General features: G+C 43.6%; 2 protein-coding genes across 2 annotated transcripts; both read right to left on the minus strand.

Moving 5' to 3' along the window:
* Positions 1 to 21623: 21623 nt before the first annotated feature.
* Positions 21624 to 71313, minus strand: LOC126455615 (uncharacterized). Its single transcript, XM_050091378.1, has 3 exons — positions 71224 to 71313; positions 60747 to 61633; positions 21624 to 22345 (listed from the first exon to the last, which is right to left on the minus strand). Exons 2-3 carry the CDS (start codon positions 61605 to 61607, stop codon positions 21950 to 21952), a joined length of 1257 nt encoding a protein of 418 aa, XP_049947335.1. The 5' UTR covers positions 61608 to 61633; positions 71224 to 71313; the 3' UTR covers positions 21624 to 21949.
* A 1552-nt stretch (positions 71314 to 72865) lies between these two features.
* On the minus strand, positions 72866 to 114770 carry LOC126456123 (uncharacterized). Its single transcript, XM_050091877.1, has 2 exons — positions 114099 to 114770; positions 72866 to 73072 (listed from the first exon to the last, which is right to left on the minus strand). Exons 1-2 carry the CDS (start codon positions 114768 to 114770, stop codon positions 72866 to 72868), a joined length of 879 nt encoding a protein of 292 aa, XP_049947834.1.
* Between the last annotated feature and the right edge of the window lie 29409 nt (positions 114771 to 144179).

Consider the following 144179-nt stretch of genomic DNA (forward strand, 5'->3'; position numbering starts at 1 on the left):
TCCCTCGCATTACGTTACAGTAGTAAAGCCTCTTTACTTACTTCGGATACAGATCTTGGATCATCCTGGCGATAGAAACTGAAAATACAGTACTCAAAGTACTTAGTTCGCATTACTGACAATATCTGATGGGCTCAATGATTCTGTACTCTAGCATAACGAGTCATCTGTGACTGAGTTCAAGGATTTTTCTCTACTTTCCGAAGCGTACAGCCGAGCAGTGACCTTAAGCAGTGCAATGACTGGTTTCAGAGCCATTGGAAACGGATCCGTAGACAGAAACGTGGTTTTCGATGCTGATTTTGTGTCATCCATTACCCATTCACCGAAAAGCTACCTAGAGAATCCTGAAGAGATGCCAATACGCCTACCTCTTCCCAACGCCAATGCTGAGAATGGGCGTCAAGAAGCTGGAGTGGCCTCTACAACCCAGCAAATAAAAAGTACCACAACCACTACAAGTTAGCCCTACCAGAAATCTTGTCTTAACTCAAACTGGTTAACAAATAAGGAAAATGACCAAAGAAACGTGGTCAGAAAGATTAACTGTTGACTTCAAGCCGTTATAAGAATACAAGAGACGAGGCAGAAAAACTCTCTTCAAATTGCAAAGTAAGTGTTGATAGCAGTTGGTGAGCCTCGAACCCCAACAGGAAGAAGCAGAAAAGCAACGAAAATACCATTCGCTCTTGGACACTGTTTTTTCTCTCCTGAAGGAAGTGTTATGGAGGATATGGTAAAGTGCAGAATCTGCAGAAAACGGGCTGTGGTGGTGTTTAAAACGAGAAATGACCTTTCAGTTTGAGTTCTGTGTGTGAATTAATCTCTGAAACTGAACAATGATATATATATTTTCCAGCTTTAGATAACAATAATGTAGCATTTATAATATTTTTTAACGTTATTTTGCGTTCCATATTCTGTGAAATTTTGTATAATGTTAGGAATGAGAGCGATTCCGGCAACCTGCGATGCATTTTAGGAAACCTAGGAAACTAGTAGCCTAAATCGTGCCATTTCCAGAGTCTTAGAAAAATGCCAAAAATAAATAGTAAATTTTTTGCTGTGCGGTTCTTTTAAATGCTATTTATATCCAAAACACACAAGATCATTTATTTCATTTCGTTTCACTTATATATTTAAAACAGAACATTTTAAGACTCCTACTGTAGTTTTCATGGAAGGTGGTACGATTTGGCGGCTAGTAACAATAAACATTATGCAGAGTTGCCGTTAGTTTTTTAAGCCATTGAAATAACCACAGACCTTATATGAATTTGCAACCCAGGACGAAACAACTACTAAGGAATGGATATATCCGCCGGAGTTGCGGAGCTAAGAAGCTACTTACTTAAGAGCTCGAATTTTATGTAAGATTCTAGATATAAATACACCTCATAAACCCTTCGAGCCAGGTGTATAGACCACACGTGTGCGTTGACTCGGCCTGCCTTGGCTTTGCTCGGTGCTCCACTGTGTGACATTTCGTTGAGTTTTGCGGTGTGGCATTTTCCGTTCGACACATCTATCTTCTATTCGGTAGAAACACGCTGTCACTGCTGTTTAACCTTCGCTGTTTTTCACGGTATAGAGGATGTTCGCAGACTCAGTGGCTGTTTGCACAGAAAGAGACAGTCTAGCGGTCTGGCGACACCGACTTCTAAAAATGAATGGGAACGGCAGAAGAGAAGCGAGAATTCTCAATATCTACCATGCATTGCGTAATCGATGGGGATTGCAGATTTTCTATGGAATGACATTACAGTAACGTGCAGAAAGAATTGAAAGCTGTAGTTGCCGACGAAAGAGCAAAAAATTACAACAATTGGTAGATGGGATTTATTGTTCTTTAAGGGGCTCCGGAACGCCCTATACTTGCAATGTTAAAATAACGCTTATAAATTACATCTTTCCTCACAAAGTATTTGAGGTTGGAAGTTGAACTTTTTACAGATTATTTATTGGAATATGGGCTACAACTTAACACAGGGATTTTACAAAATTTTAGTTCAGTTATTAAAGATGATTTTTTTTTCAATTGTAATGAAAATTCACAACATTTTTTTGCAATTTTTTATTTATATATTCAAAAATACACAGTTTTTTGGAAAAAGGCTGTGTTAAATTATGCAGAAGGTACTGTGTAACATTTACTGAAAGTTTGAAACAAATATGTTTGGAAGATCCTTAGAAAACATATAATTAGTATGAGAAAATTAAAGTTTTGGGAATCGAGCGACAAAGATTGGATTAACTTTTTAGTGCATTCCAGGTCCATAGGATGGATTATCTTCATCCTCTACAAACTCCTCCTCCAGCTTCCTCTTGTTCCTCCTCCTGTTTACTCTTGCTTGTATTTCTAGACTCTTTACAGCCCTGTGTGCAGCCCGAAGGCGTTCCTTGTCTGAAGCAAGCATCGCTCGTTGTTGTGTTCGTAGATTTTGCTACCATTTTCTTCAGTTGCAGTTACTGCAACACTGTTCCAAAAGGTGGTCATGTATGAACACCTATCACATTTCAGTTGTATCTCACTAGCAAGTCCTATGTGCTTTATTATGGAGAGTTCCAGACCAACTTCACTACAATGAATACATCTTACACAGTTTGAAAAAATTCCTTTGAGAACCGACATATCAAATATTTCATTCACATCCGATTCGCCCATAAAACATTCATAGTTTTCATTCATTGAACCAAGCTTCTTCTGTGAAGTATTTTCTTTCCCACTTTGACTGCTATGGGCAGGTGTACTTGAGAGGTTAGGTTCACTCACTTGGTTATCGTCTTTATTGTTTATAGTAATAACACATACCTTTGGCTTTCCAACATTTCTCCTTTTCTTAAAAGCCTTCAGAGGATTTCTAAAAACTTTACTTTTACTCATTATTATACTTCAACAAAACAGAGACTCAAGAAACAGAATTAATTACGAATATTTTCGAGATAACGACAGAGTAAATAAACATGAAACAATCGACAATCACACCAGCGATATATATTGAACCATCACAGGTTAGCCACAACACATACTTTATCTCACATCACTAAAATGTACCTGATGAACACGGACGTTAATAATAACACCATTCGACAGCAGTTTAACAGCGCGACAGTGGGTCACGCCCATGTAGAACACATTTCAAAAAAAATTTAAAAATAGTTGTAGTCTTCGGAATTGAATAAATTATATATCTATTAAAAGGTAATAGTCTGCAGATTCAGAAAACGCAAAAAAGTAAAAATTGAACTTTTCTTGATTTTGAGCCTTTCCGGAGCCCCTTAAATGAACAAGAATTTTATGCCGACTCTGCAGGCATGGAGCCCGTGAAGAAATTATTTGTACAAACAGCAAAATTTCTGAAGCTGCACACGTTATTCCACTGTCAGCTGCAACAGTTTTTGATGGAATGTAACGTAGAGTATCGAGACTTTATATCTTACTACAAAGTAGACCTAAGTTGGTTAAGTTAATAAGCGTACCTGGGAAGAATTTTGGATTTAGAATCCACTATTGGTGAGTTTATGAAGGAAAAAGGAGTGCAGAAACGAAAATTAGAACATCCAGAATGGATTGCAGACCTCGTATTTTAAGTGAACTTGAGTGCACACCACTCACAGTAAGGCACTGCAAGGTGAGACACAAATTATTTATGATTCGGGGGATGCATTTAAGAAGAAAATTGCTGTTGCAAGGGACAAATTCTGTCAAGCGCAGTCGAGTTCCCCAATCTCACTTAATGAAAACATGAGGGTTGGAGAATTCATTCTGACCTTAATATAATTTACAAGGATAGTTTCCTAAACTTTTTGATGACACTGTCAATCTTACATCTGTTTTCGAAATCGTTTGCCGTTGCAGTTGAAAGCATGTGTATGAACAGATGTAACTGACTGATCTGCAACGTAATTTCCATTTTAAAGACAAATCCTGTCTAGGATGTCTACATTGTTTTCCTTAGGCAGAGTTCCCATATCTCCATATTGAGGGTGCAAGAGTGATAGAATATTTCACTCGACATATATGTGTGAAAGACGTTCAAAGTTATTTGCGCCGACTCAGTCTTTAGTTAATCCATAAGCACTAAGTTTTTGATTGCTTTTTTTACTCAAAACTGAACATACTGTTCTCTCTTATGAACAGGTTGGACTGGAATAGATATTGTGAATAGTGTGTCTCAGTGCACACCTTTTCATAAAGGCAAAACTAACCAGCGTTCACTGTGCAAGAAAAGAAATCAAAAATGTTACTCTCAAAAACCACCATCAAAATCAAACTACGCACTGACCAAAAAAACTGAAACACTGAAATTACGTAGCAACACTATGAAATACACACCGTTCACTGGCCCATTAAAAATCTGAATTACAAAGTAAATGCTTAGAATTTGCACCATGGAAACGTGAGATGAGAAATGAAACAACCAACAAAATATGTAAAGAATCTCATCTGAAAACTTACAGCATAATCAACAACAACAGCACAGCATGAGCAAATCGCAGCTCCTAAAATATGCCAAAGTAAAACTAACTGCAGGGAGAAAGATTGGGACGATCTTCTCATGCTAAAAAGGAACCCTTCTTAGTCAAAATGAAAACACTAATCTATTTATTAAGTGCTGCATCTGTATGTCCTTTCATCACATTCTTAATTCGTAATAATTTTCTTGAGCAAACTCCCCCTCCAGTATGCACTAACTAATATTTCGGCTACCTTACGCCAAGTCCAACACTCGTCTATTCTCCGCTCTAAAATTGAATCAAAGGTATACAAGTTCAGAGATACTGCTGTTACTGCCGTAAGTCGACTATTCCACACATGTTACATGCGATGCTTTGCCCTAGTGACATGAAATTTCCACTCATCCTGAAACAATCCGCAAATAAATATCCAGTCTCTGTTGATCCATCATGTGTAGGTGACATCAATTGGTCAAGTATTTGTCAATGTCAATGAAATTCGCCTGCATCCATGCGCACCGCGGTATTGCTTATACTAAATACGTCCTATATACTAAGTTAAAAGTGTTTGCTGATAAATACTGTCAGTAATTATTAGAATTTTTGTCTTTTCTCTTTGTGACAGGTTTCCTCTCTCATTTCTCATAGTTTTGAGTTAGTCTCTCCGAATGATCTTTCAGAATGTAAACTTTTTTCAGTAGAATTTCTCATCATGAACTTTCAAGAGATCTGGTGAACAGGAAAGGTTAAGGTTTGGTACAAAGTGGTGAAACTATTTTTAAGTTTACAAAAGTATCTAAAGGAAATTTCCAAGAAATGCTGCTGTCATGCACGTATCTACATGGATACTCTACAAATCACATCTAAGTGGCTGGAAGAAGGTTCATCGAACCACCTCAACAATCCTCTATTATTCCAATCGCGTATATCGCGCGGAAAGAACGAACACCAATATCTTTCCGTATGAGCTCTCATTTCCCTTATTTTCCTATAATGATCGTTTCTCCCTATGTAGGTAGGCGTCAACAAAATAATTTCGCATTTGAAGGAGAAAGTTGGTGATTGGAATTTCGTGAAAAAATTCCTCCGCAACGAAAAACGCCTTTGCTTTAATGATGTCCATCTCAAATCCTATATCATTCATAAGAAATGTAGTACTGCTGGTAAGTAAAAAGAACTAAGTGGCAAACCGTATTCCATGTAACATTTTACTATCTCACAAATCAACTCTTTCAGGTGCTCAAATATAAATTTTCATATAGAGTGTGTAACTCATTTCATATCATTCAAGCATAGCTAGCATTTCATATGACGTCAACATTACTCACTTCTTAGCTCGCAACTTTCTAAATGAACCATTCTTCCAACAACAAGCGTCAATAGAAAACAGATTCCCTAACCTGTTCCTATTCGTTATTACCTCAAGTATCGACATATATCATCGTACTACTCATCATTAACTTCATCATACATCATCATCACAATATAGCACGAATGGCTTCAGTGCACAAAGAACCCCATACCTGATAAAACTTCATTACTTTTCCAGTACAACGCTTAGTCTCCACTTAGTCTTCAAATACTGGCAGATAAGAAACACTACATCGTTACACGCTTATTAAGAATAACACTTACAATAATACTTCTATTCCTCACTAAAAACCAAGGAACTTGACTAATGTTTAGCACTGGAACGTTACATACTTTATGGAATTACATCGAATCCTCTCAATATCCTTTTTTATCACGTACCAACTTAGTATGACACAAAATTTCATTTCATGCCAAATGAGTTACATAAAATTCCATACACGTCAATATCTACAGTATCAGGTATTGCCAACATAGCAACTTACAGAACTGGTAAGAAGTCCCAAAGCGTGGCGGAGTCCAAATTTTCAATTTAAAAAATCTATGGTAAAAATTTACCACTCCTAAAAAGCCTCTGATTTTCCATTTCGTATTAGCTGCTGGGATTGCTCCGATTGCCTCTACTATTTGGGGCCAGAGGCTTTATGTGTGATATGTGGTACATTCCTTTGGATTTCCGCATATGTAGTATTTCAACTTCGATTGCATTATCGCGCGCTTTTCTTTTAATTCTGTAGGGTTCGTTGTAGAGAAGGAAGAATTTCTGACTAAGAGACTTACCTTTACTTGATAGTGGATGACGTTTGACCAAAACTTTTTGTCCTACGTGGAATTTCCTGACTTCTGCCTTGACGTTATGAGATTTCCAGCGTTTTTCAGATGTATTTGTAATATTTGTTTCAGCTACTTGTATGATATCTTTGTGCCATAATTTTCTGGTGTGAAGAAAGTGTACTAGTTCTTTGATTTTGTCTAGCGGCTGTCGACTCTATAACAAAAGTAGTGGCAAAGACGTTGAGTCATGATGAAGCTCATTTAAGATATCTTCTGTTGTATCAGGTAATGAATTTGAGATAAGAATTTCGAAAACTACTTATTGTAGACAAAATAATATAAAATTTGAGTCTGTAAAGTATCTCTGTTATTATCAGCTAAACCAGTTGCGGGATGAGATAAAGCATCGACAATGATGTTTTTTCCTGAAATATAAGTGATAGTGAAATTTTATTCCTGCAGTGTCAGTTCCTATCGACGTAATCTTTCATGGTTTAACTTCCATGGTTAAACTGTTTTTGGCTTTGTGGTCTGAATAAACTTCTGTGTGCTTGCCAATTAAATAGTAACTGAAGTCCGCAGCTCGTGGCCGTGCGGTAACGCTCTCGCTTCCCATGCCCGGGTTCCCGGGTTCGATTCCCGGCGGGGTCAGGGATTTTCTCTGCCTCGTGATGACTGGGTGTTGTGTGATGTCCTTAGGTTAGTTAGGTTTAAGTAGTTCTAAGTCCTAGTGGACTTACGACCATAGATGTTAAGTCCCATAGTGCTCAGAGCCATTTAGTAACTGAAATTCGCAAACACCCAGACAAGACTTCTAAGTTGGTGACTGGGTAATTCTTTTCTGATTTTCTTAACACTCTACTGGCAAATTCAATAATCTTTTGGACAAAGACTGCATTCTCAGTGCGCTTTTGGGATATATGAACTAGAAGTCCTAGATTTGAAAGAGTCTGAAGAGTAGAAATCCTTTTGAGAGACCAGGATGAGCTAAAATAGGTGCTGTGAGCAGTCTCCCTTTCAGCATATCGAAATCTAATTGTGATTTATCGGTTCAGTGCCAAATAGTGTTTCTGCCTGTTAGAGAACATAATGTTGGTGGAGTCAAATTTTTCAATTTAAAAAAATCTATGGTAAAAATTTATTACTCCTAAAAAGCTTCTGATTTGCCATTTAGTCTAAGCTGGTAGGATTTCTCTGATTGCTTCTATTATTTCGGTCCAGTGGCAAAACCTTCTAGTGAAATGATATGGCCTAAAAATTTTACACTCTTCTTACAAAAATGTGATTTTTCTAAGTTTACTGTCAAACCTGAATCTTTAAAAATGTGCAACAAATTTTCCAAGTTGGTTCTGCTATCGCAATATCATCGACGTAGATGATGATGTCTTCTTAGTTGTCTGGAGGAATAGTGTTCAATCCACGAATAAATGCTGTTAATGAAATGTTTGAACCAAAAGGCAAATTACAGAACTGGTAACAAGTTCCAAAGCGTACAAAGGCTGTGACAGTACTTGTTGTTGTTGTTGTTATGGTCTTCAGTCCTGAGACTGGTTTGATGCAGTTCTCCATGCTACTCTATCCTGTGCAAGCTGCTTCATCTCCCAGTACTTACTGCAGCCTACACCCTTCAAAATCTGCTTAGTGTATTCATCTCTTGGTCTCCCTCTATGATTTTTACCCTCCACGCTGCCCTCCAATACTAAATTGGTGATCCCTTGATGCCTCAGAACATGTCCTACCAACTGACTCCTTCTTTTAGTCAAGCTGTGCCACAAGTTCCTCTTCTCCCCAATTCTATTCAATACCTCCTCATTATTTATGCGATCTACCCAGCTAATGTTCAGCATTCTTCTGTAGCACCACATTTCGAAAACTACTATTCTCTTCTTGTCCCAACTATTTATCGTCCATGTTTCACTTCCATACATGGCTTCACTCCAAACAAATACTCTCAGAAACGACTTACTGACACATAAATCTGTACTCGAAGTTAACAAATTTCTCTTCTTCAGAAACGCTTTGCTTGCCATTGCCAGTCTACATTTTATATCCTCTCTTCGACCATCATCAGTTACTTTGTTCCCCAAATAGCAAAACTCCTTTACTACCTTAAGTGTCTCATTCCCTAATCTAATTCCCTCAACATCACCCGAGTTAATTCAACTGTATTCCATTATCCTCATTTTGCTTTTGTTGATGTTCATCTTATATCCTCCTTTCAAGACACTGTCCATTCCGTTCAACTGCTCTTCCAAGTCCTTCGCTGTCTCTGACAGAATTACAATGTCATCGGCGAACCTTAAAACTTTTATTTCTTCTCCATGAATTTTAATAGCTACTCCGAATTCCTTTTTTGTTTCCTTTACTGCTTGCTCAATATACAGATTGAATAACAACCCTGTCTCACTCCCTCCCCAACCACTGCTTCCCTTTCATGTCCTTCGACTCTTATAACTGCCACCTGGTTTCTGTACAAATTGTAAATAGCCTTTCGCTCCCTGTACTTTACCCCAGCCACCTTCAAAATTTGAAAGAGAGTATTCCAATCAACATTGTAAAAAGGTTTCTCTAAGTCTACAAATGCTAGAAACGTAGGTCTGCCTTTTCTTAATCTATTTTCTAAGATAAGTCGTAGGGTCAGTATTGCCTCACGTGTTCCAATATTTCTACGGAATCCAAACTGATCTTCCCCTAGGTCGGCTTCTACCAGTTTTTCCATCCGTCTGTAAGGAATTCGCGTTACTATTTTGCAGCCACGACTTATTAAACTGATAGTTCGGTAATTTTCACATCTGTCAACCCCTACTTTCTTCGGGATTGGAATTATTATATTCTTTTTGAAGCCTGAGGGCATTTCGCGTGTCTCATACATCTTGCTCACCAGATAGTAGAGTTTCGTCAGTTGTTCTAATGGAATGTTGTCTACTCCTGTGGCCTTGTTTCGACTTAGGTCTTTCAGTGCTCTGTCAAACTCTTCACGCAGTGTCGTATCTCTTCCATTTCCATAATGTTGCCCTCAAGTACATCGCCCTTGTATAGACCCTCTATATACTCCCTCCACCTTTCTGCTTTCCCTTCTTTGCTTAAAACTGGGTTTCCATCTGAGCTCTTGATGTTCATACAAGTGGTTCTCTTTTCTCCAAAGGTCTCTTAATTTTCCTATTGGCAGTATCTATCTTACCCCTAGTGAAATAAGCCTCTACATCGTTACATTTGTCCTCTAGCCACGCTTTTTTAGCCATTTTGCACTTCCTGCCAATCTCATTTTTGAGACATTTGTATTCCTTTTTCCCTGCTTCATTTACTGCATTTTTATGTTTTCTCCTTTGATCAGTTAAATTCAATATTTCTTCTGTCACCCAAGGATTTCTACTAGCCCTCATCTTTTTACCTACTTGATCCTCTGCTGCCTTCACTACTTCATCCCTTAAAGCTACCCATTCTTCTTCTACTGTATTTCTTTCCCCTATTCCTGTCAATTGTTCCCTTATGCTCTCCCTGAAACTATGTACAACCTCTGGTTCTTTCAGTTTATCCAGGTCCCATCTCCTTAAATTCCCACCTTTTTTCAGTTTCTTCAGTTTTAATCTACAATTCGTAACCAATAGATTTTGGTCAGAGTCCACATATGCCCCTGGAAATGTCTTACAGTTTAAAATCTGGTTCCTAAATCTATGTCTTACCATTATGTAATCTATCTGAAACCTGTCAGTATCTCCAGGCTTCTTCCATGTATACAACCTTCTTTTATTATTCTTGAACCAAGTGTTAGTTATGACTAAGTTATGCTCTGTGCAAAAGTCTACCAGGCGGCTTCCTCTTTCATTTCTTAACCCCAATCCATATTCACCTACTACGTTTCCTTCTATTGCTTTTCCTACTATCGAGTTCCAGTCACGCATGACTATTAAATTTTTGTCTCCCTTCACTATCTGAATAATTTCTTTTGTCTCCTCATACATTTCTTCAATTTCTTCGTCATCTGCAGTATGGCGTATAAACTTGTACTACTGTAGTAGGTGTGGGGTTCGTATCTATCTTGGCCACAAGAATGCTTTCACTACGCTGTTTGCAGTAACTTACCCGCACTCCTATTTTTAATTCATTATTAAACCTGCTCGTGCATTACCCCTATTTGATTTTGTATTTATAACTCTGTATGCACCTTACCAAAAGTCTTCTTCCTCCTGCTACCGAACTTCGCTAATTCCCACTATATCTAACTTTCACCTATCCATTTCCCTTTTTAAATTTTCTAACCTACCTGCCCGATTAAGGGATCTGACATTCCACGCTCCGATCCGTAGAACGCCAGTTTTCTTTCTCCTTATAACGACGTTCTCTTGAGTAGTCCCCGCCCGTAGATCCGAATGGGGGACTATTTTACCTCTGGAATATTTTACCCAAGAGGATGCCATCATCATTTAACCATACAGTAAAGCTGCATACCCTCGGGAAAAATTACGGCTGTAGTTTCCCCTTGCTTTCAGCCGTTCGCAGTACCAGCAAAGGAAGGCCGTCTTGGTTAGTGTTACATGGCCAGATCAGTCAGTCATCCAGACTGTTCCGCCGGAACTACTGAAAAGGCTGCTGCCCCTCTTCAGGAACAACACGTTTGTCTGGCCTCTCAACAGATACCCTTCCGTTGTGGTATGCCATAGAAATTTTTGCAGCAATTCGTTAAGTGTCTGTTGTCTGTTTGTTTCCAGAAGAATGATAGTACTGATCTGATGCGAGTCCGAGGCCAACATTATTGAACCATCTCTTTTTTCAACGACATGCAATGGGTTGTTATAGGAGCTGACAGGTGGCTAAATAACACCGTTTTCTAACATCGACTGTTTGTCAGCCTTCATCATCTATCGGTAATGAATCGGTATTATATAAGGTCTTACACAGAATTTGTTGTGCTCTCTGAGCTGAAACTGGTATTGAAATCCTTTGATTGTGTAAACCTACTGCATTTTCTTGTAAAATTTCGCTATGTTCTTTCTCGTTTTGTTCATCACAGTTCTCAGCTTCTTCTATCATTTGCTGGATTAATGTGATTAAATTGATAACCTGATCATAACTGTCGTTGTTTGTACAATGATGAGCTGTTCTACTGTCAATAGAATTGGTTGAGCTCGGTAAAGAACCATTGTATAGGAAACATTGGCGGTTGGTCTCTTTTTCTTGTGAAATTAACAAATCTTCAAATTTTAAAGCTGCATGTTGTTCCAAAATTGTTAGATTAATTTCTGCATCATTAAAGTTCATTACTGCTTTGTAATGATTAAAGAAATTTACACCTAAAATTATTTGAGTAGAGAGCAATGGCACAACGAGGAATTTCACAGCAAAACTGTGTCCTGGAGAAGTAAATTCAAGAAAGGTCTCATGTTTAACATCAACAGTTTTCCCGAAATGGAACCTTGTATTTTTAATTTTCCTAAATCGTAGTGTCGGGCAAAGTATTGTTTTTGTAAATTTATTATATGCTGACTCGCTGATAATACATACTGTGCTACCTGAGTCCAAAACTGCGGAAAAATTACTATTAATAATGCAAATATTGATTACAGGGGGTACAATTTGTTTTGGTTCAAATTCGTTTTCCTTGAGCAGAATGTCCCTAATTTCTTTGAACTGCATAACGTTAATAGTTACGGCAGCAGAGTCATCTGCTCGCTGTCATTTCCCTTCAGCTGCAAGGAGTTAGAGTCATTGTTTATTCCTATTGCCCTGTCGCTGTCTGTCATTAGGTGCCAGTGATCTAAGTTCGACTATTTCTACCTGCCGTCGTCGTAACGACGTATCAGGGTTCTGTCATATAGACTTGTTCTCCTGCCTGATATTCTGATATTTGTTGTTGCCAGAATTTCAATGTTATGCCAGGTGTCGTTTTGACCTGACCGACTACATTGCTGAGTACATGAATGTCCACGATCTTTATTTTTGTTATATTTATGACTGTTTTCAAAACGATGTTTATTTCCGGAAAAAGAATTCGAATCGTGGCTTCTGAAACTGCTCCTGTCTGTTTAGTTGTCTTGGTACCAGACTTGTGTATCTTAAGGATGATGTCTTTGATCGTGTTTTTTTATTCTTTTTACCATGGAATTTATTATATGATCTACGCTTATTGCTATCGTCATGTAGTGAATATGAGCAATCATAATTACCAAACTTATGATTATCTGATTTTCCTGTTAGAGCATGGTCGTTGTTTCATTCCAACTCTTGCAATAGACTCAAAAATTCATTTTTGTCTGAAAATGGTAGGTACTTTCGTGAGGCAAATTCTAATTAACTCGGGTGGACTGAGCAGATGATACAGGTATTGGTTCCACCGTATCATGTCCTCGAAATACTGTACTGGACTTGAGAATTCCGATTGCTCAAAGTTGTTCAACATGATTATACTGTGTTTGATTCTATCCTGCTTTGGTTAATAATTCCTGGTAAGCCCTCTTTTGATTGACAGTCTCTTATAACTGATCACATTCTGACTGATGGTTCATTTTCTAGGTATTGACACATGAATTCTAGCTTGTGTTCAGGGGGTCAATTTGCTGGTAACGCGTACATAGACTGAACAGGTCACGTGATAGGATGAATTTTGTTAGTGAAAGCTCGGAAAACATTGAACCTTCGCACAATGAGGAAGTGTTCGTAATCAAATGTGTCTTTGTATCTTGGCACAGCGTTTTCGCGGTTGCTCCAGGCGCTCTGCTCACTGTCATGTCTTGACATGTGAAACGGTTCACGTGGGTAATCTCCCAAACGTCAAAGTTACTATATGTCGAAAACACAGACAAGGAGAAGGGACAAGATGATGGTAGATCTGTTAAAACATCAGGGTATGACTTACATGGTACTAGAGGGAACTGTAGAAAGTAAAACTGTAGAAGAAAACAGAGTTTGGAATACATATACCAAATAATTGAGGACGTAGATTGTAAGTGCTACTGTGAGACGAAGGTCACTAGAGAGGAATTTGTGGCGGGTCGTAGGTATAACAGTAGCTTTAGGGAAACAAGATAGGGAATGGGTAGTCTCTCTTGATGAAGCGACATGTTGTCCCATTTCGACTGTAATGGAAATTTGATTTTTACCCACCTTGAATGAAAAGAGGCTAATGATGTATGATTTTTCAGTTGAGGATCCGCCTGATTAGATGAGTGGTTATGTGTTTGCCTACTGTGTAGATTTTTCCGCTAGTGGACGGGGTGTTGTGTTGTCTTCATCATCATCTCATCATCACCAGCACGCAAGTCACCCAGTATGGTGTCCCTTGAAATACAACTCACAACTTAGCGATCGAGCTTTCCTGGATGGAGCCTCCTGGCCATCAGTATCACATGATCATTTAATTTTTTTCATTTCGGTTGAGGTCGCATTATGAGATTATATGAACTTTTGCATGACTTGAAAGTTCTCCACCACCAGCGAGTATGTAGATTATGGAGACCATAATATGAGGAGCACTTGAAGATGAGTATTAATAAATAGCAAAACCACCTCCCGTTTGAAGTAAGGCAAGTGCCGTACATGATGATTTTATAAATGAAAGACAATGTAAAGATATGTAAATATGTATGTTATGACATAATGAGTAATGATGACGTTTTGCGATTATTGTCAATAGTTAAGTGGACTATGTTTTACCGTTTGTTGACATTCATGTTGGATTTCATGTTGTGATTTTTTAATAAAAAAGGAAGATCAAAATGTCAGACTGTCAAATGGTTCAAATGGCTCTGAGCACTATGGGACTTAACATCTATGGTCATCAGTCCCCTGGAACTTAGAACTACTTAAACCTAACTAACCTAAGGACATCACACAACACCCAGTCATCACGAGGCAGAGAAAATCCCTGACCCGGCCGGGAATCGAACCCGGGAACCTGGGCGTGGGAAGTGAGGACGCTATCGCACGACCGCCAGCGGCGGACTGTCAGACTGTCAATGTATATTTAGTTGTCCATTGGTGATCACACATGTGAGTGAGCTGATAATGTTTTTATGATAAGTATTGTCTTAGTGTTTTTATGATAAGTATTATCGTGACTTGAAGTTAATGGTGTAATAATGATGTCTTTTTCCCTTAGCTGCTTGATTTACTTAGTTATGTACCGAATAGTTATCTATGATTTGATGTTTTGATGTTCTTGCTGTGTGCTTCTTGGTCCAGGTTTGTTATATATATGTACTTACTGTTAATGATTTTGATATGTGCTTCCTGGTCCATCTTTGCTGTATATACATATACCTACTATTAATAATCTTGATATGCTTTAGAGAGTATTACATATTTATATTTCTGTATAATGAAGAATTAAAATTTGACTGAGTTTCAGGATGTTAACGATTGTTTTACACTTTTATCTTACGTGAGGATAAAAGGAGCTTAGCAAGGCGTGAGATCATGTGACTCATCAGGTGTTTAACATGGATAGCGTTTTACAGATAATCAATCCTGAAAGATTAGATTATGTATAACACTGATAGTAAATATAGCGTCTATGATGTGGTGGATAAAGAAATATTATAGGTAACACTATGATCCAAAATAATCTATTGCTGATGTAAACAAATGACAGTGTTACAATAATTATTAATTTCACACATATTTTGCAGATTTTGTTATCTTAGATTTTATTTATTATGATCCATATTATGAGCCATGTCATGAACCATAAAAGGAGTTAATCAGTAGTTTTGGGGTCATTCAGCTGTTGAATTTAGGAGCGTAACTGTAGTTTGGTTAAGGTGGTATGTAGGTGGGGGGGGGGGGGGGGGGGAGGGACATAGTTTGATGTATGCAGTTAGAAATGTTGTTATCTGAACTAATATGAGATGACTCTGTTAGCGTTTTACCTATCTGTATGATATTTCTACATCTTTATCTACACGCCGCAAACAGCCTTACGCTGTGTGACTATGGACACTTTGTGTACCAGTATCACTTCCCATTTTTCGTGTACCAATCATATATGGTTTGCAGGAAGAACAATCACTGGTCTGCCTCTGTGTGGGGCTCATATCTCTCTGATTTTATCTTCATGTTTTTTTGAGACGTGTACGTAGGTGCAACTTATATGTTGGTTGACTCTTCTATGAATATACACTCTCGGAACCTTAGCAGTGGACCATACCATGATGCAAAGCACCTCCCTTGCAGTGTTTGCCACTGGAGTTTGCTGAGCATCTCCGTGGTGTTTTCGCACTTACTAAGTGATCCTGAAATTAAAGGTGTTGCCCTTCTTTTTCCATTTGCTCTATCAACCCTATCTGATACATACCCCAGACTGACGAGCAACATTCACGTATTGGCCTTTGAATTTGTAAGCTACTTTCTTTGTTGGTAGATTGCCTTTCCTGTGGATTCTTCCAGTGAATATCAGGCCGGCATCGGCTTCCTTGCGATTAATTTTATTCCTCTAAACTCCATCCGAACAGGCCTTGGAAGGCTCAACGGTACCGACCGGCCGCCGCGTCATCCTCAGCTCACAGAGTGGATATGGATGTGGAGGGGCATGTGGGCAGGACAACGCTCTCCCAGCCATACGTCAGTTTACGAGACCGGAGCCTTTACTTATCAATCAAGTAGCTCCTCAGTTTGCCTTAAAAGAGCTGACAACACCCTACTTGCCAACAGCGCTCGGAAGACCAGATGGTCACCCATCCAAGTGCTAGCCCAGCCCGACAGTGCTTAACTTTAGTGATCTGACGGGAACCGGTGTTACTATTTCGGCAAGGAATTTTACTTGAGAGTTCCATTTCAAATTGCTCTGTACGCACACCATCAGGTATTTATGGAAGTAACTGCTTCCAGTGATTGTTCTCAAATTTTTCTGTTCGTGTTATCGCATTTGTTTGCAGTCAGGGTCAATTTCCTGTTCTTGCACCAAGAGTCGATCCTCTGCAGATCTTCCTGTATTTGGCTACAGTTTTCTAGCATTGGAACTTATCTGTGTACAGCAGCCTCATTCACGAAAGGCGTCTTGGAACTTTCGACATGACATGACAGCACCTACTAATGTTCTGATGTTTTATTTCTTGAATTGAAGTGTAGAAACTTTGAGATTTCTCTCTTTTTGACCTCCACCTGTCATGGCAATAATTACTGTTACCACATGCACTTTTGCTGAAGAGATGGTATGCATACCAACAATGATGGTGTCAAGAGTAGAAGTGGGCTATTAGCGAAATCATACCAATAACCATTGAATTTATTTTGTAGCACCAGTAGTAGAGTGAGATGAGATTAGGAAGATATACTGTGTGGGAATGAAGATGTTAGTTATGGCAGTGCAGAGGCTTGTGGATAATCCTTTGGATCCATGCTGACTGAAGCCATGCACTACCACTGAACTCAGACTGAATGACATAACAATTAGAAGAAACAGTCGTCTGTAGGGATCACAGAGAACTTCTGACATGCAGAACACGGTATACATGTACATATGAGATCCACCTCCTGACAGTCAGGAAGAATATGTTTACACTTGGGCGTGTAGCATGTGTCAATGTAGTTTTGTAACAGATCATAACAATATCAATTCCCGGAGCGTGGTTTATTCTTGGGGTTTTCAGTGGTAAATCAAATTCTTCCCACCTCACATTCAACTACTTCCTTTTCTCTTTCTATAGCATTGTCTTCAAGTTCGTTACTTCTGTACAGCGGTTCAATCTCTCAACTTCATCTTCTTTGTTTAGTATTGGCTTGCTACCTAAGGTATTATTTTATACAGGTGCTTCTCTTTTCTCTAAAGATTTCTTTAATTCTCCTATAGGTGTCATCTATCTTTCACCTAAACATACATGCCTCTACAGCCTTGTGTTTAACCTTTAGCCATTCTTGTCAGCCAGTTTCTGTCAATCTTTTATTTCAGACATTTGTATTCTTTCGCTTAGGTCACTTACTAAATTTTTATATTTTCTACTTTTGTCAGTTAAATTCAATATCTTTTGTTTTATAGGAGAAGTTCTAATACGAAACGTCTTTTTCCTATTTGATCCTCCTCTGCCTTCACTTTTTTTTGTCTTTCAGATGTACCCATTTGTCTTCTGTTGTATTCTTTTCCCTTTTCTCACTCAAACGTTGATGGATTCTTCTTTTTGAACTCTTAAAAGTTTCTTGTTATTTCAGGTTACCCGTTTCATATTTCCTTAATTTTCGGCCACGAGCCTCTGCACTAGCATTGCTATCATCTCCATTCCCACACACTATATCTACCAATTTTTATCTCATAGGCTGCTGATGCTACAAAATGAACGTAGTGGGTATGATTTCAGTTGTACTCTGGAGTTCATAACCAGTACATTACTTGTAGGAGCAAAGCAAAATCTGCCTCTGTAAATGTGATTTGGAGTTCAGAATATGGTATCTCTGTGTTACTATATACACTCCTGGAAATTGAAATAAGAACACCGTGAATTCATTGTCCCAGGAAGGGGAAACTTTATTGACACATTCCTGGGGTCAGATACATCACATGATCACAGTGACAGAACCACAGGCACATAGACACAGGCAACAGAGCATGCACAATGTCGGCACTAGTACAGTGTATATCCACCTTTCGCAGCAATGCAGGTTGCTATTCTCCCATGGAGACGATCGTAGAGATGCTGGATGTAGTCCTGTGGAACGGCTTGCCATGCCATTTCCACCTGGCGCCTCAGTTGGACCAGCGTTCTTGCTGGACGTGCAGACCGCGTGAGACGACGCTTCATCCAGTCCCAAACATGCTCAATGGGGGACAGATCCGGAGATCTTGCTGGCCAGGGTAGTTGACTTACACCTTCTAGAGCACGTTGGGTGGCACGGGATACATGCGGACGTGCATTGTCCTGTTGGAACAGCAAGTTCCCTTGCCGGTCTAGGAATGGTAGAACGATGGGTTCGATGACGGTTTGGATGTACCGTGCACTATTCAGTGTCCCCTCGACGATCACCAGTGGTGTACGGCCAGTGTAGGAGATCGCTCCCCACACCATGATACTGGGTGTTGGCCCTGTGTGCCTCGGCCGTATGCAGTCCTGATTGTGGCGCTCACCTGCACGGCGCCAAACACGCATACGACCATCATTGGCACCAAGGCAGAAGCGACTCTCATCGCTGAAGACGACACGTCTCCATTCGTCCCTCCATTCACGCCTGTCGCGACACCAGTGGAGGCGGGCTGCACGATGTTGGGGCGTGAGCGGAAGACGGCCTAACGGTGTGCGGGACCGTAGCCCAGCTTCATGGAGACGGTTGCGAATGGTCCTCGCCGATACCCCAGGAGCAACAGTGTCCCTAATTTGCTGGGACGTGGCGGTGCGGTCCCCTACGGCACTGCGTAGGATCCTACGGTCTTGGCGTGCATCCGTGCGTCGCTGCGGTCCGGTCCCAGGTCGACGGGCACGTGCACCTTCCGCCGACCACTGGCGACAACATCGATGTACTGTGGAGACCTCACGCCCCACGTGTTGAGCAATTCGGCGGTACGTCCACCCGGCCTCCCGCATGCCCACTATACGCCCTCGCTCAAAGTCTGTCAACTGCACATACGGTTCACGTCCACGCTGTCGCGGCATGCTACCAGTGTTAAAGACTGCGATGGAGCTCCGTATGCCACGGCAAACTGGCTGACACTGACGGTGGCGGTGCACAAATGCTGCGCAGCTAGCGCTATTCGACGGCCAACACCGCGGTTCCTGGTGTGTCCGCTGTGCCGTGCGTGTGATCATTGCTTGTACAGCCCTCTCGCAGTGTCCGGAGCAAGTATGGTGGGTCTGACACACCGTTGTCAATGTGTTCTTTTTTCTATTTCCAGGAGTGTATATACATAGTGTCGCGCGCGTAAATTCAAGTTTCAGCTAACGAGTCAAAGCACTTGTTCGGCAATACCGCCCCTGGCAGGCCGCTTGAATGTGAGAGCACGACGCCCCGATTGGCTAACTTCAATGCTAAATAACTTGGAAACGGAACAACGTATCGAATTTCTTTCTTAACATTTATGTCTCAGTACAATCTGCCCTGTAACATCCCTACAAGCATTTCACAGATTTTCTTACCACCCTATATATATATATATATATATATATATATATATATATATATATATATATATATATATATATATATATATATATATATATATATCACACCAGGTCTCTTCCAGGTACTTGATACTTAATTCCAATCAGGTCTCCGAATGAAGTACTTGAGATGCGGTGTTGAATTCACGACGTCCAGAAATATATGGCACTGTAAGACAATATCGCTTGTTTTTTAGCGATGCATATGGTGCCTTATGATGGCATAGCGGAATGCTGAAAGTGGTAGTCAAAATTAAATAAAATAACAGCTCAGTTACACGGCTGCTGGTGAATTAAAATTCGCGCAGTTGTGTCTGATCTTCTGTGTGCCAGCGGCGACTGACTCCTTCAGTGTTGCAATTCAGGATACTCTAAGATGACATGATTGACCGATTACAGTCAATCACCTCGCTGCTCAACTGGACGTCTCTGCTGGTAGTTCTGACACATTCGTCCAACAGTTGGGGTGCTGAAAGTCGTGTGGCTGCAGCCCAGATCTCGCACCTTTCGTCTTGGATCTCTTTGGCCCGATGCGGGATACACTCCACAGGAAGCAGTAGGTGGATAATGGGGAGCTTATTGAGGTAGCAAAATGTCGACTCTGACGTCGAACAGTAGTGGTATCACCCGGGAATGGTGCCCCCCCCCCCCCCCCCCCCGCTACCCCCAGTAGGGTGTAGTAAGGCTGTCGCATTGAAAGAGATTGTATTTAAGAATAGGGTTTTGTAACCAAAACAGTGGGTAATGAATGGTGTATTGGAATCCTGAATAAGAACAATTTTCTTGCAGAAAAAAGTGTGTTGCATCGCTTATTGAACATCCCTGGTAGAAGCCTACCAACGCCAGACTCACGTTGTGAAGGAATTTGATGATAGTGTAAGTATTGTGTTTGGGGATACGATACATTAATATTACTACCAATCACAAACTATTCACATATTACTTGTGTTCCCTCCCCTGGGAAGTCCTTCACAGAGTGGCAGATTACTAAACTGGCCAAAAAGAATGCAAGAATGCAATAATGCAAGAATCCCCAGTGGACATTCGCATGCTACCATTGCAATACTCTAGGGAACATATTGAATTTTCTGTTCTGTTGCCCTGAAGAAGTGATTACAGAAAATAGCTGTTCAGAAAATTACATGCATGGTCATGACAAACCGTTTAGTACCGAACCATCGACTATTACAAATACTCGAACAACATTTGTGATTCATTTATAATTTATCCGCTGTATCAAATTTTTAATAATTTCCACTATGTATATTTGTGAATAAGGCTCTCCCCATGCATGTAAAAGGGGAGATTCGGCCTTTTATCTTTTGTACGAGGTAGAACTGTGATGCGAAAATCACATCGAAAACTGGAGCAATATACAAAAACGTGTACCGTACATCAAGTGTCATCCAAATATAGAAGGTGTAATGTGTCGATGCCACCTAAAGTTGGACAGTTTCATGGATACTAATTATTACTAGATCATACTCTAAGATAGCCACAATGATATGTGCAAGAAATATTGTGCCGATGGTTTCTTTCAGTCTCTCGCGAAAGGAAACTGTTTACTAACGGAGCCCAAACCTTCCGTACGTCGTACCACTCGGCAGACTGGTCTCAGTAACCTCTGAGGTTTGTCAGTTGACCTCACATACACTGTGTATCCATGTAAGTGTTTCGGTCGAAACGCTCACCTCTATTGACATTTGTTTAAAAATGGGATAACAAAAGGATCAAGCTTTCGTTACATTTGTGTAAGTAGAATCCGCACTAAATATTTCTATTAGTACACGTTTATTAGTGTTAATTGTGTTGTAAGTAGAATACATGAATATCTTCAGGAAGCAGTGAAGATGCATGCTATGAATACAATCCAAATAAATTATTTCTATTAACCATCTTTTACTTGTTTTAGTTTTATTGTAAGTAGAAAAGATCAAGGTCGTCGTGAAGCAGTGCAGATATAAACTAGTTTCAGTTTATCCTACGAAAATTGGCAGTCACTTGTTAAGTATGAACTATAGGAAACGCTCTGTCACATATATACTTCGAGAGAATGTAAATCGGATACACACACATCTTAGCAAAGTTTACTAGCGGTGACGTACTGTAATTACGTCATTCAGATATGTTAGCGAATTGTGCTGGTCGCTAATGAAGCTTCCTCTTGTAAGTGACGATGATTCGACGATTATTTCTTATGTCATCTCTTTCAGAGATGTCGACCGTTAGATCCTATGCATTTAAAAAGAGACCAAGAGTTTTTAATATGATCATAAAATTCCTTTGTTAACGAAAAGTGGTGCAAGGTATTTCAAGTAGGACAATGTATACGGATTTCTAAATGACTTATAGACAGCGTTATCTAAGTTCTCTTGATCTTTGAATGCTTTTGCATACTCTGCACCGTGTTTCTCGGAAGTGAGGACCATTCCACTCAAGGAACTCAAGAAAACGGCGATTACTAAGCAGTGGTCCATGTCCTTCTTGAGCTCCTCGAAGGTGTAGGCCTCTGCCTGCTGTTCCAGTCCCAGACGCCGCAGCAGGCCCACCAGCGTGCTGTGGTACTCGCGCAGCAGGTCCTCCATGTGGTGCCGGTGGACGTCTTCGCTGGCGCTCGAGTACAGGAAGTACAGCAGGTCTGAGGCCGGGCTGGTTACTGATGAACACTGTAATGCCACCAAACAGTCAGCTATTAGGTAAATTTCTACGGAGTACGTCGACTTTCACAAGTACAGAGTTTAGAAGTTTTCGAACTACGTTTCAACTTCAGCTACTGTAAATTATTAATATCAAACAGTGATAGCTGATTTCAAATGAAGAGCCGTGGAAGATCACTGAGCAGCTCGTAGCCAGTTTATAGGCAAACAAGTGAAAGAGGGAGTAGTTACACTGGAGTATTGCTCATCAGTGTGGGATCCGTACCAGGTCGGCTTGAGAGAGGAGATAGAGAAGATCCAAAGAAGAGCGGCGCCTTTCGTCACAGGGTTATTTGGTAAGCGTGATAGCGTTACGGAGATGTTTAGCAAACTCAAGTGGCAGACCTGGCAAGAGGGGCGCTCTGCATCGCGGTGTACCTTGCTGTCCAGGTATCGAGAGGGTGCGTTTCTGTATGAGGTATCGAATATATTGCTTCCCCCTACTTATACCTCCCGAAGAGATCACGAATATAAAATCATAGAGATTCGAGAGCGCATGGAGGCTTTTCGGCAGTCGTTCTTCCCGCAAACCACACGCGACTGGTACAGGAAAGAGAGGTAATGACACCGGCACACACCGTTGGTTTTTTTTTCCTTTATTGAATTTCAATTCCCCCCCCCCCCCCCAAGGGGGCGGGCTGGCAGCAGCTTAGTATGCCGCTCTTCAGTCTACAGACTTTGTTAGAAAAATGAAGAGAATAAATAATAAAAACAGGCGATAAAATCGGAGACTTAAAGAGTAACATGTCGAAAAGAAATCGTGGAACTTAAAACACAGAACAGAGGGATGATGACGCTAAGAAAATTCATACAAAGCAGACAGGTAAAACAATAGACAGACATTTAAAAAAACACGGCGACAGTCTGGTTTCTGTTCGCAAAAGACATAAAATTCACACCCAGCATGGTTTCTGTTCGCAACACGAGAAAGACGAACAACGCTGAACAGTCACTGGAACACTGCACTAAAAAGTTGGCAAATGTGACAGACCACAGCCGAGAGCAGGTGGGGGGAAACTGGACAGATGTTGGGAAAAAAAGGGGGGAGCTGGGAAAGGAGCTGATGGAGGATGAGGACCCATAAGAGGGGTGGGGGGCGCTGGGCAGACGCGACAGGGAGTGGGGTAGGCAGAGGAGGGGAATACAAAAGGACTCAGGGGGGGGGAGAAGGGAGGTAGGGAGAGGTTTAGTGGGGAGAAAACAGGACGGAAGGGGGGAAGAGGGAGCCCAGGGAAAGGACAGAGGAAAGGAGGGGGAGTGAGGATCTGAGTTGATAGGAGGGATAAATGGAGGGAGAGAGGGCATCATCCGTGAGGGGGAGTTGATGGAAGCCACCTTGGGAAAGGAGATGTAGGGTGTAGAGATGGAGGGTAGGGGGGACACAACGGTGAAGACATGGCAGGGGTCGGGGATGGGAGAGGAGAGGAGCAACCAGGGGGTGAGGAGGTTCGAGACAGTGGGAGGTGTAGAGGATGCGGGTATGTTTGAGGAATAGGAGCAGATGGGGGAAAGGAATGAGATCATAGAGAATCCACGTGGGGGACGGGATGCGTATACAGAAGGCGAGGCGGAGTGCATGAAGCTCAAGGATCTGGATGGACTTATAGAATTTGGGGGGGCAGATATCCAGACAGGACTGGCATAACAGAGGATGGGACGGATTAACGATTTGTAGGTGTGGAGGATGGTAGAGCGGTGCAACCTTATGTCCAGCCAGAGAGGAGTTTGAGGATCAGAGGCGGTTGTGGGCTTTGGATTGGATGGAGCGGAGATGAGGGATCCAGGTGAGGTGACGGTCAATGGTAAGGCCAAGGTAGGTGAGGGTGGGGGTGAGGCAGACAGGACAGGCGCAGACAGTAAGGGAGAAATCCAGGAGCCAGAAGGAGCGAGTGGTACGACCTACGATGATTGCCTGGGTTTTGGAAGGGTTGAGTTTCAGGAGCCAGTGGTTACACCATGCAGCAAAAAGGTCAAGGTGATTCTGGAGAAGGCGTTGGGACCGTTGGAGGTAGGAGCGACGGCGAGGAAGGCGGTGTCATCAGCATATTGCAAGAGGTGTACTGGAGGGGGAGGGGGTTGGGGCATATCTGCCGTGTACAGGAGGTAGAAGAGAGGGGAGAGGACAGAGCTCTGGGGCACACCAGCAGAGGGGTAGAAGGTGTGGGAATTGGTATTATGGATGGTAACATAGGAGGGGCGGTGGGAGAGGAAGGAGGCCACCAGACGGATGTAGTTGATAGGAAGGGCGTAGGTTTGGAGTTTAAACAGGAGACAGGGATGCCAGACACGGTCGTAGGCCTTTTCGAGGTCAAGGGAGACAAAACTGGCGGAGCGACGGGAGTTAAGCTGGAAGGAGAGGAGATGAGTGAGGCGGAGGAGTTGGTCATCAGCAGAGAAGGAAGGTCGAAGGCCACATTGGGTGTTTGGAAGGAGGTGGTTTTGGCGGAGGTGGTGATGGATGCGCCGGGAAAGGATGGATTCCAAGAGCTTGCTGAACACTGATGTGAGACAGATAGGACGATAGGAAGAGGCATCAGATGGAGGCTTGTTGGGTTTGGAGAACATCAGGATATGGGAGGTTTTCCACAGGCCAGGATAGAAGCCAGTGGCAAGCATGACATTGTAGAGGGTGGCAAGGATTGAAAGGAAGGAGGGAGGGCAGTGTTTGAGGTGGCGGTAGGTAACGCAGTCGTGACCGGGAGCAGTCTTGCGTTTAGTGCGGACTGTGAGGCTGATGTCCTGTGTAGTGATGGGAGTGTTCAGTTCAGATGGTGGTGTGGGGCCCAAGTACTGGAAGCTAGGAGCAAAGGGAGGAACAGAGGTATTTGTACGGTCCATGACGTCAGGGAAGAGGGAACAATCAAAATGGGGATCATCTGGGATGGAAAAAACATTGGAGAGGTGAGACGCAAAGTGGTTGGCCTTACTGAGGAAAGGGACGGTCATTAAGGAGGATAGGGTACTGGGGGTGGGGCGGTTCCCAGTAAGGCGGTGGGAAGCAGACCAATACTTGGAAGAGTTTATGGGGAGTGTGGTGTTGAGTTGTGTACATGTCTGGCGCCAGGCATGGCGTTTCTTCGCAGTAAGCAGGTTGCGGATGTGTCATTGTAATTGCCGGTGGCGGGTAAGTGTATCCCGGTCACGAGTGCGGAGAAAAGAGCAGTAGAGGCGGCGGGACTCTCGAAGGAGAAGGACGGCCTGTGGAGACAAGGCGGAGCGGTGAGGGTGGATGGCTTTGGTGGGGATATGGGTGGCGACGGCGTCAGACAAGGTCTGGTGCAGGAAGGCAGCAGTGCGAGAGATGTCATCAGGAGATTGGAGGGTAAGGGCGTGGCCATCAACCTGTGTATGGAGTCCCAGTAGGCATACCAGTTGGCATGGGAGTAATCATGGACAAGTTTAGGAGGGACGTCAGGGCGAGGGGCGTTGCAGGGATGGCGACCATTAGAGATAGTGAGGAGAACAAGAGCTTGGTCACTGCCAGTGAGTTCAAGGACTTCTGCGGTGATGCACCCAAGGAGGTTTTGAGAGGCAAGGACCACATCAGGAGTGGTGTTGGATTCGGCTCGGGTGTGCTGAGGCAGGGGAACCAGGTCTCCCTGCAGAGTGGTGAGAAACTGATGCCACCGCTGGAGGTCGGCAGGATCACAGCTGTGGATATTGAGGTTGGCAGCAATCACGTAGGTGGAGAAGGTGTGGTCAATGTGGGCCAGGAAATCGTATGGGATGGGGGTGCCAGGCCGGACATAAATGGTGGCACAGGTGATGGTAAGGGTGGGGAAGAAGAGGCTGAGGGTGAGATGCTGGGCAGGATTGTTAAGGAGAGGTTGGAACCAGACAGGGAGGTGCTTGAGGTGGCCTATAGCAACTCCGCCACACACCAGAGGGTATGGGTTATCGGTGCCGTGTAGGGTGTAAGGAGCCGTGGAGACGGAGACACGGGGTTGAAGGAAGGTTCCATTTAGGACGAAGGCATCCACGCGGTGCTGACGGAGGTTGTGAAGGAAGAGGAGTTTGTGGGTTGGCAGGGAGCGAATGTTGTGGTACAGGAGACGGTAGGGTTTGTGTACCATGGGAGGGGAGAGTTAGACGAGGGGGTGAGGGGGGTGAAGGTGAAGTGGGCCTGGTTGTGGGAGTATGTGGCATAGGTGGTAAGATGGAAGATGGAACGGGCAGCGAGGGTGATTTATGAAAGAGTGTGTGAGCGCTGGAAGGGGTGGATGTTTTGGAGCACAATGGTGGTGAAACGGATTATGTCCTCGGCAGTAGGGGGAGGGCGGAGCGAGTTGTTGGGGTGGATGGGATCACCAACAGGACAGACAGGAATGGTGAGCTCAGGGGTGACTGGTGGAGGTTTCGCTTTACACTTCGAGGAGTAGGTATGATGTCGTTCGTTGCAAGTGTTGCAGGAGGGGGGAGAGGTGAGGTTGGGGCAATTCTTGAGGAAGTGTGAAGCTTTGCAGTGGGGACAAGTAGGGGGGTTCTTGCAGGCAGAGGTAATGTGGTTAGCAGCGGTAGGATTGGACTGGGGAACGGGAGGGGTCCACCTTATGATGGCGATTGTAGATGAGGGCTCCCACAGTGAGGAGGGGGTCAATGGGAGAGGAGTATTCGGTGAATATCCGCATGAGAAAAGTCGGCCTGGCATCATTGAAGATGTGATGGGCCGAGCGGATTTCAATGTCCGGCCGGGAGTTGAGTTCCGCCAACACCTCAGCCTCTGTGATCACGGGGCTAAGCTTCGTTATCACAGCGGTGAAGGTTGGCGGACGTTGGGGAGGCTGACGGGGAGAGGACGGGGTGTGGTAGGGGGTGAGGGTTGCATGTTGGCCAAATTGGATACGGGGGATGTGGGAGAGGAGATAGGTGTGGAAGGAAGCATTGGTGGATTTAATGAGGACCGAGTCCTTGTGAGGAATCAGAAGGGAGATGGGGGCATTGGGGTAGTATTTCCGGATGGCGAGGGTGAGGGAGTGAGCATCAAGGAATTGAGGGTCAGGATTGGAGAGGACAAAGGTGTGGGTGGGAGGCATGGTGAGGGCGGGGGTCGGGACCGCGTCCATGGGGGTGGGTGGGTCACAGGGATTGGGGTTTTTTTTGGAGGAGACTTCGGGGGAAGGGTCAACATTCGGGCGCTTTGAAGGTTTCGTGGTCACGACCGGGTGTAGAGGGGGCAGGGGGATGGGTTGCAGGGGGAGATGGCGTGGGGCAGGACCACCCTGAGCAGCGGATGATGCAGACGGAGGGGGCGTGGGTGTCACAGAGACTGTGGAATGCCGAGCCGAAATACGTGCTGGCTTGGAGCCCGTCGGAGGCGGTGCAGGGAGCGGCGGAAAGTCAGTAGCTGTCGATGGGGTGACAGTGATAGGGAAGAAGGAGTTGGGGGTGGTTACAGCCGAAAGTGTCGCAGGGGTGGGGTGGACAGGGAGAGAAGGAAGGACGGGAAGTGGGGTGGAGGATGAGCTCCATGTGATGGTGGTTGGAGCAGCGGAGGGAGAGGTGAAAATGATAGTGGTGGTGGGTTGGGAGATAGTGGCGGCGCGCGAGAAGGGGGGCGGCGGCGGCGGCGGCGGCGGCGTTGGCGGCGTTGGCGGCGGCGGCGGCGGCGGCAGGCGGCGACCAGGCGGCGACGGCGGCGGCGCGGCGGCAGGTGGCGGCGGCGACCAGGCGGCTACCGAACGGCGGCGGCGACGGCGGCGGCGGCGGCGAGCACCGGCAGGCGGCGACCAGGCGGCGGCGGTGGCGGCGGCGGCGGCGGCGGTGGCGGCACGGTGGCGGCAGGCGGCGACGGCGGTGGCGGCGGCGGCGGCGGCGAGCACGGGCAGGCGGCGACCAGGCGGCGGCGGCGGCGAGGAGGACCGGACAGCGAGCAGATGACACGGCAAGGAAATGGTGGGGATCTTCCACGTCGAAGATGCACCCTCAGAGTAGCCCAGGCAGTGAAAGTCTTTGATGAAGAAATGAGGGGATCCAACCCTCGAATGCACCGTTAGGTGGTTTGCAGAGCATGAATGTAGATGTAGATGTAGTTAGTGGGAACCTAGCGTTCTGCCCTGCCAAACAGAAGAATGTGTCAGGTCTGGAAGAAGAAACATGGAGTGGATACAGACTACTAGCAAGTGTACCCCGAGTCATTTGTCGTGAAGTCTGAAAACTATTTCGTCATTCACCGCAGAACTAACGTACTTTCCGTTCCCCTTTCCCTGCAGAGGTCGTGACGCAATTTTATGACGTATTATAACTGTGTATCACGCCGCTACTCTAACCTGTATGATGGAATTCGCTTCCAGAGGTCTTATCGAGTGATATACAGGGTGGTCAATTCATAGTGACCGGGCCAAATATCTCATGAAATAATCATCAAACGAAAAAACTACAAAGAACGAAGCTCGTCTAGCTTGAAGGAAGAAAACAGATGTCGTATGGTTGGCCCGCTAGATGGCGCTGCCATATGTCAAACGGTTATCAACTGCTTTTTTAAAATAGGAACCCCCATTTTTTATTACATAATCGTGTAGTACGTAAAGAAATCTGAATGTTTTAGTTTGACCACTTTTTTCCATCTGTGATAGATGGCGCAGTAAGAGTTCAAATGGTTCTGAACACTATGGGACTTAACTTTTAAGGTCATCAGTCCCCTAGAGCTTAGAACTACTTATACGTAACTAACCTAAGGGCATCACCCACATCCATGCCCGAGGCAGGATTCCAACCTGCGACCGTAGCGGTCGCGCGGTTTCAGACTGTAGCGCCTAGAACCGCTCGGCGATACCGGCCGTCCGCAGTAAGTCACAAACGTATAAGTACGTGGTATCACGTAACATTCCGTCAGTGCCGACGATATTTGCTTCGTGATACATTACCCGTGTTAAAATGGACCGTTTACCAATTGCGGAAAGGGTCCATATCGTGTTGATGTACGGCTATTGTGATCAAAATGCCCAACGGGCGTGTGCTATGTATGCTGCTCGGTACCCAGGACGACATCATTGAAGTGTCCGGACCGTTCACCGGATAGTTACGTTATTTAAGAAAACAGAACGTGTTCAGCCACATGTGAAACGTCAGCCACGACCTGCAACAAATGATGATGCCCAAGTAGGTGTTTTAGCTGCTGTCGCGGCTAATCCGCACATCAGTAGCATAAATATTGCACGAGAATCGGGAGTCTCAAAAACGTCAGTGTTGAGAATGCTACAACAACGTCGATTGCACCCGTACCATATTTCTGTGCACCAGAAATTGCATGGCGACGACTTTGAACGTCGTATACAGTTCTGCCACTGGGGACAAAAGAAATTACGGGACGATGACAGATTTTTTACACGCGTTCTATTTAGCGTCGAAGCGTCATTCACCAACAGCGGTAACGTAAACCGGCGTAATACGCACTATTGGGCAACTGAAAATCCACGATGGCTGGAACATCAGCGTCCTTGGCGGTTTAACGTGTGGAGCGGCATTATGGGAGGAAGGATAATTGGCCCCCATTTTATCGATGGCAATCTAAATGGTGCAATGCATGCTGATTTCCTACGTAATACTCTGCCGATGTTACTACAAGATGTTTCACTGCATGACAGAATGGCGATTTACTTCCAACATGATGGATGTCCGGCACATAGCTCGCATGCGGTTGAACCGGTGTTGAATAGCATATTTCCTGACAGGTGGATTGGTCGTGGAACCACCATACCATGGCCCGTACGTGCACCGGATTTCTTTCCGTGGGGAAAGTTGAAGGATATTTGCTATCGTGATGCACCGTCAACGCCTGACAACATGCGTCAGCGCATTGTCAATGCATGTGCGAACATTACGGAAGGCGAACTACTCGCTGTTGAGAGGGATGTCATTACACGTACTGCCAAATGCATTGAGTTTGACGGATACCATTTTGAGCATTTATTGCATTAATGTAGTATTTACAGCTAATCACGCAGTAACAGCATGCGTTCTCAGAAATGATAAGTTCACAAAGGTACATATATCACGTTGGAACAACCGAAATAAAATGTTCAAACGTAACTACGTTTTGTACTATAATTTAAGAAAACTACCTGTTATCAAATGTTCGTCTAAAATTGTGAGCTATATGTTAGTGATTATTACAGCGCCATCTATCACAAAGCGAAAAAAGTGGTCCAACGATAAAATTCATCAGAATACAGTCTCACGTGGAATGTCGTCTTGCATTTATGCATTAGTAATCACTGTATAATATAAAGGTAAATTAAAAGATTCATGAGACTGGATCCGTGTTACAGGTCTAAAAAATCAGGTCTTTTAACCAGGAGCGTGGACGAGTTAGAAGCGGCCACAGAAAGACATCGGCGTTCGTAGTTTTGCCATTTAGCACTTTCGGCTGACGTATCAGTGACATCTATCCGCGAGCTGTGTGCAAATTCGAACCGAGTACCCTACAAGTGCATTCGACTGACCGCTGCTCAACGGCAGTTACTGGCCACGCCAGCCTTAAATTCTCTCTCTTTTCTGATGCAGCACGGTTTCATTTAGGGGGATGTGGGAATTCGCAGAGTTCTGAAAACTCTCGTCAATTACAGCAGGAGGCTCTGCACGATGTGGAAACGGGAACGAGATGCGCGTTTACTACAGCACCAAGTACTGGACCGAGCTTCCTGTCAAACCATAACCGCTGTGGCGCGTCTGCCGCGGGGCACTGGCTGCCAAATGTTTGTCCGCCAGCCGTGCGGGGTGGCTGCGCGGTCTTAGGCGCCTTGTCATGGTTCACGTGGCTCCCCTCGTCGGAGGTTCGAGTTCTCTCTCTGGCATGTGTGTGTGAGTTGTCTTTAGCGTAAGTTAGAGTAAGTAGTGTGTAAGCCTAGGGACCGATGACCTCAGCAGTTTGGTGCCATACGAACTTACCACAAAGTTTGCAAAAAATTTTTCTACCGGCCACGCATTTCAAACGCCTTTAGCTACATTCGAACCGCGGTAGGGCCAAGAAATCAGCTACCAGACCATCAGCTGGCGAAGCGAGTGGCCTTGACAAAATCTCATCTATCTCGTACAGCTAGCATTGGCGTGCGCCGATCAAGACTATGTTGTGCTTGCGCGACCCAGCCAGCCATAAAGATGTACGAGACTCCGCGCTTTGAGGGTTTAAGCTCGGGCCGGGGCGGGAGAAGGCAGTGACATCACCAGTCCGGAACCGATGAACTTCACCAGAGTTTCCGCCGCTGTCGTCGTCAAGTCTGCCAACACCCACCGCTCTTCAACCAAGACGTTGCGCCGTTCAAGACCAGGCTTACAAGTTCAGCGTGTCTTCGTCATCGTTTCAGTGGCTGTAGCTAGGAACATTAACTTTTTCATTACCTCGCGCTTGGCGCAGACTTACCATTCACAATGAATGTGCTTGTCAGAACTTTAACTTTTGTTCTACGGGTTACATCAGCCAGCAAGGGACTTGATGCTTTATTTTCCTATTACTGAAGTTTTGGTAGACTGCATTACTTACTACATTGTCCAAGAATATCTCTTCCTGCCACAGTAAACTTCCTGAAGAAATGTTAACTGATTAGTTTTGTTAATATTTCGCTAAAGGCTCAAAACTGTTCACATTCATCATAAGCGTGTAAATAAATATTTTTCCAATTTAGGTTCCTGGTATCAATTATGTCGGACGTAATAAAAACTTCTCATACTTGTATGAGTAATCTACTGCAACCGTTTTTGGGGAAATAATAACTACTGTATATACCTTAGTTTATTTCACACAAGCAATGTCCAGAACGCGTCTATGATAGTATTACGCAATGTTTTTGGTGGTAGAATAGTTGACTGCCCTCCTCGTTTACCAGAACGAAATCCTTGTGATTTTTTTTAATCTATGGGAATGTTAGGAGAAAATGTGTGCGCAGCCAATCCCCATACATTAGAAAAGTTAGAAGACGGCATTGAGCTTGTGATTTCAAGATTACCGGCAGCCGAAATACGACAACTGTATGGTAGTGTGTTCAGAAGGTGTCTTGCTGCTCTTGCCGTAGAAAAAAATTATTTTGAACGCCTGCTGAAAATAAAAGTAAGCAGGGAAGTGGCGCTGAGCTGTTTTGCGACAGCTTCTGTGGAAAATAACAGTGCAAATGCATTCTATGATAACTGCGATGTGCCCCTGAATTGTACCAGAAATACAGTTTATTGTAAGTGGTAGTGTAAAAAGTATCTCATCGCATACCTTTTACACTAACCAGCAAAGTGTGACTGTAGTTGTAGATAGATACATTTCAGGTTGTGACAGAAAATTGCTCGTTGAGTATCTGTCACTTCTTTCCGTGACCTCACGGCTTAGTTGCAACTATATTCTGCTACACTGGTGTCCAAAATGTAAGGACGACAGTAACTTTTTCATGATGTGTCACTGCCAAGTAATACAGCTTGATGAAACTTGGACTACTACAATACAGTACTGAAAGAAACTGGAAGATATACACAATGAGACAAACAGAAATGAGGCTTTTCGTCAAAACCAATAAATCACCGCTAATTTTGATGACCCCTGGATATTAGAAAAGGGGAGAGACGTGGTTCTTAATAGGGGTTGTGGTAATCACAGGCAGTAGCGCATGCTCTGTGATCCACTCCCATACTGGCTAAGATGTTGGTAAGGAGTTCGTGTGGTACAGCGTTCCACTCCTCCACCAGAGTGGTTGTCAGCTGATAGATGATTATCTTGAGGTTGAAGCTCTTCTATTTGCTTTACCAATAGATTTGGCGGACCCCTTCAGAAACAGGTGTGATGGATGCTTGTTGGTACATGTCCATGTGCTGCAATACATCTCCCCAATGCCTCCCACATATGGTTAGATTGCTACATTCTTGTCGGACACATGGTCTGTAGGATTTAAGTTACGGAAAAGAGTAGGTTAGTCCATCTGCCAACTATCCTCTTGTTCCAAAATCTCCTCAACATTTGCTGTCATCCACAAAAATGATGTAAGTATCGAATGTACCCATGAAAATACGCAACTGGGGAAGGAGTATAGCGTCACAATAACGTTTACCAGTAAGTGTAGTGCCTTCCAACGCCCTAACAGCTGGACCAAGAAACTATCACATTTGTCAATGTTCCTCACATCTCACCATATGAGTGTTCATCCAGAAACACTATGCGAACAACCTGCTCTCATTCGAGAAGCGCGTGTAACCCCACTCCTCATCGGTCAAGTCTTTATGCTCTTGGCACTTTCGCAAATGTCTGAATACAGTACACTCACCTATCAATGTCATTCACACACCCACCCACCAAACATTCACCCACTCATCCAACCACACACCCACTCTCACATACACATAATGGTTGATTATCGTAATATGTAGATATAGTCACAGATCTCTGATTTCGAATAAAAATTCGAAATATAGCCCAAAATAAAATTATTTCTCAAAATATGCAAGTCATCGAACACAAAACATGTGTGATACCACTGTTATAACTGTTCTATAAATTAAGAAAATGTACACATGGCATTCGTATTGCCGCTGCAGATAAAAGGTGTAGGTTAAGCAGTGCATGTTGCTGCCCGAAGTCTGGTATCTGCACCACACTTTGCAGGCACAACAGACACTCAAATTAACTATTTCAACAACTAAATTGTCTGTGTTACCCATTAAAATACTCATGGGATTTATATTAGAACTACTGATAGAGTATAAAAGCGTAGTTTGGTCTCTGTATCACATACTAAATTTATCAAATAACACAAGAAATGGTACTACAACAAAGTTAAAAATATTGAGGTGGTTAGGAGTTTCAAGTACCTAGGAGAATGGAATGAATGAAACAACCTTGAGGGGGAAGCAATGGAAGCAAGAAGGACCAAAATGGAAATATATTTCCAGAAAACCAAAAACACATACAATAAGACAGCCCTTTCTTGGAACACCAAAATCAGGCATTGTAACACAGTAATTAAAGTAATTAAGCGGGAAGCATTCTATGCAGCAGAGACACTAGCCATGAGGGGGGTGGGGGGTGGGGGGGGGTGGAAGGGCAAAGGGAGAAATTGGAAATCAAGGAGAGGAAAATTTTGAGGAAGATCATGCTTCCCAAATTCCAAAGTAACAAACAAGTTTTCTGTAGAAATAAAGCCCTCTATGCAAAGTCGGAAAGACTCACGGAAACCATGAGGAAAAGCAGGATCGATTTCTATGGACACATACTCTGAATGAATCCCGACAGACTGACTAAACAAATCATTGACTTCTTTTACAAAAAAAAAAAAAATAGACTAGCCCAATTGGTTTAAGGAATGGGAAAGGATTTGACAGAGCTCCAGATTACCGAAGTCATGTTAAGAATGGTACAGCCAAGACCGTGACCAAAGACAAAACTAAGAGGAGAAAAGAAAGAAGAGATCAGATAGAATGAAGAACTATTGGGAGAGAGACAGAGCACAAGCTTTTAAGAAGTGATTGATCTGACATAGCAAAAAGACAGGTGACTCAAAGTGAAAAGAAAAGCAGAACACTTATGGACACTATTGCTTATCTAAATTACAGCTTACACAGCAGTTGCCGACAAGAATTAGCTCAATAATGTTGGCACTGATAATATCTTATACTTGCACTGATAACATCTTATGCTTGCAAAACGATATTTTAATCAAATTTCCATTCATTCATACATGCTTGCAATGCATTTAGCATAGGAATATGATTAAAATGACAACCTCCAACAAATTCTTTTTATTGATACGATAAATGAAGATAGTCTATATGAGTAACAAAAACCAGTAGTCTGCAAATGGTACAGTCTGCTCGCTCAAATTCGCTCTAGCACACTACGGTCGGACTTGGCGACTATGAATACTCAGAGGGGGCAGGCTCTGGTTGAACGAGGCTCTGTGGTTTGGGGAGGGCGGAGGTAGCCCAGTTTGGTGTGCTGGCTGCTGTATGTGTATGCATGTTAGTGTTGCTTCCGACATACTCCCACTAGATGATATAACTGTACTTGCAGCAATTTAGTTATGCAGTAAAAGTGTATTCCTGCGAAGTAGTGTGTAAACGCGATATCATTATGGTCAATAAGATAAAATAGCAGCTTCAAACAATCTCAAAAGCTTGGAAACACGAAGTTTGACGGGAAAACTAAGAATAAACTTTTGTAATGACGGTCGGTCTCGAAATGAAAAATCATCTTGCTGTTTTGTTTATAAGACTATCTTCTTTATTGATACAAAATTACATATGCGACTTTTACCACATAATAAATTAGAATTGTCCCCTAATTATTCTCTGTTACCGTTGTAATTACAAGAACTGACAGGACATCGTCTACTCGTTTCAGGTCAAGTCTACTCCGTCTGTCCAAGTTAAGGTTCTCCGCAGACTGAAATACCTATCTCTAGCTGCTTTTGAGGCTACAAAAGAAAACATTCTTCTCATTAAATTAGATAGTTTGAGAAATAGACCACTGTTACGCTTCCACCTCTCAAGTGGATTGTCGTCCTAACCACTATCCATTTGGTTCAAATGGGTCTGACGTAGCTAATATAAGGACAGCACACACATCCATGCCCGGGGCAGGATTCGAACCTACGACCGTAGCGGTCACGCGGTTCCAGACTGTGGCGCCTAGAACCGCTCGGCCACCCAAGCCGGCCTATCCAATTGGGATCAGCACTAGTCAACCACATCAGTTGATTATGCATTACATGGTCCACAGTCAAGACACACTAAAAACAGGGAATAGGTTTCTTTTGACTGGTGAATGTAGCTGACATTCTCTCAATAACGCAAAATAAATATTTGCAGATATCACAAAAACAGGATAAGATAGCGGTCATGCTATAATTTTCTTCTAGCCTATCTGGAACAGATATTTCAACACAAATTTGAAGCACAGTATTTAACATCTCATCATTAGCACAGACAGACATCATTTTTAATAATCTGAAGGGCAGCCACAGGAATGCTTCTGTTCAGGCCAATGTCCGAATCGACTCTCCCCTCTATGAGACGGTAATAGCGCACTTTTGGTGCTCTTAGTATCTGTAGTTAATAGGCGATAATGCGGCAGTTGAACTGTGCTGTCAAATACCAATGACAGTGAAACAGTCGTTCTGCAATTAAGTATAGTTTTCATTTTCTTGAAACAGTACGTTTAGACAAAAAAAACTGAATCTGCAGTAATTTAAAGGTGCCTTTGTATATTCAGACACTGTGTTAGTAGGGGTTTATGCAACATTACCATACAAACTGAAAGTAGGATGAATCTCGCCTTAGATCACTTTTGTTTCTTCTTTGAATGGCTCTGTAAACGTCATGAGTTCTTTTTCAACGTTGTTATCATAACCAATAATTCTTTCAGAGACATCTTTCTTCGTCATCATTTCATTGATGTTTCCTTAGTGTATACACGTAGCATTCTAAACAAGCTGTTCCACATAGTTCCCGTTTCCCGCCTGAAGCTTGTCTGTATCGAATTCACATTACTAGTTCATCAGTATCTATTGAAAATCTCTGCCCATCACTGCTACGACCATTACCTTCCGCATTCTGTGTATATTCTTTCGAATTAATTTTCGCTTTCACACTCTTCTTAGTGTCACATTCGCGTACCATGATCCTACAGCGGGTGACTGAGCAGCGATCGAGTAGCTAAATTAGATGGTCAGGCTTTTCGAGCATGATACCCTCGAGTGAGCGTCAGGGAGGTGGACTGCAGTTTCTACACACAGAAGGAGAAGGAGTCTCTGTACAAATATCTGCCGAACTTTCGTAGAACTACAGGTAGCAAGTAATTTGAGAGAGCATAAACGCCACATGCAAACCTCTAACAAAAACCTCTGAAAAGCTGGAGCTGTTGATACATTTACCCAAACAGCACACTGAACAGTAGTAATACACATTTTATAGGTAGGAAAAGAGGATTACTAGGCTTTTAACTACGCAGCTTCATAGACAGGCACACGTTATAGTGACTCCATGCGTGGGTATTAACTTAATGTTGCTCTGCAAAATATTTGTCATCATGCTTTCACAATGAAAACTAAGTGGTACTTCTATGCAATAGCATACTGAACAGTAGTAATAAACATTCATATAGATAAGAAACACGTGCATCCCACTAACACAGACAGTCAAACATTGTATGGTAGGATGTTAACCTTATCATGCAGTACAAAATATTTGTCAACTTCTTATGATAATAGTAACTTGTCCTAATGCAAAGTGGAAAATAAAGTACTAAGTAAGCCATACAATAATTATTGACACAATCAAATATGCATTAATTACTTAAGTAGTATTCTAAAACCAGAACATGGCAAAGTAGTTGACATAATGTGACGCTGTATATATCACAGCTTGACAGTGTGTCTTTCCCTGGATCTTCAAACAGGGTTGTTCCACCAATAGCTGACAATGTGTGTGTGTGTGTGTGTGTGTGTGTGTGTGAGAGTGTGTGTGTGTGTGTGTGTGTGTGTGTGTGTGTGTGTGTGCATGTATGTGTGCAGTGGGTGTCAACCACTGGCGTGCAGCTATGGGGTGTGTCCGATGCTGAAGGTATCAGCTACTGGAGGTGTCAGCTAATAAGACACAGGAAGCTGTTTTTAAAAGTGCAACGTAACGCCAGTAACGTATAGTGTGTACGTGCAATAGGTGACTTCCATTATCCCAAATGCATGGTTGATACTTTGCCAATGTTAAAGTAAATATTGCAATAAATAGCACCATGTTGCTACAAAAACTGAATCAGCTCATGTTTTAGCAAAAAATGTAGCTACCAATGTTACAACAAAGTTGCAACAATTTGCCTAGCGTTATGGCTCACGTACTTTTGAGCTTGGTCAATGGTTAGTCTGGGGCTGTATTCCCATTGGCTGATTCATTTTAATGGCTGTGGTAATAGTAGACTGTGATTGGTTGTTTCATTGTAATGGCCGCCACTGTTCCAAGAAACAAGTTGTGGCTTCTTGGAATGTGACAATGTCATAGAGTAGGAAGTTTGTCAAATGATGGTGGTGACGTGATTGATAAGGAGGTGTGGTTTGCGATATTATGGGTAGTAGAGCTATGAAATCTCTAGCCCAAATGCACTTGTCAAGGTTATTTAAGTGCAGACTAGTCCTGGTCTGACATAGGTACTACCATACTACTCGCTATCTGAATATCTACAAATTTTTATTGACTTCATTTAAGGGGGAACGTAACTGAAGAAAAAGTTAAGTTCGACCTTACTCACCCCCTGCTGGTTCGGGGGTTAGAATAGGCCCACGGTATTCCTGCCTGTCGTAAGAGGCGACTAAAAGCAGTCTCAAACGTTTCGGCCTATATGTGCTGGTCCCATAGTGGGTTTGACCTCCATATTTCCAAATTCTTCTGAAGAGCGAGCCAATTTAGTAAGGGCACCTTACACGGTGCATTCTGTAGCCAGTCCATTGTGGTGGGGCCGCCATGTACCCTGTTGGTTGTAGCCCCCTGACAACACAGGGATTGCTCTGCTGATGCCTGCGCCATTAACTCCCTACGTATGCCAAGGAGTAGATGCCTATCTCCCTGGGGTATCGGGACTCCCAGCAATGGCCATATCGCCAGGTGGCCCTTGCTGAGGCTGGGTGGCGCCAGTGGGGAGGGCCCTTGTTTGGAGTGGGTGGCATCAGGGCGGATGACCCACAATGAAGCGTGGTACACCATCTCTCGCTGGTGGCCAGCAGCCAGCAATCTCTAAGTGCTCTCGGGCTCAATTTAACGCTCAGATATATGATCCCAAAATGTTCCCCTCCCTGGTAACACTGTGGGAGGAGCGTAAGTCTCAGGATGGCAGTGACAGTTAATCGCCCCAGTTCCTAGTTTGTACTAGAGCTGATGCGGCGTTTTTCATGTCAACAAAGCCTCAGTTCTTTGTAGAGCATTTAGAGGACAAGTTTGGGGAGGTGGAGGGCTTGTCCAAAATGTGCTCTGGGTCAGTATTGATAAAAACGGTTTCCTCTGCCCAGTCACGAAGGTTACTTGTTTCTGACGGGTTGGGGGATGTTTCCATCACCATCACACCCCATAAGAGTTTAAATATGGTCCAGGGTATTATTTTCCATAGGGACCTTTTTTTGCAGTCTGATGACGAGCTGCGAGCCAATTTAGAGCATCATGGTGTTCATTTCGTCTTGTGCTTTCATCGGAGTCCAAAGGATAATCAGATTGCTACCGGTGCCCTCATCTTGGCCTTTGAGGGCGATACATTACCGGAGAAGGTCAAGGTGATGGTCTAAGACTTTGATGTCAAGCCCTATATCCCTCCCCCGATGTCGTGCTTTAAGTGCTGGAAGTTCAGCCATATGTCTTCCCTCAGTACTTCCAGCCTCACATGTCGAGATTGCGGACGCCCATCACATCCCAATTCTCCATGTGCCCCACCTCCCATCTGTGTCAACTGGGGAGAGCATCACACCTTGCTCGCCAGACTGCAGAATGTTACAGAAAGAGCGAAAAATTATGGAATACAAGACCCTGGACCGACTGACCTATACTGAGGCTAAGAGGAAATATGGCCAACTACATCCCATCTGTTCAGCGAATTCCAGCCAGATCGCTGAGCTGTAGAACTCCACATGCCCCCATGCCCTTGGGGGGGCACTACCCACCCTGTTGCTCCTGCGCCACCTATCTCAGGAGCAACACCCCCTCACCCATCGGGGACGTCCATCCCCGCATCTAAGCCGGAGAAGTGTCCCACTTCTTCAGCCCCTCTCACTCACGAGGGGTCCCTTGGGTCCCTCCCTTCCCAGGTTTCCACAAGCAGGAAGGATGACGCCCAACAGTGGCATAACTGCCCACAAGAAGCTGTTCGTAGGGCTTCGTGATCCTCCTCCATGCTGGAGATTGAATCGGTGAAGCCCTCCCAGGCAGTGAAACCCAAGGAGCAGCGAGAGAAGTCCAAGAGGAAGACCTCTAAGGCCGAGGAACTGGAGGTGGAACCCCCCACCCCCCACCGCAACCTTCAAGCTCTGCATCTGAGGATGAGGTGGAGATTCTGGCGTCCACTGAGGACCTAGATCTGGCTGGTCCCTCAGACACAATCAATAGAACTTGCACAGGTGGTCAATCGGTGGCAGCAGGTGACCCAGCGGCGTAATCTGCCTCCCCAGTCCCTTCACCCCTTTCTTGGCCATGCCAATGTCATCCTCCAGTGGAACTGCAACGGTTTCTTCCACCATCTTGCTGAGCTCTGACAACTTCTCAGCCTTCGCCCTTTCCTTTGCACTGCTCTTCAAGAAACTTGGTTTCTGGCAATGTGAACCGCCACTCTCCATGGCCATTGGGCTTATTATAGAAACCGGACAGCTTATGAAAGGGTATCTGATGGTGTATGCATCTACGTTCTTCACCCCCTTCACAGCGAGTCTGTCCCTCTACCAACACCTTTAGAGGCTGACACTGTTTGGGTGTGGACGCCTCAGGCTGTCATTGTCTGAAGTCTGTATCTTCCATCGGATGATGATGTCCAATAGCATGACCTGGCTGCACTGATAGCCCAATTGCCACCACCTTTTCTGTTACTGTGCGAGCTCAACGCTCGTAACCCTCTATGGGTTGGATCAGAGGCAACAGGCTGAGGCAGCATCATTGAGCATGTATTGGCACAGCTCAACTTTTCCCTTTTAAACGATGGCGCCTTCACACATTTCAGTGTGGCGCATGGCACATACTCAGCCATCAACCTTTCGATCTGCAGCCCTAGCCTCTTACTGTCTATCCAATGGAGTGTGCATGACGACTTTCTGATCTTTCTGTCACTGCTACAGCGTCACTCTTCTGGTCGCCCCTGCAGATGGACTATGAATAAGGCTGATTGGGACTTGTTCTCCTCCATTGCCAGTATTGGGCCACTTTCTAATGACGCCATTGATGCGGTGGTTCACTCGGTCACCACTGGCTTCAGTTCTGCAGCAGAATCTGCCATTCCCTTTCTTCTGGGTGCCCTCGGCGGAGGACTGTGCCTTGGTGGTCGCCTGAGATCGCTGAGGTGATTAAAGATCGCAGGCGGGCGCTCCAGCGTCATAAGCGCCATCCCTCATTGGAACACCTCATCGCCTTTAAATGGCTCCGTGCAAGGACCCACTGCATCAATCACGAACACAATCAGGAGTGCTGGGAAAGATATATCTCCACCATTGGCCTCCGTACCTCTCCATCGCAGGTTTGGGCCAAGATTAGTTGCCTCTACGGCTATTGGACCCTTGTGAGCATACCTGTGCTTTCACTGAATGGAGCAGTCTGTATTGACTCCGACACAATTGCAAACCACTTAGCAGATTATTTTGCGCAGAGTTCCGCTTTTGCGAATTACCCACTGGCCTTTCGCTCCCTGAAAGAGCAGTTGGAACATCAGAGCCTTTCATTTCACATGCACCAGCCTGAATTGTACAACGTTCTGTTCAGTGACTGGGAATTCCAAAGTGCTCTAGCCGCTTGCCCTGATACAGTTCCCGGGCCTTTCGCATCCACTGTCAGATGCTCAAACACCTCTCAGTGGACTGCCAGTGATGCCTCCTTGACCTTAACAACTGTATCTTGGTTGAGGGTGAGTTCCCACTGCAATGGCGGGGAACATTGTAATCATCGCTTTGAAAGCTGGGAATAACCCATTGGAGGTGGACAGCTACCGCCCCATTAGCCTCACCAACATTCTCTGCGAACTACTTGAACGAATGGTGATCCGGAGGTTGTGTTGGCTCCTGGAGTCTCAGGGCCTTCTGGTTCCATCCCAGGATGGTTTCCACCAAGGCTGCTCAATGTAGATAATTTGGTGTGCCTTGAGTCTGAAGTCCACACGGCATTTTCCATGCACCAACATCTCGTTGCCGTCTTATTTGAGTTACGGAAGGCCTACAACACGACCTGGCACCACCACGTCCTTGCCACACTGGATGAGTGGGACCTCCGTGGCTTGCTCCCAATTTTTATATGGAACTTTCTCTCCCTCCCTACCTTCCGTGTTCAAGTAGGAGGCTCCTTTAGCTCCTCCCATATCCAAGAGAATGGGGTTCCGCAGGGCTCTGTATTGAGCTTTCCACTGTTTTTGGTCGCTATAAGTGGCCTAGCAGCAGCCCTCCTTATACGCTGACGATTTCTAACTTTATTTAAGTTCCTCAACCGTTGGTGTTGCTGGACGCCGACTACAGGGAGCCATTCAGAAAGTGCAGTCATGGGCTCACGACTGTGGGTTTCACTTCTCTGCCGACAAGACCTGCGTTCTGCACTTCTGTCGGCGACGGACTGTCCACCCTGGCGCTGCCTTTTTTCTTAATAGACATCTACTATGGGTAGTCGAAACGTATCCTTTTTTAGGACTGGTTTTCGACGCCCGACTAACATGGCTCCCCCTCATTCGTCAGCTTAAGTGAAAGTGCTGGCGGCATCTTAACACCCTCCGCTGCCTGAGCAACACCACTTTGGGGACAGATCGCTCTACATTGCTGCGGCTCTACAAAGCCCTAGTTCAGTCATTACTCGACTATGGGAGTGTAGTGTATGGTTCGTCAACACCTTCGGCATTAAAGCTGCTTGATCCTGTGCACCACTGCAGGGTTCGTGTAGCGTCGGGCGCTTTTCGAACGAGTCCACTGGCCAGTCTCCTAGTGGAGGCTGGAGTCCCTCCATTCCACATCAGGCGCCGCCAACTGCTCGCCCACTATGCAGTGCACATCCATAGCTGTCCTCAGCATCCGAATTACCATCTTTTGTTCCCGAGCACTGTGGTTCATCTCCCGGAACAGCGGCCCCAGTCAGGGATAACGATCGCTGTATGTGTTCGTTCCCTACTGTTGCAACTCGAGTCCTTACCTTTCCAGCGTCTCATGCGAGTCCATTAACAAATGCCTCCATGGTGTATGCCTCGGCCGGAACTATGGCTGGACCTATCGCGCTTTCGTAAGGACTCTGATCCTCCTGAGGCACTCTGCAGTCACTTCTTATCCATCCTTGACAAATCCCAGGGTTCCGAAGTCATCTATACTGACGGCTCGTTGGCTGATGGCCGCGTCGGCGCTGCCTATGCTCACTCGGACCATGTCGAACAGTGCTCCTTGCCGGATGGCTGCAGTGTCTTCACTGCCGAGCTGGTGGCCATCTCTCGAGCCCTTGAACATATTCGTTCCTGCCCCAGTGTGTCCTACATGGTATGCAGTGATTCGCTGAGTGGTTTACAGGCCATTGATCACTGCTACCCACGCCATCCTCTGGTAGTTTCCATCCAGGAGTCGGTTTATGCTCTCGAATGATCTGGTCGATCAGTAGTCTTTCTATGGACCCTGGGGCATATCGGAATCCCGGGAAATGAGCTTGTTGACAGTCTGGCCAAACAGGCCACTGGTAAGCCGCTTCTGGAGATTAGCATATCTGAACCTGACCTCCGATCCGTGTTACGCCGCAAAGTTCTCGGGATTTGGGATGCTGAATGGCGCAGCTTAGTTACGCCCAATAAACTCCATGCCATCAAGGAGAGCACAAATGAGTGAAAGTCTTCTCTGCAGGCTTCTCGCAGGGGTCTGTGGTCTTCTGCCGCCTTCGATTCGGCCACACTTGGCGGACGCATTGCCATCTTCTCTGGCGTGCGGCCCCACCACGTTTGACAGTGGCCCACCTTTTGGTTGTTGTTGTTGTGGTCTTCAGTCCTGAGACTGGTTTGATGCAGCTCTCCATGCTACTCTATCCTGTGCAAGCTTTTTCATCTCCCAGTACCTACTGCAACCTACATCCTTCTGAATCTGCTTAGTGTATTCATCTCTTGGTCTCCCTCTACGATTTTTACCCTCCACGCTGCCCTCCAATACTAAATTGGTGATCCCTTGATGCCTCAGAATATGTCCTACCAATCGATCCCTTCTTCTGGTCACGTTGTGCCACAAACTTCTCTTCTCCCCAATCCTATTCAGTACTTCCTCATTAGTTATGTCATCTACCCATCTAATCTTCAGCATTCTTCTGTAGCACCACATTTCGAAAGCTTCTATTCTCTTCCTGTCCAAACTATTTATCGTCCATGTTTCACTTCCATACATGGCTACACTCCATACAAATGCTTTCAGAAATGACTTCCTGACATTTAAATCTATACTCGATGTTAACAAATTTCTCTTCTTCAGAAACGCTTTCCTTGCCATTGCCAGTCTACATTTTATATCCTCTCTACTTCGATCATCATCAGTTATTTTGCTCCCCAAAGAGCAAAACTCCTTTACTACTTTAAGTGTCTCATTTCCTAATCTAATTCCCTCAGCATCACCCTACTTAATTAGACTACATTCCATTATCCTTGTTTTGCTTTTGTTGATGTTCATCTTATATCCTCCTTTCAAGACACTATCCATTCCATTCAACTGCTCTTCCAAGTCCTTTAGGTGGGCTGTCCAAATCTCGCCGCTCTAAGATGGAATTTCAATCTCCCTGACACCCTTCCTTCTGTTTTAGGAGACATCTCGCCGCTCTAAGAAGTAATTTTAATCTCCCTGACTCCCTTACTTCTATTTTAGGAGACGATACCTCCACAGCTAACTTGGTTCTACATTTTATACGTGACACTGGTTTTTATTCTTCAGCTTAAGTTTTATTTCCTGTTTTTTGTCTGCCCGTGCTTTCTATCCTCCTCATTTTAGGTTATAGATTTTAATATGTTGCAAAGTGGCTGGCTCATCCTCTTTTATCCTCATGATAAGCCAGCCCTGGTCATCTGCTCTACTGTTTTAAGCTCTTCTGCCTGTTTCTTGTATGTCTGTGCTCTTCTTGTCTTCTGTTGTCCCTGGTGTTTCTTTTGTCCCTCTCGAACTCCTGTTGTGTCTCTCGTCGCATGTTTCCAATTTTAACCCATGGATTTGGTGCAGTGGAACAAGGGACCGATGACCATGCATTTTGGTCCCTTTAAACTTCGAACCCACCACCCAACTTTACTGAACATTAAAAACAAAACGATAACCAAATAACATACATTTCTGCACACTTTAGAAACCTAAATCTGGTACTTAGTAGCATTCCCCTGTGTTTCTTCACCCTATGCAATGTGCATAACATGCTTGGAGCCTCCTTGTCACGCAGTCTAGAAGTTGTCTGCCGAAATGCTGCTGAGCAAGCCTGCTGATTTCTTTTACAGTAGTCCTACCTTTGTCATCAAATGTGTGAAAAGGGTACATATGATGGAGCACTGCAAGTTTCAGCTGGTCTCAGGGTTTGGGTTGCTATTAACAGGTATTGAAGGCCTCTCCATTTTATTTCTGCCTTATAGAGGAAGGTAATCACTAGAAGGATGTAGTGTGCTAGTGCATTAACACCCTGGAAGACGAACGCATTGCCAACATGTTGATTATAGGGCTGTGAAAATTTATTGGAGAATCTTGCGTAGCCATCAATTACATTCTATAACGAAAAGATAATGAATGAGAAAAGAGCGATGCGAATAACGTTCTATGGACAACATAGTGAACATATATCGTTGCTGAGACAACACTGAATCCAGCGCCCACCACAGTAGTACAGGTTTATGTGCCACCTAGCTCCGAATATGAAGAGAATGAAAGAATGTATGATGAGATAAGAGACATTATTCAGATAGTTAAGGGACAGAAAATGTGAATATGAGGGGAGACTGGAATTCGATAATAGGAACAGGAAGAGAAGGAAAAATAGTAAGACAAGGGATGGGGGAAAAGTATGAAAGAGGAAGCCATATAGTAGAATTTTGAGAACAGCATAACTTATTCATCGCTGATACTGGGCTTAAAAATTATCACAGAAGTATACTTGTATACTTGGAAGAGGCTTGGTGGCACTGGAAGATTTCAAATCCATGATACTACTCCAGGCGGGTGTAAAATGAATGTGCGAAACAGAGAATAATAAACGCTAAGAGCCGGCTGGAGTGGCCGAGCGGTTCTAGGCGCTACAGTCTGGAACCGCGCGACCGCTACGGTCGCAGGTTTGAATCCTGCCTTGGGCATGGATGTGTGTGATGTCCTTAGGTTAGTTAGGTTTAAGTAGTTCTAAGTTCTAGGGAACTGATGTCCTCAGCAGTTAAGTCCCATAGTGCTCAGAGCTATTTGAACCATTTTTTGAAACGCTAAAAATGAAGATTTGGCCCTGTCTGAACACCCCCTGAAGCAGATCTTAGTATCTCTGAATTCTATAAATTACCATCTAAACATAAATGAATGATATACGCAACTAATCCTAGTAAATGATAAACGTTGTTCCTGCCTATAAATTTGTTGTAGATTAGAAAAAAACTTTATGTTACACAGTTTACATTTCCCAAGTAAAATTACCAATCAATTGCTCAAATCTGCCCCTTATTATGACTGCGCAGTCTAATATCAATAACGCGAAATGACTAACATCACCTACTTACCAAACACTAGGAAACACTACTTTCAAACATGGTGGTGTGGGACCTCAGTGGAAATAAACTAACGTGATCACAGCAGTTTAGTTTTTATAGCCCCGATAAGCCGAAGCAATTTGCGATATCACCGTATGTACTGCGTCCGGTGCGTCGAAGTGATGGTTCTCGTACTCGACCTCGTCGATAGAAGAATTCCAACCACAAATAAACTCTTTCAGATACTAGGACGGCAAGAGGCGTTCCTCTGACTAATATACTCTAATACTGTATTCTCCTCTGAGTGTTCTACAGACGAGAAACTCGAACTCCCAGCCACAAGGACGGAGTTCAGATAACGTCTCAACGTATGTATAGGCAGAGGAAGTGCTCTCAATTACTGAGCGCTGCGTACTCAATGACGACTTCCACCCCGGAGGCGAAGTCCAGAATCGTATACGTTCGCAACAGTACAGTGCCTAACTGTTCTAACTATAAACTCTCCTGAGAGCAAAGACAGTAAGTCCGTCTGTACCAACAAAAGCTGATATGGTGTGACCGTCACACACGGGCGCTCACAATGGAAGACCTCTTCTCTCCACTGCTAGCCTCCCAGCAAGGCTCGGCTCCCCACCATCGTAATTCCAAAAACGAATCATATTCCCAAAACCATGGAATATTCTCACTCTCTACAGATTCTTCCAAACGTTGACCAACCATATTTTATCCTTTTGTCGTCCAGCATGGGAAGTTTGTGAGGAAAAACCTATAATCGTACAATGGTACGCTTCTGATTAAAAATCCTTGGAAATAACTCAGCCTGTGTGGTTTCCGAGGTGTCGCTTCTTCATTTCTCTCTCCTGCGTCCAAGATTTTCGTAGCTTCCGAAGTATAATCCTTCCAAAGTATAATCCAACCGGCCAGTCGCGACTCTATTGTACTCCAGCACTTAGGTGCTACAATGTCCGTCTTGTTATTTCCTGCGTTTAAGCGGGACCAACACACCTGTGCGGGCCTTCCACCCAGGACTTGAGTTCCGTCTGACATTTCATTTCCACTGTCGTTAGAACCTCTACTAGAATAGGCAATCATTCATTACGCCGTTTTTATAATAATGCCACTCCGTCACCTTTCATGCAATAAGCGTTAACAATTATTTACAAGACGAAAGTGACAATGTCAGTCTCCTTTATATATTCATATATATGATGTGCTACCTATCAAATAATACATAATGTGGTTGTAGATCACGGCAAAGTATGTGGATGAGTGCTTGTAAGGTTCAAAATTGTAGCCACCTTACACAGTCAGATTATTTGTTGCTAAGACAGAAATTTCAGAACCAGATTATAAACAGTGAACATTTCAAGCGGCAGATGTAGTCTCTGACCATAATTACCTGGTTACCAACTACAGATTAAAACTAAATAATTTGCAGAAGGATAGGAAATTCAGGACATGGGACCTTGATAAGTTGAAACAACCAGCGTTTGATGAGCGCTTAGACGTGAACATAGGACAAAGACCAACTGAAAAGGAGAAAGGAACATAGTAGGGAACGAATGGGTAACTTTGGGAGATGAAATAGGGAAGGCAGCAGAGAACCAAATAGGTAAAAATAAATAAAAAATCCTTGCGTATCGCATTTTTACTAAAAGTAACCGATGAAAGGAGAAATGTAAAAAAAAAAAAAAAAAATGGAAATGAAGCAGACGAAAGGGTATGGAGGCGACTAAAAGTAAGACTCACAGAAAATGCAAAAGGGCTAAACAGCAAGGGCTATAGGACAAACGCAAGTCTATAGAACCATGTACAATGAGGTGAAAGGTAGTGACCACCTACAAAAATATTAAAAATACCTTTTGAGAAAGAAGATAAACTTGTATTTGTATTAAAAGCTTGTATGGGAAATCAGTGCTAAGCAAAGAAGCGAAAGTTGAAATACGCATGGAATATGTAGAGGGTCTAAGTAATGGAAATGAGGGCAATTATGCACAAAGGGAAAAGGTAGTAGGTGAAGATGGGATGTGAGGTATGAGACTCCGAGAAGAATTTGACAAAGCCTGAGAGACCTAACTCGGAACAAGGCCCCTGAAGTAGATGACATTCCGTCAGAACTGCTGATACGCTTGGAAGAGCCAGTCCCAAAACCATTCCTTTTTGTGTGCTAGATGTGTGAGACAGTGGAAATACCCTCAGATTGCAAGAAGAATGTAATACAAAAACTGTAGTTGCCGGCTATCAGTTTAATAAGTCGTGGTTTCGAAATACTGGCGAGAAGTATTTACAGTAGAAAGAATGAACTGGTAGAGGCTGACTTTAGGGTAGATCAATTTGGGTTCCCAAGAACTGCAGGAGCACGCGAGGCAGTACTGACACTACAGCTTATCTTTGAAGATAGATTGAATAAAGGGAGACCTACCATTATATCACTTGCAGATTTGGAGAAAGCTTTTGACTATGTGGACTTAAACACAGGGAGAATGGAGTTAGTACAATTTGCACAGAAAACATATTAGAGCTGTAAAACCAAACAAAAGTTCAGATGGGCGTCACACAGGATTCTAGCCTATCCCCAATGTTATTCCATCTGTAAACTGAGCGACATGTGGAAGAAGCCAAGAAGGAATTTGGAGGGTAATTAAAGTCCATGGAGAAGAAAAAAGAACTTGGCGGTTGGCCAATGACATTCTGTCAGAGACGGCTAATGACTTAGAGAGAAGTTAACGGAATGAATAGCGTATTGAGAAGAGATTATAAGCTGGAAGTTTATAAAAGTGGAACTAGAATAATGGAGTGTTGGCGAATAAATTCAAACGATGCTGTGGGAATTAGATTAGCGAATGAGACACCATAAACGGTAAATCAGTTATGCTATTGAGGCAGCAAAGTAACACTATTGGGTTGCAAAATAACTAACGTCGGTCGAATGAGATACGATATAAAAGAGCAAGAAAAATTTTTCTGCAAAAGAGGAATTCGTTACGTCAAATACAAAATTAATCCATACCACAACGGAACGAGTACTACAGATTACGCAGGTCCGGCACATGCGAATTACAGACCAGAAATTCGACGGAAGATAAATATGAAGGCAGGTCGTCTAACCAGTTACCTTTCATCGTCTTTTATGCTATCAACTTGATTCTTGTGGTGAGTAGAAGTGGCAAGGACCCTCATGCTCTTCTATGTAAAGGATACTTTTCCATTTTCGCCATCATTCTGCAAACAAATTTCTGTAGCGGTAGTTTGTCAAGTGCTACTAGATTTTAAGTGCGTGTGAAATAGTGACTGATTTTATTGCGTGTGTTAACAAGAAAAGTAAAGTTTACGAAACAGTTGGCAACATCTCATGGTTTTCATTCGCGCAGTTTAAAATGCGAGCGGAACAAGAAAGCTAAATGCAGTTAGCTGCTGTGCAGGATTTAGCTAAATGCCCGGCACCTGCGATTGATCCCTTCACTCCAATTATGCAAAAGCTTAGTATGCTAATTGTTAATATGTCTTGTATAGTGCAGGCACAGTCGACCATGGTACAAGCGCAAAAAGATATGAAAACTATAGTCGATCACATGTCGCAGGCACAGTCTGAAATCTAGACACAGGTTGACTTAATACCAGTGATCGTGCAGAATCAGAACTAAATGCAAGAAAAGATGCCTGATCTTATCGGAAAGCATGAGGCCATGTCGAATGAATTATTGGAGTTGCGACAGGCTCAAGACAAATTTCCGATAGAGATCGAAAAGATAGGTGATTGTCTCAATGAAATTATGAATCGACAGAATTAGGTAGAAGAAACGGTGGCTAGCCTAAGAAAAACAGTGAAAGATGTTTCCTCAGAACAGGAAGGTGAAATCAAAAAGTACACTACTGGCCATTAAAATTGCTACACCGCGAAGATGACGTCCTACAAACGCGAAATTTAACCGACAGGAAGATGATACTGTGGTATGCAAATGATTAGCTCTTCGGAGCATTCACACAAGGTTGGCGCCGGTGGTGACACATACAACGTGCTGAAATGAGGAAAGTTTCCAACCGATTTCTCATACACAAACAACAGTTGACCGGCGTTGCCTGGTGAAACGTTTTATGATGCCTCGTGTAAGGAGGAGAAATGCGTCCCATAACGCTTCCAACTATGATAAAGGTCGGATTGTAGCCTATGGAGATTGCGGTTTATCGGATCGCGACATTGCTGCTCGCTTGGTCGATATCCAATGACTGTTAGCAGAATATGGAATCGGCGGGTTCAGGAGGGTAATACAGAACGCCATGCTGGATCCCAACGGCCTCGTATCACTAGCAGTCGAGATGACAGGCATCTTATCGGCATGGCTGTAACGGATCGTGCAGCCACGTCTCGATCCCGGAGTCAACAGATGGAGGCGTTTGCAAGACCACAATCATCTGCACCAACAGTTCGACGACGTTTGCAGCAGATGGACTATCGGCTCGGAGACCATTGCTGCGGCTACCCTTGACGCTGCATCACAGACAGGAGCGCCTGCAATGGTGTACTCAAAGACGAACCTGGGTGCACGAATGGAAAACGTCATTTTTTTGGATGAATACAGGTTCTGTTTACAGCATCATGATGGTCGCAACCGTGTTTTGCGACATCGCGGTGAACGCCAATTGGAAGCGTATATTCGTCATCGCCATACTGGCGTATCACCCGGCGTGATGGTATGAGGTGCCATTGGTTACACGTCTCGGTCACCTATTGTTCGCACTGACGGCACTTTGAACCGTGTACGTCACATTTAAGATTTGTTACGACCCGTGGCTGTACCCTTCATTCGATCCCTGCGAAACCCTACATTTCAGTAGGATAATGCACGATCGCATGTTGCAGGTCGTGTACGGGCCTTTCTGGATACAGAAAATGTTCGACTGATGCGCTGACCAGCACATTCTCCAGATCTCTCACCAAATGAAAACGTCTGGTCAATGGTGGCCGAGCAACTGGCTCGTCACAATACGCCAGTAATTACTCTTGAAGAACTGTGGTATCGTGTTGAAGCTCCATGGGCAGCTGTATCTGTACATGCCATCCAAGCTCTGTTTGACTGAATGCCCAGGCGTATCAAGGTCATTACTACGGCCAGAGGTGCTTGTTGTGGGTACTGATTTCTCAGGATCTATGCACTCAAATTGCGTGAAAATGTAATCACATGCCAGTTCTAGTATAATACATTTGTCCAATGTATACCCGTTTCTCATCTGCATTTCTTCTTGGTGTAGCAATTTTAATGGCCAGTAGTGTAAATTTTGAGGTACTTAAGAGGTGGAGATCGAGAACTGGGCAAGGGTGAAGGCGACGCATCCAGTTACGGAAAAAACGTGTATTCGCCATAATACAGCCCCCTATTCTGGCCACAAGAAGACGCTAAGGCCAGTACATGTATTCTACACCTAATATCGAAAAGAAAATGCTCGAGTATCGGCAATTGCAGGTATTTAATACCTATAGGAGGACCATAAATCCCGTAGTGTTCGTGCGAATCTTCAGGGTAGCTTTGCCAAGGATCTGGACTGACTCACAAAAGATAAGCTATGAATCAGGTTGTATTCAAGACGGTGCCCTATAGGCAACCGACGCATGTGAATCTATCGGACTTACAATAAATATGAACCGACATTCTCAGTAAAATATTGGTCGCGCGGAACTCAACAAAAGTCGCATCAAGAAGTATTCTACCCGTTGCATCAACAAGTATCTTACCCTGAACCATTCTCATTTAAGCAAGGGACATTAAGAAAGTACTTCGAATAGTTTCTTAATAACTGTCGCTACTAGGACAATGTGTTAACACAACAGAATGTATTGAGAATATTAAAAGCTAGATTATCGGCCTGTGTCAGAAATCAGCTAGTTAATGTTTCAGACGAAAATTTGAAGTAATTTGTATTTGTGTTAAATTCGATCAAATGGTTCAAATGGTTCTGAGCACTATGGGACTCAACTGCTGAGGTCATTAGTCCCCTAGAACTTAGAACTAGTTAAACTGAACTAACCTAAGGACATCACAAACATCCATGCCCGAGGCAGGATTCGAACCTGCGACCGTAGCGGTCTTGCGGTTCCAGACTGCAGCGCATTTAACCGCACGGCCACTTCGGCCGGCTAAATTCGATCAACCTGATGCAGGAAGACATGAAGTCCACGTCAAGATCGAATAACGAGTATAATAATGCGAACACTGACGTCTATCACTCACCAACTGGCCGCATAAATGGTTATAATGTGCAAAGAACCAACCAAATGGATAAAGCAAATCCAAGCAATGTACCAAATGGTAATCTGAACAATAGTTGTGAAATGGTTGTGACTTCCGACGGGCCCGAAACAAATTTAATAGAGACGATCGGAGGTATAATCCAGTCCAACCTAGCAACCACCAACTGTCAACTAGGCAGTTTTAGAACAATACCTTCCGGCAACAGCAAAGACGGAATCAGCCGCAGTCTGCACCACACCAGGAGATTGCCACATGTAGACTGTTATGTTGGCAGAAGAGCCAACACCGTGTTAGTATTGGAGGCCGAAATGCACGCGTTTTAGCTCACGCAGGCTGGCGTGAGGAGGGAAGAACTATACTGGCGTGAGGTCTGGAGCATGACAAGGAATTAGAATTCAGAAAGCGGACGTAGTTAGTTTGATACTTAACTTTAATCCATTAATGATGAACGTCGCTCTTGACGGTACCTGATTCACAATATTATCTTTTCAGAGTGCATTCTTTAAGAATATGGCGCCTTCCTAGGTCGTAGCAAATGACGTAGCTGAAGGCTATGCTATCGTCTCGGCAAATGAGAGCGTATTTTGTCAGTGAACCATCAGTAGCAAAGTCGGTTGTACAACTGGGGCGAATTCTAGGAAGTCGCTCTAGACCAGCCGTGTGGCGGCGCTCGGTCTGCAATCACTGATAGTGGCGACACGCTGGTCCGATGTATACTAACGGACCGCGGCCGATTTAAAGGCTACCACCTAGCAAGTGTGGTGTCTGATGGTGACACCACATATACACCAATAATGACGGAGGTAACAGACGACGCAAGTAGTGGCAGTGACGCACGTCCAACAAACTAATCGTGACTGCCTCGGGTCCCAGTGACGCGTTCGGGGATCTAACAAGGTCTACGACCTGCAGTTGCTGGCGCTACGATACATCGATGGAAAGGAATTATCGGAGTAGTTATGTGAAGATGTTTGTGTGACATCCTTAATCCTCCCGTTCCAGTGTCAGAAATCCTTTTTACAATTGAGGGATGTCAATCACTGTAGCTTTAAAAACAGGATATTCGGCTAAGGTGATATCGAGCGCCTTTTTCGAAAAGCTGTCGCGAAAAGAAAAACTACTAATTTTCCAGTGGAGAAATGCAGAATTATACGAGCCTTAAGCACGATTCAAGATTTGAAATTGAAATTGGGAAATGAAACAATTACATGCACGTTCCTGATTGTTGAAAAATTGATGTGGATTGTATCCTGGGCATTAGTAACATACAAGAGAGGGACAGAGGCACCGACCTCTCAGCGGGGAAAGCGAAATTTTGGATCGGCGCTGCTTTATTGGAGGTTGACTTAATAAGGAAAGAAGGAGTACATGAGCGGTATTACCATGCGGCCCGCATAAGCTTCATCATCACAAAAAACGAACGCCGAAAAAGTTTTCCCTGAACACAATTAAAGCAACTGCACTTTCAGCTCAAGTAATCGAGAAACTAAAGTAATGTATTCACCTTACTGATGAATAGTAGCAACAGTTATCAAGCCTCCAATTGTCTCATTCGGTTGCTTTTAAAGAAAACCGGGAATTATTAAAAGATATGTCTGTCGTATTGACGTTATGCTACATAGGACATACTGTCACAGCTTATATCCGGTTCCCTGGCGTCTTAAGAAACCTGCAGAAGAGGAAATTATGAACAACTTGCTTAACGACTCAAACAATTTCACGCCTGATGACCTGATGTTTAGATGAAAGGAAAGAAATTTACGGACGGATAAAATTCCGAAGGCAGAACATACAGACACACCTTGGGAAGAGAAAATTAGACAAGCTGTGGTTAATCTCACCGAGAAGGCCAGGACCTGCAAAGAGGTTTATTACAGAAAACTCAAACGGATGCAGATTCAGGATCGGCGAAAAGTATTGATGCGAGCACACTCGTGATCTTCATTACTTTCCAGAAAGAGTAAGGAGTGGCAATTATTATAGACTAGACCACTGGTAATTGTGAAGATTCCAAACCCTGGTACGTATTTATTGGCGTATCCAGAAATTCTACGAATCAGATGACTGTATCGGCATCAGGATATTAAAAAGTGTCATGTGAACGGATTAACCCTCTAAAAAGGGCTATGATGATTAAATTCATAGTAATTAGGAATTACATAGTGACGATTGATGGACTATAATTAAATTTATAGTAATTATGTTTGGCGTTGGACTATGACGCACTTATAGTTAGACCAGGATTACTAGTAAGAGACTATCTACAACATAGTGAGTACTTTAGAGAATTAATGATAGGTTTATCTAAGAAGTAACTAATTAATTCTTTTTAGTGACGACCAAGTTAATTATTTTTAGAAAGAGTGATTATATATATTTGTAAGGCTGTGTAATCTTGAATTTTAATTATTTATGTTTTGATTTAGGATGTGCCTATGTGTTTTATCCATACAGATTCCTGCATGTACCTAAATTGACTGAATTTACTCGAAGGAGATATTGTGATTTTAATGATGGTGACATTTTAGGAAATGCAGGAATTATCGATAATTAGCAGTTAATTTTGCTACATTCTTGCGAATTAGTAGAGTTGAAATTTGATTGGAATATAAAGTGTAGATTGGGATTGATTTGATGGTTCCCAATCCTAATTAATTTTACTTTCAGGAACATGAAACCCCTTATATGTTTGTGTGATTTATTTGATTAAAGATGATCACGAACGTCAAAGGAATTAATGTATCTATCTGCTCTAAAGTGAATTCCGATTCGGACGTGGTCCGAAATGAAATTGATAAAACATAGGAGTTTAAGTGAAAAATGTATGATGAAAGAATAAAAGTGATAAGAAGACAAGGTGATGTATAGTCTTCGTCGGAAGCATTTCCCAGTAGAATATTTATTTCGGAGATACAAAAATTTTCTATAAAGGATTATAATGTGATATTGATGCATAGAGAGAAGGACTCCTAATATGAAGAATTATCTTTCTTGAATATCGGCTCATATGAAAAATTAGTATATGTCGAGTTATTGGTATAAGTTAGAAAAGTTATTGGATGATCTACCAACTTCATACAGCCGAAGAACACTCGTTTGTAATGAAATGATCATAAGCTGTGATTTACTTTGGTGAGACTTATTTAAAAATACATTAAATCCATTGCTATGAAGTGAACACTGACGTGGGCCATACCTCTTCCGAAACTCTTGAATTCATGAAGGATCCGATGGAGAAATGTGATACTAGCGCATTCGTTCGCAGTATCTAAGATAAAGATCTCCGACTGATCCATTGTTTAAAACAGTTTCATAGCCTATTGGTCCTCTTTGCTGCCGTGAGGTTCGAGATCATCCCATTTTCCTACAACCTGGTTCCTGGTACCTGCAAGATTCGTCCTGCATCAACCTCCAAAAGTTCCATTCAGCTTCCAGCATCCATCCATCCATCTGACGACAAACTCCATCCAGCTCCATCAAGCTTCGTCGAATCCGTCTATTCAAGCCAATTAGGAATCTGAACATTCAACCACTTTACCAAACGAAATTAGTTTAACGTTTTAAAACATCCAAGGTGATCTGTACATGCTATTTCACTTTCCTCTTTTCCGTATGTAATTTTCAAAATTTTAATATCCATTTTAACCATATATCGGGAATAGGTTAATGTTGAGGTCTGTATTCGGGGGTTTTACTCTGCAATGCGGCTCCCGAATAGGTAGACCTGAATTTAGTGTGATCTTCCATGGTAGTGTGGTAGAGTGAGATATTAGCCTCTCCACATGTGAAAGTCAGCAACCTTGTACCAAATGAGGTAGTTTTCTGTAAACCCATGCTACCCTAAACTTAATATAGAGGAATTCTGTACAAATGGTTAAGGTACCAAATTTTAGTCTATTTTCAAATGAACACGGTTAATATTTATTCATTCTCATTGAATTAAAAATATTCGACAACAACTTTTAAAATGGTAGCAACCAAATTTAATTGACATTTAAATTTGTTGCTTCCAAGAATGGCATTTTAGTATCACACATTTTCTGTTACTTTTTCTCTTTTGACGCAAATGTTCGTCCGTAACTGCGCAAGTAGTTTATATGGATCAAAGACTCATTAGGACCGCATGAGAGAGAGAGAGAGAGAGAGAGAGATTATCTCTGCTTCGTGATACAAAAACTCTGTGGATATAATGTGGAACATTACGTGTACTATGAGCTTACTTACATCTGATTTAGCAATTGCGGAGAGTATGGTAGCAGCGGAACTGTAATTACCGGTATTGTTTGAAGCTGCCGTTTTGAATACGGAATGCAATTTCATTAAGGGGATACGGAATCACCTATCCCCGCAATGTTAATATATGCCTACTATAGGGAACATTTTCTCACAAACTACTGGAGACAGAGAGGTAAAAATTTTACTGTATGTGCATTCATATGTTACAACAATACTGAAACAACAGTTTATTGTCAAAGTATTTTCTTACAGAGATATTGTACATTTATTTTTAAGTAAATTTTTTCCATCGCTTTTTACTAGACTATCACCCCTAAGTCTTTTGTAAATCAAGTAATTAAAAAATCGTTGTTTCAGTATGTAATAGGGACGTATGTCACTACGTCATAAAAATTTCAGACTTCTAGGTTGACCAGTACCTGAGATAATGTTCCTAGATGAAGTAAAAAGTAAACTTACGGGAAACGGAGAAAGAAGATTAAAACATTCCTGATCCGTAGCTAATACCCCCTTCACAGTCTTCATAATCATCTTCAAGTCTTCTTTTGTCACCCCTCTGCACCTGTCTTGCTTTTTTCACTAATGTCTTGATTATATTATCAGCATGCCTTAGTCTGTGCTGATCTAAAAAGAACATAGCACGTACCGTACGGGAACCAACAAACATACCCAACCTTTGAAGGACCTGGCATTTAGTTATATTTCCAAGATTGAAGGTTGCCACAGCATCATACACACCAAAATGTAGTGTATTAATTCCGACAAACACTGTTTTTGGGAGACGATGCCATATCACACTATTCAAGCACTCGTTGGGGTTCTGCGTTTTTCCGTGAAGACATTTCATCAGAAGACTTCTGTCAGCCAGATCTCTGAAAATGGGCTTTATTTCTGCCATGATGGCTGATGGTAGACTGTGGTGGTGAATGTATTTCTCTCCTGTTGTTAGTCCCCTATTGTATTTACACCAGCTGTTTTCACCTTTGGGGCACAAACCATGTTGTGGATGCTCATCCGTGGATGCGGTGTGGAAATATAAAGCCCATATAGCTCTCCTCATTTCTTCAAGATTGCCTGTATTTTGCCTGATTGCAAGGCCATAGCAGTTCTGAATGTGGTCTATTATGGAATCAGTCAATCTTCCTCTGCCATCCAAGGTTTTCCCATCATCTAGTTTTTTCCCTTTCATAACTGATTTTAACCTTCTCAGCCTGGCACCCATTCTCTTCTGCACATGTCCTATACATTCAAGTTTGCTTATATTTACACTGTTCCCATATGGTTTGCTTTCCAAAACTTCTTTGAATGCTTTAGAGTCACCATCTCCCAGATATTTGACATAGCGAACATTATACCACTGTGAAGAGCGATGAAAAATTTTCTTCACCCCAGCAACCTCCATGCCACCACTACTACCATAATAATTAGCAATACAGTCATCACTGTGTTCATTTTTCAGCCTGCCTGTGCACCTACAGTATTTAGACATTATTGCAACATCAATAACCTTGCCAGTATCAACACTAGTTGCTGTTACAACACCATTGTTGGAGGTGTGGCCCCTTTTCTGCCACGTGCCATCAAACGCCACTGTGAGGTCACGACTGCCGTCATTTTCTTCCACTGCTTCTTCCACAGCAACCTGCATTGACTCTGTGCTACATCTTCAACTGCAGATCCTAGTACATAATTGTAAGCTTCAAACTTTGAAGGTGCACTTGGAAGATTTAGAACACCACATAGCATATCACCAGCTGCTTTGCCCTTACCAATTGCTCGCAATCCATAAACTAACCTAATATTTACACTATAAAGTTCAGTTTTCTTGTATCCATTATTTACAGTTACTGAAACCGAACTTGGAAACTTACAGCTGTATTTACAAACACTGCATATTAAATTAAACTGGGCAGCCAGGCCAACATGGGATTCTACTTTCAGAGAAACGTTTCCATGACATTTTTTGCAGCACAAACTGTTTTCAAGAGCTTCACACAATATATTCGTATCAATGAGTTCAAAAACTTCATTCCCTCTATCAAGTAAATTATATTTCTCTTCCAAATCTCTTAGTTTTTTATGAGAAGCACTGTTTTCATTTGGTGTAAGTTCGTTCGGCAAATCAGTAATAAGTGGATTCACATTTTCCAACAGTGATGATGATGAACTGCTTTGCTTTGCTAATGAATCATTATTTCTTTTCTTTTGCCAGTTCACACGCTTTTTAAATACTTTTGCTTTAGCTCTAGGCATTTTCACTGCGAAAAATGAAGCACTAAATACGAAATAACTCAACAACAACTACTTTCTTATATCACACTGTTTACAAAACAGTCCCGCCACAAAGTCAAAGAGTAACTTGAGGAAACCAGAGAGAAACATTTTCGGGCAACTAGTGTATAAATAGTCGCTGGAAACCGGGATATTTGAATTCATGTCACTTTAAAGGTACTGCCAAAAAGTTCATGGTCAGCCACGAGAGACGTGTATAACTAAAGCGCAATACCCGATCTCACAAATATATAAAAATAAAATAGTTATAATTGTAGTAGAGCTATGTATGATACGTCATTTTAAAGAGGAAACATGGCAGAATATAATACGCCAATAAAAAAAAATTCGATTTTTTAACCCAAAATCCGATTCCGTATCCCCTTAATTGTGATAACATTTCATCTCATACAAGAAGATGATGTATCCTGAAACGAGTAGACAGAAAGATTATTTATGGAAAATGAAAACAAAATTGAAATTTGGCGCCAGACTCACTGCTGAACAAATGAACGCTGACTGAGCTGGGATACACAATAACCTCAATTACAGTCTGTTTTGGTGAAGTGTAAAATACTTTTTGCGACCAAATTTTCTGGAAATATGAGTTACATTTACGTGTGCTTCAAAGCACCTCACCAGAATGCTGAGGAATAAGGGCTTTCCACACAAAAACGTAAGTAAAAACGAATATTTGCGCGAAATATCACGACAAACTAAATTACGTCTTAAAGCATAAAATGATAAGTTAACTCCTAACAAAATTTCCCATCAACATCGTTCGTTTGCAGTTGACAAGCAACCAGTACGAAATAATACGCAAGTGGTCCTGCAAAACCATGCAAACCGAATGTAAAGGTATTAACTAACAGAAACAAATAGTTGTTTGAATTAAATATTTCCGTAGTTTTGTAATCACTTAATAAAAACGTTCACATTACAGATTAAATAAAATAGAAACCCACTGACGATGGCACAGATGTGTTGAAAAATGTTTGGGAACTTTGAAAAAACGGGGATTTGCGTAACTGGCGGACCTTATATCCAACAATCTAGAAAATACTGAACTCACTGGATTAACTCTATGCATGTAGGCAACTGCATATCGAGTAAGTTACTATACAACAACAATGTTCACCAAAACTTCAAACCAAGTGTTTTATGTTGTGTTCTGCCCAGACACTTTTACGAATAAATTACAAAATATTGTTTGTTAGATGAGCAGTTATATTACTGAACAAAAATATTAAATGAAGAGTTATATTATTGAACAAGAAAAGTTCATTCTCACCTGAAAGTCAACCAACCGTACTTCTGAAACTTCTTCATCCATGTACTTAAACATCATGTTGTTCTTCCAGCAGTCACCGTGAGTCAGAACTGGAAGTTTTGTTTGCTTCTTGATCTTCTCCATCCTTTCATATGTAACATCGATAAAGCGGTTGGCGAATGTCCTGTATCTTTCTGAATATTGTTCGTAGCCAGGACATTTTTCAAGCTCATTTGCTAACCCATTTATGTACTTTGTGGCTAGAGATGCCAGATGCTGTAAAGAAGTTTCATCCGTGAACATGTTTAAACTATATTTGTCCTTGTAATGGGGCTGTTTGCTGAGCACATAGACTGAAGCAGCATGCAGCCGGGCATATGCCCGCAGCACGACCGCACAGTGTTTGAGGTTTAGCGGTTGGCCAGCCTGAGCCAGTTTGAAGCCAACCGCTGACAGATCCTCCAACACGAGAAAAGTCACGGGCTGCCGACCCCATTGGTAGCACTTGGCTGCCAGCGGCCGGAACTCCTCTTTCTCCAGCGCTGACAATATCTCATGGATCTGTGGCATCATATCATGCAACATCTCTGTCTCGGTCTTGAATATATCTAATTTTTCTAATATGTCCTTCAATCTACCAGATTGAAGAAGTGTTTTCACTATTAGGGTTTTCTTCTGTGTCTCTTCATTGTCTTCATATCTCAGAAAGACAGTTAGTCTGAACATCAAGCTTGCATAGCCCAGTCCTTCAGCATTTGCGTACTGGACATTCATGGAATCGATGGTAATTTTCTTTCGTACTGCATTCTTCAAGGCAGATTGCATGAAATCGTGATTTATCCATGAAGGTGGAGGAACTCGGGTATCAGTTGATGATTCCATGATGTTAGCTCGTCTCTGAACCAGTTCTGTAGACAGAATACAACATTGTGTCACAGCCTACGTAGATAGTCATATAATCATAATGAGGCACACACACACACACACACACACACACACACACACACACACACACATATATATATATATATATATATATATATATATATATACATATATAAAAGTAGTTTCGCATCTCACTTGCTTTCGTACTATTGGATAATATACAGCTGTACAGCTGTTTTATTCATATGTCTACTTTGAAGGTGGTGGAAGGTATCTGTTTTACATCGTTTCGATTGAGTATTGCAGTGATTCCGTTGACATGCCGTAGCTGCTGGCTGATATGAGAAGACACATGTACACCGTTGAGAAGCATTTAGCGGCGTGTGTGTCTCAGTTTTAACTAGCCAGGGTGGTGTGCAGAGCCAGAAAGGTATCTTTCGTGAAAAACGAAATGGCTATAATTAGTATTTTAACACTGTTCTTCATATTGATGAAATATCACACTTCAATCTCGAAAAAAGTTCAATAGTTGACCTATCACAATGTGATTCATGTGACAAAAGAAGAGCTGAATTTCAAGTACTATGTTCAACAATGTGTGATTTATGTATACGAAATGATATGAAATAGCGTCTGTGAAAGATTTGATAACTTTCTCAAGCAGTAATATGAAGACCTTGGTGGCGCTGTTTCTAATTGGGGCGCCTCAGTTATGACTGTTATTCTCTGATTATAAACATGTGATATATTGTAGTTCACACATGAGGAAAGTAGTTTTCTGATCTAAGGGAAATTATCATTGCACGAAAAGGTTAGAAGGGAACACTCCCCATGTCATAATTGGGTTCAATTGGTTCAAATGGCTCTGAGCACTATGGGACTCAACTGCTGAGGTCATTAGTCCCCTAGAAATTAGAACTAGTTAAACCTAACTAACCTAAGGACATCACAAACATCCATGCCCGAGGCAGGATTCGAACCTGCAACCGCAGCGGTCGCGCGGTTCCAGACTGTAGTGCCTAGAACCGCTTGGCCACTCCGGCCGGCTGCAACCACTGTTGAAAATGTAAATTGTGTCCTTTATGTGTCTGGGTACCAACTTAGTCGTCATTTTCGAGTATGACGCTGAGGGTGACCCTAACGACTACTCATTTTCTCATCATTGTTCTGCTCTAATTATGTAAATTCATTCTCATATTGTTTTATAAACTCCTCATTTTTTAAGTCCTGAGTGATTTTTGCATATGGTTTGAATAAATATTATTTTACCAGATCAGCTCTATCATTCAGAAATCATTAAGGTAAATTATTGTACTGAAATGCCACAAGCAATGGAAGAGGTCCCTGACAAGTCCTGGAACTTGTCGAATGACGCTGATATGTGCGGCAATAATTTTTTTTCAAACAGCTTATCACCTTCATGTGAGTAACGTATCATTTTATATGACGTGGGGTAATAGATTCAGGATGAAGAGATCGTGTTCACAGCTCCCCCGGCTTTTGGCATAAATCGACGTCCCTGCCATTTCTTTCTGTCAGGGTACGGGATTCGACCTTGCTTTCCTCGATTCACAATCAGATACAATTTTGTCTCAATCACAAATAAATAAATATATCAATGGAATACTCAGGTGAATTACGAACAAGAGCAAGCAATTGTTAATGAATAGTTTAAATTTTTGGGCGTACATTTTACATTAGTTAATAGTGCATCGCTTTTCATTATTGTGTAAATTTTTTCCTGGCGTCTTGTGGGTGCCGTCCACATCTTCTCTCGTATTTCTTCTTCAATGTCAGTAATAAATCGATTGAGTGTTCCTGCGCACTGCACTGTATGCAAATAGGCAGGTGCATCGGATCTTTTAGCGAATGAGTACTAGAAGCCAGACGAGATACTCATGAAATATGGGATCAGTCAGAGCTTTGGTTCATGAGGAAGCAGGCGAAACTGCAGGTAGGACTATAAATGGGGAGCAGTTTCAAGGGGAATACAGTAGTAATGTGGAAGGTACCCTGTTGCATACAAGCGGGATCAGGCAGCGACAATGAGTGATGAGAGTGACGAGATAGGCGGTAATGTAGAAAACACACAGGGCATGGAAACACATTTGCCCCAACCAACGGTGATGATTTCTCCAGTGGGAGGAGTAACATGCGGAGCCGAGAACACAGTGAGCATACTACGGATAATCGCAGCTGACTACGACGTTACAGAAAGAACGAGACGAGAAAAGAGATAGCAAGTGTGGTGTCACCGCCAGACACCACACTTGCTAGGTGGTAGCCTTTAAATCGGCCGCGGTCCGTTAGTATACGTCGGACCCGCGTGCCGCCACTATCAGTGATTGCAGACCGAGCGCCGCCACACGGCAGGTCTAGTCTAGAGAGACTCCCTAGCACTCGCCCCAGTTGTACAGCAGACTTTGCTAGCGATGGTTCACTGACTGCATACGCCCTCATTTGCAGAGATGACAGTTTAGCATAGCCTTCAGCTACGTCATTTGCTACGACCTAACAAGGCGCCATATTCAGTTACTACGAATGTATTCTGAAGAGATAATATTGTGAGTCAAGTACCGTCAAGAGCGACGTTTATCATTAATGGATTAAAGTTAAGTATCAAACTAATTCCGTCCGCTTTCTGAATTCTAATTCCTTGTCATGTTCCAGATCTCACGTCAGTATAGTCCTCCCTCCTGACGCCAGCCTGCGTGAGCTAAAACGCGTGCATTTCGGCCCCCACTAGTAACACGGTGTTGGCTCTTCTGCCAACACAACAGGACGCACCAAATGTCATAAGAGGAATTTGCTAGGCGGATAGAGGCGGCGTTACATACGTTTACTGAGGTGACACAGAAACACGTTGATCAGAATCCTAAAGACATAAAACAACCCCAAAAATCCAACGAGGATTTCCAGACGAAAGGGACAGAATTTAATAAGAAAAGTTTCAGATGCATTAGAGACTCAAAGACCAACAATTACGAAAGTAGCGGAACAGATAAAGGAACTCCAGCAATCAAACAGAAAATAAATGAGATAGAACGCAAAGTCAGCGAAGAGGAAAAGATTGCGGAGAAGGGACCCGACAGGCATCCCTTGCACTGAGTTGCGACACAGCAGAAGTGCAAGAACTGTTAAAGTTGAAGGAAAATCAAGAAAAGACATCATGGTCCGCAAGCAACATGAGGAAATAATTATCGAGGAACTCCGACATCTGCCACTGAAAGCGTCACAAGCGTTAGGAGTGGTAAGAGGTACCGGCGCAACTGAGTGCAGCATCCCGTCTGTACTTGACATCGTGTTAGGTACGACAGGCAGTAACCAACATCGGCCACTCACAGACAACAGGAACATGTCATCGCGGACGCCGAGTGCCTCATGTTATGTCCACGGTGTCGACGGATGGGAAAGCCTTCGACTTTAACTACTACCTGAAACATCGTAAATTATAGATATTTTTTCTTTTGAGACATCAATCTTCTAATTTGTTTGATGTGGCCGCCAAGAATTCCTCTCCTGTGCCAGACCCTCATCTCAGAGTAGTAGTTGCAACCGACATCCTCAATTATTTACTTGATGTAGTCCAGTCTCTGTCTTCTTCTACAGTTTTTATCCTCTACAGTTCCCTCTAGTACCACGGAAATTATTCCGTAATGTTTTAAGGGATGTTCTACCAGTCTGTCTCTTTTTCTTGTCAGTATTTTCCATTATCAGTCCTCATAATTTTCAACATTCTTCTCTAATACAGCATCACAGATGCTTCGATTCTCTTCTTTTCTGCTTTTCTCACAGTCCATGTTTCACTGCTGTACCAAGCTGTGCCCAAAACGTACATTGTCAGAACCTTCTTCCTCAAATCAAGATCTATGTTTGATACTATTAGACTTATCTTGGCCAAGAATACCCTATTTGCCGGTGATAGCCTCTTTTTTAAGTCCTCTTTGCTCCGACCATCAAAAGTTGTTTTGCTTCTTGGGTAGCAGAATTCCTTAAATTCATCTACTTCGCCATCACCAATCCTGATGTTCGGTTTCACGCTGTTCTCTTTTCTGATACTTTTCATTACTTCCATCTTTCGTCGATTTACTCTCAGTGCATATGCTGTACTCATTAAACTCTTCATTCCATTTAGCAGGCCCTGCAATTCTTCGTTACTTGCACAGAGTATAGCAATGTCTTCACCGAATCTTATCACTGAAATGCTACACCTAAATTTCAGTCCCACTCTTCAACACTTTATTTCCGTCATTGCTTCTTCGATGTATAGGTTCAAGTCCAGCACTTCGTTCTTCCTCTCCCACTCTTATTGTTATCACTTGGTTTTTGTACATATAATATATTAAACGCCTTTCCCTACAGTTAACCCCGATATTTCTCAGAACTTCGAACGTCTTTCACCATTTTAAATTATCGAACGCTTTTTCCAGGCCGACAAATCCTATAAAAGTGCCTTCATTATTTTCAATATTGCCTCCATTAGCAACCGCAACGTCAGACGTGTCACACCTCTCTTAGAGGCCCTCTGTGTACTCTCTCCACCTATGTGCCCTCTCCTCCGCATCTAACAGTGAAATTTCCATTGCACTCTTAATGAAACCACCAATGCGTTTCATTTCACCGAAGATTCTTTCGATTTTTCGATATGCTGAGTCAGTGCTTTCGACAATAATTTCTTTTTGGATCTTTTCACATTTTTCCTGCAGCCATTTTGCCTTAGCTTTCCCACACCTCCTATTTATATCATTCCTAAGTGACTTGTATTCTGTATATCTGAATTTCTCTGCTCGTTTTTGTACTTCCTTTTTTCATCGATCAGCTGCAGTGTTCCTTGTTTTACCCATGGTTTCTTCTCAGTTACCTTCTTTGTACCTTCTTTTACGCTCCTGTGATTGCGCTGTATAGAGATATCCATTCCTCTTCAACTGAACTGCCTACTGAGCTATTCCCTATTGCAGTATCTAGAGAAATTCAAGCGTATATCCTCACTCCTCACTAGTTTCATATCCCGCTTCTTTGGGCACAGATTTTTCCTGCCTACTTTCTTAAACTTCAGCCTACTCTTCATCACTGAGTCTATATCTGGTACACCTTACAATCCAGTATCTGACTTCAGAATCTCTAGGTGACCAAGATGTATTCTAACTGAAATCCTCCCGTATCTCCCAGTCTTTTCCAAGTATACCTCGTCCTCTTGTGATTCTTGAACTGTGTATTCGTCAATACCAGCTTTCTTGCGCTGAGTTAGTCTTAGTCCTGTTCAAATGGTTCAAATGGCTCTGAGCACTATGGGACTTGACTTCTGATGTCATCAGTCCCGTAGAACTTAGAACTAGTTAAACCTAACTAACTTAAGACATCACACACATCCATGCCCGAGGCAGGATTCGAACCTGCGACCGTAGCGGTCGCGCAGTTCCAGACTGCAGCTCCTAATGTAACGCTGGAAATGCATATCCTCCTATTTCCATCTATTGTACTATTATTTTTTTCCTTGTTTTGTTACCTCAAGATATGACATTTCTGTCTCTTTATATATTGTAATTGTTTTACTGTTTGTATATATATATTTATGCACTCATGTCGATGTATAATTGGTTTCTTTCGTAAATATTATTTGTATTTTTACGCTGGGTCTTGCCTAGGGAAATCTGCTATCGAACGATTACATCGATGGGTCGTGTGAAGAATCAAAGTGTGTAGGATCTTTGGTAGTGTTAACCCTGCCGCGAGGAGCGCGGGCAGAGAGAGTCTGGCTGGAGTAGCGAGTGGAGCAGGTGTGTTGTGTGACGCTCCCGCGAGTTGCCGCGCTTTCGGGGTTTGGCAGCATGTAATTGCGCTCGACTCGCGATGATAGTTTCTGACATGGTGTCGCGGACGGGAAGCATTAGCTGGCGCACATCAAGAGCCCGTTTCGCCTGGTGACCGTGTCGAGAAGAAGGCGCGCCAACATCCAGCTTCTGCAACAGCGACGGCCGACAATGAGTGACTGTCGCCACCTCCTCGATCGACGGCTTCAAACCTTCAATCAACCAACAAGGAAGACTAAACGCACGTAAAGTTTCAGAACTGTATGGCAGACCTCAGCTTTTCAAATTGTTCCGTTTGCCTCGCAAAATTACAGCAACTTAGCATGAACCTTTGTTGCTCATTGTCCCAATTGCATTGCCAAGCAGGGTCCCTTCCTTTTCCGAAATGAGCCCGAGGGTCGTTGAAATTCAAACGCCAGCATCATTAGATTTCACTGCTTTAATTTCAAAGTTCAGCTGGCTACAATATTTAGATTGCACAAGCACAAATTAAGAGTGCGAGTTTTGTTACCGTATTTTAGTTACCTTGACTGACATTAGGTACACGCGGTTTGATTTTTCACTGTCATTAAGGTCGATAAGTGAGGGGGAGGTTACACTAGAACCACTCGGCCACTCCGGCCGGCTATATGTGCAAATCGCTGACCCTTGTCTTTGTCACCTCAGTGCATTTGGTAAATTGTATGGCCCTATCAGCCTGTCACCGAGAATTCCTACCCGTACATTGATACTGAATCGAACGTGATACCTCATCTCTACGATTGCTCTAGGCTTTGTATCTGCCTAAACGTGTATAATTACTATAGCATATCTTGTGAAACTGTCCTTATCTGTAAATAAAATGCAGGCTTTAAACTGTGGATCTTCAGCAATCGGCTGTAGAAGGCACTGCCAAAACTGTGATCAGGTGGCCGGAGATATTGGACGCAGCGCATACGACAGGGATAAAGCACATGCTCGTGCAGACCAGACTATGCAGTGGTGTGGCTGTCAGTACAGCAGCTACCGTTCTTCGCACACTTGCTCGAGGAGGATTACCTCCTACATACCGAAATACCTGCTCCTTCGTCACTGGCGTCCGTAATCTGGGGGGCTTAGCATGGCCCATTGTCCATGGTGCGAATGACCCACTGTGTGCAAGTCTCTGGAATAACCTGCTGTACATTTCTGCCAATAGCCTGGCGCGTTCTAGGAGTCATCTGGCATACAGTTCACGGACCTCGCGATTAGGGCCATCAGCTAACCTATATCAGAATACCCCTTATTCCATTTATTTCGTGAAATAAAAGGCCTCCACTGAACTAACAAGTTTGTTGGCGTAGCCATCCTCTGCAGCAAGCCCAGAATTATTTATTTTGTAAAAAGAACTGCCTTTTGTTACTGCACTCAATTTATTTCACCTTTTTTCTACTCTAAGGCTTCTTCAGTTTTTTGCTGAACGATCAAGCACAGATGAAAAATAATTCATTGTATACACAAGCAGATAAAACAATAGAATAACACTCCAAAAAAGGATTGTTATCATAATATTAATAATAATACTACCCAACACCTTTTCACTCAATTGTCCGTAAACCCCTCCAAACAACATTTAAACCAAAACTCAAATAAGCTGACCGCCAAAGCTTTCAACCACACTCTCTAACAGCTATTACATTCATATTCAACATTCTACAACTCAAATCACCAACCCTATCCCCCCCCGCCAGCCAACCAGCACTCACACACACATAGACACGCACCTACACAGTGCCATCTCCAGACTACATGGAAGGAAACGCAATGCCAACAAACTTAAATAATTACTTATTTACATAAAAACGCGACGGGAACTGTTTGATAATGTAAAAATAACAACATCACTACAAAACTGTATCGCTCTCGATCCCATAAAGATGTCTTAGAGTAAAAAAAGGCGCAACGCGTCTGGGAGAAATAAATTACAGTACACCAAGAAAAAACGTTTTTATTTACAAAACAAATGTGCTCCACTGAACTGTTTACAGTACGGTATGTGCGAACTGCACAGAACAAAGTCATTCAGCTAACGTAACGCATCTGCAGTGTAACATCAATTGACTGATGCAGCAGATTGCTGCACTGTTTTGACTCACATCAGCGCCTCTAACAATGTCCTGAAAATCACAACTATTCAAACATGTGAAATCAACTGCAACAGTAAGACAGCCTGCACCATCGAATATTACTTAATATTAGTCACAAGACGACCTATCTCTCAACGGGAACTGGCTTCCGGGAATGTCACTGCAGTAACCTACCACCTGATGTTGGAATACATGACTTTCTTTGAAACGCCCTGTGTTATTTTAAATGTATAAAACTGGATTTTAAAACGAAATATATTTTCAAATTTTAGATGGTGGAAAGCTCCCTGACCAAAGTTACTGGCCATTACTGCTATTCACCTTTGGAGTCATCTTTCCCAGGGTGACGTAACCAAATTTAACTTTGACAAATTATCTCGTAATATGGATATCACAGTCTCATTTATGCGGACATATGAATGTATTTTCAGATCGCTAAAATCATTCATGGTGCGCCCTTGAGAACTACCAGCACTGTCTGGAATAACGATTGAAATCTGGATACTGCCCTCGCTAATGACCATGCCAAACATTATACCCTCACTTAAATTTGGATGTCATGTGCAATCGAGCAAGCAGTTAAGTTCTGTTGTCAAATGCCTCTCCATCTAACTTCACAGTCGCCACTTTGTGAAACATTATAATGATTACAGAGTACTTCATTTTACTAATGTTTCCTGCAAAAGTAAACACTTACAGTATTTCCTTTATACAGGTAGTGTTTCGATTATAGACCTATTTTAGAGAATAAATTTGACAGAAAAGATGCTGCTGTATCATCTGAACAGTGCTCAATAATTAAATCCTGCATCTCTCTGAGTAAATCATTGACTGATAAAGCATCTAAAACGCTTTCTTTTAGACGAGCTATTTCTCATACATTGGAATATGTTATCTTAGTTCAATTGGTTCAAATGGCTCTGAGCACTATGAAACTTAACATCTGAGGTTATCAGCCCCTAGAACTTAGAACTACTTAAACCTAACTAACCTAAGGACATCACACAAATCCATGCCCGAGGCAGGATTCGAACCTGCGACCGTTGTACATGAGATAAATGTTAGTAAAAGTCTTGACGACGTTGCGACGTTATTCCACAGCTAGTGGTGGCGAAGCGTTCGGAGGGCGAGAACAGCTGCCGCAGTTTTCTGAAGACCACAGGTACAATTTTTTCTCAGAAAGACGATTCTCAAACAACATGGTCATCAAAACCTGCGACAGTTGCGGTCGCGCGGTTCCAGACTGAAGCGCCTAGAACCGCTCTGCCACACCGACCGGCTGTTATCTTAGTTAAATATGCTTAAAACCTTCCAAATTCGGTGATCATGTGTCTAATGTAAGTTACAGATTATTTATAAGGTAAAACGAATCTAAAGCGACATGTAGGATATAATATAGATGCTTATTAAGCGATTACCCACCACACAATCTCTCACAAAGCGTCTGGCCATGATCGCATTGTTAGTGACACAAAAATTATTTCCCCTATCGCGTTTTCGCCGAAACTGTCAAGGATAAACCTGTGGCCAAAATACTAAGCATTATTTCAAAATATTCCTTCGCGAGTCATATAGGGGAGTTTTTCCGATCGTGCTATTCACACATCAGTGCAGGAAGAGATAAAACGCACTGAGAAAACGTTGTATTTTGTTGTAGTAAATATATAATTAAGAAGTGTTTCATCATATACTACTAACCTTTAGATGTAAGCAAGAAATGTCAGCAGCAAATTGGAGTTTCAGATTTTTCGCGTTTTGCAGGAGGTCTCTTGCGCTAGAGCAGGCCAGTATTATTCTGATGCCCCGATAAACGAGCTGCTGCTTTTATAGTGGAGGTCATCACGATGCTAGCGGATGTGCGCAGCGCGGGAGGGGGGGGGGGGGAGCGATAGGGAATCAAGGAGGGGATGAGGTTTACGTAACGCGTTGAGGCAGAGTGGCGGAAAATGAATTCATGTTGTGAAACGGTGATGCTGCAGAAAACAGTCAGTTTCCTTTGGCTACGCTATATTGTCCAATGTGTTCAAATATCTGCGAAGGATAAATATTGTCACCGATTTTGAACAACCTTGTACATGAGATAAATGTTAGTAAAAGTCTTGACGACGTTGCATCGTTACTCCACAGCTAGTATTGGCGAAGCGTTCGGAGGGCGAGAACAGCTGCCGCAGTTTTCTGAAGACCACAGGTACAATTTTTTCTCAGAAAGACGATTCTCAAACAACATAGTCATCAAAACCTGTTATAATATTTGTCATTCTAGTACGTTAGCACTGTATAACAACTAAACGTGTAATACATAATCGCCTACTCATTAGATTCTGAAATGAAACGTAACATGTTGCATATCAGCAGCAGTTTTCCTGAAAATCGTATGAAACGAAGCGACCATTTGGATGCATTTTAATAACTTTCAGATGTTGAAATTCTTCCAGTCCATCTGTGGCATGAATCAGCAAACCAGTGTTCAGTATTATTAGCAAAAAAACAGTCTTGGTTGCAATTTTAGTTTTTTTATTTATCAGCTACGCGTTTCACCTTATTTAGGCATCTTCAGGCTGATCCTACTTTGGTATTTCTTAGGACTATCCTTTAGACAGTGTAGTTAAGGGGCGCCGTCGAGTACATAAGCCCAACATCGCCTTCGTTAACCTCAGTAAATACTTTCTAGATGGACATGAGTGACTCCAAGGTATGCATAGCGCGTTCAGGTTCACAGGAGCAAATAACAGAATAAGATCTTATTCTATTATTTGCTCCTGTGAAAATCACAACCAGATTTGTGTCAACTTGCTTTTATAGTAGAGATCATCACGTTGCTAGGCGGGTCTGCGCAGCGAGGGAGGGGGGGAGTGATAGGGAATCACTGAGGGGATGAAGTTTACATAACGCGTTCAGGCAGAGTGGCGGCAAATGAATTCATGTTGTGAAACGGTGATCCTGCAGAAAACAGCATTACATCATTATTACATCATCTATATCTGCCTGCTTCACAAAAGCCGCAGTACCCGACAAAGGTCCTATGCAGATAGCCACAAAATAGTCGTAGTGTGCGGGTGATACAACTATTTTACTTCGCTTTTGTAGGAAACAGCCTTTGGGAGGTTGTAAGCTCATATGTGAGGGTGAACACTTAACGTTCTCTGATTAATAGCTCGGCTTAACATTACACTGACCGCTCCCAGTAATCAAATTACTGAAGTTGACATCATAACATCTATCAGCACAGTATGTGGTGGGACCAAAATTAATAGCACAACAAATAATGCAATGGAGGAGAGTAATCAGGGAACACGTCGTAAACGGCTTTAGGCTTTCCTACACATAGCCATTCCTATTTTCAGTCAGAACTTTGGCCAGTATCAGTCTCCACATTCAAAGTGTAAGGACGCCTCAGCGTCTGGGGTGGTGGGGGCTGGGGGAGTGCTGCCGGGGGGTATGATTTGCCTAGGACTAGCAATGGCTTGGGTGACCTGAAATCATTTGCATGACCATCAGGGTTTCCATTTATTTTGTAATTCACATTTATTCTCTCAGAGCCGGGGATCTGGTGGGAATTTAGTGCATTCATTAAGCAAACAAGTGTCAAATTTGTAGTAAAATAATTGATCTCATAATTGGTTTACTGAGGTATGCAGGGTGTGACTGGGAATGGACAAAACTAACGATCAGTGATTACTTTGGGCGATTCAATCACACTTACAGCAACGCAGTAAATAAAACAACAGTCAACCACATGGGGTATTAGTTAGGTGGACAAGCTAAGAAAAGGATTAACGCAGTGGATAGCGTGCAACACGGTATATAATCATAGCATGCAAGCAACAGTGTGCACCATTGTGTGGTACAACAGAGTCCGAATATATCAGGTCACAAAAAGCTGTCTTCATAATATATACACTCCTGGAAATTGAAATAAGAACACCGTGAATTCATAGTCCCACGAAGGGGAAACTTTATTGACACATTCCTGGGGTCAGATACATCACATGATCACACTGACAGAACCACAGGCACATAGACACAGGCAACAGAGCATGCACAATGTCGGCACTAGTACAGTGTATATCCACCTTTCGCAGCAATGCAGGCTGCTATTCTCCCACGGAGACGATCGTAGAGATGCTGGATGTAGTCCTGTGGAACGGCTTGCCATGCCATTTCCACCTGGCGCCTCAGTTGGACCAGCGTTCGTGCTGGACGTGCAGACCGCGTGAGACGACGCTTCATCCAGTCCCAAACATGCTCAATGGGGGAGAGATCCGGAGATCTTGCTGGCCAGGGTAGTTGACTTACACCTTCTAGAGCACGTTGGGTGGCACGGGATACATGCGGACGTGCATTGTCCTGTTGGAATAGCAAGTTCCCTTGCCGGTCTAGGAAAGGTAGAACGATGGGTTTGATGACGGTTTGGATGTACTGTGCACTATTCAGTGTCCCCTCGACGATCACCAGTGGTGTACGGCCAGTGTAGGAGATCGCTCCCCACACCATGATGCCGAGTGTTGGCCCTATGTGCCTCGGTCGTATGCAGTCCTGATTGTGGCGCTCACCTGCACGGCGCCCAACACGCATACGACCATCATTGGCACCAAGGCAGAAGCGACTCTCATCGCTGAAGACGACACATCTCCATTCGTCCCTCCATTCACGCCTGTCGCGACACCACTGGAGGCGGGCTGCACGATGTTGGGGCGTGAGCGGAAGACGGCCTAACGGTGTGCGGGACCGTAGCCCAGCTTCATGGAGACGGTTGCGAATGGTCCTCGCCGATACCCCACGAGCAACAGTGTCCCTAATTTGCTGGGAAGTGGCGGTGTGGTCCCCTACGGCACTGCGTAGGATCCTACGGTCTTGGCGTGCATCCGTGCGTCGCTGCGGTCCGGTCCCAGGTCGACCACTGGCGACCACTGGCGACAACATCGATGTACTGTGGAGACCTCACGCCCCACGTATTGAGCAATTCGGCGGTACGTCCACCCGGCCTCCCGCATGCCCACTATACGCCCTCGCTCAAAGTCCGTCAACTGCACATACGGTTCACGTCCACGCTGTCGCGGCATACTACCAGTGTTAAAGACTGCGATGGAGCTCCGTATGCCACGGCAAACTGGCTGACACTGACGGCGGCGGTGCACAAATGCTGCGCGGCTAGCGCCATTCGACGGCCAACACCGCGGTTGCTGGTGTGTCCGCTGTGCCATGCGTGTGATCATTGCTTGTACAGCCCTCTCGCAGTGTCCAGAGCAAGTATGGTGGGTCTGACACACCGGTGTCAATGTGTTCTTTTTTCCATTTCCAGGAGTGTATATATATGTATGTATATATATATATATATATATATATATATATATATATATATATATATATATATATGTGTGTGTGTGTGTGTGTGTGTGGGGGGGGGGGGGGGTATGATTCCATGAACACAAGTGGTGGTGGGCAAGACAGACCCACTAACCACAAAGAATAGACAGCAGAGTCAGCTCAATCAGATCGAAAGCATCTCCCTTGGGGGTGTAATGGCGACTTCTGCCACCGAATGTATCAGGATGACCAAATGTAGTGGGAAGACACCAAACATAGTGGATGGGTGCCAGGAGGTGCTGTATTAAAACTCAGCGAGAACTTTCCAAATGATTTATTGTTTTTTAGCTACAGTGCCCTCGTTCCTCTTGCTCTGTGTCAAAGGGCACCGCAATGCTGAGGAAGCAACCCAGCAGCCTGTGTAATGCAATGCTGTGTCGAGCCAGCCTTGTACACCAGCGGAGTTGCATCGTTGTCAGGATGCCGGGAGTTGGCTCAGCGGTCTGCGTCACTGCTGACACAGCTGTCCCCTCCCTCGTTGCCTCCACTCTACTCCAAGGAGCCGCCGAGCCACCCGCTGACAGCTGCAAGATAGTCCGCGCCGTGTTCTTTCACCAGTGTGGCTTAGATCACAGCAACAAAGAGTACTCGCAATCCGGCGCCTGAAACTGCTGCCCTCGCGTCGGGATGCCTCCGGCATGTGTTGGAAGCTACGGTGCCTGCCCGCGGTAGTGAGCCGTGGAGTGGCCTGCTGCTTGCTGGCTGGCTGACTACGGACCCCGTGTTGGCCTTAGGGGATCAAACCAACGATCCGCCTTGAACTGGAATGCTGACGCCCCATCTGTTGCTGCATGTAGCCCAGTGGTGTGACACACCCCGACGTCCAGGGTAGCTGCCACACTTGAATGAATCTCATTAGAAAAGAGCACCTATTTATACTCAGCTGTGTGCCTCTGTTTTGCCAAGTGCGCCATTTCATGTTACATACACATAACTCGCTAGCCTGGCCAGTGGGCCCCTTCTGTCTGCGCCATGCAAACTGCTGTGTGTGCCTTCTCTAGCATTCTACGCCCCTGTGGCGTCTATTTGCCTTCGCAACTCCTGGTATGCGTAACTCACTGCAATTGGGCCCACACCTGGCTGTAACTTTTGCTCAGAATATCGCACAAATCAAACTTTCCCTATCCTAAACGGTGATGCTGCTACAGGGGATTATTTCAAGAAACAAACCAAATATGAGTAGAAGATCAGTGTCGGTAAGAGCAGCAATTTCTCTGACATCAGCATCAGCACATTCTTATCATCAACTTCATCTGAACAAAAAGAGGAAAGAGCAGAATCCGAAAAAGTTAGGTGTTGTATAATTATCCAAAATCTTAATTATTTGGAGGTTGGGAAGAGTCATAGTGACCACTGTAGAAATCAGATACATAAATCTAAGTGAAATTAAGTTATGTAGATACTTGACAATTTCTACAGCGAAATATCTATTTTGTCGTTTCATTACCTGATGTGCTGGTAATCAGATTCCAAAAGATCGTTGGCAGGCAGATAAGTCTGGTGACTATGGACCGTGTGTGTATTAAACATGATGCAACAAATAATTTTGCGTTACGTGGAATAGTATAGGTCAGACTAGGTGACATAAATTTAGATTCCAAAGGTTCGACGCTTCTGGTTTGTGCAAATTTGCACTTAATAGCGCGTAAATGAGCATTTCATAAATTTCCAACTTCAGTCACATTGAAACATAGAAATATTGTTGTCGTTAGTAACAAGAGTTAGCAACCATACTCTTAAAATGAAGCATAGACAAAGGTATAGATTTATCTATTATTATTCAGCTTCTTAAAAGCTAATTCATTGCCGCTTGCATCCTAAGCAAGCTAGCAAGAAGGCTTACAAAGAACAAATGATGACAAAACATACGAGGCGAATGTCTCACATATTTACAAAGGGATGTCGTAATGCTCATCAGCGACCGCTGCACAAGCGTATGACAATATTTGTGTGTGCCGGCCGCGGTGGTCTAGTGGTTCTAGGCGCGCAGTCCGGAACCGCGGGACTGCTACGGTCGCAGGTTCGATCTTGCCTCGGGCATGGATGTGTGTGATGTCCTTAGGTTAGTTAGGTTTAAGTAGTTCTAGGGGCCTGATGACCATAGAAGTTAAGTCCCATAGTGCTCAGAGCCATTTGAACCATTTTTGAATATTTGTGTGTAACGTCTTCTTGAATGGGTGTTGACATCATTGGCATCAATATGGAAGCAGCCACTCAAGAGTAATCTCATGGGGATTTGCTTTCAAGTAATGTGGTACATATAAGTTGTAATAGTAGTGCTATGCCACATTTCATTCGGTAGGAAGTTGCACTACTTTTATATTTCCTGCATTAATTTGAAAAGATCTAAAACAATTGATCCAGGTAGTACAATAGTTTTTTGTTGAATAATTGCTTGTATTACGTGCAGTTTTGGCTTTCTTTTGGTAACACATCATGAACTTGGCACTTGCTCAAACGAAGAGAATTTAATACACTCTTGATAGGTTGAACAGGTAGTGGTTGTAGGATTATAGTTTTTGAAACAAGTATGGTTTGAGTGAAGTTCACTAATTTTAACAGTTCTGTAGCATGTCGTATCATTTCGCCGCCGATTACAAAGATTATGTAGTATGAATTTAGTTCATACTTTACAGATTTGAGGCGAAACACTTCATGCTGGTTATGCTGTGGTTATAGGTTGAAGGTTGTTGCAGGAGGCTCAGATCTCACTGACCAAGGATTTTGTTGACTTGGTATTTTCAGATGATATCGGACTCAGATGAATGGTCGGACTTAGCGCACGAAATTTGCTACTAAACAGCAGGCGTGATAGGTCACCCAGAGTGTCTGTTTCCCATGTTTTCCTTACACAGCATCGTGTCGTTGGATCACATGAAACAATTGTACAATTCGATTAGTACAACGTAAAGGAAAGCTTAACATAGTTGTGTTAAAAGACAGTTTCATTAGATTAAAAATAACAGGTTTTTCGTTATATGATATACACTACTGCCCATTAAAATTGCTACACCACGAAGATGACGTGCTACAGACGCGAAATTTAACCGTCAGGAAGAAGATGCTGTGATACGCAAATGATTAGCTTGTAGAGAATTCACACAAGTTTGGCGCCGGTGGCGACACCTACAACGTGCTGACATGAGGAAAGTTTCCAACCGATTTCTCATACACAAACAGCAGTTGACCGGCGTTGCCGGGTGAAATGTTGTTGTGATGCCACGTGTAAGGAGGAGAAATGGGTACCATAACGTATCCGACTTTGATAAATGTCGGATTGTAGCCTATCGCGATTACGGTTTATCGCATCGCGACATTGCTGCTCACGTTGGTCGAGAGCCAATGGCTGTTAGCGGAATATGGAATCGGTGGGTTCAGGAGGGTAATACGGAACGCCGTGCTGGATCCCAACGGCCTCGTATCACTGGCAGTCGAGATGACAGGCATCTTATCCGCATGGCTGTAACGGATCGTGCTGCCACGTCTCGATCAATGAGTCACCAGATGGGGACGTTTACAAGACAACAACCATCTGCACGAACAATTCAACGACGTTTCCAGCAAAATGGACTATCAGCTCGGAGACCATGGCTGCGGTTACCCTTGACGCTGCATCACAGACAGGAGCGCTTGCGATGGTGTAGTCAATGACGAACCTGGGTGCACGAATGGCAAAACGTCATTTTTTCGGATGAATCCAGGTTCTGTTTACAGCATCATGATGGTCACAATCGTGTTTTGCGGTATCGCGGTGAACGCACATTGGAAGCGTGTATTCGTCATCGCCATACTGGCGTACCACCCGGCGTGATGGTATGGGGTGCCATTGGTTACACGTATCGTTCACATCTTGTTCGCATTTTTCACATTGACGGCACTTTGAACAGTGGACGATACATTTCAGATGTGTTACGACCCTTGGCTCTACCCTTCATTCGATCCCTGCGAAGCCCCACATTTCAGCAGGATAATGCACGACCGCCTGTTGCAGGTTCTATATGGGCCTTTCTGGATACAGAAAATGTTCGACTGATGCCCTGGCCAGCACATTCTCCAGATCTCTCACCAATTGAAAACATCTGGTCAATGGAGGCCGAGCAACTCGCTCGTCAGAATACGCCAGTCACTACTCTTGATTAACTGGGGTATCGTGTTGAAGCTGCATGGGCAGCGCCGGCCGCTGTGGACGTGCGATTCTGGCGCTACAGTCCGGAACCGCGGGACTGCTACGGTCGCAGGTTCGAATCCTGCCTCGGGCATGGATGTGTGTGATGTCCTTAGGTTAGTTAGGTTTAAGTAGTTCTAAGTTCTAGGGGACTGATGACCGAAGATATTAAGTCCCATAGTGCTCAGAGCCATTTGAACCATTTGCATGGGCAGCTGTACCTGTACACGCCATCCAAGCTCTGTTTGACTCAGTGTCCAGGCGTATGAAGTACGTTATTACGGCCAGAGCTGGTTGTTGTAGGTACTGATTTCTCAGGATCTATGCACCCAAATTGCGTGGAAATGTAATCACCTGTCAGTTCTAGTATAATATGATTTTCCTATGAATACCCGTTTCTCATCTGCATTTCTTCTTGGTGTAGCAATTTTAATGGTCAGTAGTGTATAATAATAATATTTATTGCTTCACAGATGGAATGGATTCGGCTTTATTTGGGGCAAGAAGGTTGTTTTTATACTTCAGCTTTTCTAAAAGATCACTTTTGTGTATACTGTGAACAGTTACCAAAGTTCGTGATGAAGTAGTCCTAGAAGTTCGAAATCTAACCCATGTATGGTCGCTGCTGTGAATGTGACACGCTGGGTCTCGGCAGTGAGGAATACTGTCTGCCTACCACATTTACACTGATCAGCCAGAACGTTTACGACCACCGACATACTATCGATATAGACCCGTCCAGGCGATTGTAGCTTCACCTGGCGATGAACGGCTGCTGGTCAGACACACGCACGGTGCGCGTAGTATCAGTGAGCGCGTCGTCCGCGTGTGGAATTGGTATGGCGCGCGGTATACCTGAGTGTCACCGAAGGCACACTATGATGGTGCGAAGGCTCGGCACGAGCATTTTGGGAACTGCACGACTTGTCGGGTGTTCGAGGGGTGCTGTGGAGAGTGTCTTCAACACGTGGCGAAACCAAAATGACACTACGTCCAGACGTCGTGGGGTTGTGAATACTCCGTTACGCTCTATTATGTTTTTATTTATTTCTTAATTTATCCATTACTATTTGAATCTAACGACTGCTGTTATGACACTGTATTCCCGACGGCAACTCCGCATTGCACCTGTGATTATTACAAGCCCAATATTTTGGATGACCTCCTGTTATTCACGTGTACGCGCAGTGTGATTACGGACGGGCCTCTGGGGCTGTTGTAGTGAACGGCTGTGTTTACATTTTGCGTGCAACGTCCTGTTCTTCACAGCTATGAGTGTTCAGATGGTTCAAATGGCTCTGAGCATTATGGGACTTAACATCTGAAGTCGTCAGTCCCCTAGAACTTAGAACTACTTAAACCTAACTAAACTAAGGACATCACACACATCCATGCCCGAGGCAGGATTCGAACCTACCACCGTAGAGAACGCGCGGTTCCAGATTGAAGCGCCTAGTACCGCTCGGTCACATCGGCCGGCTAGCTATGAGTGTCGTCGCTCCCATTTGATAGTGCGCATTTTCGGCTTCTCCTTCGTTCTCTACTCATGCGCAATCCTCGTGATTTTATTTCATTAATTTATAATACTTTTTTCGTACAGGTTATCTTTTAGTATGTTTCGTTCGGTATAATACCTTCATGACAAGCGAAACGCTTGGCTCCTGAGCTAATAAAGAACTTTGTGCAACCTACGACTGTTTTCTTACACAGTAGGAAGAGATGATTTCTGTACCACCACGCCAAGACGGTATGGAATAATTTTTATGTCTTGTTAGCACTACGTCTCCTTGACCGTCATACTGCAACATAGACAGTAAAGCTGTGAAGTTCATCCCAACGATAAGGCGAGGGGTCTTGCGAAATCTGCCAACAGTTTTACAGTAAAGTCCTCGTGCGCACAGGAACATCCTCAACGTCAAAGAGCTTGGATGGGAAAGGCACATGAGTTCACGCCACTAGCTCAAAAACAAATATGCAATACATGTGTAGTGTCAATGAACCATTCGGAATACGGCATTTGTTTCAAATTAATGTTTGAGAGAGAGAGAGAGAGACTACTGGGAGTCCGCTGGGCTATCTCACCTTGTGGCCGTTTAACTTCTTTTGGTTATAATTGACACACACTAGCTGGAGTGCGCATTAGCTAAGTGTTGATATGCGTTCAGTGGGGGGAGTTTCGGAATGCCACTATATCGAAGCGTTCCGTACTCAGTTAAGGTGCCACAATTTCAGTCACTTCCATCGACCAGGAACCATCAGATGTGGCTGAGGCTAAAGTAAACGGGCCTCCTTTAAGATCTGAATCACGGTTGCAGCGGAGCGGGTACGGTATATGTAGAATAGTAATTATCATCCCCTACGCTTTCCACCGAGAAAAAAAAAACTTCGCTTCATTTGTTAAATGGCTACTAACATTCAGATGGTTACGACTATCACTTCCGATAACTAAGATGTTGAGTGCCCGAAACTAAAGAACGAAGCTCATCATAGCCAATTTGATGAAAATAATATCCTCCTAAATGTACGTAGCCACTGACAGAAAGTTAGTAATCATATTCTCGTACTAGACACAAATTTCATGTCTTATCTAAACTTTCTGTGGTAGCTATTGTCAAAATAACCAATTAATAACGTGGAAGTAATAATGATTTGTCACTAACTTCATTCAATGCTATATTGTTATGAGTAAATTGGTTTTATTTTAATATTTTCTGGTGGCATACACTCTAGTACAGTAAAACTCTACACACAATTTCCACTTTATATTACATTTGCTACTGCGATTTTCATTTCAGCAGTTGCTCTTCTGTATATGTGTTTCTGACGATGTTCATATAGAATTATGTCCGTCATGCCGAACGGACATAATTTTGCACGCTCAACTACGTCCGACATTAGGCCAGTTGGTTTCAGACATTCAGTGTGTAGCAGAGAACGCTTGGCAGTTGGTGCTATTTTAAATATGGCATCATTCGGCAACTGCAGTCTTTGTTAACATTGAGATACATTACAGATATCAATGATTCAAATATTGAAGACGCATTCTTACATGCCAGCTAACAGTACTTGGCTAGAGAAGCAACAAGCTTTAAAGCTGAAGCTTTCAAGACAGGACGGAGGCAACGGTCTACACACAGATTCAATTAAAATTAAAGAGAAACGTCAAAAATTTTAAACTTTAACCGGCAGATAAACAACAAGTAGGCAAGGAAGGGAAGGCAGTCAATCTGAATGATTCAAAATGCGGTATAAATAAGAACTATGCACGTTCTAACCAACCAGTATCAAAATTTTACAGTGCTGGGTACCACAATAAGCGAATTTAAAGAGGAAAACGGAGTGGCCTCGCGGTTTGAGGCGCCATGTCACGGATTACGCAGCCCTTCCCGCCGGAGGGTCAGGTCCTTCCTCGGGGATGGGTGTGTGTATGTTGTTCGTAGCACAAGTCAGTTTACGTAGTGTGTAAGACTGGGGACCGATGACCTCAGCAATTTGGTCCCCTAGGAATTCACACACATTTGAACATTTCGAAAACGCTATTACTAGAACGCGAATTTACGCATCTGGCAAGGGCGTCTGTTTTGGTCCCACAGAGCTGATAGTGCTTACTGTCATGTACTACAAAATGGGGACACAGCAAATTTAGATCACAGATAGCAAGGTTTTACAACAGGTATTAACACACGCAATATTATTTAACAAACCGCTCAGCAGAACGCACCTTGGCACGGTGCTCTTAAATCCCCTTAAATCACCTAAGTCTTACAAAGTTTCAAATATAATTGCCTGGCGTGCCTCAACAGTTCTTTAATCCACAAGTAAATGTCAGTAAACACCTCTCTAATCTCGAGTATGGTCTTCACACTACTAGTGACGAACTCGACACTTGGATAACGAGTCGGAATAAACTCAGCCGCTCCTCATTATTAACATTAAACCGGACGGAAGGAGCTCACCAAAAGTCTGTCAGTAGGGAATTCCGGCCAAACTTAACGTATGGTGTGCCTATACCATTCCAGTGCAGCAGGCTAGGAAAATCCGCATTCGCACACCGCGGGATCCGTACCTGTCGCATAACTGAGCTTCCCATAACACAAGCGTACAGCACCGGCGCACAACCACGCCAGCAGCAGCCCCCACTCGTATTTTCTAGGGAAAGTGCTGGGAGCTTCAAGGATTATTCTATATTTCAGGGACATACTGTAAGGAAGCCGGCCGCGGTGGCCGAGCGGTTGTAGGCGCTTCAGTCCGAAACCGCGCGACTGCTACGGTCGCAGGTTCGAATCCTGCCTCGGGCACGGATGTGTGTGATGTCCTTAGGTTAGTTAGGTTTAAGAAGTTCTAAGTTCTAGGGGCTGATACCCTCAGATGTTAAGTCCCGTAGTACTCAGAGCCATTTGAACTGTAAGGAAAAATGAAAATTTACTTGTAGGATAATAATGCACAAACATTAATATTCAAAGCATAATGATATTGCAATCTAATTGTGACGAATAATGCGAGTCCTTGAGTCCTTATAAGTATAACAACAAAGAACTTCCAAAGGTAATACAGCGAGTGTAATATGAGAACAAACGTGTGCAGACGAATTATACACTATACAGGACGCATAAGATAAAACTGGGCCGAACAGTATTATCAGAATTTAAACAGAAAAGGAGATAATTAGAAATCCGTAGATATACAGATATTTGTGTGTTTATTCATTTATTTATTCTTCATGAATACTACCTCGTTATTTGAAGAGTTAAAGCAAGCCATTAGCCACACGTCTGTGTTGTTACATAGTAATACTAAACGAAAAACAAACAAAGAAATAAAACAAAAATTACCTAGCTATTATCAACTCTCACAAGCAATTACGAGGTCATTAGTGCTACTGTTTGCACTACTACTACCATGACTACTGTCACTAAACTCTCACTTATTCGTTTGTTACCGTCACCATTTCCTTGATGAACTGATACATTTCAGCTAGTGAAGTTGTTTCGCGAGACTCCTCGATCTGTCCTAGAAACTACCCCTGCCAACAATAATGTTATGGTGCTTTCCTTGCACGCAGGACGGCACTTCAGCAGCGTTTCCATGGTAGCAAGCGATTCTGCGACACTCTGTGCCTTCTCAGAAATAATATTATTGAAAGAGGCCCCCCAAACATGATGTACAGTCTTGAAGATCTTTAGCAGTGACTAATCGGTGTCGTCACCTGTACAGAATTATGACTGGCAGGCAAGGAAGCGTTGTGTGCCATGGCTGAATCTCTCGTGAACTCCTCCGTGGCCTTCAAGATGCGCCATGTCGACTAATTTATTAGTCTTGCTTTTGAACCAGCGACTTTAATTACTACCGATCATGGTTTGCAGCATATTATGAAAAGCATAGTCCTGCAGCTGTGCACCGGAGTGCTAATATATATATATATATATATATATATCTTTCGATACACTTAGACACATGTAGTACCATTGTAGTCCAGTTACTGAAGTAGATTGGTTGGTTGGTTGTGGGATTAAAGGGACCAGACTACTACGGTCATCAGTCCCTTTTTCCAAACACTAAAAACACCCACACCCACAGAGTATAAAAACGATCAACAGAATAGATGACAGACGACACAGGACAAGAGAAACTTAGACAAAGACCAGACAAAACGAATTAAAATCACACAGAGTGTGACGGTGGTTGGCCGACCATAGAAACAAAAAAAGGAGAAGCCAACCACCGAGAGACACATTAAAAACTCAGTTTAAAATCGTAGGCCAAAGGCCAGAATCAACACAAGGAAAACATAACAAACACTCAAATTAAATGATAAAAACCCCCTGGCCGAATAAAACGCAAAACTAAGCCAGCCATGAAAGAGGAAGGGCAGGGAGCGTATCAGGCAGCGCAAACGCCAGCCTGAGCACATTTAAAAGGGTACACTCCAACAGAATGTGGACCACTGTCAAGGCCACCCCACAACGACACAGTAAATAACTGTGCGTCAGTCGAGTGTGGTCAATGCGGAGCCGACAAAGGACGACTGAGTCCCTGCGGTTGGCTCGCATGGATGACCGCCACGCAGTCGTCGTCTCCTTGATAGAACGGAGTTTGTTTGGCATGGGCAGGTTGCGCCATTCTGTGTCCCATAAATCGAAAATTCTTCGGCGTAAGATTGCCCGCAAATCAGTCGCCGGGAGGCCAATCTCCAGGGATGGTTTACTGGTGGCCTCTTTCGCCAGGCGGTCAACATTTTCATTGTAGGGTATCCCAACATGGCCGTGGGTCCACACAAAGACCACAGAGCGGCCGCAAAGGGCAAGAGTATGCAGGGAGTCCTGGATAGCCATCACCAGACGATAACGAGGGAAACACTGGTCGAGAGCTCGTAAACCGCTCAGGGAATCGCTACAGATAACGGAGGACTCACCTGAGCAGAAGCGGATATACTCTAGGGCTCGAAAGACGGCGACCAGCTCAGCTGTGTAAACGCTGCAGCCAGCCGGCAATGGACGTTGTTCGGAATGGTCCCCTAGAGTTAAAGCATAACCGACACGACCAACAAACCATCGAACCGGCACTGTAAAACACGCCAGAGCCCTGATACGTGGCTAGGACGGAATAAAAGCGGCGGCGGAAGGCCTCCAGAGGGACTGAGTCCTTCGGGCCCTGTGCCAATTCGAGCCGAAGGCAACGGCGAGGCACACACCACGGGGGTGTATGCAGAGGGGCCCGGAAAGGAGATGGAACAGGGAGCACCCCAAGCCCGAGACAAGCTCTTTGACGCGGACGGCGATCGGACAACCCGACCGGGGCCGACGTTCTGGGAGATGGACGACTGACTGCGGGAACAGGAGACGATAATTTGGATGCCCGGGCAAGCTAAAAACATGGGCAGCATAAGCAGCCAGTAAATGTTGGCGTCGTAACTGCAGTGGAGGTAAACCTGCCTCCACAAGTATGCTTTCCACAGGTCCGGAAGGCACCAGTGGCAAGTCGTATCCCGCTGTGTAGTATTGGGTCCAGCACCCGCAACGCAGATGGGGATGCTGAGCCATAGACTCCCATAATCCAGATGGGACTGCATTAACGCCTGGTAGAAGGTAGATCGGTCGGCGCCCCAGCTGGTGTGGCTCAAGCATCGCAGAGCATTTAGATGCTCCAACACATCTGTTTAAGCTACCGAATATGAGGCAGCCAAATCAACTGGGCATCAAAAACCACACCCAAAAACCTATGTGTCTCCACCACAGCATGAAGTTCACCGGCAAGATAAAGCCGCGGCTCAGGGTGGACTGTTCGTCGCTGGCAGAAATGCATAACGCAGGTCTTGGCAGCCGAAAACTGGAAACCATGCGCTACAGCCCAAGACTGCGCCTTGCGGATAGCGCCCTGCAGCTGACGTTCAGCAGCTGCAATGTCAATGGAGCTATAGTACAGGCAGAAGTCGTCAGCATACAGCGAAGCTGAGACAGAAGTTCCCGCCGCTGTAGCGAGCCCGTTTATTGCAATTAAAAACACGCACACACAGAGGACAGATCCCTGTGGTACCCCGTTCTCCTGAACTCTGGAGGAACTATGAGAGGCTGCGACTTGCACGCTGAACGTTAGATGCGACAGAAAATTTCGGATGAAAATAGGCAGTGGACACTAAAGACGCCATCCATGAAGCGTAGAAAGGATGTGATGACGCCATGTCGTATCGTACGCCTTCCGCATAAAGACAGCGACCAGGTGCTGACGGCGGGCAAAGGCAGTACAGATGGCTGACTCCAGTCTCACCAGATTGTCGGCAGTGGAGCGGCCTTTACGGAACCCACCCTGAGACGGAGCCAGAAGGCCCCGACACTCCGGTACCCAATTCAACCGCCAGCTCACCACCTGTTCAAGCAACTTACAAAGAACGTTGGTGAGGCTAATGGGACGGTAGCTGTCCACATCCAAAGGGTTCTTGCCAGGTTTCGAAACGGGGATAGCAATACTTTCCTGCCATTGCGACGGAAACTCACCCTCGACCCAAAGACGGTTGTAAAGGTCTAGGAGGCGTCGCTGGCAGTCCACTGAAAGGTGTTTCAGCATCTGACAGTGGATGCGATCTGGCCCAGGAGCGGTATCAGGACAAGTGGCGAGGGCACTGTGAAATTCCCACTCACTGAATGGAACATTGTAGGATTCAGGATGGTGGGTGCGAAATGAAAGGCTCCGACATTCCGTCCGCTCTTTAAAGGAGTGGAAGGCCAGTGGGTAATTCGAAGAAGTGGAACTCAGAGCAATATGCTCGGACAAGCGGTTGGCAATTAGGTCGAAGACAGTACAAACTGCTCCATTCAGTGAGAGCGCAGGAACGCTGACAGGGGTCCGATAGCCACAGAGGCGGCGAATCTTGGCCCAGACCTGCGATGGAGTGACATATAGGCCAATGGTGGACACATACCGCTCCCAGCACTCCTGCTTGCGTTGGCGGATAAGGCGGCGGGCTCGCGCACGCAGCCGTTTGAAGGCGATGAGGTGTTCTAAGGAGGGATACGCTTGTGACGCTGGAGCGCCCGCCAGCGATCTTTAATCGCTTCAGCGATGTCAGGCGACCACCAAGGCACAGTCCTCCGCCGAGGGGACCCAGAAGAACGGGGAATGGCAGATTCTGCGGCATTAACGATGCTGGTGGTGACTGAGTGAACGACCGTATCAATGGCTTCATGAGAAACAGGGTCAATAGCGGCAGTCAGCCTTATTCATAGCCCATCTACAAGGGCGCCCAGAAGAGTGACGCTGTGGCAGTGACAGAAAGATCGGAAAGTGGTCACTGCCACACAGGTCGTCATGCACACTCCATTGGACAGTAGGTAAGAGGCTAGGGCTGCAGATCGAAAGGTCGATGGCGGAGTACGTGCCATGCGCCACACTGAAAGATCGAGCTGTGCCAATAACCAATAAACGCTCAACGGCGGCACCTCGACCTGTTGCCACCGACCCACACCACAGAGGGTTATGGGCGTTGAAGTCGCCCAGTAACAGGAAAGGCGATGGCAGTTGCGCTACCAGCGCAGCCAGGACATGCTGCGTGACATCACCATCCAGTGGAAGATACAGACTGCAGACAGTAACAGCCTGTGGCGTCCACACCCGAACAGCGACCGCATTTAAAGGTGTTTGTAGAGGGACAGACTCGCTGTGAAGGACATAGATGCAGACGCCACCAGACACCTTTTCATAAGCTGCCAGGTTCTTATAATAACCCCGATAGCCACAGAGGGCGGGGGTTCGCGTCGATGGAAACCAAGTTTCCTGAAGAGCAATGCAGAAGAAAGGGTGAAGGCTGATAAGTTGTCAGAGCTCAGCTAGATGATGGAAGAAACCACTGCAGTTCCACTGGAGGATGAGATTGTCCACGGCTCTGAAAGGCGTGAAGGGACTGGGAAGACAGTTTACGCCGATTGTTCACTCACTGCCACCGATTCAGTATCAGTGCGAGTGACATCCATGGCGTCTGATGGACCGGCGAGATCCAGGTCTTCAGCAGACGCCAGAATCTCCACCTCATCCTCAGATGCTGAGCTTGTAGGAAGCGGTGGGACGGGTGCGACCGCAATGTCGGGATTCTTGGGAACCTTTTTCGTTTTCAGCTTCTCTCGGCGTGCCTTCGGTGGTTCAGGCTGGGAGGGCCTCACTGGGTCAGTCTCAGGGACAGAAGACGACCATGAGGCCCTACGACCAGCGACCAGTGGTTGTTTAATCCACTTGCGGGTGTCCGTTTTTAAACCAGTCGGAACTTGCGAAGGGAGGTCCCCAAGGGACCCCTTCCTGCCGAGTGGAGCCCAAGAAGTCTTACACTTCTCCGGCTGGGAAGGGGGAACTGATGTCCATGATGGTTGGGGGGGGGGGGGGTGTTGCTCCTGAAGTAGATGGAGCAGGAGCAACAGGAAGTGAAGTGCCCACCCACTATCAAGGGGGCAGGTGTGGTTCTCTGGCTCTGAGAGCTAACGATGTATGGTGCAGCTTGTGGGAAGTGTAACTGGAGCGACAGTGGCGGCATAAGTGGACGTCATGCATACTGGATGCAGTCGTTCAAACTTACACTTAGCCTCAGTGTAGGTCAGCCTATCCAGGATCTTGTATTCCATTATTTTCCACTCCTTCTGGAGAATCTTACAGTCCGGCGAGCAAGGGGGATGCTGGTACCCGCACTTGACACAGATGGGAGGCGGGGCCCATGGAGTATCAGGATGGGATGGTCGACCACAATCGCGACAGATGAGGATGGAAGCACAGCGAGAAGACATATGGCCAAACTTCCAACGCTTGTAGCACTGCATCAGGGGAGGGATATAGGGTTCGACATCACAACGGTAGACCATCACCTTGACCTTCTCATGTAATGTGTCACCCTCAGAGGCCAAGATGAAGGCACCGGTGGTAACTTGATGATCCCTCAGACCCCAGTGGACACGCCTGGCAAAATGGACACCTCGTCGCTCTAAGTTGGCGCGCAGCTCGTCAACGGACTGTAAAAGGATATCCCTGTGGAAAATAATGCCCTGGACCATATTTAAACTTTTACGGGGCGTGACAGTAACGGAAACATCCCCAGCTTATTACAAGCGAGCAAGACCCATGACTGGGCGGAGGCTGCCGTTTTCATCAATACCGAACCGGACCGCATTTTGGGCAAGTCCTCCACCTCCCTGAACGTGTCCTCTAAATGCTCTACAAAGAACTGAGGCTTCTTGGACAGAAAGGATTCCCCATCAGCTCTGGTACAGACGAAATACCTCCGCGAATACGTCTCACTTTCATTCATTGCCTTTCGTTCCTCCCATGGTGTGGCCAGGGAGAGGAACGATTTGGGGTCATAAACATTACCTTTAAAATGAGCGCTCGAACGCTTAGAGACTGCTGGTGGCAGGCCACCAGCAAGAGATGATGTGCCACACTTCATTGCGTGTCATCCACCCTGATGCCACCTACTCCGATGAAGGGCCCTCCCTATGGGCGCCACCCAGCCACAGCAAGGTCCACCTGCCAGGATGGCCATTGCCAGGAGTCCTGATGCCCCAGGGAGATGGGCATCTACTCCTTGGCATACATTGGGAGTAATCGGCGCAGGCATCAGCAGAGCGATCCCTGTGTGGTCAGGGGGCTACAACCAACAGGGTACATGGCGGCCCCACCACAACGGACTGGCTACCGTGCTGGATTTTAGGTGACATGTAGTCCATTGTCGCCATCAGTGCAGAAAGTGGCACTGCACATTGCATGGCGGAAGCTGCATGCAGAAACGTATCCATGCCCAAGAGATGGAAAGCAGGCAGGACTGCAATGCAACAATGAATAAGCTGGCGAAACATCTCAACGCAAGATGGACACAATGCACCAAGTAAGGTGCCCTTCCCCAATCGGCTCGCTGTTCGGAAAAATTTTGAGAGATGGAGGTCAAACCCAACAGGGGACCATCACATAAGGCCGAAAAGTTTGAGACTCCCTTTAGTCGCCTCTTACGACAGGCAGGAATACCACGGGACTATTCTTACCCCAGAACCCGCAGGGGGGTGAAGTAGATTGATAGAGAGATCAGAGAATCTTGTCTGTAGTCACTCTCTCACTCTCTGATGTTATTCGACACGATTTCATATGTCCAACAAACTTCCGGTTGACTGTCGTTCCTTAAACAACATTGGACTATAATCTTTTCTTGATTTGCAGTTAAAATCGAATTATTCTCAGAATGACTACCATTTCATAGATCAAGGTGGTACAGTGGCGACTTTAATGTCAGTAGCTCACCTCTGCAGACGTTTATGATTGTTGTAGCTGGCCTTCCAGGCAGTTGTTCGTGGGACGTATTTTCGTCATGTAAGCCATAGTGTCATACCCTATTGTTTAGACACATAAATAAAGATACTCATGCTCAGTCACCTCTTTCTGCCCCCACCGACATCTATAATATTTCCATCGGTTGGCAGCCTCATTGTAGAAAGTTCAACCTATGAGAAAAGGGTAAGTATTTTTAAATAGGAATCGCAGGCTCCTCTGACAGCCTTGAAGTCCCAGCATATTTTCGTAGCATCAGTGAAGTGCATTGAAATCAACGTTGGAAGACTAACAACTACAAATAAAATATCAGTCAAGTGTAGGTGTATCAACGCTGGAAGACCGACAACTGTAAATAAAATTAGACTGTCTTGCAAAAATGTTGCAGCAGACAAGGAAGAGTACCTGAACGCAGTCAAGAACGACATGTCGATGTAAAATCAAAGTGAATATGTGTCAGTGATAATTAATCACGTGTCTATATTTTTATATTCTTTGACACTTGAAGTTTAACCCTCAGTAATACCTTTAGATACTTAGGAGCCCTAGTTAAACAGACAAATTACTTGTCTTTCAGTCTTCTATCAAAAGTAGAACTACATTCTTCAACTTGTAAATAAACTATGGAAAATTCCATTAGGCACTTTGCCCTTCAACGCGACCACTGCCTCTCTCCGCTTTCCCCTGCTGCAGGTAAAACAGCTGACCTCTTCCTTCCTGCTGACTGTACCGCTTTTCGCCAAAGTCTGCACTCATCATTCACATTTGCGGGCCGCCAACCCGAGCCAAACATTGTCTCCCTGCACTCCCCCCGTGCTCCCACGTCCCCCGTTTACACTTTATGCCATCCTCCTCTTTTAATTGGTTGTCCCAGCAGAATTCATAAATCTGAGCACACATTACTCACACCTCTCCCAGGCTACATCCGATTGCAATGTTAGAACCTCTTATGTGAACTTCCAACACAGCCATCGTATGCCACATGTCGCTTAGTCTCCATAGCTAAAATTACGAGAGATGGGTCTCCTTTGCCGTGTCCGAGGGCGTAGATAAGTCTAATTCAAACTCACGTAAATCTTGATAACCTGTCATTGTAGCAGCAGTAACCGATCTGACAACTGCGCCAGACACTTGTCATATATAGGCGTTGCCGACCTCAGCACCGTATTCTGCCTGTTTACATATATCTGTATTTGGAAACTCATTCCTATCCCAGAGTCTTTCTCGCTTCAGTGCATATTACCTATAATTTCATATAAATATGTTTGGAATATAATGGACACTTATTATATAAGGCATTTCAATAGTATCTGCCAAATTTACATGTTTTTATTAACAGTAAATTATGTGTCACAATGAGATAATGGGACTGTATGGGTGCACTTATTCCTTAAGTGCTTGTAACAATTTGAGTTATTTTTCGTTGACAATTTGTGTTCTGACTTAGTAATATTTTCATAATTTTATTTCAGTAGCTACTGAAGAAATACTGAAAGAGCTGGAAGAACCTTGGTGAACTGACAGTGGTATCTGCGATGCAGAAGGCTGGTCAAGCAAAGATGACTGTGATGTGACCCTTACTCCACCTGTGAATAGCGTTGGACAGCAAATGTCGAGTGAACCTGAAGAGGATATTGATTCAAGTGTTCGGAAAGTGGGATCATACGGATGTTTTTGAGCCTCTTCCGTCCAGTCTACAATTTGATGCTTCTCTGTGGTAAGGGAAAGAAATGGAACAACATAAATATTTCCTAACACCCTCGTATATTACCTTTACTATGTCTGAGCTCATTTGCTCATGTTCGAAATCGGTCGCAAAGCAAAATCTTTAAATACTGCACCACAAGAAATGCGAATATCTTTTGGTGCGTCTATCGCAGTTCTAACGGTTGGACGACTGAAAGTGTTGAAATGTGTATGCATATTTCCACTTCTTTTACGAGACGACTTACTTGAGATGTTTGGCCAAACTTCCCTGTTGGCTGGCCTGCTGCTGCAAACAGTCTTTCATTTCGTCTCTGAAGTATGCTCCTAGGTACAGGAATTTCTTAAGACGCTTTCTACTTATAAAAATAAGAAGACATACCAAGTTTCATTCGCTTGAATTAACGACTTATATTTGAACGTCTGACATTTTACAAATTCCACACTTCACATAAATAAATATTGTTGCGTAAGCCTCTCGTGTCTCCAAGCATTAGAAGCAAATTAAGTTACATATGAGAGAAAGTTGGATTAAAAACCATGTACATTCTCAACATGAAACAGAATACTTTTCTTCCCTTCGCCAAGGCTAAGACATTATAATGTACAGAAGTTTTTAATGGTTCTCTTTCAACTATTCACGTTACTACAACAATGGTCAAACACAATTAGAACAGAGTAGCATAAACACTCCATGGTTCTTCTGTCCACTATCACTAAACTTCCATGCATCGACCGACAAGTACTTGTCGGTGCAGTTCGACCGCCATGTCTACATTCTGTTCGAGACTCATTTACAACCTGCACACACAAATATGTGATGCGCAGTAGGTAGGATTCCACTTTCTCACACTCAAATCTAAAATATCGTGTGTTCGAGACCGTAGAATGCCGAGTGGTTCTAGAATTTACGCAGAAATTCTCGAATCACTACACAGTGTGATACTAAGGGTATCCCAGAATACGTAAGTACGGGGCGGGTGCCACTAGTGCAACTAAAGTTGCCGAAAATACGTCAAGAAACAGTTTCTCCTCAATACGGAACTCACTAAAAATAACGGTAGATGAAACTGTGGTAGCAGAAGATATAAACATAGATAATTTTTGAAGATTCGTTCTCCGCTGCAGACAATTCGGGCTGGCTGAATCAGAATTCAAGGACAGAAAGTGTTTAGACTGACGAACAAATCAATATGTGAGCGGTAAACTAAACCCATGTGGTCTCAAGAACATTTTTGCCTCTCTGTGTCGGTTGCCTTTCGACATTTTTGTGTATGGAAGAAACGATCACACCACCATAGAGGCCTGTGATCGCCTCCATATTGGTGGGAAAATGATAATGAGACATACCATATCACTGCCTCAAGGATTCAAGGTGTACATGGACTTATTTTGCTTCGGAAGGGTTACTTGAAGGCCTTCAAGTAGATGAATGTTATCCAAGTAAGCAGTGTTCCAGAAAAGTGGGCCCCTTGCTGATGCTGAAATGGTAAGAAAAAGGTCATAGTGCTATTGACCAGTGTGTGTAAGGCAATTGGGCAAATTACCACTGTCAAATGATTTGACAACAAGCCTGTCATGCTTGCATCACCTACAGACGACAAAACCGCTCCCCCGCCCCTCCCCATAATGCAGAATAAGGTCTAAGAAGGATCGATCTTACGAACAATATCCAATTTTGTTACAAAGAAGATGACTGACACTCCTTTGATCTGGAGACCGTTCTAGGATCGGCTTTCATATAATTTTCTCATTAACTATATTTGTCAGCTGCATATCGTTTCTTATTAAAGTACTGGAAAAATTAACTGTACTTTAGCAGGGAGTGTATTCAAATGTGCATTGTAGCTGAGGTAGTTAGAGACATCACTGAAATATGCTGTTACTGTGAGTTATGTTGTTGATGTAGGAAATAAGAGTGCAGGAGAGAATGAGGAGTACACATCCTACTTTTGTTACAATTTGAATTATTGAATGATATGGAACTTATTTTTAAATACAAACTAAGTACACACACATCAATGGCAGTGGTAAGCATTCTTCATTCTATCAAATCAGTATGACTAGCCTGTTGGTACAAATGTCTGAAATGCAAATCTCTTTATCAGTTAATTGCAGAACACACTGAAGCTACTGGTAGGACCTGGTTCAGCTATTTAAGGTGAATAAAAAGAAAAAAAAGTTACAAAAGACAGATGTTTATTGAAAGTTAATAAGATCTGCTCAAGCATTCCCAAATTTCCCTTAAAATTTTAGTAAAAGTCTAGAGAACGAAGAGTCCACAAATCGTTAGTAATGAGAATGTTTTGGAAGTAATGCCAGATGAGAAGTGTAGAGTTATTTGAGGTATGAAGACAGGAAAGGCACCAGAGGATGATAGAGTTTCCGTAGTAATGGTTAAACTTGGTGTAAAATTAATACGAAAGTCGCGTGTAAAACGGTTCCCAGGACATCCATAGAGGAAATCATGTCCAGCAACTTGGAGCAGTGTTCTAATTAGTCTATTTCACGAGAGAGGATTTAGAAAATAATAAGAAAATTGTAATCGTTAGCAGTCACATAAAAAACAACAGTTGATTTTAATGAAGCAATGAAACAAGCTAGGTTTATGACTGGATACACAACAGTGGAAACTTCCTGGTTGTGAGCAAAATTGCAGTACTGGGCAATGAGTGTGAATTACTTTTTTAATTGGAACTGGTACATTTTGAAAGAAAGCTTTCCACTCAGTTTCAGCGAAATCTCAAGTATCAACATTTTCTGACGGATATACACAAATTTTCCATTAAAACTGTCAAACGATAAGCCCTTTTGTGTTTCTTGTGTAAATTAGACAAATTTTTAGATTGCAATATACCGTGTGATATGAATACTTTAAGTATTGCACTGTAACAGTAAAAACTGTATACCGACAAATGAAAGAAAATTATAATGTACAGATTAATGTAAATACACCAAATAATACCGATTTTTAAGCATCTCTAATGTGCCGAAGTACTGATGACATGGAATGTGCGAAAGGTAACGTGTGCACCAGAGAACATAGAGAGACAAAGACACAGTATGCATCATGCTGTCAATGACGTAAGACCTAGTAAGTGTGATCGTAATGGAAAGTCAGAACTGTGAGCCATTAATAGTCTGAGCACAGCGAAAGTGGTATGTACTGAGATGTATCATCTCAGTAAAAGACTAAGGCGTTCTCTACGATTTTATTTCGTGCCTGAAGTTAATTTTTTCTGGTGAAATGTATTGTAGCTTGCATTGTCCTAAACGTATGGCTAATCTACAACTGAGACAAGAATAATATTAGAGCTGAGGTATCGTGGAGATTTTCTGCTCTGAATATTATTTGCAAGGCTGCAATAAACTGTCTACATCACACACAGGAGAGGATTAAAAATGCATGTAATGGTACTCCAAGACGATAGATAACCTGTTTTCTCTTTCCTGATCGTTATTATATGAATTCACTGTTAAGAGCGACCACCTTATTTGAGTATTTGTTTCGTCGGTCACGGCTACAAAAAGGCAAGTCTGATTCATTAATTATATGGGTCATAGTATGTGAGAAGGTGAGAGAATACCTTCTAGCAAGTCTGAAGAATATAAATCATGCTGAAAATGTTCGTTAATTACTAAAAAACGTGCAGAAAATCTTTTTACTTTTCTTAGTTGTTTGTATATGTAAAGAACTTGAAAGATTGCTTAGTTATCTCTAAAATAAGTGATTATTAAGATTGCTGCAGAGCTAATGCAACTGTGTTCATTGTGAAAGAAATAATCTCACATGCTTTGTATCAGAATCATATGGATATTAAAGGTCTTCAGCCAAGCAGCAGAAAAATGCCTCTGGTCTCTTCTAGTTAAGTAAGGAGCAATATTTCCATGCACCCACTTTTTCAGATAACAAACACACCAGTTAATGATTTAGTGAGACTCTATAACAGAGACAGTGGTCTTGCATTATTTCAGTACAACTCCAGTGGAAACTAATAAAAGCAGTCGTAAATGTGCACATTATTAACTAACCAAAAATATGATCTTTGGTAAATTCACTACATCAGCTTCGACACCAAGAGTAATAATTAAATGATTATAGTAATCGCAAGTACCTGCCTCTGTCTTAACGAGTACTGTAATGACACAAACTACACTTCGGAGGAACAAGGATAAGCAGGTAGGAAATGATTAACCACCAATCTATACTCTGTCTGTGCGTCTTCGGATGCTGATTGCCAGTATGTGGCTAGGTCACAATCTAGGTACACTGTAACCATTTAGGAGCGACTGATCAGATAATGTGTACAGAAGATACCTTTCATCTATAAATTCTTTTAAAATTCAAAGTTATTAAATATAATACTTGTCAATAATTACAACAAAGTGGTCTCTTCAAAACTACTTTGTGAAGGTGATCGTGTATTCTGATTAGTGAGTGATTAATTAGTATTAACTAATTGCACAATACTAATAATGTAACTGACAGAGGGGTAACATTAAAGTTAGTTTGAAATTGAAGAGAATGACTATAATTCACGTAAATCTCAAAAAGATTGTCACTGTCTTAATGTGCAGGAATTTGGATCGTTGGCTTTGTAGATTTCGGTATTTGGGCACAGAGGGTAGTACCGCTAGACTGCGCAATATGGAATTGAATACATTTATTTTAGCACGCTGAAGAATTTATACGTCATCACTACAGCTTCCATCAGAATCTGTCAGAATAATAGGAAATTCAGAGTGAAATCTGGGATTAGGGAAACATATTCCATCAAAATTGTTCTCTGCGATATTAAATGAAGTTTACAGATCTTTAACCTAGATGAACAAGTAAGTAATACAGTTAAACCGAACCTAACTAACCTACCTTCGTTTTGCTTATAACACTGTAATTCTTACATCAAGTACATAGAAACTTGAAATCGAATGCAAAGAGTTAATGCAGAGAGTGTACAAGTTGGTCTGACAATGAATTTCATTAAAAAAACTTCAATGAGTACACGGGAAAGAGAAATGTCCAACAGAGAATTAAAAGAAAAAAGTAATTGACAAGTTTTTGTAACTATCCAAGTTAAAGGCACCTAAGGAATTGGCAGGAAAAGAAATAACTCGAGAAGTAAAAATGAACTGAATTTCTTTCGTTAAGTGTTTTCAAAATTAAAACGGAAAATAGGCAGTGTGTAGTATCAGTTTTGAGATATAACAGGGAAACATGGATTTATAATGCTAAAACAGTTGAAAAACCAATGGTTGCTTAACGAGAAACGGCTAGATGCCTATTGGGTATTATTAGGAGGAATAGGTAAACAAACAAAGTGGTGAGGCAACAGACTGAAGAGAAAAACATAATTAAGGAAGCAAAGAAAATTAAATCGATGGTACACGACTGAACGGCAAGTATGGGGAAGGGGCTTCTCTCTGCATTCTAAAAGACAAGAAAAAGCTAATAGGTGGACGTAATGGAAGACGAGTAAACGATCTTAGGATATACAGAATGAGCAACAAGTACACGGATGCGTACACCTCCAGACCGTTAAGTGTGGGGAAGCCTAGAGGATACCTTTATGTTGCAGCGAATGTGAAACGGTAGATGATGATGTTTATGCACAATCTTATAAAGTTCACATATTTTACAGTCTGCATCTTATACGTTTCACAAATTACACAATTTCATGTTTGAAAACAGTGATCAAATGGTTCAAATGGTTCAAATGGTTCAAATGGCTCTGAGCACTATGGGACTCAGCTGCTGAGGTCATTAGTCCCCTAGAACTTAGAACTAGTTAAAGCTAACTAACCTAAGGACATCACAAACATCCATGCCCGAGGCAGGATTCGAACCTGCGACCGCAGCGGTCTTGCGGCTCTGAGACTGCAGCGCCTTTAACCGCATGGCCACTTCGGCCGGCCAAAACAGTGATCAAAAGAACTTGTACAAAAAGGGTATTTCGTTCTTTTATTTCTATTATTAACTTATTTCTAAATTCCATGTATGTATTGCTTATCGTATTGTTGCAGTCGTGTGATCTACTATTATGCCGTGTATGTAGCTGGTGATTTTGGAGTGTACATGTTATCATCTGTGTCTATGCGTTAATCTGTTTCCATATCAGTGTTTGAATCTCTGTTGTTCCATGCATCACGTTGTGGTGTAGGGCATGTTTCAGATCGTGGTCTTGTGTATGGTTGTTGCTGCTTGTAAGTCTTGTGCAGCGCTCTTGATATTTTATCAATGTTGCGGTGAAGCATGTTCCAGTTATATGGATATCTTAAAGTTTTCCGTATGTCTTCGCTATATGACGTCAGCCTTACGTGTCTGAGTGTGCCACATTTTAGTGTATGTGTTCGGGGATCCATGATGTTCAGATTCACTCCTATAACTTTGGCTAAGGCCAAAACAATCCAGTAGTGTAGGGTAAGGGTCATGGTCCGTCAGGAAATGTTCCATACCACGACTTGGGTCAACTTGTCTGAGCCTCAGCCATTTCCGGATGTTTGGGAAGAAGGAGAAAACCCGGCGTCCTTGTCAGATGTTTCCCATTCTTTTTGCCATGTACCTTCCAAAGGTGTAATTGGCATTTCTCTGTAATATGTCCCCTGTTACCTCATACGCCTTATACAATCTTTTCCTTTTGAGCCAGTATGCTGCAGCTCTGTGTCTAATGGTTATGTCAATAGCGTATGTTGCGAGATCAACGGACGTGGTGCCAAATGCCCCTGACATTCTCAGCAATACACCTCTTTGTCCACGGTTCACAATGGTTTCTTGGGTCGTGAGTGACAGTCAGTGTGCCGCAAAACACATTATAGATTCAAATACGACTGTATGATACATACGTATTGTCTGTAATGGTAGTCTGTAGTGAGCTGAGTTTAGCGTAGCGAGTTCGAGCATTAGTATTGTCTCTTTTTCGATTATAAGTCTTATGTGCTAGTTGAATGTCAATCGTTCATCGAGGTGTATCCCTAGGTATCTTGTTATTTTTCTCAGCGTAATGTCGGGGTTTCTCTGCAAGGCCCGTTTCATCAGTAAATATACTGCCTTGTTTGCCGCAATTGTGAGCTTGTTATGGCTGCGCCCTTCACTTATTTTTGTAAGGAGTTGTGCAGCCTTGCTTTCGAGCTGCACTCTCGAGTTGGCAGTTATTACTAAAAGGAAGTCGTCAGCATAGGCTGCTGTACCATTCACCATATCATCTTCGTCCAGATTGTTTAGGAGCGTTTTATCAAAATATTCTAGAAAATTGGCCCACAAATTGAGCCAAGAGTTCATAGTAAGAATGGAAAACCAAGAACAAAGTGCTTGGATTAAAAAGAGTGTAAGACAGGGATGAAGTTTTTTCGCCCCTGCTGTTCAATCTATACATCGAAGAACCAATGATGGAAATAAAAGAAAGGTTCAAAAGTGGAATTAAAAATCAAGATGAAAGGATATCGATGATAACATTCGCTGATGACATTGCTATCCCCAGAGAAAGTGAAGGAGAATTCCAGGATCTGCCGAATGTTTTGAAGAATCTTACGAATACAGAATGCGGTCAAAGCATAAATCGAAGAAAGACGAAAGTAATGAAAATTAGCAGAAACGAGAACAGCGAGAAACTTAACATCAGGACTGATCGTCACGAAGCAGATGAAATTAAAGAATTCTGCCGCCTAGGCAGTAAAATAAGCTATGACGGACGGCAAGGCAGACATAAAAAATAGACGATTATTAGCAAAAGAAGGCATTCCTGGCCAAGAGAAGTCTACTATTACAAACATACGCCTTAATTTGAGGGAAACGTTTCTGAGAATGTACATTTGCAGCACAGCAAACTATAGTTGTGGAACGTCGACTGTGGGAAAACCTGAACAGAAGAGAATAGATGCATATGAGATGTCCTGCTGCAGACGAATGTTGAAAATTGGGTGGACTGGTATAGTAAGTAATGAAAGTAATGAGAAGGTTCTGCGCAGAACCAGAGAGGGAAAGAATATATGGAAAACACCGAGAAGAAGGGACAGTGTGATAGGTCGTCCGTTAAGACACCAGGGAATAACTTTCATGGTACTCATGTAGAGAGTTAAAGCTGTAGAGAAAGACAGATATTGGAATACATCTAGCAAATAATTTAGGATGTAGGTTGTAAGCGGCCACCGGCCTTGCCGTTGTGGTGACGTTAGTTATCGTCAGATCACCGAAGTTAATCGCTGTCGGGCTGGATGGCTGACCATTCGGTCTGCCGAGCGCTGTTGGCAAGCGTGATGCACTCAGCCCTGATGAGGCAAACTGAGGAGCTGCTTGACTGAGAAGTAGCGGCTCCGGTCTCATAAACTGACATACAGCCGGGAGAGAGTTGTGCTAACCACATGTCCCTAGATATCCGCATCCAGTGACGCCTGAGGGCTGAGGATGACACGGCGGCTGGTCGGTACCATTGGGCCTTCAGGACCTGTTCGGGTGGAGTTAAGGTTGTAAGTGCTGCTCTGAGCTGAATGAGATAAAGAGGTTGGCACAGCAGACGAATTCTTGACGGATAGTATCAAACTAGATAGATGTGTGATAAAAAAAAGTGGAATACATGCATGGTATCTCACCCCCTTTTGACTAACGCCAAACCCTTGAAATCTATGTAATATTGTAAAAAAATGAGTGTTGTATCGACGAAAGGCTTTCAATAATGTAAGCATTACAAAACATATCAAAACATCAGGCTTCAGAGATTTCTGCAGGATATTCTAGACGTGAAACGAAATAAACATTTCAGTCTGCACTCTATTCAAAAATGTTGTCCTTCTAATACTCCATAAATCTCTCTCTCTCTCTCTCTCTCTCTCTCTCTCTCTCTCTCTCTCTCTCTCTCTCTACCTACCTACCTCGCACACATAAAACACACTCACACACATGTTAACGTTTACTTTGGATCCCCACTCCACATTCTGAAGCCTTAAGTCAAAATAGAATACCGAAGATCAGTGTCTTCATCTTGCCAGGTGAGAACAAGGAGAGCACCATAACCTTCACCAGTTGCAATTTATTCTCTGGAAATGCAAGCCACTCTGCCATCGATCGACACTTTAGCTTCTCGCTCAAGAGCGAAGCCATACCTTACAGCAGCTGTGCATTTTTCCGTAATGTTTGTATAAATGTTTTATTTGGAAACAAACTCAGCTTTCTTGTACCCCTTGGTTCTAATTTGTCCTCGTATAGAGCTGAATCCACTTTCTTCCTTTGACTGCATAGGCAAAAGAACGCGTTGACTATTTGGGAGTGATGTAGAATGACGGATAATAATCAGATAATAATGAATTTGCCAAGCCAAGATATTCTGGCTCGTTCAAAGGATGCTACTTCGACGACTGTTTGCATGTGCAACCCTGTGGATAAAGGAGGTCGTAAACAGTGACAAGATGGTACTAGAATACACAGCATTACTCTAACGTTCCGAACACTGTTGTGGGTTCGAGATACATCGTGCTAGGGCTGATCAACAAGGACAGTGAGTGAATTTTTCCTGCAGCTGTCGTGATAGCTTCCTACCAATACCATGAATGTCTCAAAGTCTCAAAAGGACGAGTTTTTATGTAAAATGACCATAGGCGGCATCACCCTCGTATCAGCAGGTTGTTGATAGCGCTCTGTTTTGTAGTCGCTTTTTCCATTTCGCATACCAAGCAATAGAGGTGATGCAGTACGAGCAGTACGGCGCAATAAAATTTTTTGTTGGTTTAAACCATACAGCCACTTAAACTTATGAAAAGCTGTAGCACGCGTACAGTGAAGACACGCTACCTCGCGCAACACTGTTTAGGTGGGTCTTCAAAGGCCGATTTGTTTGTGTTAAGCAAGGTGGGTCTGGTGTTTTCGCTGCTACTGTGACTGAAGTAAACATCAACGTAGCTGCTATGATTGTCCTTGAGGTTCAGGGTATAACATTTCGTAACCTCAATGAAGTGCAAAGACTTTCGTATGGCAGTGTCTTTATGACTGTCCATGATCATTTCCATATGACCCTGTTTGTGGCCCTTGGGTGCCCCTTCTGTTGACTTCAGAACAAGGGGCTGTGCGAATGGTGCAAAGCCGTGAGGTGCAGCGACTCATTGCTGATGGACGGGATGAGTTTCTGAAACGGATTGTCATCAGTGATAGATCAAGGCTCCATCATTATGATCATGGAAATCGCCAGATTCTCCAACACTAAAAATGGTGAAATTTGTTCCATCTGCAGTAAAGTGATGGTAATCACATTGTTTGAGTGCCATGAAATGCAGTTCCCATCACACACTAATGTTACAGCTGCATACTACTCAGTAGTATTGGCTAAACTGAGGAAGCAAATTACACGGAAACGACCAGAACTTTCTCGGACTGGGTGGCTACTTCATCATGACGATGAACAACCTCACGTCTCATAGCAAATCATGAAGTTTGTGGTTCAATTCAACATTACCTATGTAACGCATCAGCCTTTTAGCCCCGGTCTTGCACCCTATAACTTTTTTTTCCTCAACACTAAAGGCAAAACATCGGGGCATTCCATTTGAGAAATCTGAAGCAGTGCTCAAGAGAAATGTGATTTTTCAAGGACCTGACCAGGAACGGCTTGCACCATGTGTTCGAGGACTGGCAGCGACGCTATAAAAAGCGCATTCAAGTAGGAGGTGCGTACTTTGAAAATAAATGTAAACATTGAAATGGAGTAGCAAAAACTGTGAAAAAGATCAGTCTCAATCTTTGTTAATCAGTCCTGATAGATTCGATGACATCCATTATGAGCTGTAGCGATGGGTCCCACCCACACTACCGTGTCCACTGCCCATAAATCATAGATACCTCGTACTGCAATAGGCACAGTACCGCAAGGTTAGCATGCTGAATGTATTCGGAATAATTTCATTTTAATCTTTCCTTTAGAGATGACTTGTTATTTGTCATTGACCTAAAAATTATAGAACAATCTCATGTATAACACAAATTTGTAAACACGCTGTAACGTAGCAAGTTACTACGAGATGACATTAGTTGCAGCAAGGCACGTAGCCGTTTGGTATTGTGGCGCTTTACTCACAGGGTAGCTGACTCTGCCTGCCGAGAGAACTGCATAGCGTAACAGTCAGTCAATACGAAGATTCATACCCCTCTACGAATCTAAATAATCCACATTGGTTATTATCCAACTTTTTCAAATTTGGTACACAGCCTTTTGTTATTAATGGAATGATGATCTCAAAATTTCAGATGTTTATATATTATAGTGCCGGAGATAATGAAAGTTACCTAAAAGTCCTAAAACCAATGCTTGTTTTTTTAAGACCTTGATAGGAACAAATACAGATTGACTTGCATTATCGTTTGAAGCCATTACAAAGTTACCAGTGCATAAAAATCAATTACTTAGGATTTTCTTTTTTAACACTTTAGTCACTGTGCATTACGTAATAAAAAATCGGTCAAATATATTATTATTTGATTGTGTTTTGTGATGTGAGAGTGTGAGAATGATTCAGAGAGTGCATGTGGGACATACATTAAAAGTTAATACGTCATTTTTCATAAAATCTTGTACAAATAGACCGTGGAAAAGTTACGACGCAACCATGATTCAGATGATGTATGACGGTGTGAGCTTGCTTTTGTATAAAAGCAACCAGAATGAAAGTTAGAGACGGAATAAGTTTATTTGGCAATTTGGAGAATAATTCGTACTTCGCTTATTTTGATTAAACAATATACTAGAAATTGAAGTTTTAATGGCGTTAATTACTATCAGATTATTGATTGGATAAGCAATTTTTGCAGCGAGAATGATCTGCAAGGAACATTCTGATTGGTCGTTTAGCTCAACAGCCATTCAGCATTAAGCTGTTCCCGTGCGAATCTAGTGGTGTGGGCAGTGAGTAGAATAATTCGAGATTGTTGCTTGCTAACTGGCCTACGGATAATATCATGTCAGATAGCTCTGTAAAAGTACTCTGAAAAATGAAGAAATGGTGAGTTAATTGCTGTTAGAATACCTTGTGAATGAAGCGACTGGAGTTACGAACATTTTAATGAAAGTTTGGTGTTTCTATATTAAATAGTTTGAGAGTTATGAACATGTGAACTTTCTGGTGGTAGTAACAATCCCGCGTGGCATGTTTCGTGCTCTGTACGGAATACTTTGGTGAGCACTTCTTTCAAAGAAGACCACTGAAACGACCGAATGTTTAACTCGCGAGTAGTTGTGGGTCGGTACCTGGTAGAACATGAAAATTAGTCGGGTCGGACTTGCAAAAATTCTAGCTGCTTTTCGAGTGAAACTATGTCGAACAGACAGTGAACTATGAATGATGTAGCATTACCATATTAAATACGGACTTGATAGTCATTTCATGTGTTTCAATATGAATAAAAATCAGATTCAGTCTAATTTTAAATTTCTTCTGCAAGTAAACTGCATCCTCCGAAGCCCGATTTTTTAAAAATGAACTTTTAGAAACTGACTTTCAACTCGAGTTACGAGGCCTTTGTGCGGTAGGTATTACGTAGTGGTTTCATCAACGCTGCTTTACACAGCCTAGCACGTATCTGCTACTATAGAGTGAAGAGACGTCGGAAAGAAGCATATCGAGGTAGGTGGACTTTTGATAGAGAGAGAGAGAATGCAGACGACCGATCCCGCTCCGCCGCAACGCGACCACATTCTATTCCCTGTGCTTACAACCGCCAATATGCCACGTACAGACTCTCACAAGTCCGAATGTTGTTTCTTATCTGCGAACATTACAGAGATTATGCTTGTGTGTCTTCAATGAGCCAGATATTGTAATTTTTCGGACCTTCATCAACAAAGAAGTTCTACAGTAGTTTCAACACCCTGAAATCGATTGTAGACTGAGGTGTTGTGCTGCGATGTTGTGCAGCGACGTCCATTGTATCTCAAGTTCATCAACCGACAAAGTATGGTTTTCGTTGCCCGTGTGGTCACTGGCAGGCGAGCACAATATAGTTAATGCGATCTTGTTCTTCATAGCTCGCAATAATGAGAGTCCTGCCTCCCAATACGGTGTAGAAGTTGTTTTAAACACCGATAGTAAAATTTAGGCGTGTCATTGGTAAATACTACCACGTAACCACAACCAAGTAAGGTTGCATTGTTGTGCGGTGTAGGGGAGAACTGTCAATGGTGGTGATGATTTAGGATGCCACTGGATGACGATATGTACCTACTGAGGGCAATCAAAGTACCGGTCGTTATATTAGAGAAGTATTTGAGCCCGAGTTATTGGCATTTGTTCAGTTAGGTCCACCCGCAAAATTTCAACAGCACATGACGAGGGGGGGGGGGCGAGAAATGCGACTTTGAAGAATCACAGTACCACCCCTGTGGGAAAAGGTTCATCGACAATTTATTCGATATGATCCTTTAGCAGACATTTTTAATACTTGAGGGATAACATACTATCCTTGTACGCCCCAGGACCCATTCATTCCACATCATGACATTTACACGCTGTGGCTACAGCTACATCATATTGTGGAGGGGCGGCGGAGAGGGGAAGGAGGGGGGGGGGGGAGGAAGGGACTTCATAACATATGTAATTCTCATACTCTAAGCCCTTGTTCAGTTTTTCTACAACCGATCAGTTCTAAAACTGTATCTGGCGGAGAAGAGCAAGACGTGTCGTCACATGAAATTTCTGATTAACAAGCTTTTTGGCAATGTTTGGTATGTTAGACTGCTGTTGGTGATTCAGAATTTGGGAGTGTGATGTTAATCTAATGGTCTTCTTGGTACTTTCAGTTTAGAAAATGTGTTTCCCTCACCCCGTTTCCTCGTCATTATCAACAAGAATATAAATTAAGTCACTTTCACCCACCTACGCCGGAGTGTTGCGAAGTGTAACACGTAAGTAACGAATGAGGCACGAGTTATAGAGGTTTATACCAAGTCGGTGAGCCACACATAAGAGAGAGTTCCTACGCATCCAAACTTGTCCTAACTGATGTCTGTTGGACCGGAGCGCATTGATAGCCGGGGATGCCCCAACATCCCAGCAAGTGCACAACTTCATTTTCCTTTACATTATCAGTTCGTCTATAGTCTCTGGTCCGTGATGATATCTTGTCCGGACCCGATTGGACATACTACAAATTTTATCATATCTCGCTACCTCAAAGAGTTACATAATTGTGATTATCTAATATCGAACTCTTGTTCATCGGTCTGATTCCCAGAAAATCTTCTGCAGGGAAATATTACTTACTAAATTTTCGAACGTCGTTTGGTCTGAGCAATGAAAATCATGCGACGAAGGAAGTAATTTTCTGCCATCGTCGAACATCTTGTAAAAAACGATGATACGAGGGGCGTTCAGTAAGTAATGATGTACATTTTTCTCGGCCAGTTTCGATTGAAAAACGCGGAATTTGTAGTGGGACTTCGTCGAATATTGCCGCTTCAGTCATTACAGTTTCATGAGGTTCTGACAACATGTGGTGGCACTATACGTAGCCTTGGAAGTGGCGTCAGTGATGGAGGTGCGTTCCAAGCAGAGATCTGTTATTGAGTTTCTTTTGGCGTAAAACCAGAGCATCGCACATCTGCAGGTGCTTGCAGAATATCTACGGAGAGCTGGCAATGAACAAAAGCATGGTGAGTCGTTATGTATGGCGTCTGTCATCATCGCAACAAGTTTGCGCAGACCTGTCAGTTGTCCCGCATGGCTGCCGGTCGCACACAGCTGTGACTTCTTCAATATTCGAACGTGCGCAGACTCTTATTCGAGGTGCTTGACGGATCACAATCAAACGCCTCGCAGCACAAACGGACCTTCCTGTTAGCAGTGCTGACACACTCATCCACTAGTTGAGGTACTTATAGGTGGACGTCCACTGCGTTCCTCGCCGTATAACAGAAGATCATAAAGAGCAACAAAATACCAGCTGTGCGGATTTGTTTGCGCGTTACATAGCTGATCGTGACAAGTTTTTGTCAATCGTCGTCACAGGCGAGGAGACATGAGTTCACCATTTCGAACCGGAAACAAATGGCGATCAATGTAGTAGCGCCCGCACTACCCCTCCTCCAAAGAAAAAGTTCAAAGCCACATCACAGCAGGTAAGGCCATGGCGCCGGTCTGCTGAGGCTCTGAAGGGGTTCTTCTGTTTGATGTCCTCCTTCGTGGAGCAACGATTAACTCTGAAGTGTCCCGTGTTATCCCCAGGAAACTGAACAAACGACTTCAGTGTGTTTGTCGCCACAAAAGAGAAAACGAACTTCTCCTTCTCCACGAAAACGAAAGGCTTCACAGCAGTCTGCAAACCCAGGAGGAGCTCACAAAACTTCATTGGCCTGTTCTTCCTCATCCACCACACACCCCGGTTTTCGCACCTTTCGATCTACGTCTGTTTGGCCCAACGAAGGATGCACTCCACGGTCAGCAGTAGGTGGATGATGAGAAGGTTATTGAGACAGCAATACGTTGGTTGCGACGTGGACCAGTAGAATGGTAATACGCAGGGATACAGGCGCTCCCAGTAAGGTGCCGTAAGGGCGTCGTGTTGAAAGGAGACTGTTGAAAAACACGGTTTTGTAGCCAAAGGAGTGGGAAACATGTTCTATATTGGAATCCGGAATAAAACCAACCTGTTTTCAGAGAAAAAGTGTCGCATTAGTTACTGAACGTCCCTCGCGTTACCCGTTAAAAGACTTAATGCGCATGCAGAAATATACGGGCAATCATTTTGAAATGCACAGCGGATGAGCGAAGGAGAATGAGTGTAACGTAACTAGTGATGATACAGTGTAGGTTTTCACGGCCGGTATTCTTTTCACTTAAAACTTCAGGGCTGATAGGCCGTGGTCGATGTATAAAACTCTCCACTGACGTTTCGTCTCCGACTGCGGGAGACGTCCTCCGAGATAAAGCGGGGCATTACCTCGGAGGATGTCTCCCGCAGTCGGAGACGAAACGTCAGGAGAGAGTTATATACATCGACCACGGCATATTAGCCCATAAGTTTTAAGTGAAAACGTAACTAGTATTTGGCGTTTTTCAGAATGTACCTTATGATATTCTGCTGTTTATAAACGATAATGTAGGCATAATTGCTCTTGTAGATAATGTAGAAAGGTCCGTGAGGTGGTCGATGCCGTTATCGTAACATCAGAAGACTGTAGCGATATTTAGTATACCTGCAGCAGAATAACGACTTGTGCATGGACTCTCAGTTGATCTTGAAGGTAAATAACTATAAGGTACGGTTCGTAAACACATTGCCATTCGATTACTCCATTCGCGATGGTTCATTGGAAACAGTAACGACAGTAAATTACACAGCAAAAGACGTTCACGGCGACTTAAAGCGATATAAACACATAGAACTAGTTTTGGGAGAAGCTGATGCCAAACTGACAGTCAATTGATGAATCTTACGGAAACGTAATTCATTCAAGGAAGAAGTGGCTTACAAAACACTCCTTCGACCGACGCTTGAGTATTGCTGGTCAGTCAGGGGTATTTACGAGCTATATTTACGAGCTATATTTACGAGCTATATTTACGAGCTACAATTTACAGAAGATCAACAAAGAGCGGCGTGTCTAGTCACTCGTTCATTGAGTAAGTGCGAGAGCGTTACAAACATGTTCAACAAATTGCTGTGGCATACGCTACAAGAGAGGCTTTTTGCACCACCTAGAAGATGGCAACTGAAATTCAGAGATTATGTTCCGAGATGATTCTGGCAACATACGAGGGTTGGAACTTAAATAGTGGCAGCTATTTATTCACAACCAACACGAAAGAGTTACATGTTTACACATGTTACTGTCCTTCAAAATAGTGTAGATCCCATTGCCAGCGATGTGCAAGGCGTAGTATACCGTTAGCAGAGCCTGTTCTGTAAATGGTGCGAATGGAGTGGTCTACTGCCTGTCGAATCTTTGGAACAGTTCTGAAGCGAATGCCACGAAGTGGTTCCTTCATCTTCTGAATCAAATTAAAGTCACAAGGACTTAAGTCCTGGGAGTATGGTGGATGGTACAGTACTTCCCAGTCCTATCGACCGAACAGAGCAGCCACAACTTGCGCTTTATACGCCCGCGCATTGTCGTGCAAAATGGTGGATGGGTTGCGCAGAATGAGCAGTGCCGTAACGCCCCCATTTCTGCATTTCCGTCAAGTTATGCGGAACCCATCGTGATACAATTTTTTGCATGCCGAGGCGTTGCTTCAGAATGCGAAGCACCGTCGTAATCGCTAATCCGGTTTCGTGGGCGAGCTCACGAATCATATGGCGTCGATCACTGTCCATTAACGCAGCTACAACATACACTTCAGAGACGTTAGGACGACCTGCCCGATGCATGTCTGCACAGTTTGCAGACCTCCGTTGAAGGCTTTTACCCAACGTGCCACTGTTCTGTAGGGCAATGCCGATTCCCCGCACTCCTCCTGAAGACCTTGATGACACTGGCGTGCTGTAGGACCTCTAGCGCATTCAATCTTGATCCAAGTCCGTTGTTCCTGTTTCGAAAACATAGTGACACCGTTACGTTAGACCGCTCGCTCACAAGTGACAGAGTTTCCCTCGATTCAGCGCACGCCGATGACGTGGGACGGGCGAGACTATTTGCTCGGAGGTAAGGTAGGTATGTCAACAACGTGTGCTATCGGCGAGAATAGTAGATCCCATTGTATAGTGTCTCCACAGCAGTGTTGTCACTATTTAAGTTCCAACCTACGTATTAATTCCTGCGACATGCAGCTCGCAAAATGACCATGTCAGATCGTGCATCATGGCTGTTGACACTTGTCGGGCAATACGGGGACAGTTAATGCTGGTTGTGGATGATTCTGGAGTTACCTCCCGATGATGTCCTATATGTGATAGATCTGGTGATCGACCACGCAAAGGTGACATGTCGATACTCTGCAGAGCATGTTATGTTGCACCAGCAGTATGTGGGCGAGCGTTATCCTGTTGGAAAAATCCGTGGGAATACTGTACATGAAAGGCACCAAAACAGATACAGATCGAATCTCCAGACTTACGAATAAATTTGCTGTCAGGGTGTGGGGGATAACCACGTGAATGCTCCTGCCATCATACAAAATTTCACTCCAGCGCATAACTCCAGATGTTGACCAAGTGTGTCTAGCACACAGAAGGCTGGTGGCAGGCTATCAACTGGTCTCCTAACCCAGACACGGCCATCGCTGACACCGAGACAGAACCAGCTTTCATCAGGAATCCCAACAGATTTCCACACTATCCTCCAATGAACTCTCGCTTGACACCATTGAAGTTGCAAGTGGTAGTGGTAGTGGTAGTGGTTTGGGGTCAGTGGAATGCACGCTACAGGGCGTGTCCTGAAGTGTCCTTGAAATAACCAATTTTTAACAGTTCATTGTGTCACTGTGTTGACAACTGCTGCTCAGATTGCTGCTGCACATGCAGTACGACTGTGAGTTAATGAGCATTTCGCTCTAATTTATATGGTCGAAAGAGTCAGCCTTCAGAAATCGTGAAACGAACCCCGTCGTCCAGGACCAGATGACACAGATTCACCACAAGATGGGGAAACTCATAGGCGTCTATTGTCTATTGAGGCCTAAGCACTGTAGTGTGCGAGTGAGACAGAAGAGAACCTGCGTCATAGGAAAACCCATTAGAAGGTTTTTGTGGCCAAGAAGACGTAGCACTGTTAAATATGGCGGACCTAAGATCGGCCATAAAGGGAAACACTTATGAAAATTATTTAATTCTATAGAAATGCAGGGAATGAAGCCTCTGTAATTTTAATCCGACATCCTCATGGTGAGCCCAATAAAACTTGAATATTGGTCGTATCTATAATACGCTAGTATTTACTGTTAAAGTGAAATTAACAAGTTTTGTAACAAAGACCTGAACGCTAAAATCTGAACGCTTTGGTCGATCTTAACGATCGACATTTCATATAAAAGAGATCATTAATATGACAGATTTTGTGAATATCAACTCTATTTCTTTAAAAGATATATTAAATTTAAACTATCAGTATTTTCAGTGAAGCATCAGGTCATCAATTCCTTCACACAAAACACCGAACGATGACATCATGACAGCTTATTGAATAATTAGGTAATAGAATATTTGTTGTAAAGTATAGTGCATAATAGTTACGTTTGTTCTTTATTTATTTATCAGAAGCACACTGGTGCAAGGTACTGGTCGTGGAATTGAAAGCTAAAAAGGAAATTGTTGGTTTTATGTAAAAGAATTTAACGTTTATTATGTAATGTATATTATTGTTACTTTATTTAGAACGTGAAAGTGGTCAAGCTTTGATTAGTTAAATATGTTAAAATGTAAAATAATGTAGAATAAGCTGTAGCGAATCAGATGGACGGGTTCAGGAAAGGGAACTGCTCTAGTCAGTTGAACGAGGATATTCGGCGCGCGGGTGCAGACGCGAAAGCGGACAGTTCGGCTGGAGACACCAAGGGTACGGTTCGGATGCAGACGTGAAAGTGGACAGTCGGTCTTCAGGCAGTTAGGAAGTGAAACGACTTAGAAAATTTCGCGTTGTGTGGTACCGCGGGACTTTTGGTTTGCTTTCTAAATAAACATTATTCTAACCACTCGCAACTGTGCGGCCTACATCATTTATGGGTCGTTAATTTAGTTCCCGATATTATTATCACTGCTACTGTATATTGTATTAACTTTGTATTTCGCAAAATTGACATCAGCCAGACAATTTAACCGAAGGCTCACAAGTGCCTTATTTAGGGCGTGTAATGGGACACGTGTGGTTCAACTCCTAGACGAGTTTGAGCCAAGACATTTCGCCGAAGAGGAACTGCATGTGAGCCCCAACAGTTTCGGGATGTCAGCTCGCACGATGCACCAGAGGCATACGCCGAACACGGTGGTCTTCTCTCTCGTTAGTCTCACGTTGTGCGAAGCCCGCTGTTCTTGCGACCGTACATTCCCGTGATCACCGCTGCCAGCATTAACGTACAGCGGCAACATTCTTGCCAAGTCTTCCCGCAACATCGTAGAGGGAATATCCAGTTCCTCATAGCCCTGTTACATGACCTCGTTAACTTTCAGTGAGATATTGATATTGGCCTCTTTGTCACCTTAAAGGCATTCTTGACTAACAGTCATGTCCAGTCTCAAAGATAACTAATGCTCACGACCAAGAGAGCATTTAAGGCAAACCTTATTTGAATCGTCACAGTGGTGCTACTAGCATCCAATCTTATGCGACTGGTGCGAAATCTGAATACGCATTATCTTTCAGGTGTAGAAACATGCCTATCAACTCCTTCTCGGTGCTGGAATTTTTTTCCGTTGGTGCACTTTTCATTACCCTGCGCACAAGAAAGCAGCCCTAAACAGTTGGACACGGAGCACAAACTATTTCCGATTATGGTGATCTACAGCCTGAACTGCGGCGTCTGAAACTGGTGTAGAGAGTAAAATGTTATTGTAAGCGAGGAATAACGAACGCTTTTAGCTGATACCGGCGAAACACGGCTTGTGACTCGGCGGAGGAAACTGACTCGGCATCTTTGGCACCGTACTTTAGGATGACTACTGGTAAAATAGGAAGTAAGCTGCAGGGATATCGGCTGAAAGCAATGTTTCATCATGCCGCCAAGATTTGCGAGTCGAATACGCTTTCAGCTGCAGCAGTCGACTATCAGGGCATGAAGAACTTAAGTTACCTCCGTACTTCCGCCAATCTTGCCTGTTTTAGAAATATCATTGGCCGCCGTCGATACACATTTGAAAAAGACTGCAGACTTACCGGAACAAAATTTTCAGAGTTACAACGGACACTGCTCGATCTCTCAGCACACACTTTAGGCAACACGTCTATCAAGTCATGCAGTGAAAATGTATCAGACACCATACGAAAACTACTACTATGCTCCACGTCGTTAGCAATTCACTAATCCAAGAACCCCCGAATTCTCTCTTCATGGACTTCCAAAGATGACCACCAGAAGAGACTTTATGGCTTACACTTCTTTACTGACTGTAAACAGTAGCGGTCTATTCACTCATACTCCCTCATTTTGTACTCATCCATAACAGTGAAACGGGAATAATGCTCCGTGGATTTTCCTTTAGTTCCATGTGACCAATAGGCTTAGACCCAGCGGTCAGTGACCCGTGATGGCGACGGCGGGGGCAGGTGTCGAAAGCTCGAGAATTTTATTGGTGTAGCTTGTAAACCGAGAAGATTTTGTTCTTGGATGTCGATTAAGGTACTCTAAAATTTCATTTAGAGTTAAAAATCGTAGGATGGTTCAAATGGCTCTGAGCACTATGGGAACATCTGAGGTCATCAGTCCCCTAGAACTTAGGACTACTTAAATCTAACTAATCTAAGGGCATCACACACATCCATGCCCGAGGAAGCATTCGAACCTGCGACCATAGCGGTCTCGCGGTTCCAGACTGAAGCGCCTTGAACCACTCGGCCACATCGACCGGCTCGTAATATGAATACAAAGTATCACTGCAGTCGAGTTTTTCCTCCTTACGACTATCAGTGACAGAATAACATGTGCTTACCTGAAAGTCGACGAACCTAAGATCAACTACTTCCCCTGCGTCGTACTTGAACATGATATTGTTCATCCAGCAGTCTCCGTGGAGCATTACCAGCAGGTGGACGTCTTTATTGCTCCGCTCCTCCAATACTCGATCCACTGTATCCTCCCTGATTTGTAAGTACCTGTCAGCGTACTTGGAGTACTCGGGATACGCTCTCAGTTGGTCCGCCAGAGCCCTGAATGTGCCCCCCGTCAGCAGCAGCATGTAATCCCGCACGCTGGCCAGCGGGTCTGCCCTCAGACATTCTCTGACGACCCTCGCCGAAGCGGCGTGGACACGTGCGTAGGCCTTCAGCACGGCTGCGCAGTGCTCGCAGTCCGGCGGGCGGCCCGCTTCCGCCATCACAAAACCCTCGGCGGCCAGGTCTTCGAGCACCAGGAAGTCCGCCGGGAGGTCGCCGCAGCGGAGGCAGCGCGCAGCCAGGGGGCGGAAAGCGCTCCCTTCGACAGCTGCCAGGAGCCTGTGGACCTCCGGCATCACGCTGCCCAGTGCCAGGGACTTCACCCTGAACACCCCTGCCTTGTCCGCCTCGGCCTTCACCAGCCCTTCGTCGGCAGAGCACTTCACTATCAGTGCAGACAGCCACTCTGAAGATTCGGCTGATATAGCCGGAACCTTCTGGGCACGCATTTTCAACACTTATCGATTCTATTATGTCTTCTCCCGGAGGTTCTTCCTGTTTCAGAGCAGCCTGCAAGAAATCGGTGTTGATCCATTGTGGGTGCGATTGTTCTTCAGTGGAGGTACTCATTGGACGACGCCTCAATAGCCTGAAATTTAGAAGAAGAGAAGCAACTTTAGTTGATTCATGAAAACTTTTGAGCTGTCTACTGGTAAGTCAGGTTAATATATATGTCGATACGCTTGAAAATTTGTCCTAAACAAGGACTCTTGTTCTTGGTCGTTACAACCGCGCACCTTTAACTATCTTTTGGAGTCGCTTCCTTCCCCTTTCCTCACCAAAGGTTACCTTCGGCAGTTTGGCTTCTAAACAGCTATCTACTACAAGGCTCCTCTTCGCAAAAATAAAGCCACAATCACAGAAGAAATAAAAATATTACTGGTTCGCTTTGTACTCTGCTGGTTGGTTGGTTGATTTGGGGGGGAGGAGACCAAACTGCGAGGTCATCGGTCTCATCGGATTACGGAAGGATGGGGAATGAAGTCGGCCATGCCCTTTCAAAGGAACCATCCCGGCATTTGCCTGAAGCGATTTAGGGAAATCACGGAAAACCTAAATGATGATGGCCGGTAGCAGGATTGAACCGTCGTACTCCCGAATGCGACTCCAGTGTGCTAATTGTACTGTGTCCTAGTGGAGAGGATGTAATGTGCATACTGGTAATTGCAGAAAATAAGTTGCTGGAAAACAGAAATTTTCAAAATTAAAGTATAAAAGCAAGTGTTAGGAAGGTTTATCTGGCGATATTTGTTTGTAGTGCAGCCTTGTAGAAAAGTGAATCGTGGACGACATATTTCAAACGAGGAGCGAACCAAAGCCTCTGACGCAGATGTCTCCTACCTTTTAGCCTACCTGGGCGACACTGGAAGACGACGAGTACTTTTGGGCCGCCTATAATGTATTTGGAAAAAAGAAGGTCGTTTATATATATACCACATTTAACTAATTTAGAAATTTATGATTCTTTATTCTAAAAAGGCAAGATGGAATTAATTGGAATTTTATATACGACATTTCATTCGTAATTTTACGTATCAGTAACTAGAGACCATGCAAGGTCAGGTCACACTAACGTGACCACCACCTATGCTCCATGACAATGTGCAATAATCACTCACAGACGGCAGGGTGAGCACTAACAATGGAGGGTATGTAAAGCGAATCTGGGCGACATGGTATACGGTGCAGTCGGAGCGATTTATCTGAGGTCCAGAAGATTTGGGTCATTGGCTTTCGGGCCAAGGGTGGAAGCATTTCAGAAACGGCAATCCTTATTAATTGTTCGTGTGCCGCAGTCGCTAAAGTACAATACACCGTACGTGGCAAAATGGCGCTATTGAAAACCGGCACCGAGGCCACTAAGGTGCACTACGAGCCTTATATGACAGAGGTGAGTGAAAGTTGTGGATATCTGTACGGGCGAATAGACGTAACTGTTGAGCAACTGCCGACCAGCAGTGTCTCGTCTATTACCGTTCAGCAGACGTTGCTGTGTATGGGCCTCGGCAGTAGCTACCTAGTCCATGCACTGATGCTGACTGCTGTTCGTCTCCGACGAAGATTGAAATTTGTACATCAGTAATGCAACTGGACGTCCACTGAGTGGCGAAATTGGTCTTTTCAGACGAATCACGTTTTAGGCACCATCAGCATGAAATGATTGAAAGCGAACACCCTGCATCTATCGCCAAAAGGGGGAACATTAAGGCCTAGCGAATACTTTCGTTGCATCCGCAGCGTGAACTCCTCATTCTGTACGGCACAGTTGATTAACGTAAGTATGCATTTATCCTTGAGGACCATGTGCACCCCTACATGCAGTCTGCTTTTCCTCAGCACGATGGCATCGACCAGCAGGGCAATGCAACGTCCAGCACAGCTCGCAGTGCAAATGTGTGCTTCGAAGAGCACCAGGACGACTTTACAGTACTCCCCTGACCACCAAACTGCCCGATTTAAACCCAATCGAAAATCGGTGGTGATATGTCTGCGTAAGCAGAAGAAACTGACAATCAAAGTCCGAAAACAATTTATTGGACTGTTAAATTAACCAAAACAAATTCTCCAAGTACAACACCAACACAAAACAGTGATCTGTCTTCGAATCACAACTACATACAAGAATAATATGAAAAACAACTTAAATAATTTCCTACTAGTCTCCGCCAGAGACTTCTCTGATATAACAAGCCTAATCCTGAGATCAACGAGAAGATCCAAGCCGGGCTGCCGGGGTGGCAGCTATGCACGTCTGCTGGCGGTCGATGAACTGCCGATGTGCGTCCGAGCGCCGGCCTTTATAGTGCTTCGGCAGATGAGTACCTCGGAACTATTTTCCATCACGTGGTTTGACGTGTGAAAATAGTTCCGGAATCTGCAGCGACCTCTTCCTTATGTTTATGTGGCCAGCAGTGGCCCCTGGTGGCCGCTGGTGTCTTTGGTGTGGTGCGGTTGTTGTTGTGGCCGATCATCAATATGCCTGTCGGTTGTGTAGTGCTTCGATGTGCCTGCGAGGCGGGCAACCCGCGGCTGCACGCTGTCAGTTTGGTTGCCGATACTTTAGGCGCCGTGATGTCTGGTGGAGAAGGCCACAGCACGTGGGACAACCTAGATCGGGCCGTTCGCGCTGTGGATCCCCAAGCGAGAGATATAGCGCAGCTGACCACGGCACGGGAATCAGTATGGCTCCTCATCCCTGTCGGTATCTTCCAGAGCGTCGTTAACTCTCTTCCTGCACGTCTCGCAGTGGTCCACACTTCAAAAGCAGATTGTTCATGCTTTTGACATGTGGTCACATTAAGGAGACTTGACGGTGTAGAATTGATGTGACATTTGACTTCGAGTCTGGGATACTAACGTGTCAGTATAAGACTCGATAAAAGTGGTTTCAGTTTTCAGAGTTTTCTCAAGGTCTTCATTTGAGATTGTGGCTCTACTTTTACTCTTTGAGTGCTTTTCTCTTGAAAATAACTGTTCACAAAAGTATGTGGTTACAAACAAAGATGAAAAATATTACACGTAACTGTGCAGCATGTGGTATTTGTCCCTGGTTCGGTATGGCTTGTAAAAGTCCAACAAAGAAGCGTGATCAAATTTTTCCTTTAGTCGTACATTAGACTGCACCACTAAACATGCTACATGAAAATTCTCTGGCAACGTACCTAAACTTTTTGTGACAGGTATCGCATCAATGCAAAAATTGATAATTTTTTTCAAAAATCTGGAAACAGATTTTCGGATTCACGCATTAGATCGAAAAGTATGGCTGCGTATTGCATCCAGTCTTTAGGATTATGTTTTAATTTATCATAGCTTTACATAAACGGAAGTCCATGAGATTTTTTTTTATTTTTATTTTTTTATTTTTTTGTCGAACTTGTAATACATGCTCACGCCTTGGGCGGCATTGATACTTGCTTTGTGCGGCAGGTTGAACACCCCTCCTTTAAAACATGTCGCTGCTGAGGAATGCTGAAGATTTCATACGTCGATCGAATAATTTATGACAAGGTACTGAATCGAACGGCGGAGAAATGAAATTTGCGACACTGCTCGTCTAAAGCAAGGGATCACTTCATAGGACAAAATTACAGGCACCAAGGAGTCGTAAACTTAGTCATAGACGGTCATGTGGGCATAAAACTATAGAGAGATATCAAGGCGAGAGTACAGTAAGCAAGCTCAAGTGAATGCGAGTTTCATCAATGAGGCAGAGGCGGAGAGACTTGCGTTGCATATGCTAACTTGGAGAGCTGGGTAAAACTACCCTTCCCACGGTCCCAGTACTTTTTCTTTGGTAAGTTCTAAAACTGTTCTTAAGTGTCTGTGGTAGACAAATAACAGTAGATTCATCGCTACTTCTCCTTTCGTCTTCTCATCAAAAGTGGAAGGAAATAATAGGAGCAGCTTCTCCCAGCTATTTCAAATGATACATTCCTGAGGCAAAAACTTTTAAAGCTCTCTCGTGCTAACGCAGTTCTAAGTGATTATAAGAAGTGGTGCTTTCATTCGGACAATAAAGATCTGTAACAAGCGGCCACTTTGTCAGGGCAAGTGTGTTAACTCCGATCATGAAACACAGCTACGTATAAAAATTTCGCAAAAGGTTGAAGTACGTATTACACAGTTGTAAAACTACCATAGATTACCGTAGGCTATCGTAAACAAGCGTAGACTACGGTAATTTTGCTAGTATCTTTGGTCAGTTAAGGTCGTACCCACATTACGTCTACTCTAGATGTGTTGGATACCTGTGTCACGCTAACACATAACGATTCCTTTCTTTATGTATGCGATCGTCCTAATAACCGGAAGCGATGTACGTTTTCAAGTTGAGTGAGGATATATAAAGGTTTCAAGAAGTTCGTAACTGTTGGCTGCAATACAACAATTCATTATATTGCTACCGGTTTCGATCACTGACCAACATCTGGTACGAAAAATTACCTATTCCAAGTCAAGTGTCAGTCGTGCTGAACCATATACTCTTATTAACTGTCAGTTTCATGAGTAATAATATAGAAAAAACAATACTTCTCTCACTTCGACAACCATCATCATGCACACACACAATAGCATTATATACACTAGACATTGGTATAGGCATACATGTACAAATACAGAGATACGTAAACAGTCAGAATACGTCGCGGCGGTCGGCAAACCCTACATAAGACAAATTCCCCAGACCTGAACATTATTGAGCATATGTTGGATGCCTTGCAACGTGCTGTTCAGAAGAGACCTGCATCCCCTCATACTCTTATCGATTTATGGACAGCCCTGAAGGATTTCATGGTGTCAGTTTCCTGCAGCACTAATCCAGACATTAGTCGAGTCCATGCCATGTCATGTTGTGGCACTTCTTCGTGCTCGCGAGAGCTCTACATGATATGAGGAAGGTGTACCAGTTTCTTTGGCTCCTTCGTGCATAAAGAGCTGGGTAGCACTCGGAGTATTTTTGACTGACATAGTTATCCTCGAGCCTGGTACATAAAACTTAACAGTATTTACAGCAAAACTTAAACTGATGATGTTTAATTCAGGTTTTGTTAGAAAATTATTGGTCTGTAACGTGAAACACAGGGATGCCATAGTACAAATAAAGAAAAAAAAAATACCATTTATCATATAGCTCTAGGAAATGCAGTTTCCTTAAAAAATAAATAAAGGATACTAATAAAACATCGCTTCAGTACTTCGTCTAACTGATATAGATCATGTTTCTATTATTCTTAATCGACTTCCGCATTTATCAATAATATCAGGAAATTCTTCCTTTGATCATCATGAACAACGTTCTATTGAGTACAAAACAACAACAATAATTATAAATATTTTTCTATGTTTTTACAGATAAGCTGTACTCGCATCAAAAGTAATTGCTTTGGTTACGTAAAAGCGCAGAAGTTACGCAATCAACTACTTCTTATTACTTATAAAATGCAATTTGTACTCTCTATGGATATAAAACACATGACAGCTCATACTGAATGACGTGCGGTTCTGTGTATGAGCGAAACAAACAACCAAACAAACAAAATACCAAAGAGATGTCGCAGTTTTGGTAGAGCACAATTCTGAATCCTTCACGTGTTAATGCTCTTCGAGTAGCCATTAGTCTATCTGAACATGCATCTAGGATAGACTGAGCGGCTTAATAGGTAAGGATTTTCTTCTTTCACGCCTAGTGGCCCCTTTGTTCGCAGTGTGAGAGTTGTGTCGTAAGTGTGTTTGGAGTCAGAAGGTGACTGTAACGGATGTGCCTGTAGTGTGTGTCACGTTTGTGTTGTACGATGATGAGAGACGGGAGAGCGTAAAATCCAGTGCCGACACTGGGCTTCTCTTCTCTTACAGCACCATAGTGGCCGCCGAACCATAGTCCCAATCCGATGAGTCAAACATCGTCAACAGTTTCATTTCATGAGACACTGCAGAGAAGTTTTAAATTTGATTCCGGCTATTTGTCCCTACTTATGAAGGCAGCATTCGTTGTGCACGGGGCCGTAATCAGTTACCCTTGGTTGCTCAGTTTTTTTTATTTTTTTAATCACGTACACTTTATTTGGAAACAATTGCAAATAAAGTTGACAATAGGGAACAACTATCAAATCTGACTTTTAAGACAATGTATAATTAATAAATTCTTAAGCAAGTTTCACTCACGGCTGAAGGCCTTATTGACCAGAAATTCAAATTATTTGTTGACAGAAGGACCCAAGAGTAATAAATCAGAAAACAATTTGACGGCTGAAGGCGTGGATAGCAAATTTATAAGAACCACTTAAACTTCTCCAAGAGATACTAAAATATTTTAAAAAAGATAATCATCAAAATTTCACTGTTAGGAGACAATATCTAATAAAAAATTCTTAAGACCAATTGCATTCACGGTTGGAGGCCTTATTGACAAGAAATTCTAATTATTTGTTGGATGAAGGCTCCAATAGTAACAACTCAAAAAAAAAAAAAAAAAACAGTTGGACGGCTGGAGGTCTGGATAGCAAATTTTTGAGAAGCGATTAAACTTCTTGGAGAGATATTTAAAGAACAATCATCAACATTTCAGTGTTAAGGTATTTTGTGTAATTAAAATTTCTTAAGAGGAGTTACACTCACTGCTAAAGGCCTTATTAATAAGACATTCAAACTCTTTGTCGGCTGAAGGCCCAGTCAGGAATAATTCAAAATTAAAATATTAAAAAAAAAATTATCACAATCTCACCAAATCAAGAGAGAAGTGGGCCTCAGACAGCACTCCAAGGATCGATCTGGGAAAGTCCCTCAACTTCAAATGGCTCTGAGCACTATTGGACTTAAAATCTGAGGTCATCAATCCACTAGAACTTAGAACTACTTAAACCTAACTAACCTAAGGACAATACACACATCCATGCCCGAGGCAGGATTCGAACCTGCGACCATAGCGGTCGCGCAGTTCCAGACTGAAGCGCCTAGAACCACTCGGCCACACCACCCAACCCCTCAACTTCGTAAACGATGTCACAGGCAGCCAGGAGTAGTATGCACTTAACCGGATGGCAACTCAGACTAGTGACAGTTTAAACGCAGACCAACACACTTGCAAAATCTACCTTACGTCTGATAACCAATACAACAATGGAATAACCCAGGCAAGGCGGAACCGACGTCTTCAGAATCCGGTGTTCAGAACATCCAGACGCAGAAGGGACCACCACGACCAAAGTAGTCGAAACAAAATATCCGAACCACAATCAAGGAGGCTGTCGAACTACACGCCACTGGTGATAGTAAAAATATTGATGGCCTTTTGGCTGCTGGATGTAAGCAGATTTTGTATCATTTCGTCTGCTATCTCTAAATACATTGTTGCCTTCTCTAAACGCACAATTGCAAATTACTATGGAATCATGAGAGAGAAGCTGCAGTCGCTGCCAGGTCGCTGAGAGAACATGAGTTTCATGGCTCCTATGGAAACGTTCCTAACTAGTACACGTTGTCTTGTTACCGGATTTCGTTCTCTCTACCTCGTCAATGTCGTATCCAACAACACAAACATAACTCTTTTCTAAATACCTGTTAATAAAAGTCATGTTCATTAAACAGAAGGATTCTACGGTCGCAGGTTCGAATCCTGCCTCGGGCATGGATGTGTGTGATGTCCTTAGGTTAGTTAGGTTTAAGTAGTTCTAAGTTCTAGGGGACTGATGACCACAGATGTTAAGTCCCATAGTGCTAAGAAGAAAAAAAAAAAAAGAAAAAACAGAAGGATCAGTCAAATGTAAACGAGACAGATGGAAAAGTAGTAAACAAATATTTTAGTCTGAAGCAGATCTACGGCTACGAATATCTTTCTTCAGGGTTCCAAATTAACAGATATCTTATGTGGAGAGATCGAGACTTTGTGGAGTAGGAACCAGAGCTTCCCAGGGAAACTTCTGCAGCATAGTCGAGACAACCTCGGCACCGCACGGGTATGTAGGAACACAGTCGTAATCTGTCCCCATTCGATTTTCATGTTTTTGGAACAATTTATTGTCTTGTCTCACAGTGGGTTAAGTATATTAACAGTTATAGTGATTACTTTCATAAACAATTTCCTTACTTTTCCCATCTGTCTCGCATCCATTTATCTGCCCCTTACAGTTGCAATAAGATCACACTACTAGCTTTTTACGAAGAGAGCGTCCCATTGCACTAAAATAACGCAAACTTTTTTAAAAAAGCAAATATACCACACTGCAGGTGGCAAACTTTACCTTGGCCCCTCTGTGATCGGTAGAAATTGTTTGATTTAGTGCCGCGTCCGGAATGTTTACGCTCTTTGACACTCTTAGCTACGTACCAATATTGTTCGCAGCAGACACTGCCATTCTAGCACTGATGGGTGTGCCGTATTGTGTTTAGTGATTGTTAACATTATTTACAAAAATGAGAGAAGAATTTGTACTCCGTCCTTCTAGCGACTCGCCATCAACATTCGTGTTACTGCTACGACGCGTTAATCGCTTACTTCTTGGTTTATTTTGTAATATGTAAGTGCCGGTCTGGGAGAAGAGGACGGAGGTTGTCTCAGCAGCGAATGGGCTACGAACCGGTCGAAGGCTCTTGCTCGCAGCATCCTCCGATCAGGAGCCAAGTAAAAGTGTGCGATCTGTAATTCGCTATCTTATTGAAATCACTTTACATGTGTTGCTGTGAATTATGTCAAGAACTTAAGTTTATGACGTTCTTGCTTTTCGCTTTTATTTCAGTCTCTCACCTTCCGTTACAGCCTCTTGTCTTACAATCTTTTCACCTCTGGATGTATCAGTATCTTTGGTAAGCCAAATTTCACTTTGCGCAATGAAATGATTTTACGTGTGCGTCTTTAAAGGAGAAAGTGAGGCGTAGCACCTCTACATTGTCCCTGTAGATGGCAGAGTAGTGATGATACGTGCAGTGTGAGCCACGAGCAAGACAGGTAGCATCAGATAACTCGAGTGTGTGTAGTTTCTATGCGATATGATAAAGGTCACTAGCTGACGGACACTGTTTGAACTGCCGTCAAACTACTTTCAGTTTAATTTCAGGTCTCGTTTGTTTAATTTTCTAATTGTTTGTTAATTACTACAATTCTGTTTAGTTACCGGAGTAAATGAAAGTGTGAATGTTTGTTTAATTTTCTATTTGTTTATTAATTACCACTATTGTTACGTTTAGTTTTGAAAGTGCAATATACACTCCTGGAAATTGAAATAAGAACACCATGAATTCATTGTCCCAGGAAGGGGAAACTTTATTGACACATTCCTGGGGTCAGATACATCACATGATCACACTGACCGAACCACAGGCACATAGACACAGGCAACAGAGCATGCACAATGTCGGCACTAGTACAGTGTATATCCACCTTTCGCAGCAATGCAGGCTGCTATTCTCCCATGGAGACGATCGTAGAGATGCTGGATGTAGTCCTGTGGAACGGCTTGCCATGCCATTTCCACCTGGCGCCTCAGTTGGACCAGCGTTCGTGCTGGACGTGCAGACCGTGTGAGACGACGCTTCATCCAGTCCCAAACATGCTCAATGGGGGACAGATCCGGAGATCTTGCTGGCCAGGGTAGTTGACTTACACCTTCTAGAGCACGTTGGGTGGCACGGGATACATGCGGCCGTGCATTGTCCTGTTGGAACAGCAAGTTCCCTTGCCAGTCTAGGAATGGTAGAACGATGGGTTGGATGACGGTTTGGATGTACCGTGCACTATTCAGTGTCCCCTCGACGATCACCAGTGGTGTACGGCCAGTGTAGGAGATCGCTCCCCACACCATGATGCCGGGTGTTGTCCCTGTGTGCCTCTGTCGTATGCAGTCCTGATTGTGGCGCTCACCTGCACGGCGCCAAACACGCATACGACCATCATTGGCACCAAGGCAGAAGCGACTCTCATCGCTGAAGACGACACGTCTCCACTCGTCCCTCCATTCACGCCTGTCGCGACACCAATGGAGGCGGGCTGCACGATGTTGGGGCGTGAGCGGAAGACGGCCTAACGGTGTGCGGGACCGTAGCCGAGCTTCATGGAGACGGTTGCGAATGGTCCTCGCCGATACCCCAGGAGCAACAGTGTCCCTAATTTGCTGGGAAGTGGCGGTGCGGTCCCCTACGGCACTGCGTAGGATCCTACGGTCTTGGCGTGCATCCGTGCGTCGCTGCGGTCCGGTCCCAGGTCGAAGGGCACGTGCACCTTCCGCCGACCACTGGCGACAACATCGATGTACTGTGGAGACCTCACGCCCCACGTGTTGAGCAATTCGGCGGTACGTCCACCCGGCCTCCCGCATGCCCACTATACGCCCTCGCTCAAAGTCCGTCAACTGCACATACGGTTCACGTCCACGCTGTCGCGGCATGCTACCAGTGTTAAAGACTGCGATGGAGCTCCGTATGCCACGGCAAACTGGCTGACACTGACGGCGGCGGTGCACAAATGCTGCGCAGCTAGCGCCATTCGACGGCCAACACCGCGGTTCCTGGTGTGTCCGCTGTGCCGTGCGTGTGATCATTGCTTGTACAGCCCTCTCGCAGTGTCCGGAGCAAGTATGGTGGGTCTGACACACCGGTGTCAATGTGTTCTTTTTTCCATTTCCAGGAGTGTATTTATAGAAGAAGTCAAAGTAGAATCTGTTTCACATTTCAAGTACCTAGGAAGTACGATCTCAAAGGACAACACCATTGAGCAAGAAATACTCAGCAGGACAGAGAAAGCATCCAATTTTTACAGTCGAATCAAAAACCTTCTCTTGGATAATAAAATGCCACGAAAAGCAAAAGCAAGTAAGCACCACACCTATTTTGTACTGGTTCTAACACATGGTACCTTACTAAACAAAGACCTCAGCAGAATTCAGGCAACAGAAATGAGATTCTGTAGTGTTATGAATCAAACAATGAGAAAGGAGAAAATCAGGAATGAGGTGAATAGAAAAGTAGCTTGTACTGAGGTTCCTGTTAACAATGCTATAACGAAACGCAGGCTTCAGTAGTACGGGCACATAATGAGAATGAACAGCCAAAGACCTGCCAAAACGTATTTCAACCTCAGCCTCGTAGGAAGAAGACTAAGAGGAAGACCAAGAAAATGTTGGATAGAGATCAGATGTGGAGGTGAAAGGACGCAAATGGGAAGCTGTCTTGGAACAGAACATCTATGAAGACAGAAAGAGATGGCGAGCGCATGTACACCACACCCAGGAAACTGCAGTTGGGAAACGATGATGATGAGAGTGAAAGAAGATGTGAATGTGAAGTATCGTTTTATGTAAAGTTTTTATGCTATCCAGTGAAGTAACTGGTCACATGAGGAATGTTCGAGAATGACGTGTGTGTTAGTCATTCGTTCAAAATGGTGCAAATGGCTCTGCGCACTATGGGACTTAACTTCTGAGGTCATCAGTCCCCTAAATCTTAGAACTACTTAAACCTAACTAACCTAAGGACATCATACACATCCGTGCCCGAGGCAGGATTTGAACCTGCGACCGTAGCGTTAGTCATTCGTACTGGGGAATTTGTTATAAACTATTTCGTCAGTTTATGGTGCTGTGGAAATGAGATTACGATTTCGGTAAAGTAGCTTTGTTAAGAGGGGATTAATTTTAAATTTTTAGGTTTTCAAAATTTCTTTAGGGCAACTTACTGTTTTGATTCAGTGACAAATTTAGATTGGTTCTGTCTATATGAGTGGGTTTGATGCTGCTTTCCGACTGGCTGCGGTGTCTCACAGCCAATCAGAATTAGCATGCTCGCATGTATTTTGGAAATTAGAAATTTCTTTTGTGTAGAAAGATGAGTAGCATCGGGGCTTGGACCTCATAGTGATCAGACCTATTGATATGTGCTCCTTTGAAAATTTTTAATATTGTCATATTTCGGTACAGAAGTGTTTGAGAAGTGCTGCAAAGTGACGAAGACAGTTGGATTTAAAGCGCAGTATGAAATTCAGAACTGTCAGTAACGTTTTAAATAACTAAGTTTCATGTGGCATGTTGCCTGCTCGCGAACTTGAACATTTTCTTTACGTGAGACTGATATCTGCAATATCTGAGCGAGCAATTGTGGAAGAAATAACCCGTTTGTGAACTGTGAAGGGTACTTCATAATTACCGTAAACTGGTGACGGTTACGAATGAGGTGTGCGTGTTAACTTTTCAGACTTCGTACAGCTTAGAATAAGCCTTGGTAGTTACTGGTGTACGCATGTTTGTCGAAACAGAGTGAAATATTACGCACATAAATACTTTTATTTAGCTATTCCTTCCACCGACAAAGCAGGTTTAGGGTGACTTGTAGATATGATGTGAACAGCTATTTATTTCTAAGTTTTTTGCGGCTGATAACTGCGTATCAGTAACTTGAAGGATTCGTACGAGTTAAAAGAGGTTCACCACGAGGTGAGTGAATACTACACATTTTTTAATGCACTGAGCTGCCGCGAATGGTGTTGTGTGCATTTCGTTCAAATTAATAAACTTTAACACTGTAGCATACTGTACAAATATTCTTTTCGATTGACAAGTTATCGCCAACAAAAAATTTCAAAAATTATGGAAGGTTTTCAGCTATTCAGGAAATGATAACTGGGTTTAAACCTAGGCCAGTTCCATTTGAAGGTGCTCCACCTGAAGGACGCCTGGCGCCTACAAACGCAGATGGGAACAAAATGAAGTGCGGAGAAGGAGGCACATATCACGTAAAAATTACTAAATGAATACATCGAGAAAGATGTACAGCACATTTGTGGAATGCAGATGGAAAGAAAATGAGATAAAAAAATTCTGAGCGATGCCAAGATCATTTCAAGATGCTTTTTGATTGACAAGATTTTCGTCATGGCCGAGTCGCGGGTCCACCAAGCAACGGCAGAAATTTAAACAGAAATCGAAGTAGCAGTCCTACAACAGAAGAACGGTATCGTTATCAATTATTTTAAGTGCGTTGTGGCACCTGATTACCTCGGTTCAGATCGAACGAAATCCATCCACAGACCCGTTATTAATAGCATTTTTTCTTTTCTTGTTTTCTTTCTGTGCTAATTTTTCGGCTTGAGACCGACTAATTTCCTTGACTAATTTGTTACTATGCCGCGGACGTACTTTAACTCCTCCCGAACAAGCGATGAAGGCCCAACGGCACAGACCGGCCGCCGTGTATTGCTCATCCCATTGGCGTCACTGGATGCGGATATGGAGGGGCATGCGGACAGCACACCGCTCTCCCGGCCGTATGTCAGTTTAAGAGACCTGAGCCGCTACTTCTCAATCAAGTAGCTCCTCAGTTTGCCTCACAAGGGTGAGTGCGCCCCGCTTGCCAACAGCACTCGGCAGACCGAATGGTCACCCATCCAAGCGTTGGCCCAGCCCGCCAGCGCTTAACTTCGGTGATCTGACGGGAACCGGTGTTACCACTGACGCAAGGTCGTCGGTGGACTTACTTTAGATAACGTCAATAAACAGGAATGTAAAACATTAGCACAATGATTAAAACTTCTGGGGGACTTTTAATATGAGTGGACGTATCAAAATGTTCAAATGTGTGTGAAATCTTATGGGACTTAACTGTTAAGGTCATCAGTCCCTAAGCTTTCACACTATTTAACATAAATTATTCTAACACACATACCCATGCCCGAGGGAGGACTCGAACCTCCGCCAGGATCAGCCGCACAGTCCATGACTGCAGCGCCTTTAGACCACTCGGTTAATCCCGCGCGGCGGACGTATCCATTTTCAAGAAACAAGCAATTATAATTTTCAGAATAAAAATGTAAAATATTTGAATGCTCTTTATGTATGTCGGTTTTCTCACTTCAAATTGTAAATCCAACCCTACATGGTTACAACTGACTTAACTGACCAACAAGGACGAAATATAGCGTGACCTAAAAATCGCTGAACAGTTCAAAATTCAATGCATCAAGTAATAATGTAGATAGAGAGGTAAAATTTGACACACATGCTTGACATAACATGGGGTTTTATTGAAACCAAAGAAACTGCACAAAATAACCAACAGATAATTCAAATGGCTCTGAGCACTATGCGACTTAACTTCTGAGGTCATCAGTCGCCTACAACTTAGAACTACTTAAACCTAACTAACCTAAGGACATCACACACATCCATGCCCGAGGCAGGGTTCGAACCCGCGACCGTAGCGGTCGCTCGGTTCCAGACTGTAGCGCCCAGAACCGCACGGCCACTCCGGCCGGCCATATGATTCAAAACCAATGATTAGCATAATAATAATTTATTTTTAGGGAAAAGTCGATATTCTTTATAACAAATGGTCAGCATGTCGGCCATCGTTTATCATCAATACCTCTAGTCGACGGACAGTGTTTTCAACTGTACTGTACAGCATATCAGTAGTTACGGCGAGAAGTTTCCGCTGGATGTTGCCTTTTAGCACCCCTAATGAGGTCGGGTGATCGCGGCAGATTTGCAACTTAAAGGTAACCCCACAACCAATAATCACACGGATTGAGGTCTGTGGACCTGGGAGGCCAAGTCTGACGGAAGTGGCAGCTCAGCACGCGATTCTCACCAAGAGGTGTGACCAAGAGGTCTGTCACGCATCTAATAATAAGGGGTGGAGCACCACCCTGGGTGAAAGTCGCACCTTCCAGCACATGATTATCAACCAGGCTAGGGAGGACGCGATTCTGAACCATATCGGCGTACCTCGCACCCATAACGCTGACAGTTTGAAAAGCTGTAACCCGTATTTCCTCGAAGACAAAAAACTCCATTCACGATTGGTGTGATATATCCGCCAGCACACCGTTAATTTCTAGTCGTGCAGTGCGATTTCCATAACAGTTTTAAGATTTCCCGTAGCCCAAATTCTGCTGTTGTGGGTGTTGGCAAACCTTTGGAGTATAACATAGGGTTCGTTGGCCCGCAACACGTTAGACGCCGGCCGAAGTGGCCGTGCGGTTAAAGGCGCTGCAGTCTGGAACCGCAAGACCGCTACGGTCGCAGGTTCGAATCCTGCCTCGGGCATGGATGTTTGTGATGTCCTTAGGTTAGTTAGGTTTAACTAGTTCTAAGTTCTAGGGGACTAATGACCTCAGCAGTTGAGTCCCATAGTGCTCAGAGCCATTTGAACCATTTGAACACGTTAGACAACCAATCGTCATTTTCCCAAAATTTAAGAAGTTCTCACATCGTAAATGCTGTCTGCGTCACAAAATCGCAAAATCACTTTTGGTTTTCTAGGGGTATCATTGGAGGGTATGCATTAGTGCTCTCCAATGAGTAGTGCGTGTACGGCCGGTGTGTCGTAAGACAAAAAGAGCATGACCTTCACCGTGCGGAGATGAACCTGCTGAAGTCTCCATTCCTTCCTGATCTGTCCGGGCAATCCGTGGCCTGGAACTTCGTGATCATTTTCTTCACAGAGATACCGGTCATAGGACTTTTACCCGTTGGAATACCCTTCTTAAGGTGATACGATCCTACAACTGCAGCGGATTCTCCATTCTGATACTAAACCTTCGCTATCAGTGCCTGTTCTTGTAAAGTCAGCATGCCGCCATTGATGGGGCATCTGGCTGCCTGTCTCGCTGTCTTCAAAAATGGCTCTGAGCACTATGGGACTTAACATCTATGGTCATCAGTCCCCTAGAACTTAGAACTACTTAAACCTAACTAACCTAAGGACATCACACAACACCCAGCCATCACGAGGCAGGGAAAATCCCTGACCCTGCCGGGAATCGAACACGGGAACCCGGGCGTGGGAAGCGAGAACGCTACCACACGACCACGAGATGCGGGCCCAGCGCTGTCTGTTGACAATTTTTGCACTCGTTTCTGATTTTAATAAAAGCCCATGTCATTTCAGGCAGGTGTGTCTATTTTTACCTCTCTGTCTTTCCTGAATTAGTGCTTTTAGGTCACCCTGTACTTTCACACCCGGTTCTCAAATAAAACAAGAGTGTTTATATAAGACGTGCTACAGACGCGAAAATAGATTAGTTATAAATGTCATTTTATTCCATGTATTAGTAGTAGCCAACGGAATTTTTAACTTTTTCTATTTGTTTGATGAAAATAAAACTCGAAATCAGCTCTAAATCAATCCCAGACTTATGAAACAAGCTTTGGGGGTAGATTTGGAACTCTCGTTATGTCGGTATGTCAGATTCTCTTGTGATTCCGAGACGTTTATTTGTGCAATACGAGTGACAGATATTACCTACATCTATGTCACAAATGGTGCAGCGGCGGCACCGATCTATCAACTACCAAGCAAGAAAAGCGATGGCCTGAGGGGGAGGGGGGGGGGGAGGAGGGGGGAAGGGAGAGGATCGCATCACTTTGGTTGGCAAATGCGGAACAAGGAATGGATACCGGCTATCAGCAAGTGCACACAAAATCATTTATCATCATGATACATGAAAATTATTTCCCCGTCATAAGGAAATTCGTGTGAGTTGCCCCCACTCCTCCTAGCTCAGATCCTGATACGCTGTTGGCTTAACAGCGTAAAACTATGGACCTGAACTCGGAATTTCCCCAACACTTTTTCGTCAGTGTTAGTCTGCAAAAGCAGCGAGTCAGAATTTTAACGAGCACTAGCCGTGCCTCTTGATCCGTTATAAATGAAAGATAGAGAGTCACGTAATGACCGACAGAAACAAAAGTAAGCATGCCCTTGTAAGTTTCAGAGGCGGATGTGATAATGACAGAGAAAAGCGCAAGCTGCTGTGTTTCGTAACTGTTGTGAAGCCGCGAATGGCAGTGAGTGCGCAGCAATTGCCGCTTATCAGATGCCACACATGACTGATTACCATGTTACACTACGTTGTTGCGTCAGCGTGAATGTGCACTGTTGGACATCAAAATTACACCACCATAAAGGCGGTATGCAATGAACGTCAAACTGGCACGCAGTTTACTACCGGATGGTTACAATTAAAGTGCAGCTACTCACTGACGTCTGATGTGGGCTGTAATTATTGAATGGAAGTGAAACTTGGTTGATACGGTAATGTGTTAATCTGGAACTCATCTACGCTCACATTGTAGGCCACTAGGTGAAAATCTGGCTCTGTAAAGCATCTCGTCGTCCTTTATGGTACTAATATGGCAGACAACGTGTAAGCGGCAGCTACTAATACAATCAGTATTGCGCTTTTCTCAGCTGTTTGAGCTTCACTTCCCTCGTCCAGTTTGTAATCCTTTACATATGAAAACATTTCTGTACGTCTTTCTTGCATTGACAGCGCCTAATTTGCACCTGGTGCCCAAAATGGGAACTAACTTTTTCTGGCATAACTCGGTTCCCCTTTAACATATTACAATAACTACGAAGTTTCGCTGCCATATGATAGTTACAGCACACAGTGGATCCCTTTGAGTAGCTGCACTTCAACTACAGCCACACGGTACATACTTGCATATGCAAACAATTAGCATTTCAAAGCAAGCGTGCAGAGCAGGTGGGAGTAACACCACTTACATTCTGTATGTAAGGAAAGTTTGCGTAGCGACTTTCTCATTCAGAAATCGCGTTTTGTGAGAGGATCGCGTTATGCCTCGTGTAAGAAGCACAGACGCCTGCCGCCAGGAGTCGGAATTCGGCAGCACCAGGATAGTGGTCTATCGGATCTGCGTTTTGTCTTTCTGCAAGGGTGCAGCATGCATTGGTCGGGATCAGCGGAATGTCATGCGAATGTGAAACCGATCGGCTGAAGCGATACTTACTCTACGCCACGCAGAATCTCAACGGTCCCACGCTGACTAGCGCCGAAATGAACACGTATATTATTTGCATAGCGATGATTACTATATATATATATATATATATATATATATATATATATATATGTATATATATATATATATATGTGTGTGTGTGTGTGTGTGTGTGTTTGTGTGTGTGTGTGTGTGATATATGGAGACTGGCAGCGAAACTTGGCAGATATTCTTGTATGTTAAAGGGGTAATTTGCACCGGGTGCCCAAAATGGGAACTAACATTTTCCGGCATAGCTCGGTTCCCCTTTAACATACAAGAATATCTACCAAGTTTCGCTGCCATGCATATATATATATATATATATATATATATATATATATATATATATATATATATATATATATATATATATGCATCGTCGCACTATGCTGAATAGACTCCTGTGTTCAGCGTTGCCATTGGGACCAACACTCTCTACGCGATGCTCTGTTGCAACGTCAAGGGAGCCTCGTAGCTCCGTCCTATCTTCGAGGACTCCACTGAAAGACATCAATCAGTCCAACTCTCATACAATTTTGTGGTTTTGCTTTCTTTTGCGTTCAAAAACTATATCACTAGCCAGTCTATACATCATTTCATACTTTCCCTCTTTCTCCATTTTCTCTATTTCATCCCATTTCTGTTTCATCCGTTTTTCTCTTGCTTCTTCAGTTTCTCTTCTTAATTCATTATTCAGTTTCCTGTACTTCTTTTTGCCCTCTTCAGTTTCTACATTTTTCCACTCTCTCCGCTCTTCTATCTTTTTCAACCTGTTTTCTGTTATCTATAAATGGAAAAAAGTAGAGAAATATTTGCTGTTTTTATAGATTTAGAAAATGCTTTTGACAGAGTTCAGTGGAACAAGCTGATGAATATTTTGAAGAGGAAAGAAGTTGATTAGAAAGAGAGATGACTGATACAGAAGCTATATTTGCACCAGAAAGTAAGGATAAGGATTGGAAATGAAAAGTCAGAAGGAAGTAGCATTGGACGAGGTGTTACACAAGATTGTTGCCTTTCCCCACTGTTGTTTAAAGTACACCTTGAATAGATTATTGCGAAGGGCTTAGATGGAAAAAGAGGAATAGGAATTGGTGGAAAGAGAATAGAATGTATAAGATTTCCTGATCACATGGTATTAGTGGCAGAAAGTGAGCGGACTGTCAATAACACGCTGAAAGATCTGAATGAAGCTTGTGTGGAATATAGGATGCCAATAAACACAGCAAAAACAAAGAGTATGGTCATCAGTACAAGACGCATACTGACCAATATTAATCTACCATTGCTCAAGCAAGTGCATTTAAATATCTTGGAAGCACAATAACTGAAGACTTGAGATGTCACCAGGAGGTGAAAACTCGAATTGCCGTAGCGAAGGAGGCATTCAACAGAAAGAGGACACTCTTATGTGGCAAATTAGATAAAGGTCTAAGAAAAAGGCTTCGTAAATGTATTGTCTGGAGTGTGGCACTATATGGGGCAGAAACATGGACGCTGAGACGAGAAGATGAAAAAAGGTTAGAAGCTTTTGAGATGTGGACGTGGAGGAGAATGGAGAGAATAAGCTTGATGGAAAGAGTCAGTACTGAAAGAGTATTTGAAAGGGTTGGTGAGAGAAGATGTCTGCTGAAGGTTGCAAGGGAAAGGAAAATGAACTGGTTGGGACATTCTTTGAGAAGGGAGTGCTTGCTAGCAGATTCATTGGAACGATTGGTTTGTGGGAAAAGACTGAGAGGAAGAAGGAGATACAAGATGATAGACGACGTAAAGGGATGAGGAAATTATGCAGACCTGAAGAGGATGACAGAAGACCGGACAGGCTGGAGAACTATCATGTGAAAACCTGCCTTTTGGCAGAACACTGATGATGATGGATACTGACACTAAAATGAGGAGGTGCTCCATCGTACATGCTGTACATGTTTTGTCGCACAGCTAAATGCACGTTTGCTTACATATCACGTAGAACATTCTCTGCGAAATTATGATAACATTGTGTGTTGAGCCGGGATGGAAGAAAACGAAGCCCTACCAAACAGTAAGCAACAATGCCGTCGCAAACACAGACAGAAAATCTTTGTTGATGACTTGTTTCAACAACTGTTTGAGGATTTACTTCTGTCCATAAACGCTGATTGTGAAAACTTACGATCTGATGTCGTTGAATCGACTCCTTATCTGTGAACAGCAGCACTGCACTAAATGTAGGGTCGACACTTTATTGAATAAACCATTTGCAGAAGAGTACCCGTGGCAGAAAATCGGCTGCTGATAATGTCTGCCCACGCTAAAAATAGTACGGATACAGCTGGTCATCGTGTAGCACATGCCAGAGAGTCATGTGGTGAACATTCAATGTTGCACCCAAATATCTTGACTGACATTAGCGTCGTCGTCGACTGCATGAAAAACTGCCGCCTCCCGTTGCGATGTCCTCGTCCTTGTAGGCCTGCCCTAGTCGCGAATATTAGGCTTAAGTGCTCCATGTTCCTTAAGTCGATGATCGGCGGCCTCAGACGATTTCCTGCCGGGGCACTTTCGTCCTAGAATTCTCTCCCGTACAAAAGCTGGGCGCGAGCGTCATTGCCGTCAACTAATCCATACATGAAATTCACATCTGCTGCCTCCGCATTTGTGAACACAGCGGTTGCACGGGCCAAGTCCGTGATTAACGCTACGTGTGGCTGCAACGGTCGTGTTGATCGCAAGGAACAGCTGATTTTATCTGTAAACAAGCAATGACGTACGTCGCATAGCAACGGAAACATGTAAAATACACTGCTGGACATTAAGATTGCTACACCACGAAGATGACGTGCTACAGACGCGAAATTTAACCGATGGAGAGAAAATGCTGTGATATGCAAATGATTAGCTTTTCTAGGCATTCACACAAGGTTGGCGCCGGTGGCGACACCAACAACGTGCTGCCATGAGGAAAGTTTCCAACAGATTTCTCATACACAAACAGCAGTTGACCTGCGTTGCCTGGTGAAACGTTGTTGTGATGCCTCGTGTAAGGAGGAGAAATGCGTACTATCACGTTTCCGACTTTGATAAAGGCCGGATTGTGGCCTATCGCGATTGCGGTTTACCGTATCGCGACATTGCTGCTCGCGTTGGTCGACATCCAAAGACTGTTAGCAGAATATGGAATCGATGGGATCAGGAGGGTAATACGGAGCGCCGTGCTGGATCCCAACGGCCTCGTATCACTAGAAGTCGAGATGACAGGCATCTTATCCGCATGCCTGTAATGAATCGTGCAGCCACGTCTCGATCCCTGAGTCAACAGATGGGGACGTTTCCAAGACAACAACCATATGTACGAAAAGTTCGACGACGTTTGCAGCAGCATGGACTATCAGCTCGGAGACCAGGGCTGCGGTTACCCTTGACGTTGCATCACATACATGAGCGCCTGCGATGGTGTACTCAACGACGTACCTGGGTGTACGTTTGGCAAAACGTCATTTTTTCGGATGAATCCAGGTTCTGTTTACAGCATCATGATGGTCGCATCCGTGTTTGGCGACATCGCAGTGAACGCACATTGGAAGCGTGTATTCGTCATGGCCATACTGGCGTATCACTCGGCGTGATGGTATGGGGTGCCATTGGTTACACGTCTCGGTCACCTGTTGTTCGCATTGACGGCACGTTGAGCAGTGGACATTATATTTCAGATGTGTTATGACCCGTGGCCCTATCCTTCATTCGATCACTGCGAAACCCTACTTTTCAGCAAGATAATGCACGACCGCATGTTGCAGGTCCTGTACGGGCCTTTCTGGATACAGAAAATATTCGACTGCTGCCCTGGCCAGCACATTCTCCAGATCTCTCACCAACTGAAAACCTCTGGTCAATGGCGGCCCAACAACTGGCTCGTCACAATACGCCAGTCACTACTCTTAATGAACTGTGGTATCGTGTTGAAGCTGCATGGGCAGCTGTACCTGTACACGCCATCCAAGCTCTGTTTGACTCAATGCCCAGGCGTATCAAGGCCGTCATTACGGCCACAGGTGGTTGTTCTGGGTACTGAAGTCTCAAGATCTATGCACCCAAATTGAGTGAAAATGTAATCACATGCCATTTCTAGTATAATATATTTGTGCAATTGATACCCGTTTATCATCTGCATTTCTTCTTTGTGTAGAAATTTTAAAGGCCAGTAGTGTAAAACAGTAGCGGTACACAACGTAACAAGACGTAACCGAGAGTGGATGCTCCCCATGATTCTAACGTTCCATTATTGTCTATTTCCGGTGATTAATGAAGTGGAGAAAATGTGTGAGAAAATGAGTTGTAACACGAAAACAAACCGTTTGCAAACCGATGTTCATATAACATAATTTCTACATCTACGTTTGAGAAATGTATCCTGCAATTTTGGCCGTACATTTTTATTCCTCCCTGTATATGCGATATCGTGAAATGTGTTGAACAAGCGTTCAGGTTCGTAGCGAGTATCAATAGGGGTTTCTTTTTTCTCTTGGTTTTATAATCAGTATTTCGAGAAAGAACAGAATAATGGCTGAGGGTCAGTCCGCGATGAACGGACAGCGACAGGCAGACGGTGCAGTCCCGCAAGCTGTCAATGGAGAAACCGATACCGTCGGGTGGGGGAAAAATTGGTTCAAATGGCTCTGAGCACTATTCGACTTAACTTCTGAGGTCATCAGTCGCCTAGAACTTAGAACTAATTAAATCTAACTAACCTAAGGACATCACACACATCCATGCCCGAGGCAGGATTCGAACCTGCAATCGTAGCGGTCGCTCGGCGCCAGACTGTAGCGCCTAGAACCGCACGGCGACTCCGGCCGACCCGGGTGGGGGAGCGCGCAGGGTGGGGGAGCGTGCACGTATAACATGACTCGACCACGTTTCAAAACTAACACGAGGGACGTGACCCCGACATGGCAAGTGTTTTAAGAGCTACAGAAAGTGGAAAGGCATTCATTACCAAGATAATGTGAACTCAAATAACACCGATGACCACTGGGCCTGTAATTACACATACCGTGACTGCAACAGTGTTTGTCTAGTTTAGACCTCACTACATTTCATGGCCTATCCCAGGCATTCAGAACTCTGTTAAGAACTGACACGCAGACACAAAGAGCTGTGTTAGAAATGGAATTAGGCGACATTATCGATGTGTAAACCACTGAATTAAGTGAGATGATAAGAGAGCGCAGAACTGAGTTTGCAATAAAAATCGACGCGCAGGTTGTTAACTGAATTATGTAACAAGTTTGAAGTCCTTAATGTTAAACTGGATATTGAAGAAAATAAGAAGATAAGGGGAGAAATTCGTACATGCTTTATAAGCGATAGCGTGGCACGAAATTTAGTGTCCCCGCCCATAGGAGGTCGCTACACCTTGGAACCGCATGAAAAATTGTGTATGATTGAGGGTAATCGAACTCCCCGCACAACAATGATACCAGAAACGCGTAATGTAGAAGCTGAATTCAGCGCTAGCGAGGAAAAGCTGACTAGTAAAAGTGAGCAAGCTCTGATGGGGCTTTGACCACAAATATTTGTAATATGGAGGAGTTAACAGCTGTCCCACAGAAATCTACTGGACTCACAATAACTGTTGTAAGTGAGGAAGCAGTGAATAATGTCTCAATGAGGAATGAGCACACTACTGCTGTGGTTTCTTGTGTCGAGACTGTATTTGCTTCTGTGAATGCTGTACCGATAAGAAGTATGGGTTTCAAAAAGTATCATATCATTTCTGGAGATTACACTGTGTTGATTTCTGTAATCCGATGAGAGTGGCACAGTGTTAGTCTGCGTTATACTGGCGATAACAAGAGAAAGTAAATTTCTGAATGGAAAGGAACAAGTCAATTTGCTGTGAGATTTTTCCTGTAAGTACTGCAGCGCACTTTGGTTCATGTGATACTTCATGTAGAACATTTAGTGCGCAGTTAGTGAAAAGGAAGATATGAACCTGAAGTTTAGACTGAGTCCACTGCAGAGCTCAATAGCAGGAAATGTGGAGCTGACACACTTCCTGTAGGCGTGGATACACTAATAGTTACTTGATGTCCTCCTCGCCGTGTCCGGCGACAGCGACTCCGTCAGTCTTCTCTGTCCTTGTTGTGGTAGGCTCGGATGTGGCTCGCGAATCCGAATTTCGCTTTGAATATCCTGTTGCATGAAGCACAGTGAAGTTGACCAGCAGAGTTGTAAGTATACGTGTAGACAGGCTCGGAGCTCTCTTTTAGCATCCAGGTTCATTAGACGCTTTTACTCGAATTGTTCGATGCTCTTATGTACAGTTGATCGTCACTCCGATTGGTGCAATGCTAGCTCCTCCCAACGGTTGCTTGGAATGCCACAGGCTGCAAGGTGGCGTTTAATGGTGTCTTTATATCGCATTTGTTGACCACCTTTCCTCCTCTTCCCGCACGAGAGCTGCGAGTAGAACACCGCTTTAGGTAGCCTACTGTCATCCATGCGTACTATGTGACCACTCCATCTCTGTTGATGTTTCATTATTAAAGCTTCAATACCAGCCAGTTTCACGCGGCGCAAAATCTCCGTGTTTGGGACACGGTCTTCCCATTTGATGCGCAGAATTGATCTCAGGCATCGAAGATGAAATTTATCTAGCTTCTTAATGTCACCTTTGTAACAACACCAGGTTTCCGAGGCATAGAGTAAGGTGGATAATACTACTGCTTTGTAGACTGCAATTTTTGTTTGTAGTTTGAGATCATGTGATTTCCATACTCGGTCATTAAGCTTACCGAAGGCTGAGGCTGCGCTGGCTATACGCGCTGCGATTTCCGTTGTCAGGCTGTTGTCACTTCTAATTTGGCTTCCCAGGTATTTGAAATTTGACACATTTTGCAAGGGTTTGTTATTTATCTCAATACTGGAGTCATCTGCATTAAGACCTCTAAGTGGCTGTTTGAGAACTTGCGTCTTAGTGATGCTAATGGCTAAGCCAAATCTTCTGCAGGAGGCATTTAGCAGATTTATGTAAGTCTGAAGAGTTTCGCAAGAATTAGCCATCATGCATACATCATCCGCGTAGAGAATCTCTAAGATGGATAGTTTGGTTACGCGACATTTTGTTCTGAGGCGAGAGATGTTGAAGATACTTTTGTCTGTCCTTGTGTCGAGACTAATTTGATTACTACAGGCTTTGGTCGCGTCTCTCATAACAACTGCGAAGCAAAGTGAGAAGAGTGTGGGAGCCAGAACACAGCCTTGTTTTACACCACATGTCACGGGAAACTGTTCTGAGAGCTTGTCCTCATGGCGGATTTTTGCCATCATGTTTTCATGAAACTGCCGAATCAAACTGACAATTTTGTCAGGGTACCCAGTTTTCTTTAGTATGATTCAGAGAGCTTCCCGTGGGACACGATCAAAAGCTTTTTCCAGGTCTACAAAGCACATGAACAAAGGCCGATGTTGCTCTAAGCTTTTCTCTTGCATTTGTTTGACAACAAATATGGCATCCACTGTGCCTCTGGGCGAAAGCCACACTGGGGCTCTGGTAGCAGTTTTTCTGCAAAGTTTGTTAACCGGGTGTTAATTATGTGGGCAAGGACTTTTCCCGCTGCTGAGAGAAGAGAAATGCCCCTGTGGGAGCTGCAGTCTGATATGTCACCCTTGCTTTTATAGATCTTGGAAATACAAGTTACTTAGTGTGTGTTCCAGTAAATATGTATTAGCATAATCCTCTTGAAAATACGGCAGTGTCGGTGTAATTTTGTGTACCACGTACTTTACACGTGTGTATCTTTTGAAGTCTGTCACGTGTTCTCATCTTTTTGGTGTGTCAGACAGTTTGTGCGTTCCTTTTCAAATAGTTTTCTCATGCCCCAAGCAGTTCGCATGCTCTTATTTAGACAGATTTTTATGACTTTTTTTCTAGACACTTAGCGAGTCCTCTTTTCTAAAGACTCTTTTGTGTTGTAGCCTGCCGAGTATTTGGTAGTGATATGCTAGGCGGTTTGCGTATTTTATATGACATATTTTAACCAGAAATGTACCACGTAAGTTGTGTGTTGGTTGAACATACGCTCTACGACAACGCACCGCGAAGGAATAATCCATATGGGGCGAAAATCGGTAGATATGATGTACTTGCAGAGAAAATAAGTGATTACAATATCTGGAAAATAAATTAAATTAGTAAAGAGAAAAGGCTACACAAATTGGTCAAGTGTTGACCCACCTCTGGCCATTGTACAAGCAGTTATTCATCTCGCTATTGATTAATAAGGTCTTTGGCCGTACTCATGATGAATATCGTGACAAAATATGTCCAACTTATGCGTCAGATCGTCAAATCCCAAGCTGTTGGATGGCCCTGCCCATGTTGGTCCAAACGTTCTCCCTTAGGGAGAAAACCGATGACCTCGCTGGAGAAACAACGATTTAGCAAGTACGCAAACGCACAGTAGAAACTGTTGCCGAATGTGTACGGGCATTATCTTGCAGAAGTATAGGACCTGAATAGTTTGCCAAGAAGGGCACAAAAAAAACAGGGCGTAGAATGTGGTCGACGTACCGCAGGGCTGTAATGGCACATTGGATGAAACCAAAGGGATCTTTATAAGAAAAGATATAGCACCCCAGACCACCACTCCTGTCTGTCGGGCTGTATGTCGGATGACAGGCAGGTTGGTATTCCATTGCTGTCCGAGCGTCGCGCTGGCCATTGGGGCTCAGTTTTAAGCGAGATTCATTCTATTCCTGGCCGAAGACATGCCTGCAGACGCCCCGGACAGCGGTGATACTCAAGCTGAGTGTCGTCCGCCTTACGGACGGATGACCAGCAGTAATGGTGAGCGACACCATTTCATTTCATAGCAGAACCCCTTTGTTTGTCTTTGGCGGCACTCTAATGGTACAGCGGTACGTCGTCGATGTTCTACGCCCCATTTTGTTGCCTTTCATGGCAAGCCATTACATTTCAGCAAGATAAGGCCATTCTACACACGGCCTGTATTTCTGCTGCTTGTCTTCATGCTTGTATAACCCTACCTTGGCCAGCCAGGTCGTCGGATCTCTCCCCAACTGGAAACGTTTGGAGCATTATAAGCAGGTCCCTCCAAAAAGCTTGGGATTTTGACGATCTAACATGTCAGTTGGACGTAACGATGGCTCTCAGAATATATTCTCTCAGGATAAGTCCAACAACTCTGTCACTCAGTACCAAGCCGAATAATTGCTTTCATAAGTGCTGCAGGTGGACCAACTCATTATTGATTTGCTCAATTTCTGAAGCTCTTACTCCTGAATAAGTAATACAATTTCTATGAGATTGTAATAATTTGTTTGCCTCCACATGTATATCACAGCTACCGATTTCCATCCCATTAGGATAATTACTGCATCGATTTTCAATTTTTAATTTGAGTGTATTTTAAATATGGTTCGATGTGTTTGGCAATCCCCTTTTGGTACCGGGGTTTTTATGTGTGATCAGGAAGCACGGAGGTGACATACATTGAATTGTTCCTATGTGCTAGACAGTTTGTGCGAATTTAATAGATTTTTCATATGGCGATCATTGGTACACTACTGGCCATTAAAATTGCTACACCAAGAAGAAATGCAGATGTTAAACGTGTATTCATTGGACAAATATATTATACTAGAACTGACATGTGATTACATATTCACGCAATTTGGGTGCATAGATCCTGAGAATTCAGTACACCGAAAAACCACCTCTGGCCGTAATAACGGCCTTGATACGCCTGGGCATTGAGTCAAACAGAGCTTGGATGGCGTGCACAGGTACAGTTGCCCATGCAGCTTCAACACGATACCACAGTTCATCAAGAGTAGTGACTGGCGTATTGTGACGAGCCAGTTGTTCGGCCACCATTGACCAGACGTTTTCAATTGGTGAGAGATCTGGAGAATGTGCTGGCCAGGGCAGCAGTCGAACATTTTCGGTATCCAGGAAGGCCCGTACAGGACCTGCAACATGCGGTCGTGTATTATCCTGCTGAAATGTAGGCTTTCAGAGGGATCGAATGAAGGATAGAGCCACGGGTCGTAAAACATCAGAAATGTAACGTCCACTGCTCAAAGTGCCGTCAGTGCGAACAAGAGGTGACCGAGACGTGTAACCAATGGCACCCCATACCATCACGCCAGGTGATACACCAGTATGGTGATGACGAATACACGCTTCCAATGTGCGTTCACCGCGATATCATCAAACACGGATGCGACCATCATGATGCTGTAAACAGAACCTGGATTCATCCAAATAAATTACGTTATGCACATTCGTGCACCCAGTTTCATCGTTAAGTACACCATCGCTGGCACTCCTGTCTGTGATGCAGCGTCAAGGGTAACCGCAGCCATGGTCTCCGAGCTGATAGTCCATGCTGCTGCAAACGTCGTCGAACTGTTCGTGCAGATTATTGTTGTCTTGCAAACGTCCCCATACTTTGAATCAGGGATCGAGACATGGCTGCACGATCCGTTACAGCCATGCGGAAAAGGTGCCTGTCATCTCGACTGCTAGTGATACAAGGCCGATGGGCTCCAGCACGGCGTTCCGTATTACCCTCCTGAACCCACCGATTCCATATCCTGCTAACAGTCATTCGATCTCGACCAACGTGAGCAGCAATGTCGCGATACGATAAACCGCAATCACTATAGGCTACAATCCGACCTTTATCAAAGTCGGAAAAGTGATGGTACGCATTTCCCCATCTTACACGAGGCATCTCAACGTTTCACCAGGCAACGCCGTTCAATTGCTGTTTGTGTATGAGAAATCGGTTGGAAACTTTCCTCATGGCAGCACGTTGTAGGTGTCGCCACCGGCGCCAACCTTGTGTGAATGCTCTGAAAAGCTAATCATTTGCATATCACAGCATCTTCTCCCTGTCGGTTAAATTTCGCATCTGTAGCACGTCATCTTCGTGGTATAACAATTTTAATGGCTAGTAGTGTATATATTCCCCATGTATTTTCATGTGCTTGGCAGTTTCCCTTGTCCCTGTTACGTAGGATTATTGGAGGTGTATTTCTTTGTAATAGATTTTTTTATATGTTTCAATAAGTCTGATGGATTATGTTTTCTCTTTGTAACGTGGTTTCTACCTTTTAAGATTTATTTTGTATTTATGAGGCAGCCGAGAGGTGTTTAAACAGTTGTACCAAAATTTTTGCTGTTGATTGTAAGAGAATCAGTTTTCTTACAGCCGATTGTTGATAACAGAGCGTACAGTGATTTTCTGTCTTGTGCATCGTTCAAGGATGAAGCAAAATTCTTCTGTTGTTTGTTCTGAGAAATATGTAGTGTTTAGACGCCGCAGGTGCTTCATCACATGCCTGCTGTGAACATTTTGGTGTAGTAGTATTGAAAGTATCTGCACACTGTACGACGAATCTTCAAATTTGGGATGTGAACAACTTCAGTTATTTTTTGACCAGTGTATGACTTGTAGGATGGCATATGTAGTTACTATTGTGAGATGCTTCTGTCTTATATTGAGAGGTGAAGTTTGATTTTTTAAACGTTTGTGTTTTGTTTTATCTATTTTGTCTGGTTTCTAAATTTGTCTT

The sequence above is a fragment of the Schistocerca serialis genome, chromosome 2 (assembly GCF_023864345.2).
Source record: "Schistocerca serialis cubense isolate TAMUIC-IGC-003099 chromosome 2, iqSchSeri2.2, whole genome shotgun sequence".
In the NCBI taxonomy this organism is placed as follows: Eukaryota; Metazoa; Arthropoda; class Insecta; order Orthoptera; family Acrididae; genus Schistocerca; species Schistocerca serialis.

What these genes read in the sequence shown, in the direction of transcription:
- LOC126455615 (XM_050091378.1), bottom strand. Translation starts at nt 61,607, where the DNA reads ATGGAATCATCAACTGATACCCGAGTTCCTCCACCTTCATGGATAAAT. An exon ending in TACGGTTGGTTGACTTTCAG is followed by an intron (nt 22,346 to 60,746) that starts GTGAGAATGAAC and finishes GTGGCATTACAG; the next exon opens with TGTTCATCAGTAACCAGCCC.
- LOC126456123 (XM_050091877.1), bottom strand. Translation starts at nt 114,770, where the DNA reads ATGCGTGCCCAGAAGGTTCCGGCTATATCAGCCGAATCTTCAGAGTGG. An exon ending in TTAGGTTCGTCGACTTTCAG is followed by an intron (nt 73,073 to 114,098) that starts GTAAGCACATGT and finishes AATTCCCACCAG; the next exon opens with ATCCCCGGCTCTGAGAGAAT.